Here is a 121896-nt window from a genome sequence, read left to right as displayed (position 1 = left end):
CAGGCTAACTCTCCCTACTCTCACTCATTGGGCTGGAAATTCGATGTTAAACAAGGATTTTAAGTTTACCAACTGTCTGTTTCAGCCTGAAACAGTGGCCGGGAAGGGGGATGAAATCAGAGGTAAAGGTACAGAATTTGTGGCAGGGGCCAAAGACAATGCCTTTGATCTTACCACTGTTTAGCTAGAGCAAATTGCAATTCATTCAAGACAGGATGGTCAAGCAGTCTGACAACAAAGAGGTAATGGAAATTTTGAGAGAGGTGGTGGAGAAGTATAACTGGCACCGTACATGTGGAATCTGTGCCCATGTCTCCGGATGATATCACCAAGGGGATACATGTACACGAGGATAAGGAGCGAGCCAAGGGTAGATTTTTGGGGGACAGGAGATGTACTGATTACAGCAGTAGTACCAATACAGGGGTGGGAATGGAAGCCATTGCTGGAGATGCTCTGGCAATAAACAAATTGGTAAGACTCAAACCAAACATGAGCAGTCCCGTTGAGTTCAATAATTGAGGAGAGGAGTTGGAGGAAGTTGTAATTGATTATGTCAAAAGCTGCAAGAATGGTAAAGGAAGAGGGAAGATAGTGCACCACAATCCCGGCCACAGAGGGGATGGAGTATAAAAGCAGGGAAGTCTTGCTACAGTTGTACGGGGTATTGGTGAGGCCACACCTGGAATACTGCCTGCAGTTTTGGTTTCCATATTTACGAAAGGATATACTTGCTTTGGAGGCAGTTCAGAGAAGGTTCACAAGGTTGATTTCGGAGATGAGGGGGTTGACTTATAATGAAAATTTGAGTAGGTTGGGCCTCTACTCATTGAAATTCAGAAGAATGAGAGGTGATATTATCGAAATGTATAAGATTATGAGGGGATTGGACAAGGTGGATGCAGAGAGGATGTTTCCACTGATAGGGGAGACTAGAACTAGAGGGCACAATCTTAGAATAAGGGGTCGCCCATTTAAAACTGAGATGAGGAGAAATTTCTTCTCTCAGAGGGTTGTGTATCTGTGGAATTCACTGCCTCAGAGAGCTGTGGAAGCTGGACATTGAATAAATTTGACAGAATTAGACAATTTCTTAAATGATAAGGGAATAAGGGGTTATGGGGAGCAAGCAGGGAAGTAGACCTGAGTCCATGATCAGATCAGCCATGATCGTATTAAATGGCGGAGCAGGCTCGAAGGGCCATATGGCCTACTCCTGTTCCTTTTTCTTATGTTCTTATGTTATTTGTGACTTTGGTTAGGGTCATTTGGTGCCATGGCAGTAACAGAAGCCTGATCAGAGGTGCTGGGAAAATGGGTGCAGAGTTGGGAGGCCAAAAATTGCTCAACTATTTTTGAAGGGAAAAGAAGATTGCAGATATGGCAATAGTTTGTAAAGACAGAGGCATTAAGGGTAGGTTTTTGAGAAGGGAATGATTAAAGCAGTTTTGAAAGGGAGGGGGACAGTTCCTGAGGAGAATCATTCACAATGTCACTAGGATAGAAGCCATGAAGAGAAGTTGGATGATTAGCAGTTTAGTGGGATTTGGGCAAAGGAAAATAGATGGGTCTCATGGATAAGATGAGTTTAGAAAGAGCATATTGGGAGATAGGAGAGATGCTGGTTTAGGGTTCGAGCAGGGAGAGCTTGGAGGGAAATTTGGCTTGGTGGGGGGGGAAAGGGAAGGGGTGAAACACAGAAGCAACTGAATGGATGATCTCAATCTGAGTGGTCTTACTGCCTCTGCCTTTAAAGTCTGTAGCAGCACCAGACTTACCACAAACAAATTGGTGAACTTGTCGACATTATATTTATTATATGGAAGCAAATGGGTCTGTGCACTAAAACTTGCTCAGCAGTCTGTTTTTCCATACTGCCAGATGTCACAGTGAAATGGGCAATATAGCTTAGGCAGCAGATTGACGATTCCAGGTGCACTAAAGTGAAAATGTGAGACTATGGCCCCTAATTTTCAATGGGTAATAACAGTGAACGAACAACGTTGGCTGTTATTATGCCTTTGAACCTGACCGCAACTTCAGGATGTAGCGCATGTGGATCTAAACGTGGAAATCCTGAAGTTGCGGTCAGTCATTCATTGCTCCGACTTTGGTTTCGCTGTGTCTCGTCCCGCATAGCTGGCAATCGGGAAATCAGTGAAACTGATGAAAACTTGGGCTTTTCCGCAATAATATCGCTGTTAAAAATCCATTAAAAGTTAGACCTTGTTGGATTAGGTGTAACTGGAGTTTTAACAGTGTATCGACAATGAAACAAATGTTATGTTATGAAAAACTAATTTTAATTTTGTGGAATGCTAAATTTCTCTATAGTAGAAATTACAATTTTTAAGAAATTTTAAAAAAATTATATATTTTTAAAGTTTGCTCATATTTCCCCAGGTGAAAGCCCCAATCTTTGTTTCGCTCTCTGTAACATTTTTAAAAGTCCAAATAAAAGGAGCTTCTTCACTTCTTGGTTCTCTGTGAGAATTTTGCATTGAGATTGGCTGCTTAGACAGCTTGTTGACATCACAGCAGATCGTGCTATGGAACTCCCACCACACTGCATTGATCTCACTACACATCGCAAAAGCCAAACTTCTGACCACAGAGATCGCAAGATCTTTGTGGGAAGCTTTCTTTGCGCCCACTAACGAATGCCTTTGCCCGTCGCTGACCGCAAATTCCAGGCCAATATTCTCAAATAAAGTTTTCACTCACTGCAATCCAGCTCCAACCCTGCGCAAATCTGCATATAAAATTAACTTTTGAAACGAATCTTTCAATCTTTTTCTTTACGGCATAAAAAAGTGAAGCTTCCTGCCTTACTTCTCCGCCTTAATTAGCCGCCCTGGGAGCCACTATAAGCGCAAGAGCATGCGCAGAGCTCTTTGGCTGAGCTCAGTGAGAAAGAAGTTAGCAGTTTCAACAGCTGAGCATTGCATTCCACAATTACTGGCTTCAAGACAGGTAGCTTTGGGGTAACTGCACTCTAAGTAGTGAGGATGGGAGTAAAACTAATACAAACTGTGTTGACTTCTCCTGGAAACCGGATGCTAACAGAAATTCTCAGTCAATATATAAAACGGGCTTTCTCCTTAATCACTGTGGGGTTATTTTCTGTTGACACTATTCAAACGTCGGTAATTAAGGCAACATACCCACAAGTAGTTAGGAATTTATGCGCCATTTTGCTCAGTCACACTGACAATACGTTGTACTTTTTCCACAAGAGATTTGTACGGGCGATATCAGTAACACGTCCTATGTATAGCGGTATTCTCCAAATCTCAAAGTTATGTTGCGCAGCACATTGAACAACACTGACCAGTAATCATCGAATGATATCAATGCTGTCCTGACTGTCATGGGAGGTGGACGCTGCATGTGGAATCTTACAGATGGCCTTAGGTTCAATGGAATGGATCTCATATGAGTTATTACTCATTTCCTAGAGAACAAAATCTTTACCCGAACCATCAGAGGAAAAACGGAATTTGCAAAAGCACTTTTAATTTAAAAATTACCACACCTTTGTTCTTCTCCTGTGAGTTAAGAACCCCTGCACTCAGTAAAAACATTCACTTTACCGTCATGTGTTACAAATAGTCCTGAATTCCCATTCAGTTATCACCTTCGCACCTTAAGAGTATGACACTGGATTCTGTTATTGGGATTGCACTGTGTTATATAAAATATTACAGTTGCGAAATATTTGAAATGCCAAGATATTGAAAAATTAATGACAGTTATTGAAATACACCGCTTTGTGTTATAACAGGAAATTGTAATTCACCTGCGTGTAATCCAACAATTACACTGATCCTTCAGAATGTAGAGAAATCTGCCAATGGTGTGTATATGTTACCAGTTTATAAATATTGACTCCATTGGTACTCGAGTGCTGGTATTCAAAACAGAATTTGACAGATGATCTCGATCCAGGTAGGTGATTAGAATTTCATATCAGGCTTACAAAATGCAAAGATGGGCAACATATCCCCTACCCTTATTTCGGCGAGCGGAGTTGTTTTAAGCGGAATGACATTTTCATCAAAAAATCTTTATAGTTATAATTAAGATTTTCAAATACTTTTAACAATACACACACCACTGTTTGCAGTGGCACACGGTCCCGGTGTTGTCACTGGTTTATGAGATGCCATTAAGGTAAGTGTCGATCCGTGTTAAAATGTGTAATTATTGCATTGAATTTAACAGCTAATGTTTTAAAATGGAAAAAGCATCTCGACTTTAAAAAAATCAAACCATTGCATTTTCCTAATTTGAATTTACCCCTCCCCCCTTGAGTTCCATAATCTTGATTTCTTATGTGTACACTTTTCCGCCAAAATTACTTTGTTCATGCTTGTGTACGTTTCAATACATCAATATTGTTCGCATTCTTTGCAAAACTACAAATCTGTTACAATTTTCTCAATCTCTCTACTGCTTCACTGAAAATCCAAATACTTTAAGCATTATCGCCTGTGCTTTATAACCTGTGAATCCAATAGTTTGGTTTTGCTTCAGTTTCTTGCCGCGAGATAAATTCAATATTTGTGCAGCGAGACATATAACAAAAGAGCCAGCATTTGTGTAATGAAATAGTTCAGTTTAAGATTCAAAAGTTTGCGTCACGAGACTGCTAATCTATGTTTCCCAAAATATGTATAGTGAGGCCAGGTATTCCTTATCTGCGCACTGGTTTTATATTAAGATCAGACCTGAGGTACTGTTACTTTGGACCCAGCCATTTCACTTTGAAAAAGTCTGAAATGCGTTGTTAACATGCAATAATTATCATATTCCTCGGCAAATAGTAAAATAAAATAAATAGTATTGTGTTGTGAAGTATTAGTATAACTTTGAGTGGATAACAGGTGTTCGGTGACTTCCATGGCTCGAACTTTTGCTTTCCTCCCTGATTTGGTTAATTCTTATTTCGCGCAAACGTTAAACCTGGGTCTGATGGAATTTGTGGCATAGTCTCAATGCAATAATGCATCCTGCTATTTGTTTGTTGTGATGTCAATTTGAGAAAGCAATTCTTTTCTGTCTACAACAATGTATTACTCTGTGTTCCACGCAAAACGTTGTGTGGAATTGGAATTCTCCGAGTAATTGATCTTATTCTCTTTTTTTCTTGACAATAGTTCATTCGTCTTGTGGCCTTTATCAGCTGCCACATGCTTTCCAGGGTAATTGAGTTCAAAATCCACTGTCCACACAAACCGGCTTTTAAACCATTGCCCCTTTTCCGCCTTTTTCAGAATTGAATCCAGTGCCAATCTATCTGCACTTGCTGTTTCGTCATTTCATTTCAAATGTCATTCTGACTCGAGCGTTGTCCTGAGCGCCTTGATTTCCTTCATTCACGGGTCTACCCCATTTTTCATCGCAGTTTAAAACTTATCTCATCACTGTTTTTTTAAACAGACTGCTACATCTTTTGCATCGCCAACTGTCAATAATCTCAAATAAACCCCCGTCCCCGGATCTGTTCTGTATAAGTAATGAACAATGTGACAAATTCAAGACTGCCGAGTCTCCACCAGACATGTACTGGTGGAGGTGGCTGTTGGATGAAGCACCTCTCCAAGGTGCACCTTACTGTAGGTTTGGCAATCTTGGATGCCCTCTTGTGGTCAGTTTCGCTCTCTATTTACCACCTTGTACGAAAATGCAAATGAAACTGTAATGTCGTACACTTCATTTTTGACAACGCCTTTTTTAAATGGTCATAGGCGTGGGAAAATATTTTGTTTTCCACTCTGTTGAGATATATATCTGAAGTAAAGCAGGTGTGCGTGGCTTCACGTTGCTCGAACTTACATTGTAGTAAACAAAAGCGACGGTACAGATATTTATTGAGAAGCAGAGATTCACACCACCAACAGTGAATTGATCAAATAAAAATAAATCACTTCAAAGTTTGAAATCCTTGCTTTAAAGTCTACCTTTTGGGTTCCTTTAATGCCAGATACCCTGGATGCTGCCGCTAAGACTGTATCTATTGTTAGATAGTCCAATCTTCCTGAGGTGCACCTGCTCCGTGATCAGTATCCACAAACAGGGACTAAACCCCTGAAGGCACCAAAATGTACCTGCTGGAAAGTCACGTAACTCCAGAAGAGCGACGGCGGAGCGCCAGATTTGTGCAGACAAAGCAACCTGGTCAATATTGGCATGACACATTTTGGAGCAGAGGAGGTGGCGTCTGACTCATTCGTGTGTCGTGTCGGATAACCGGGCGATTCACACTTTTAAAACAGCAAATCAAACGTACTTCTGAAAAAAAAGGTCATGCTGAATGGAATTTTTTTGTACTCGATTTATATTCAGACGTCGTTTCCCTTGGAGTATTATAAGCGCCCTTCATGCTGACAGAAACTTGCATGTCTAAGGATCTAATTTAGTTGTTGGAAGTCAGTTAGTCGGAGCCTGCTACCTGGGCGTCTTCACCAAACGGTAAGGTCCTCGTCGTCGCTTACCTGAAACAACTCCCTTTTCTTTCTGAGTTATTTTGACTAAGTCCACTATCAACTTTCCCGTGCTCCTCCGCATTGATGGCATATTTTGGGGGGTTAAAATCCCAGTGGGTAAGTGAAATAGGTCTTTAATTACAAAAATGGAAAAATCCGACTGGATTCAACCTAAATGTTAAACACAATGTGTCCTATTGCCATCGATTCGTCCAAACATTATCAATGTGAATTACATGTTGAGTGATCACTATGCAATCGCGAATTTTGCTCTACTTTTGGACGGATAGTTACAAATATGAATTATATATAAATTGTGGTGTAGCTTATTATGTGGGACTTGTACATTGCGTCACATCAGCAATGGTTTCTAATGGAAAGGCTCTTTTGACCTGCTTATTTTACAGTTCGGTCAAATCGTTTTTGGACAATACAGGAGTCACATTAGGTTCTAACAATGCTCTCTGCTCTCAGTCGCAGCGGTTGGTTAATTCAAAAGTTTTTTTGCATAAATAGATTCAAATTGACAATGGCCATTGTTGACTGACAATTGATGTAATATATGTGGTAGGGTGACACTGCCCTACTGGAGCTCTTACTGTTCAAGTGCATAATGTAGGATGTGTAGCGGTTAAGCAAAGGCAATAGAAATGATTTCAGTCAGTACCTCCAGTGAGATATTTGGTCTAGATCAGAAGTGCTAAACATTTCGTCGCGCTATCCCATTAAAATGGCTGTCCTATATACAGCTTCGTCCTTTTAAAGGGGTTTCTAGTCCTGATTGTTTGATACCTTTCCACCAATACTGATTTTAATGCTGCTTGCGATTACGTGAGACATGACTGTGCCGGCGCGATTCATTGCTTCTCCTACCTTCCATGAGAGCACTTTAGCGCCCTGAATGCTAATAAAGTGCAATGTTTGAAAGCGCAAGACTGGTTTCAAAGCCAGTCGCTCTCTCTCTCTCACACGCGCGCGCACACACACGGGCTTCAAAAAAACTAACAAAACGGTCTTATTATTATTTTCCTTACAGAAACCTGTAACTCTGTGACTTCACATTGAAAAGAAAGGATTCTAAGGAAGGCGCCAGCCCCATTTGACCAAGGACTTCGCGTCTGTCAGAACCGATGGCATCTTCTGCTCCTTCATCCTCTGGTGCGAGTCAAGACTCCAACTCAACAAATTTACGGCCAGGGGACAGAAACACAAGTAAGCGATTTCTATCTAATTTCACCAAGATTTTTAGACAGCGCAATCAGATTGCCAAGGGCCTAACGGATATTCTGTCGACAGAAAGTACTATGCAAAACATATCAAAACCTGAACGTTTCCTAGGAAAAATGCAAATGAATCAAAGTGTACTCGAAGTAACATTAAGCGGTATTAACATCATCAATGCCGTTACCTAAATAGTTATAATTTATCACAATGGAATGCTTAGTGCGCCATGCTTAAGAAAGTGAAGATAGTTTATTCATTTTAATTTATTCTTTTATTTACAACACCTGGAGGCAGCAATGTTTTTTCACACAGCGTGGAATTAAGCATACAGCTGAATGCAAAACAAGAAACCTCGTAAGCAGTAATTTCAAGGCGGTTTAGCAATTTATAAAAATGCACTTCGCTCATTATCACAACCCCTTTTAGTGCAGAGTCTGAGTGAAAGTGTAATTATAGGAGAGTGAAAGCGAAGGCGGCTGCTGCTTCTAATTGTGGCTCTTATGAATTCGCTAATAGCTGCGACGACATACAGCGAACGAAAGAGAGCTATTGAATTGGCAAGGATGAGAATGGCGCTGATAGATCTAATCAGTTCCCTACATTGCCTCAACAATTTTGACATCAGGTAAAAAAAAACAAGTCGATGACATAATCGACACTGACAAAGAAAAACTTGCTAGAAATAAAGACGGGCATTGCGATCATTACACGTGTAATGTCTCTGCCCTGAAGGGGCTTCAGATGCTACCAGACGTAATTGTTCTTTCCATCTGTCAAGAAACATTGGAGTAACCTAGAATTCGCTTTTATTTTTGACAGTCCATTTTCAAACATTAAAATTGTGTAGTTGTTACTTCACCGCCTTACTTCAATATCTTCATATTTGATTACACATAGATATGTATATATATATATATATATATTAAAGCTTCATCAGTCGTGAAGTTATCTAGACATAATTCACATGCTCGCACTTTTCCTCAGGAAAAAAAGTAAGTGCCATCCATTCCAATATACAATTTATGATTTAACCCAATTTAATTCTACTTGTTAAAATAAAATTTAAAATAGGAGTACGATATAGAGCGATATAACTGTCTTTCATGGCGCCATTAATAGGAAAGTAAGTGGGTCAATAAATGCTCGCTCTGGTGTAGCGAATTTAAGCGTCAGTAAATGTAAGAGTACACCCCGTGTGTTTTTGTCCTTTCGCCTGTGATCGTGTTTCTTGCTTGTCCTAGCCCTATATCATTAGCTCATGGCATGCTTTATCTCCCAGTCACTGACCTGAGGCGCATTTGTGTGTCAGTGCTTTTTCACACAAGTGTCATGAGGAGGCTTTACTCGGCTGTCAGAGTCACAGAAATCACCAAAAGAATAGAGCAGAATTTGTGCTCATCTGCCACAACCACACTTAGAAAAAGACAATCACGGGGAATCAGGGTGCATCACTGCAGCAGTTTCTTCAATATCTAGGAAATCAACGCAGAAATCCCTTTATTTCCGATACTAATCCACAGATCTGAAATCTGCATCTTAATTACTTGTTAATGTAGATAAATGGGATCGCCTCCATCGAAGGTGTATTTGCAATGTGTTAGACTGAACTATTGAAACTAATACTGTAATTCGCATTTTTATTTTATTAATACTAATTAAATATGTCTCCCACGGTATTAAATATATCTGGATTGAACAAAAAAACAATCTTCCCATTCCAACCTACAGCAAATTGGATTATGTTCCTTCACATATGTTAACTTTCTCTCAAATAGCACTTTTACTTTCGTTGTTTAAGGTTATTTTTTATTCGCGTTCTCTTTTGTTGCGTGGCTACTGTGCTGGCTTTGTGATACTATTAGTGGGTATACGCCTCATAAACCTGGGCTATGGAACTGTCAGACTAGGCAGAGACTTCCAAATTGCCGTTTCATTCAGCCGTTAAGATTAAGCAAAAATATATATTGCAGGTTAGTAATTATGAAGACGTGCACACTGCAGGCGGACTACATTTTTGTAATATTTGAAAAGTCTAATGATTATAAATGTCCTCATTTCATGTATTTCATTCTTGAGTGTATAATGTACACAACGATCCCTGTAACTCACTACGCAGGACTCCCCAGCCAGCGTAATAGACGTATTACTTCGTGGGGCTTTGAAATAAACAGCTGTATGAATCATTAATATGTGAAAAACGGATACAATAATAGGATAACGTATAAATGTAAATAAAGGTGAATATTTGCAAAAGCGAAATATGTGAAATGTTAGAATGTGCAAAGCAAAATATTGGCTGGTTGACGGCTAGTCATGCAGATCCAAGCTCGTCAAATACCATTCTTCAGCCAATTAATTCCTGGACTCCTCTTCCGACCCCATTTCACGCCGGTTTGTTTTAAGCTTCCAATTTGCCGGAAGTGTACCAACATTTATTAGATATTCAATCCTCGGACGAACTGATGTTTCTATTTGGAATTTAGAAAACACAACAAAGTACGAGAAAAGCAAAATGCTGTGAAATGCTTTCACGGCGTTAAATGCTTAAAAATCTACGATTTGTTTGCATAGATTATCCAAGTGTGCCAATTAATGAATACAACAGTATAAGGATCTCAGGCTGCTTATTTTGGATTTTCATTCATTTTAGATTGCTTGGACAATAATCACTGCATTTCAGAAAGACATTTAATGTAACATGAACCGCTTCGAGGCGTTTCGGAGAACATGATAGGGCACTATACAAATAACAAGCCTTTGCTTTTCTTGGATTTTAGAAGCTTTATTCGCGCGATTCATTATTTTACGTATATAGTCATCCGATTGCAAGCTTAATACAGTAATTCGGGGTAAGTGCTCAAATGGTTACGTCTACGGACTTCACAAAAGAATACAATCTGGGTTTGTATGTTTTACGGTCTTTCTATTGTCCCTATTTCAGCCTATGACTCTTGGTGCGGAGTTGCTCACGGCTGTACAAGAAAACTTGGTCTGAAGATCTGCGGTACGTACTTCTGTATTTGACATTAATAAACACAGATCTTTAAAAGGGCATTTGAGTAACGTTGATATATCAGGACAAACCGACATACAGGGTGGACAATCATGCTCCGTCCAACATGGGTACATTCGGCAAGTTGGTGGACTTTGAGGCTTCTCCAATGTGTTGTCTTTATTAAACAGTATAAAATCGCCACTTTAGACTACAAAACCGTTGATTTTATGTTCCTCTTTAATATCAATGGCATTCCCAGTTCTTCCGCTCTTGAATCCTGTCAGACGTACTACAAAAGCAATCAGTGAACGGAAAACATTCAATTCAGTAACTGCTAATTCTAAGTGGCATGATATAAAAACTCTAACTTTAAATAACATGCACATATTATATAACGAATCGACTGCACACAGAATAGTTTGTATTGATGAGAATTGTATGAAATAATGTTCCATTTATTAGGTAGCCACGTTGTTCACCTGCCAAAGTAAGACAGATAAGTTAACGTTTTTGAGCAAATACCTTCTGTCAGAACTAAAAAAAAAAGTACTCCTTTATAGGACTGACTAATACAATGGGCAATAAAAAACATTTATAAAGCGCCTATCACGTCCTCTGGACGTCCCAAAACGCTTTGCAGCCAATAAATTACTTTTAGTCAATGAATTATTTTTTAGTCACTATCAACTGTAAATGTAGTAATTGTTGATTCATAGACAAATGCAGTAGCCAACCTTTCCACAGCAAGGATGCCACGAACAGCAGCAATGAGATTAAAGACCAGTTATCTGTTTTGGGGGTGCTGGTTGGGGCAGAATACCAGGAGATTTCCCTTGATCTTCTTGGAACAGGAACTGGGATCTTTTGGGTCCATCTGACTTGCACATTGTCTCTTTAATGTCTTACCCCAAAGACGCTATCTGTGACAATGTAGCACTCCTTCAGTACTGCACTAACTCGTCAGCCAAGATTATCAAGTCCCTGAAATGGTTAAGGTCACTCGTCAAATATGCTAATTGATGGTGCAAAGCTGCAGCCAATTTATCAGCTGGTGAGCAGATTTGTCAAGAGATCAAAAGGACTGGTCAATATACAAAGGTCATTTCAGTAAAGCTATGAAATGCCGTTAACAAGACAAAGATGAATAAAAACAGCTCCAAAATAAAAGGGAGCAAGATTAATATATACACCGGCCACCCACATTGATAAATTTGTGAACCAAATACCTTCCTTCTTATGGCTACACTTTGCCTCTTCCCTCAAAATTATGTCCTTGCGGTACAAAAATAAACAAGGTTTCTATATATAGTTATAACTGAAATGTAGGTTGCGATTGTTGGAGCAATATTCCCCTCATTTTTCTGCTTGTACTTTGAAAGGAAATGGAAAAATTATACTAAAAATAACTGATGTTTTCCAGCTCAACAGGTAAACAGGAAAATTACACATTTTATTTCAATTCGCTGCAGTTCTCGCTTTTTTCGCGTTCTACTTTAATGTTTTCTTTACATCCTTTTTATATTCACAATTCACTCACAAAAGGGCAAAATGCATCTAATTAAAACTTTCTCTTCTATTTATAACAGATTTATAAAATAGTTAGGTACAGCGTCATAAATAAACACATTACAACGACTGTTAAAAGATATATTTCAAGTTTTCTATTTTTATTTATGATGCATTCGCAGTCTAACCGCTTTGCGGTGGAGCGCAAGGACTTGAATCAATACTTATGTATTACCTTCACAGGAAACTCAGGCGTTAATACAGAATAGAGTCACCTTGGTCACTCGTGTGCTCCTCCTAGTGGATGGGACAAGATTAACACTTGCAACTGTAGGAACGGGGTTGCTGTGTGAACATTCAGTTGACAGATGGCGTGTCACATAGATAACGATTAAAAAACAACCTAAAATGATGCGAAATAAAGTACTAAAATAAAGCCTTAGGATAAGTTCCCCGAAAGCAATAGAGTTTGTATTTCGATCCAGACTAAATGCTACTCCCCAGAGTTAATAATTATAATTCCTTAAATCAGTTTATCTACTAGGTAATACCAAGTTACCACTTTGATGCATTCTTAAATTATTTTTCACAGAGTAGAAGGAGACATTGACCATCTATGTATTTGGAGTAACCTTGGATTGAGCTTCAGTCCAAAGCACAGATAATTATGTTTATACCCGAGAAAGATGCAAATACACTGCCTTAGTAACCAATACCAAGAGACACACGTTTTCAATCTGAACACCACTATCGGAGTGGACATTCCTGTTAACGTGCAAATGTTTAATCCGATAATGCTTCGGAGCGACGATAAATGTGATTTTGCGGCTGTCATATGAATATAGTTTTATAATGAGAAAGGAATCAATTTTTAAAATCATTAGCAAAGGAGCTCCCCGCCTCAGTAAACCGAAAATTAACAGTAAACAGCCTAATTAATCTACCACAATTACTTCAGGAGCAATAAATGTAATTATGTCCTAACTGTGGGGAGGTCGCTGATGGTGCACCGGAAACAGTTAAAATACTGCCCAAACTACGAGACGGTTTTTGCATTACACCGTAACAACTGCCCAATTGTCAAGGTCTCGGGTCTTCACTGTCGAAGTGTGAACCTTGGGAACTTCTCGCCAACTTACAGCCTGCATCATTCCATCATGCTGATCACTTTCTTCCAGGCCGCTGCATGTGATGCTCTGGAGCTAGCTTATTGGAATCTCTGTTCCTCATCTGGTTCCGAGACTGAGTTTATGCTCTTCACTTCTTGCCACGCAGCTTAAAAGAAACGCCAGTGCTTTGAACTGGAGCTCAATACAAGTACTCTCCAAGCACACAGGCGCAACCTTCATGGTCTATCTATGCTTCCACTCTCCCAGAAAAGTTGTATATTTTAAGCTTCACGATTTATGACTGTTCCTGGCCCTAAGAAATGTTTGCGCCACAATCGGCTTACAAAAATAATTATTGTTTCAAGATACCTTCATTGCAAAAACTTAGTTTTGTAGTGTTACCCGGTCTTTGTCTGATGATGTATGAGAAATACATCCCGCTGTTTATTCTATCCCCATTCTTCCCCTTGACGCTTCATTTTAGTTGCGTCAGATTTTCCTACCGCCAAATACTGTATTGTTTTGCTGTGTAGCGATGCAAAATTTGCACCTGAGAGCGGAAGATTTTACTCCTTAGCAAAATTACTTCGGACACAAATGGGGTTACTCACAGTACAGAATAACAGCGGAGAGGAGAACCACGTGTCCAGAACATACACCGCTTTGCAGAACACCTGCGTTCAGTCCATTAGCGTGACCCTGAGCTTCCAGCCGCCTGTCACTTTAATTCCCCGCTCCACTCCCACTCTGACCTCTCCATCCTCGGCCTCCTAAGCAGCTCCAAAGAAGCTCCTTGAGAAGCTCAAGGAGCAGCACCTCATCTTTCGTTTAAGCACTTTACAGCCTTCTGGACTCGACATCAAGTTTAACAATTTCAGACCATAACCTTCGCCCATATTTTTTCCCCTTTCCTTCCTTTTAAAAAAAATCCCTCTTTTTTTCTCTTTCCCATGGCAGCTTGTGATAATTCCACCATTCACACCCCATCCAGACTCATCTTTTGCTTCCTAACTTCTGCCATTGCCATCTAATTTTTGCCCATCAACCCTTTTGTCTCCTAAATCTCTCCTGCCTTCAACCCTATCACAAACCTTCCCTTTTGTTCTTTCCTCCCTCCCCCTTTCAGTGCCCCTTGCACTTCCTTAAGAATCGGTTACATCACAAACTTTTCCAGTTCTGACTAAGAGTCATTGACCTGAAACGTTAACTCTGTTTCTCTCCACAGATGCTGCTGTGATTTCCGTCATTTTCTGTTTTTATTTCAGACCATAAACAAACCTTCAGCATCTCCAAACTTTGCATTCAATCTCATAGAAACATAGAAAATAGATGCAGGAGTAGGCCATTCGGCTCTCCGAGCCTGCACCACCATTCAATATGATCATGGCTGATCATGCAACTTCTCCATTCCTGCTTTATCTCCATACCCCTTGATCCCTTTAGCAGTAAGGACCACATCTAACTCCCTTTGAATATATCTAACGAACTGGCCTCAACAATTTTCTGTGGTAGAGAATTCCACAGGTTCACAATTCTCTGAGTGAAGAAGTTTCTCCTCATCTTGGTCCTAAATGGCTTACTCCTTCTCCTTAGACTGTGACCCCTGGTTCTAGACTTCCCCAACATCGGGAACATTCTTCCCGCATCTAACCTGTCCAATCCCGTCAGAATTTTATATGTTTCTATGAGATCCCCTCTCATTCTTCTAAATTCCCGTGAATATAAGCCCAGTCCTGCCATCCCGAGAATCAGTCTGGTGAACCTTTGCTGCACTCCCTAAATAGCAAGAATGTCCTTCCTCAGATTAGGAGACCAAAACTGTACACAATATTCAAGGTGTGGCCTCAACAAGGCCCTGTGCAACTGCAGTAAGACATCCTTGCTCCTATACTCAAATCCTCTCGCTATGAAGGCCAACATGCCATTTGCCTTCTTCACCGCCTGCTGTACCTGCATGCCAACTTTCAATGACTGATGTACCATGACACCCAGGTCTCATTGCACCTCCCCTTTTCCTAATCTGTCACCATTCAGATAATATTCTGCCTTCCTGTTTTTGCCACCAAAGTGAATAATCTCACATTTATCTACATTATACTGCATCTGCCATGCATTTGCCCACTCACCTAACCTGTCCAAATCACCCAGCAGCCTCTTAGCATCCTCCTCACAGCTCACACTGCCACCCAGCTTAGTGTCATCTGCAAACTTGGAGATATTACATTCAATTCCTTTGTCTAAATTATTAATGTATATTGTAAGTAGCTGGGGTCCCAGCAGTGAACCTTGCGGTAACCCACAAGTCACTGCCTGCCATTCTGAAAAGGATTTGTTTATTCCTTTGCTTCCTGTCTGCCAAGCAGTTCTCTATCCACATCAATACATTACCCCCAACAACAAGTGCTTTAATTTTGCACACTAATCTCTCATGTGGGACCTTGTCAAAAGCCTTTTGAAAGTCCAAATACACCACATCCACTGGTTATCCCTTGCCCACTCTACTAGTTACATCCTCAAAAAATTCTGGAAGATTTGTCAAGCATGATTTCCCATTCATAAATCCATGCTGACTTGGACCAATCCTGTCACTGCTTTCCAAATGCACTGCTATTATATCTTTAATAATTGATTCCAACATTTTCCCCACTACCGATGACAGGCTAACCAGTCTATAATTCCCTGTTTTCTCTCTCCCTCCTTTTTTAAAGAGTGGTGTTACATTAGCTAACCTCCAATCCATAGGAACTGATCCAGAGTCTATAGAATGTTGGAAAATAACCACCAATGCATCCACTATTTCTAGGGCCACTTCCTTAAGTACTCTGGGATGCAGGCTATCAGGCCCTGGGGATTTATCAGCCTTCAATTTTCCTAACACAATTTCCTGACTAATAAGGATTTTCTTCAGTTCCTCTTTCTCGCTAGACCCTTGGACCCCTAGTATTTCTGGAAGGTTATTTGTGTCTTCCTTAGTGAAGACAGAACCAAAGTATTTGTTCAATTGGTCTGCCATTTCTTTGTTCCCCATTATAAATTTACCTGATTCTGACTGCAAGGGACCTACATTTGTCTTCATTAATCTTTTTCTCTTCACATATCTATAGAAGCTTTTGCAGCCAGTTTTTATGTTCCCTGCAAGCTTACTCTCATACTCTATTTTCCCTTCCTAATTAAACCCTCCTCTGCTGAATTCTAAATTTCTCCCTGCCCTCAGGTTTGCTGCTTTTTCTGGCCAATTTATATGCCTCTTCCTTGGATTTAACACTATCCCTAATTTCCCTTGGTTGAGCCACCTTCCCTGTTTTATTTTTACACCAGACAGGATTGTACAATTGTTGAAGTTCATCCATGTGATCTTTAAATGTCTGCCATTGCCTATCCACCGTCAACCCTTGAAGTATCATTCGCCAGTCTATCCTAGCCAATTCACATATCATACCATCGAAGTTACCTTTCTTTAAGTTCAGGACCCTAGTCTCGGAATTAACTATGTCACTCACCATCTTAATGAAGAATTCGACCATGTTATGGTCACTCTTCCCCAAGGGGCCTTGAACAACAAGATTACTAATTAATCCTCTCATTACACAACACCCAGTCTAGGATGGCCAGCTCTCTCGTTGGTTCCTCAACATATTGATCTAGAAAACCATCCCTTATACACTTCAGGAAATCCTCCTCCACCGTATTGCTACCAGTTTGGTTAGCCCAATCTATATATAGATTAAAGTCACCCATGATAACTGCTGTACCCTTATTGCACGCATGCCTAATTTCCTGTTTGATGCCATCCCCAACCTCACTACTACTGTTTGGTGGTCTGTACACAGCTCCCACTAGCGTTTTCTGCCCTTTGGTGTTTCGCAGCTCTACCCATACAGATTCCACATCAATCAAGCTAATGTCCTTCCTTGCTATTGCGTTAATCTCCTCTTTAACCAGCAACGCTACCCCACCTCCTTTTCCTTTCTGTCTATCCTTCCTGAATATTGAATACTCCTGGATGTTGAGTTCCCAGCCTTGGTCACCCTGGGGCCATGTCTCCGGAATCCCAATTACATCATATCCGAATGCATCATGAATACCCAGATCATTCAAGTGTTATTTTATACCAGTGTTTTTGGTGATTTAATGCAGTCGCAGCTGATGGAAAGCAGATTTTGCTATTTTGTTGGCCTCAGCTGTGATGCCGGTTCGATTTTCAACGTTCTCCAATATTAGAAGTTGCGGGGACGAGTGGCTGGTTTTATCATTTACAGCCGTAGATCAAGTGCCTTACAAAGGGAATATCACAAACCGAGCCGAGCTTTAAAAAGATACTCTCATTATGCTGTTTAATGGCGAAGAAGCTTTTCATAAAACCTCTAATTATAAAATATGCTATTCACTGAGTTAATCATTCTTCCACAGCAGTGGTTATTATTTTGAGGGCGGAATTGATCAAATATACTACCGTTATGAACAAAAAATCCTTGTTGTTGGGAAGAATAAAAAGGCGCGGTTTGGTATCGTGGATTTGCAGGGCCTCACTTCTCGGAATTCATCAGCCTTATCTGCCCAGGCACCGCCTTCCTCCAGGGAACAGATTAATGGGAAACTTATTCAAAGCCAATTCGTCACCTCGCTGTTTTCTGAGATAGCACCGCCAGCGAGCACAAACTCCCCAAATTACAACATAAATGCAGTCTAGCCTGGATAAATTATGAAGAGCGGTATTGGTTCTTGTCGGGTTAGTTGCGCCGTGTTAGGTTAATATTTCTCAACAGATTATGCGGGCACCTTTAAGGCAGATGAGTTGTTTATAGTATGGCCGTGTTATCAGAAAGCTGGCGAAGGGAAATTAATGTAAGAATTAGTGATTCGGTCTGAGAAACATGCAGCTGAAAAGAAGGGTGTTTTGAATTATATGTTTATGTTGCAAAGGCTTTATTTGCAATTACATCATTATCCATGTTCATAAAAGGCGAGCATTTTTGTTTGACGGAAAGAAAAATATGCAATTCTACCTGCTCATGAGCCGATCCGCTCTGAAAGTTTCACATAAAAAAGTACGTTTTCATGTTGCTGACTAAATCAGGGGGTTTACTGGTCAAATGCACAATTGTTAAAAATCAAATGCATGTTAATTTTCTGGCGGATCCGCTAAATGCGAGCGCGAGGTTGAGCCAGAGCAGCGCTCCGCTGTCTCAAATTGGTAGATTTCATTCCGTTTCAGCGAGTTCTGATTAGAATCGGGCCCTAGGGCTAAGATGGAACAAAAACTCGCGGAGCTGTCTTTCACGTTTAGTGCAGCATTTTTCCACCGTTCTGACAATATTTGAAATTATCCACGTTTGAAACAGTTTTGTTACAATATTACTCTTGACCAAAGACCAGACTTCCTTGCTCAGGTTAAAGAACTGATTTTTTTTTAGAATAAGGTCATGACCGAATGGATTTGTACCTCTAACTAGTAACTATGCTGACAAATTATCGTTAGAATTAGTCCCTAATTGTCATCAAAATATATCGCTTATGTAAGTTTGAATTGTACAATGAGTAGTTTCAAAATTAATCTCGAGATCTCCACTCCCGAAGATTTATATTAGAAGACCGTAGACACGATTCGGGATGTTTTCATTCATCATTGCTCCTTTCACTTTGACAGACTGGAAACTTTAGCCAGAGGCTCTGTGTGACTCGTACGTTGCTTTCTTCCAAAGGCTGCTTCTGGTCGTCTAATATGTCGGGTTTATTTAACAAGAATTTACCAGTGCACTAAATAACGAATATTTGTTTTTGCATGGTTGGTTCTGCGCTGACGACATCGTGACCTCACCCTCCTACGGGCAAACACTCCTTATAAATCCTCTGTTGTGGGTCACAGTGGATCTCTAATAAGCAAAATCTTCCTACTTGCTACTCAATATCCTGCTAGTATTACTTGTAAAGGAGACAAAAGCAATACAATATGTTTGGAAGCGGAAAGAAACCATCTCTAACCGATCGTTCTTGCAATAATGTAGGTTTTTTACAAAGGACCAACAGCATCGAGGATAAAAGCAGGACCGTAAGTTTATTGAAGGATCGCCAGTCCTCCAAGAACCTGAACACCAGTGAAAACAGCGAGAGGGACTCGATATTCAAGCGCACGGAGACTGATTTTTCCAATCTTTACGCCAGAGGTAATTTATGAATAAAAAAAAGTTGCTTTAGTGAAAGCTTAACTGTAAATATAATCGCGGACAATGGAAACAATTTCAATTGTTGGTGTAGCACGCATCCAATGCTCTATTGCTTTAATCTCGAGCTCTTTAGCATGTTGCTACATTTCCTAGAAAAAGTATCAATATTCTTGTTTTTTTAATCTAAATGTTTTTTAAGAGGGTTTTTTGAAGTTTGTGTGTATTGGTCATTATAATGTTTGTGTTCCAACAATTGAATTCTTATTATGAGAGAATAGTGTGCTATTTAAAATTTCGCTGGTTTATCTGTTTTCCTGCAATATTGAAGATCATACTGTGTTGCTTTCATTTTTTGTCATACAGCAATATAGATAAAGTTTGTATTGTTTTTCAGACTTGTTACCAGCCAAAAACGGAGAAGAGCAGACCACACAATTCCTTCTGGAAGTGGTCGACATTCTTCTCAATTACATCAAGAAAACCTTCGATAGGTCCACAAAAGTTTTGGACTTCCATCACCCACATCAGCTCTTGGAGGGAATAGAGGGCTTCAACCTGGAGCTTTCAGACAATCCTGAATCTCTTGAGCAGATATTGGTGGACTGCCGGGACACGCTTAAATATGGCGTTAGGACAGGTAAAGTTCGCCGACCCACATAACATCCATCAAGGTTAAAGCCTTAACCTTTTGTCTATAACTCGCCTTAAAAGCGTCAATTTGCATAAGGTTATATCTTTTTGGAGTTTCAGCAGAAATTGTCCATTCTTTGTTATAGAGTCGGGAAAGAGTTGTTTATGTATAGATCATTCCTCATTAGTCGACGTTGCTATCGAATAGGTATTCTGTGTGTGCTCTTTTCTATTGTGCGAAGGGCGCATATAGAGCACACCAGTCACTTGTAGAAATGAGGTTGAGATGTCTACTCGATTCCAGATGATCTCGGCAAAGATCCGCCCACAGGAAATTCAACAAAGACACACTCTATATTGGGGTGATGATTCTAAACGCCTACAGTTGTCAAATGGATGAATATACCACGTGTGAGATTTGGGAATTGTTAGATTGTTTTTCTGGCTCCAGTACCCTTTAATTTGTCACAAATCATGTTTTAAAATCCGTAGGATAGATAGAATGCAGCATGAGTATCAGTGCGATAAATATCTTGATCCTCAAACTCGCCATAACTCACTAATCTCCTTGGTCCTAAGGTGCCTGGTCACTTTGTGTCGAGATTAGATTAATTTCTAGCTGTTGACCACGATGACTTCTATATATCATCAAATCTAAGGACAGATTTGGTACGGAAATTACCAACATTGACTAGAATATCATTAGTCGCTTTATTTCCCGCCCCTGAGTGGGTAGCATTTTCCTATCATGATTAATAGCAGAAACTATTCGCAGTTCGGTCCATAAACTGAGCTGGAGCACATGGACGATGGGCTGCAAGAACTTTATATCAAGTATATAACCTTAATTTTCATTTAGTATTGATCTGACGTCGTAATGAAACGGATAGGCAACTATTTCTCATTGGAGATATATTCTCAGATTTGGGCAATTAATCAGAAAATGTATTTGAGGAGAAGACGATTAAATGCATTTCCCTTCATCTCGCCCACCAGCACTGAGGGCCTGTGACGAGTCGAGAGTTGCTCATTTCCCCTCTCAGCTGCTGGCTGTCTTGTAACCACGGCATTTCTCTCTCGGCGGATTGATTGGTTTGGTAAAGATTTGGTGTTCACTGACATAATTCCGTACAGTTACATCCTACTCATTCCGAAACTCATCGCCTTGTAATTAACTAAGTGCAGTCAACCGTTTGACTGGTCGTAACGTGACGGCGATCTATACATGTCACCGTTTCATCATAACCTGGCTTATCAGATGCTCTACAATTACGATAGAAATCCATGGATTTCTCTGTGTCTACTGTTTACTATATGTTACGTCCAAATTTCGTGTTCAACTAGTTGTATTTGTAAACATGATATACTGCAATTCAGACAGATCACGACATTGGGCTGGCCACTGGAATTAAAGTGTTGTAGCTGATTAAAAAAAGGTGGCATTCCTGATCATGGTCACAGCAACGAGACATGACCCTAATTACGGTTGTGAATAAATAACAAATATAAGCGTTTTGCATAACGCCGAACAGTTACCCAGGCCAAAAAAAAATGCAAAGATGGAGTGCCGCGCGTGTCAGGTGTTGTCTGCTGTCTTCAAATTGGTGGCCGCGCCTCATATAATGGAATATTAAACACTCATTATGCACATCTTGTATAAGGAGAGCTGTATTGATATTGATTTGCATAATACATTGGTATCAAACTGAGCTACTTACACCCAGGTATTGGCTCATCGCCTCTGTATTCCTGTATTGTATTGGAACACTTGGTGCTGTCAGTCAAGAATAGGGACAGAAAGGAGGATCGCTCCGTGTCTTGTGGTCCTGTCTTGCAGGCGCTTTGCTATTGTTTCTTGTCAACCTCCTATTGAAGCCTTTTGTATTATTTAATCCAGCATTTCCAAATTATCAGGTGGGAAGAAAAGCAATACATTTGGCAATCATCACTAGACTGGCTGCTAAATAAATCACTGTCCCAGTTTATCAATTTTATAGTAGAAAACAAGTCAGTATGTTCCAAACTGCAAGCAATTCACGTCAAAGAGCAGAATCATTTCGCGTAAATTATACAGTAATGTCCGTGTTACACATTAGCCCCAGCTGTAAAATTGCAACAATGCGACTGTTACTGTTCCACTCAGTACAGTATCAGCGTAACTGATCGAATTAGGTCATTGCACCGTAACTTCTGCTAAAGGATGGAAATGCAAATGTAATCTGTATTTATAGCAGTCGAATATATTTGCCCTCGATTAGCCACATTTTAATGCGTTTATTATCAAGTCTCGACATGCTTTATCATTTGTACAGTAAATACTGCGAGAACTATATTCTAAAATTAAAAGTCATCTTTTACTCCTGAGTTGGAGCTGACTGAAGTATTGACGGTACAGTCCCATAGTCAATATTCAAGTTTTTAAAGTATGTTTGTACCCCTAAGGAAATAACTTGTCTCGGGGCTGAATATTTGATGTTCCGTGTTATTATTTTGTGAATTTTACAAATATTTTTTGTTATTTCACGGTTCACAGCGGGAGTGCTAGCTGTGTACCGCAGCCCATTGATTCGTGTAAATAAAGGCTAATGAATTTAATATGCGTTTAATTAAAAGCCATCTTAGAAAAAAATCTAATTTTTAAACAGATTAACTTCATTGTACAATGAATCATTGACCTGTAAATGCAAGAGTCGTGTCAGTAAAAAGGAAATAGCTCATGGGCAGATTCAGGATTTTATTTTGTGGGTACTGATGATTATCATCCAACAGGGCATTAACATTTCAGTTATCTCATCGAACGAATATTCCAACAATATTCTCTTAATTAAAAGGCCAGATTTACCTTGACAAAGAGAGACACAACTGCTTTGCGAAGAGGTGATTTGTAGTGAATATTTCCCAGCAATAGAATGACTAGGTTTCTGACTGCCATTTAGAGTTTTCAATACCTGACTACCTTGTAGGGCGTCTTGGAATCGATACTTAGCCGCCACCTTCGCCAGACGCTCTGACCCAACCGATGAAGCGTGATGCAAGGTCCGCTTTTCTGGACACGTGTTTACTCCGAATCAAGACTGATTCAAATTCCAGATGTTTAAATATTTTCAATGGCGTTTAATTCCTGTCTAAACACGTTTGAAGATCAATTCGGACAAAATGCTAATGATCTAACGTAGTGACAAATTCAGGGCAAGATTTTAAACCACTTCATGCTGAGAAAATCATACAAAGTTGGATATTGGTGGAAATACGTCAGTTTTTCTGAATAGTGTTGTATTATCTCTAGATTTCCAAAGTATATATTTCGTTTACCATTGTGTAGACGAACACATTTTTATAGGAACCAATGACCCGTACAGAAAATGTATAAAAAGGTTAATGGGAATACTTATGTGGACAACAAATAACACCGACTCCAGAGCGAAGAGAATGGCAGGCCGCGAAGAATATATAATAGTCGGTCAGATTGGTAAACTGAAGCGTATTGCTTTAGCGAAGTGGGGGACTCCGATAGGTGCCGAATCATTCGCTGTGTTTCATATTTCTGTCAACAATTTTATAGAGCAATTTCACAAAACTGACGCGTTGGGGCACTTCCTTATAATATTAACATTTCAGAAAACTTGGAGAACAAACGTACAATTCACACAGTCAAAACACTTAGTTTATATTCACCCGAACGACGTTTTATTTCAAGTAGTGTCCCACCCATGTTATAAATGTATATCTAAATCCAGCAATACTGGGTGATTTGGCAGTCTATTTAAAGACTTGTCGGTGTACTGAAGACAGGTCACCACAGGTCATAGTAACCTAAAATACATCTGGCATGTTACCCAAGGTTACCGAGAAGTAATCAGTTCCACGCATGAATCTAAATCTAATAGAATATGGACTGAAACCCCTTAAATGTTTAGATTATTTTCTGCACCTTTTGATGTTTTATTTTAAATCCCCGCAGGGCATCCTCGGTTCTTCAACCAGCTCTCGTCTGGTCTTGACATTATCGGCTTGGCCGGAGAATGGCTTACGTCAACAGCTAATACCAACATGTAAGTTCAGGAGTGCACTTCATTCCACTTTTCTATTACAAGCAGATTGTATCACAAAAGAAAATGCATCTGGTCCCCACATGTCTCTGGAAGAATTTTACAGCTCGTCAGATATGAATAGGTGTATCAGAGCGACTTGAAGCCATCCAACCCTCTTCACGATGTTGTCGTGGCGCAAACTGTCCCAAACAGTTTTACTGGCGACGTGATTAACGCCCACGAATTTGAATTCAAAATAAAATTTAAAAACGTATTACCAGGCTTTTGGACAGATGTAGTGAGGAGCAATCATTGTGAAGGCTTGATTTCCAAACAATTCTTCAGAACCTAAATGGCTACTTGCCCAGCGAATGCACGCAAAACCATTACTACTAGCGTAAGGGATTAAATAAACACTAAAATAAATTATTTAAGTGATTTAACCATACAAAAATCTTTAAAATTAGTTTAGGTTATTTTTGGTCCCTTCAAAAATGTTTGCATTTATTTTTCAAATAAGAACAAATTTTGTTTTAAATGTTTAATTAAATTGTATTTTAATAAATTTTGAACATGTGATGATTTATTTTTATTTAGGTGTAGTGAAATGTATTTTTTAGGAGATTCCTATTCATGCTTATGGGGATTCCGTATGTAAATGGAATCCCCATAAACATAATGCAAATTCCCTTTGTGATTGGTTGGGGCGGCCCACATGATCCCAGGGGCGCTTGCGAACTGCATGGGCCCCTGGGATACTTAGGCCTTTACGCAGGTGCCTATACGCCCAGGAGCGCGAGTTTTCGAAGATACAGAGACACCAGGTAGGTGCGTACTTTTCTTGTGGTTCAGAGGCATTCGCCCACAGGAAGCCTCCGACCGCAATTTCCAGCCCATCTTGTGTATACAGAGGGACACTGGGAGAAAAAAATATAAAATGAAATATGTGGGGACTTTTAAGTTTAAGGAGAAATCAGATGTGTAAAATGTGTGTAGTTCGATATGTTGAGTATTGCTATGGATCTGCTTGGATTGATGTTATCTGATATCTGCGCAATGCCGTACGTGAACATCCAGTGAATTTAAGTAGGCACAACATGGCAGATCTAAAAAGGCCCATAGAGGTCATCTGGATATTACACATGTGCCCCAGTGCAGCAGACAACAAATATATTAATGTAATCTAGGAAAAGTTGAAAAATTGTAGAAAATGCAAATCCGAGCAATATTTCAAGACATGGCTACAATTTTCTGGTCCATGCGGGTGGGATTGGAGGCGGGTCGGGAGAGAAATTTCAAATAACTTGGTGCGGTTTGGGAAATTGCCATCATTCCGACCCCACGCACCTTTTCCTCAGGTGGATTTGCCAGTGTGGCAGCGATCCAAGTACGCCAGAGGCAGTCAAGCTAATTTATAGGATTATTAGGTTCTTGTCAGACACTTAAGCTTCTTTTTAACCCTACCTTTCAAATTTCCCTGGATGGAGCACGGGAATCATGCAACTCAGGAACCATGTCTATGAACCTGAGGCAGAAGTTCAGAGGCCATTGATCCAGCTCATTCGTGCACAGCATAGAAAGAGACAGGTGGTCTCTTTTTTATGGCAGATGCTGTTGCTGAGTGCATTGATAGCATAGATTTAGCTTTATAGAGTTGGCAAGTTTTTTCGGATCTACTGTTACCACATTGGTACAACCTATCACACCATTGACAGATTGCTTCTGTCATCTCTACTTGACCTTCCATCGATTACATCAGCATGGGTGCCATTTATACTGTCTCACCTTGGTCCTCGGAATCGGACCACAATGAGCCCCAACACCAGCAGCATCAGGCACACCAGCAGCACCAACAACAACACCACCAACTTTCTCAACTATCTGTTGCTGCACAGGACAGAGGGCATCAGTGCAGGGCTGCACCATACTGGAGGCGATATCCCGAACACAGGATATATAGGCAGAGGATGAGCTTCTTCAACATGATGGAGCAGCAGTGCCAAAGGGGTTTCAGGCTATCATGCCAGGTCGTCGCAGACATTTGAAGCTTGCTGGAACAAGACCTGCAGTCCAGAGAAGCAAGTGGCTACTCTTCTGGAATTTTTTGAGGATGTTTCCAGTAGAGTGGACAAAGGAGAACCAGTTGATGTGGTGTATTTGGACTTTCAGAAGGCTTTCGACAAGATCCCACACAAGAGATTAATGTGCAAAGTTAAAGCACATGGGATTGGGGGTAGTGTGCTGACGTGGATTGAGAACTGGTTGGCAGACAGGAAGTAAAGAGTAGGAGTAAATGGGTACTTTTCAGAATGGCAGGCAGTGACTAGTGGAGTACCGCAAGGTTCTGTGCTGGGGCCCCAGCTGTTTACATTGTACATTAATGATTTAGACAAGGGGATTAAATGTAAGATCTCCAAATTTGCAGGTGACACTAAGTTGGGTGGCAGTGTGAGTTGCGAGGAGGATGCTATGAGGCTGCAGATTGACTTGGATAGGTTAGGTGAGTGGGAAAATGCATGGCAGATGAAGTATAATGTGGATAAATGTGAGGTTATTCACTTTGGTGGTAAAAACAGAGAGACAGACTATTATCTGAATGGTGACAGATTAGGAAAAGGGGAGGTGCAACGAGACCTGGGTGTCATGGTACATCAGTCATTGAAGGTTGGCATGCAGGTACAGCAGGCGGTTAAGAAAGCAAATGGCATGTTGGCCTTCATAGCGAGGGGATTTGAGTACAGGGGCAGGGAGGTGTTACTACAGTTGTACAGAGCCTTGGTGAGGCCACACCTGGAGTATTGTGTACAGTTTTAGTCTCCTAACTTGAGGAAGGACATTCTTGCTATTGAGGGAGTCCAGCGAAGGTTCACCAGACTGATTCCCGGGATGTCGGGACTGACATATCAAGAAAGACTGGATCAACTGGGCTTGTATTCACTGGAGTTCAGAAGAATGAGAGGGGATCTCATAGAAACGTTTAAAATTCTGACGGGTTTAGAGAGGTTAGATGCAGGAAGAATGTTCCCAATGTTGGGGAAGTCCAGAACCAGTCTAAGGATAAAGGGTATGCCATTTAGGACCGGGCTGAGGAGAAACTTCTTCACCCAGAGAGTGGTGAACCTGTGGAATTCTCTACCACAGAAAGTTGTTGAGGCCAATTCACTAAATATATTCAAAAAGGAGTTAGATGTAGTCCTTACTACAAGGGGGATCAAGGTGTATGGCGAGAAAGCAGGAATGGGGTACTGAAGTTGCATGTTCAGCCATGAACTCATTGAATGGCAGTGCAGGCTCGAAGGGCCGAATGGCCTACTCCTGCATTTATTTTCTATATTTCTATGTTTACCAGTGGCTGTCAAGGTCACCAGCTCCCTCAACTTCTTCACCTCTGGCTCCTTCCAGGGATCTGCAGCAGACATTAGCAGCATCTCGCAGTTGGCCACCCACAGATGCATCACACAGGTCACTGATGCCCTGTTTGACAAGTCAGCCAATTATACCAACTTTGCCACTGATGAAGCCAATGTTCTTGACTGGGCGCTCGGCTTTGCCACTCTGGCTGGCTTCCCACGGGTGCAGGGCATCATCGACTGCACACATGTGGTCATCAGGGCACCCCATCATCACCGAGGAGTCTTTGTCAACCGCAAGGGCCTCCACCCGCTCAATGTACAGTACATCTCCAACCATAGGAAGATCATCATGCATGTGTGCACCAAATTCCCTGGCAGCTGTCATGATTCTCTCGTCCTGCCCAGTCCACCCTTCCTCAGCTCTTCGCTCCTCCAAACAGACTTACAGGCTGGCTGTTTGGAGACAAGTGCTATCCACTGAATAAGTGATTCATGACACCCTTGAGGGGGCCACGTACTGAGGCTGAGGAGAGAAAAAATGAAAGCCACACCTGATGTGTCATAGAGCAGACAATAGGCATGCTCAATATGTGCTTCAGATGCCTTGTCAGATCTGAAGGAGCCCTTCAGTATGCACCAGCCAGGGTATCCAGAATCATCGTGGTTTGCTTTGCCCTGCATAACATAATGCAGCAGCGAGAATTAGTGCTACATAAGGAACAAGGCACTGAATGCACAGCTGCTTCAGAGGAGGAGGAGGAGCATCAGCTGGAAGATGAAGAGGAGGAGGAGCAGGAGGAACCTGTGGTTCATATCCCACCAGCACCTGAGCACATTATTGCCCGGGAAGCCAGGGATGACCTCATCATGACCAGATTTACTTAACCTAAGGCATTATACCATATGGCTGTCATATGTGTGCCAGGCTGCCAACACCCAACAGCAGCACCATAAAGCATCCCTACAATGACCAAGCCATTCCTTTCACACTGACCACCATTGCTGGAGGTACTGTTATGTCTGACCATTCACTCCAATTCACTAAGTCACTTCCAAGGTTGTAGGCAGAATTGGCCATGACCGGAAAGTGGTGAAAATAATAATTTTTATCTGCGACATCAGATTAACATAAACTTCACACAAATAGTTATTAAAACACCCACGTGCTTATCCTTGTGCATCTACTTGTGTTTCATCTCTCTCTTATGCGTGCTTCTATGAGGTGCTACCCCTGTGGCTTCAGCAGAGGTAGAGGAAGCCTGCTAACTTCCCTGCTGCGACTGCATAGACATCATAGCAGACATCCTATGGATCTTGGTGCCGTGATGACCCTGCTAAAGTCTGCTCCTCCTACAACTGTGCAGGGGTAGACTTGGCCATTGCAATCCCAGGAGGCATCTGGGCTCTGACTGAGGGAAGGCAAAGGGAAGAAGTGTGAGCGTTTTGAGACACTTCCATGTCCCCTGTCATCCCTCTCATGAGCCACCTACGCTTCCCTGCTAGCAAGGAGGTGGAGAGCACCTTGCTGCACAGCAGTGGGGCCATGAGGACCCAAGTCTACATTTACATCCCTCCTAGAGAGGAGGTCTATGAACATCTACCATCTATTCTTCATAGTGACCACGTACTCCTGTGAGTGGAGCATTAGCTGCTCCATGCAGGTGGCCATACTTTCCATGAAAGAGCCTACAGTCACCATCGCTTGCGACACAGTGGTGCTCGTGTTGGAGATGGACTCCTCCATTCTCTGCACATTGACAGACATTGCAGTCACAAAACCCGTCAAAGACTTCTGTACTTCTTCCTGCACCTTTAGATTGCCTTCTTTCTGGATGTCCCCTAAGGCTCAGCCTCTGCATGCAGCTGAGCAGAGCTGGGAGCGTCCTGCGCCCTCCGGCAAGGATTCTCACTGCTGTCCCCGTGTCCACCATTTCCTCTTGCTCACTTGTGATTTGTGACACACCAGGTGACAAAACTATTTTATCTTGAATAGGACCCACCGAGGTGGACGTATGTGCACTGGTGCTGAGTGTGCTTATGTCTGGTGATGGTGCACCCTCAGAAGCTGGAGGCGCATCTGAAGTGTCATCTTCCTCTTCTTCCTGGACAGTGATGGGGCTCCTGATGGACCTGTGGGACAGTAAAGAGATGATTTAGAAATGTCACATCAAGAATGGGTAACAATACCATCATGCACATGATGAACATTCACTGGCTGCTGACATCAGTCCCCATAAGAGTGACTGCTGTATGCCATGTGGTCATATGAGGTGTAATCCTGTCACCAGGTTGCTGAGATGTCCCCCTCTCTCCATCTCCTACCTCCAGCTGCTCCGCAACTCCTGAGACTTCCAGGGTAACCTTCTCTGTTGCAGTTAAGGTGGCCAATGATGGAGGCCACCTCGGTTCTCTCTCTCTCCGTCTTATTGCGGGCTCTCTTCTCCTGCAAGGAGGGAAAGAAGAGAAGTTTGAGTGAGAGTGATGGAATGAGCATAAGGAATGGATGAGTAACATCTTTAGTGAGTGACTATGATGGAGGTGGGGTGCCAATGCCAAATTGCCTTCTTGCGTGTTGTTAGTTGGTATGATTACATTATACTTATGTGGCCTGAATGTTACTTGCCACTGAATGTTGTCCAGGTCTTATTGCATGCATGAACAGACTGCTTTATTATCTGAGGAGTTGCAAATTGAACAAAACACTGCAAGCATCAGCGAACATCCCCACTTCTGATCTTATAATGGAGCAGCTGAAGATGGTTGGGCCTAGGACGCTGCCCTGAGGAACTCCTGCAGTGATGTCCTGTGGCTGAGATGATGGCCTCCAACAACCACAACCATCTTCCTTTGTGATAGGTATGACTCAAGCCAGAGGAGAGTTTTCCCCTGATTCCCTTTGACTTCAATTTTACTAGGGCTCCTTGATGCCACATTCGGTCAAATGTTGCCTTGAAGTCAAGGGCGGTCACTCTCGCCTCACCTCATGGAATTCAGCTCCTTTGTCCATGTTTGGGCCAAGGCTGTAATGAGGTCTGGAGCCGAGTGGTCCTGGCGGAACCCAAATTGAGCATCGGTGAGCAGGTGCGTAAGTGCCACTTTATAGCACTGACGACGACACCTTCCATGGTTACCATTACACGATCCTAGTTTTTCATTCCAGATTTATTTATTAAATTAATTTTAATTCCCCCAGCTGCTGTGGTGAGATTTGAACTCTTGTGTCCAGATCATTAGAGCAGGCCTCTGGATTACTAGTCCATTAACATAACCATTATGCGACTGTAGCCCTATATTTCACTGATTCTGATCCTCATGAAATGCAGTGACATTGGAGCTCTGCATATATAAGCTTTGATACTTTCACAGAGCTTCACTCTCTTGGCAGTTAATTAATAATGTTATGAGAGCACATAGTATTAAAAAATTCCATTAACATTTTTGAAAGTTCTCAGGGAGTGGAATGGACCTCCTGGGTACTTTTAAAATGCAGCTTTTCACTGGGCTGGAATAATACTGCAATCAGTGACAACTTAAAGTGTTGCGAGGTAACCGTTTTGAGGGCATCTCACACTTCTTGGCTTTGTAGCCAAGGAGGGAGTAGTAAGCACTCTTTGTAATGGAGAGCATATGGGATCAGAAGCTCAGCTCATGGCTGAATAAGACACCATCATAGCGAATAGTCTGGATCAGCCTAAGGCAGTGAGGGGTTGAAGTCAGTGGCAGGGGATATGGTGTTTGTGGTGTGGGCGGAAAGTGATAGCTTCCATCTTCCCTGAGCTGGAGAAAATACAGCTCATTCTATTTCAAAGCTTTTCTTCCCATCCCCACATAGTTGCATGTGGAATACCCCAATGTACCATACCTATTCCACATTTAGAGGTTGCCGCTTGGAGCCATTATCTGTAGGCATAGGTTCTATTTTTATATGCATGCTGACAACACCCACCATTGCCTCCTCCCCATGACACTCAAGTCTGCTACCATCTCTGTGCTGTAATATTCCTTTTTCAACATAAATTTATGGATGAGCCAGAAGTTTCTCCAATTAAACATTGAGAAGAATGAAGCCATCCTATTCAGTTCCCCCCTTGTGCCTGATTCCATTCCATTCCCTGGTTTCTCCCTTTGCTTATACCAGGCTTTGCCACCTCAATGCCCTTTCAAACCCCACATCCTGTCCATTATCAAGACCATCTACTTCTCCCTTGCAAAATGGTCCACCTCTACTCCTACCTCGTTCCTACCACATCTAAGTCCTTTATCCACACATCCATTACCTCTTGGCCCGATTTCTCCAAAGTCCTTCTCATTAATCTCCTAAGCTCCATTTTACTCAGACTGCAACTCATCCAAAATTTTGCTGCCAACATCCTATTCACCTTTATCTTTACTAATCTCCATTGGTGCCTTGTCCCCCAACACACTGAAATTAATATCCTCATCGTAATTTCTAAGTCCTTGTATGACAATGTCCCTCCCTGCCTCAACAATCTCCTCCAAGCCGATGTCCCTATCCATACCTTTAATTCCTCTTACACAGACTTCCTATGTATCCCACCTTCTCTTCACTCCAGAACCTTTAGTCACATGGCCCTAATCTAATCTTGGAAATCCCTGTCTAAATGTTTACAGCATTGGTGTTCTATTTATATCTTTAAAAACCTCGTTTATACCTATCTTTTTGACCATGTTTTTGGTCTCTTCTCTTAATTCTTCTCTTGGTTGATATCTGCTCCTCCTCTGTGAAGCGATTTGGAACATTTATTATGCTAATGACAGTATATAAATGCAAGTTGTTGTTATTCACTAGGTACTGTTGGCTCATTTCACTGTACATTAAATCACCTAGTGATCCATTCTTTGAAAGAATTAGGCTAAAGTGTGATCAGCTTATTCCCTCAATGTACAGGCAGCATGTTCCATTCACATCTGCAGTGGGTATACTTAAAGGCTGACTGCATTTCTCTCTTTGATTATTAGGTAATCATCATTTATAATTACATTTGACACTTATTGACTGCCTTGTATTACAGAAACAAAACTGTCCTTGGGGGATCATCACCTGGATAATTTTACATGAATAATTGCTTTTGGATTTTTGCAACCCAGTTCAATATTCTTAATTATCTTTGCTGTCTATATTTATTCTGTTCTGTGGAGTGTCTGTGAGTTCAAATAACGGGCATTCCACATTATTTACAATGACATGTTTACGTGATATATCATAGTATTGGACCTTTTTTTTAAATAAAATTAATTGGATTGCACTGGATAAATGGCAGATATGTCTATATTTTACATCGAGGAGAATGTATTTCATTGTCATCTAAATATCTGTACTTGGAATAATTTTGATTTATTGTTCATAAATGAATGACATACAATCTTCCATCAAAAGAATTGTGATTAAAAATGAGATGGTTGCTTGGAAGAGTAATTACATCTGATACTTATCCCACAGGTTCACATATGAAATAGCACCAGTGTTTGTCCTCATGGAACAAATCACACTGAAGAAAATGCGAGAGATAATTGGTTGGCCCAACGGAGATGGTGATGGAATTTTTTCACCTGGTAGGTAATATGATCGATTGACTTTGGTAAGACTCTCATTCTGTAACAGTGTAGCCATGGAAATGGATTTTGCTGTCAAGCCAGTGAAAGTAAATACACAATTTTAACTATAGCAACAACTCCAACTTGACAATTATTTTTCAGTTTTTGTATCCATACATTGTATGATACTGTTATCCTATTTTCAATGTATTCAGTGCATTAATGTAATTCAATACAGATGTTTAATTGAGAAAGACACATGAAAATCATAGGCTAAAAATAAAAAAAGTACTCTAAATTTATTAGTCTAAGCAACATTTTGTAGATCAAGGTGCAGGATGCCACTTTTTTATTCAATAGAATGGAAATTCTGACAATTAAAAAAAATTGTGCTTCCTACATAAAACTAATAAATATGTGCTAGGTTTTCAATGTTGAATGATAAAAGTTCAGTTTAGTGCAATATTTGTTCTTTTGAGGAGGTTTTCACATTGTTTTTCTAATGTCATCACTGAGGTATGTTTAGAGTCCGTACAAAGCATTGTGGTCACGATGATTTCCTGGGACTACTGGACATCCTCAGAAATCATAGCCAAATTACTTTAAACAAAAATTGAAAATGGTTCTGCAGTTATATTTCTTGCCTTCTCTGGTGTAAAATGGTTTAACAACTTTTTTCTCTTACTGCTTTGCCTATTCTCCCTTTTAAAATCATGCCTGCCATTAATTAAAATGGATCCTTGCTCTTGTGGCCAGGGATGTGGCGAAGTCATTGTACTCCATAGTGAAGATGGGACAGTGAGTGTGGGGTGCATTAATTGTTCTATTAAAAAGAACCTATTTAAACAGGATTCTATTTCAAACTAGTTCATTACTTTATACATTGCTAATTTCAGGAAAGCCTGTTTAGATTAAAAATAACTATTTTGAGTCAAAACATGGAATCCATGAAATCTAGTTTTTCTGAGAAATTTGATTCCCTATGTCCCACCTGTATTTGTTTTGTTTTAACAGTGCTACTAATTGTGGCACCAAGGTTGGGTCAATAGTTCAAGGACGTAGTTCACTCCAGAGCCCAATCCCTCCCTAGGACAGATTATGGCTATCAACTCACAAATCAGCTGTCAATATTCATATAAAATAAAAATAGACAATATTTTTAGCAGGTGCAATGAAATGAATCATAGAGCTGATAATATCATATACTGAATTGAACTTCTCAAGCAGCACCATTAGTAAATGTTTGGAAAGGTGATTTTAAAATTCTCCTACTTAATTTGTTTTTTAGGAGGGGCTATATCAAATATGTATAGTATAATGGCTGCTCGCTACAAATATTTCCCAGATGTTAAAGTCAAAGGGATGACTGCAGCTCCTAAACTGATACTGTTCACATCAGAGCACGTAAGTTGTGTGATTCTTCAAATTTAGTTATTATTTCTTTCATTATGCTTATACATGTTTTCTAAAATAATTGATTTTAAATCTATTCGTCTATTGCAGAGTCATTATTCAATAAAGAAGGCTGGGGCTGCACTTGGATTTGGAACAGACAATGTGATTCTCTTAAAATGTGATGAAAGGTACCATTCAGGATATTGCCATCGAGTTGACTTTAAATTTATGTATTTGAAAAATTCTACTTGACTAGAAAATTATAATGTTATTATTTGCTGATTTTCCAGCTATGAAGATTATGATTTTTATACATCGTTTGTTTCTGAAATGATTACAGGGGAAAAATAATGCCAGCTGATCTGGAAGCAAAAATTATTGAAACTAAACAAAAGGTATGTATGTACATGTTTAATTCCAATGACACACACCCGTTCCCTCAGTTGGATTACAAGTGAGCCTCTTTTGTTATTGCTAATGCCTGTTTCTGTTTTCCAACTTTTCATTACATAATACAGAAACTTATGTTGCAAACTTTAACATTTTGTTCAAATTGGCATATAACAAAAATAAACCAATTTGTTTAATTTCACAGGGATATATTCCACTTTACGCTAATGCAACAGCAGGAAATACAGTGTATGGTGCATTTGATCCCATTGAAGAAATTGCAGATATATGTGCTAAATATAATCTCTGGCTCCATGTTGATGTAAGTCGTGCTTTTAAACTTTAACTTAAAAAATTCCATATTTGTATTTCTGCAAAACTATATGAGTTATTCTGTTTCCATTTATTTGTAGGCTGCATGGGGAGGTGGGCTTCTGATGTCCAGAAAGCATCGCCATAAACTGAGTGGCATTGAAAGGTAATTGCTGTTTTTTATAATAACTGATACAGGTTACCCTCCTGTGGCATTTAGGGCTGCCAACACTGTTTGGATGTATTCCTGGAGGTTTCATCATGATCTCCTGCCTCCAACTGCCCCACCCAGTAAAATAGCCTTTTATCCCATCTTCAATATTTTTATAACTAATAAATAAATGTTCGAAGAAAATGATAACATTCGCAATTTTTAAAAATGCCCCTATGAGTTTTTTCTTGGGTTGCTTGCAGCAATGCCCAGGAGAATAATCTTTAATTCCTGGAGACTCCAGGACAATCGTGGAAGGTTGGCAACCCTAGTGGCATGTGGGAAATAAAAACATTCTCTCTCTTCCTGTAAGTGGCTCTCTGTTTTTCTCTCACGCTGTAAGTCTTTCGGTCTCCTTTGCTTTGCTTTTCTCTGACTTGTCTCTATTTCTCTCTCTCTTTGTCATTTCTATATCTACTTTAAATAAAACAAGGGAATCAATTGGAGCTACAACATATTGAGAAAAATAAATAGCTAGTTCCTCTTTGAAGTTAATAAGTTGCTAATAATTATTTTGGTTATGTTTTATTGAAAAAGAAAGAAAACATTTCAAATCAGGTTGATCTCTAATGAGCACATAGCCAAATAATACCACTATGTTCTGATGGCCCAATCATAAAAAGAGAGTATATAATGTTCAACATTTTTAATAATACTTCATGCATATGTAATGTAATTACAGACTGATTTTCCTTTCAGGGCTAATTCTGTTACTTGGAATCCCCACAAGATGATGGGAGTTTTGTTGCAGTGTTCTGCTATTCTTGTCCGAGAAAAGGTATCTATTTGAATTAAAATACATGAACTGGTTATTGCTAGTTTCTGTGGTTACACAGTTTCAATAGCACAGTAAGAATAATTCAGTTTTTATTATAAGACAATTATAAATGTGCATACTGTTCTAAAAAAAACCATAATTAATTATAATGGCGAATGGTGTGAAAAATTCTGTCACATTTTTGTTTTGCTAAAACTTTCTTTAAGAGGACCTTTGTGCATTAATTCCAAAAGTAACATAATTCTGAATATTGTAAAGGGGAATGTGTACAATCATTTGTTTCATAGATCTTCTTTTATTCCTATGTGTGTTCAAAACTGCTGGCTAGAGACCTTATGAGAAGACTTTTTGTACAACATTTTAAAATTCTGCTCCCATGACCTGAAGGGGGAGCACTGCCTTAATTTGAGTGGAACTTTATGCTATGGAGGAAATTCTACACTGGGTTTACTCATTAACCTTTTACTGATGGTCATGTTGTTGTGTGGTAACCCACCTGAGGGCTAGAATTACAAATCCTACTCTGGGTAAGTTTTTGGTCTCAGATTTACCAGTTTCCCAAAACTATTTCCACCCAATTCCCAGGGTTTTAGGTTAACATAAGAACATAAGAATTAGAAGCAGGAGTAGGCCATACGGCCCCTCGAGCCTGCTCCGCCATTCAATAAGATCATGGCTGATCATCAATCTCAATTCCACTTTCCCACCCAATCCCCATATCCCTTGACTTCCCGAGAGTACAAAAATCTATTTATCTCAGCCTTGAATATACTCAACAACTCAGCATCCACCGCCCTTTGGAGTAGAGAATTCCAAAGATTCACAACCCTCTGAGTAAATAAATTCCTCCTCATTTGTTAGGAATTTGTTCGAAATTCCTCCTCATCTCAGTCTTAAAAGACCGACCCCTTATCCTGAGACGATGCCCCCTAGTTCTAGACTCTACAGCCAGGGGAAACAGTCTCTCAGCATCTACCCTGTCAATCCCCCTCAGAATCTTGTATGTTTCAATGAGATCACTTCTCATTCTTGTAAACTCCAGAAAATATAGACAACCCTCTCATCCCATGGATCAATCTAGTCAACCTTTATTGCATCGCCTCCAAGGCAAGTATGTCCTTCCTCAGATAAGGAGGGTAAACCTGTGCACAGTACTCCAGGTATGGTCTTACCAAAACCCTGTACAATTGTAGTAAGACTTCCTTACTCTTGTACTCCAACCCCTTGCAATAAAGGCCAACATGCCATTTGCCTTCCTAATTGATTGCTGTACCTGCATGCTAGTTTTCTGATACGAGGACACCTAAACCTCTCTGAACACCAACATTTAATAAGTTCTCACCATTTAAAAAATATTCTGTTTTTCTATTCTTCCTACCAAAGTGAATAACTTCACATTTCCCTACATTATACTTCATCCGCCACCTTAATGCCCACTCACTTAATCTGTCTTTATCCCTTTGCAGGCTCTTTGTGTCCTCCTCACAGCTTACTTTCCCACCGAGCTTTGTATCATTAACTTTTATCTCTGAGCTCATAATCCTCAGCCAAGTGCTCAACAAGTTTTACATGTATGAGTGCCTGTCATATTTACCTGAATTAATAATTAGTAGATTGGATGATGCAGTTGGTTAGCATAGTGTCCTGTTACTTGTGGAATTTGAATTTGAATCCAGACCAGACAGATGAAAGTCTCTTCATGGCTGGTAATATCCTTAGGAAAATGTGTTTGAGAATAGATTCACAGCACAAAACTCCCAGGACACAATTGCAATTTCAGATATCTTTAGAATGCTGCTCTGATGTTGGAATGAAGGAAGTTTTACAATACCTCTGGTACATACTATACCCAACATGTTGGTGTTTGATACAGTCATTGGGTGCTGAGTGTTCTGTTTCCCAGCACTGACATCATTCGCCCGATGAACACTGAAAAAAAGCCAATAATAAGTTTGATATATTTCTGCCTATTTGTTATTATCTATTACTTTTTGTCTATTTAAGTAATCCCCTGCACTCAAATGCCATAGGAGTTGTGGTGCTTGTACCTCTAGGCAGGGAACAGTTCAAACCTAGAATTTAATTCACTAGGAAAAATAATGACCAATGGTATTGCTTCCATTTTCTTTCCACTTCTGACTATTCTCTGCCTCTCATCCTTGCTTTTCTTATCATTCGCTTTTGACCTCTCCTTTGTCAGTCATGTGCAATGTGTATCTCTGATTCTGGATGCTCTATCTTCAATGGCAGCAAAGTCACAATTCAGATTTAGTTCTTGATATATACAATGTGCTTTCATTCCATCATGGTTCAATGTCCAAAACATAAAATAGAAGGGTTTCCTTTTGCCCACATGTGAGATTTGGGATCAAACTGTGAGGTGGATTTGTGGCAAAAATTTGAACCAGTTAAAGGTACATAGAGGTCCAGCTTATATTGACACCTGTTGATCAGCACCCAGAAGAGAGAGATATCTTCATGGTAAGCCCATCTTTTTGCGAACGCCTCTTACACAAGAATCTGGATTAAGCAGTTGGTGATGAGTGAGCTTGGTATGTAGTATTAGACATGGACATACAGAACAACAAGGTTGCTGGCCCATTGCAAGTAGTCCTGCTAGGATGCTTTCACCATTCTGAAGGTAGATGCCCATCAGATAACTGATGAGGAAATTATGAGGATTGGAATGATAGCTGCTGAATGGCATTATCTGAAGTTTAGGGTTGTGGATGTATGTTCATATAGTAGCATTTGGTGCTTTCCTGACTGGGGCGCAGGGAGACAAGCATGTAGCTGTAGCTCTGTACCTCAAACTAGTGGAACCACAGTTTGATGGACCACATGATATGGTCAGGCAATGGTGGAAATGTGCTTTTGCATTTCATGATGAGTTACGCTGCTCACCATGCCACTTGAGATGAGCTACTGGCACCTATTGTTTGCTTAGCAAGAGTTCCAACCGGGACTTGACAGTTGCCTAGTGACATACCTTGTGATGGGAGATTGGAACTCAGTTGATCTGCTGTAGGAAGATCCAGTAATCCAATACCTAAGCCTACAGTGCCACAGGGTGCTTGCCATATTTTGGGGTTGTTACGCAAGATAGTTTTTGGGTTCATAGTCACTGACCAATCCCTTAAATGGATCTTACATCTCCTATGATCTGTAATGTATCTTTTTCTGCTCACTATCTAAGTGAAATCCAGAGATCAAAGCAATGAACCTTTCCTCTGTACCAGATACTGAAATGTATCATGCAACATAATGTGATTGTCCTCTCTTTGAAAGGTGGATTGAATATACAACAATCAGCCTAAGACTCAGACGCTTAAATCAGCAGATGGTTTTATTTAAGTTAAACAAATAAATGAGCAGTTAACAGCATAAAACAACAAATTATAGACTTCCTTATTCTCCTTGGTGCATAAAATAATAAAGTCACCTCTCACTTTCTCTCCAAATGTAAACCGTAAAACAGAAGTTCATTTTGTTGTGTATGGAGAAAGAGTCAGACTGAACACTGTGAGCTCAAGGTAATGTGTGACCTTAGTCTTTTATTGCAGGTCTCCAGAGTGCCTCTCCAACCTGTGAAGCCTCCTTAAATACCTGTGCTCCCAAGGGATTATGGGATCCATTGGGACTCCAGGGGATGAGCCCTCTGGTGGCTGTACAGAGTAAATACAGGTCCACATATATAACAACACTTCCCCCCCCCCCAAAGCCAATAGTGTAACTATTTACAATGTGAGTCGATCTGGGGCGCTTCTTGCCCTGGTTGATCGTCTCAGTGTGAAAGCTGGTGTTGTTGAATCATTTGTTGGGCCCTCGCTGGGCTGCTGTGGATGATGGGTTCTGCTTCATGGTCAACCGTGGTGCCAGTTTCCACTGGTGTGTATGTTGAGGGATCCAAAAAGATAAGGTTCAAGGTGGGTTGCTCAGAATAGTCCGTGAATCTGAGTTTGATTTGGTCCAAGTGTTTCCGATGAATGAGTCCATTTGAAAGTTTGACCCGAAACACCCTGCTTCCCTCTTTGGCCACGACAGTGCCGGGAAGCCATTTGGGACCTTGTCCATAATTTAATACAAATACAGGATCATTGATTTCAATCTCGCGTGACACATTTGCACTATCATGGTATGCACTTTGTTGAAGCCGCTTGCTCTCTACCTGTTCATGTAGATCAGGGTGAACTAACGAGAGCCTTGTCTTAAGTGTTCTTTTCATGAGCAGTTCAGCAGTTGGGATCCCAGTGAGTGAGTGGGGTCTCATGCGGAAGCTAAGCAGGACTCGGGATAGGCGAGTCTGCAGTGAGCCTTCAGTTACCCTCTTCAAGCCGTGCTTGATGGTTTACACTGCTCTCTCTGCCTGACCATTGGACGCTGGTTTAAATGGGGCAGATGTGACATGTTTGATCCCGTTACAGGTCATGAATTCTTTGAACTCAGCACTGGTAAAACATGGCCCGTTGTTGCTCACCAGGACATCGGGTAAGCCGTGAGTGGCAAACATTGCCCGCAGGCTTTCAGCAGTGGCAGCAGATGTGCTAGCTGACATTATCTCACATTCAATCCACTTGGAGTACGCGTCTATAACCACAAGGAACATTTTACCCAATAACGTGCCTGCATTGTCGACGTGGACCCCAGACCGCAGTTTGGAGGACCAAGACCATAAACTTAGTGGCGCCTCCCTGGGTACATTGCTTAACTGCGAGCATGTATTACATCTGTGAACGCAGGACTCTATAAGTCTGCATCGATACTGGGCCACCACATGTGGGATCTAGCTATCACTTTCATCATTACGATGCCTGGGTGGGTACTGTGGAGGTCATTGATGAAGGTGTCTCTGCCCTTCTTGGGGACCACTACTCGATTGCCCCACAGAAGGCAGTCTGACTGTATAGACATTTCATCTTTGCGCCGCTGGAACGGCTTTATCTCTTCCTGCATTTCCACTGGGACACTGGACCAGCTCCCGTGAAGCACACAGCTTTAAACTAGAGATAATAAGGGGTCCTGGCTTGTCCAGGTTTTGATCTGCCGGGCAGTGACTGGTGATTGCTCACTCTCAAATGCTTCCATAACCATGGTTAGATCTGCGGGCTGCGCCATTTCCACCCCCGTGGTGGGCAATGGCAGCCTACTGAGAGCATCGGCGCAGTTTTCTGTGGCGAATGGTGTAGTTGTATGCGGACAACGTGAGCGCCCATCTCTGGATGCGGGTCGATGCGTTGGTATTTATCCCTTTACTCTAGGAAAACAGGGATATAAGTGCTTGATGGTCAGTTTCCAATTCGAATTTTAGCCCAAACAGGTATTGATGCATTTTCTTTACCCCATAGACACACACTAACGCTTCTTTTTCAATCATGCTGTGGACTCTCTCAGCCTTAGACAAGACTCCTGGATGCATAAGCAACCGGTTACCGTTTCCCAAAATCATTAGCTTGTTGCAATACACACCCGACGCCATGTGACGATGCATCACATGCTAGGACCAAACGCTTACATGGATCATACAACACAAGCAATTTGTTTGAGCATAATAATTTTCTCGCTTTTACAAAGGCATTTTCTTGGCTTTTGCCCCAAACCCATTCATCTCCTTTAAGCAGTAAGGCGTACAGTGGTTCTAGCAGTGTGCTGAGACCAAAGTAGTTCAAGAGTCCCAGAAACGATCGCAGCTCCATCACGTTTTGTGGCCTCGGTGCATTCTCGATTGCCTCTGTCTTCGCGTTGGTGAGCCTGATGCCATCTGCTGCAATCCTCCTTCTCAAGAACTCCACTTCAGGTGCCAGGAAAACGCACTTAACGCGTTTTAACCTGAGCCCACGTGGTTGAGTCGACTAAGAACCACCTCCAGGTTCTGCAGATGCTCGACTGTGTTTCGACCTGTGACCAAGATGTCATCCTGGAAGACCACGGTGTGTGGGACCGACTTCAGTAAACTTTCCATGTTTCTCTGGAATATCGGCGCCGCTGATCGGATTCAAAACGGGCATCTTTTATAAACGAGAAGACCTTTGTGCGTGTTGATGCAGGTGAGACCTTTTGATGATTCCTCCAGTTCCTGCTTCATGTAGGCTGAAGTCAGATCCTGAAGTCAGATCCAGCTTCATGAACGTCTTTCCTCCCGCCAGCTTTGCAAAAAGGTCATCGGCCTTTGGTAGTGGGTATTGGTCCTGCAGGGAGAAACGATTGATAGTTACTTTGTAATCGCCACAGATTCTGACGGTGCCGTCTCCCTTGAGAACTGGGACAATAGGACTGGCCCACTCGCTGAACTCAATTGGTGAAATGATGCCTTCTCTTTGCAGCCGGTCTAGCTCGATCTCTACCCTTTCTCTCATCATGTACGGTACTACTCTTGCCTTGTGATGGATGGGTCGCGCCCCCGGAATTAGGTGGATCTGCACTTTTGCTCCTTGGAATTTCCCGATGCCTGGTTCAAACAGCGAAGAAAATTTGTTTAAGATCTGGGCACATGAAGTGTCGTCAGGGGGCGATAGCGCTCTGGCGTCATCCCAGTTCCAGCGTATCTTTCTCAGCCAGCTCCTGCCGAGCAGCGTGGGACTATCGCCTGGTACCACCCAGAGTGGTAGCTTGTGCACCACTCCATTTTAGGAGACCTTTACAGTAGCACTGCCGATTGCAGAAATCAGTTCTTTTGTGTAAGTTCTTAGTTTCGTGCGAACTGGAGTTAGGACTGGCCTTGAGGCCTTGTTGCACCACAACCTTTCGAAACTCTTTTTGCCCATGGTGGACTGGCTCGCGCCCGTGTCCAGCTCCATTGACACCGGGGAGTCCATTTAGTTCAACATTCAACATTATCGGGGAACAATTTATGGTGAATGTGTGCACCCCATGTACCTCTGCCTCCTTGATCTGAGGCTCTGGTTCGTCGTGATCCTCCGTGGATCTGTCCTCCTCTGCAACATGGTGGTTTGCAGGTTTAATAGGCTTTGCAGCTCACCTGCACACTCGTGGAGGTGTCCCATTGTTCCCCTTGCAAACGTACTCTTTGAATCAGCATGAATGGAAACGATGATCACCCCCGCCAACAAAGTGTTAATGGCCTTGCATCCATCACCCTTGATGGTGGACTCTGAGTCATCTGTGGATGTGCAGCTGCACGTATGTTATGATTCGTAAACAACATCACTTTGTTCACAGTACTTGTGGCAGCACTTGTGTGCTGAGAGATTTGCTTCGTATTGTCACTGGTGGCAATGAACACCTGGGCAATCGCTATGGCCTTACTCAAGGTTGGGGTCTCTACAGTCAAAAGTTTGCGAAGCATGGTTCCGTGGCCAATGCCAAGTATGAAAAGGTGTCTGAGCATATGCTCCAAATGTCATTCAAATTCGCAATGTCCTGCAAGGTGTCTTAGCTCGGTGACATAACTCGCCACTTTCTGGCTTTCAGACCTTTTGTAGGTGTAGAACTGGTACATCGCCATCAGAACGCTTTCCTTCAGGTTCAAATGCTCTCGGATCAGTGTGCACAAATCGTCGTACGATTTCTCCGTGGGTTTCGCTGGAGTGAGCGGATTCTTCGTGAGGCCATACGTTGGTGCCCCACAGACGGTGAGGAGGATCGCCCTTTGTTTGGCAGTGCTCTCTTCCCCATCTAGCTCGTTGGCCACGAAGTATTGGTCGAGTCGCTCCACTAAAGTTTCCCAATCATCTCCCTCTGAGAATTTCTCCAGGATGCCCATTGTTCTCTGCATCTTTGGGTTCGCTATCTGTATCTCATTGCCAGTTCTTGTGTTTGGAGAAAGAGTCAGACTGAACACTGTGAGCTCAAAGTAAAGTGTGACCTTAGTCTTTTATTGCAGGTGTCCAGAGTGCCTCTCCAACCTGTGAAGCCTCCTTAAATATCTGTGCTCCCAAGGGATTATGGGATCCATTGGGACTCCAGGGAATGAGCCCTCTTGTGGCTGTACAGAGTAAATACAGGTCCACATATAATAACACACTTGACGTAGCTTAGTTTCAGTCTGATCTACTTGGATGCAACTGCTACCTATGAACCAGAAGTAGTTGTGCATGCGCAGTTCCAGTGTCTTTTTTTTTCTTTGCCATGAGCTGAAGCTAATTTTGGCTTTTGTTTATTCTGGAGCAAACCTGACCACATACCCAACTCCAAGTTTTAGTCTCATTTCATTCCATAGGATTTATTGTCCCACATGTACACAGACAGCATGACCATCTCTACCTCACAGCCACCTATCTCGACCCCGCCACTGTCTTTGATTTGTCATTCTGCTTGTCCATATACAGAATTGGATAAACAGAAATTTCCTCCAATTAAATATTGGGAAGACCGAAGCCATTGTCTTTGGTCCCCACCACAAACTCCCTTCCCTATCCACCAATTCCATCACTCTTCCTGGGCACTGTCTGAGGCTGAATCGGACTGTTCGCAACCTTGGCTTCACATTTGACACTGAGCTGATCCTCTGACCCCATATCCTCTCCATCATCAAGACAGTGTACTTCCATTTTCGCAACGTCGCCTGTCTCCGTCCCTGCCTCAACTCATCTGCTGCTGAAACCCCCATTCATACCTTCATTACCTCTAGACTTTTACATGGCCTTCTTTGACCTTACAAAGGCCTTTGACACTGTCAACCGCGAGGGTCTATGGAGTGTCCTCCTCCGTTTCGGATGCCCCCAAAAGTATGTCACCATACTCCATCTGCTCCACGACGACATGCAAGTCGCGATCCTTACCAATGGATCCATCACAGACCCAATTCAGGTCCAGACCAGGGTCAAGCAGGGCTGCGTCATCGCCCCAACCCTCTTCTCAATCTTCCTCGCTGCCATGCTCCACCTGACAGTTGATAAGCTCCCCGCTGGAGTGGAGCTAAACTACAGAACCAGTGGGAAGCTGTTCAACTTTCACCATCTCCAGGCCAGGTCCAAGACCACTCCAATCTCTGTCGTCGAGATACAGTACGCGGACGATGCCTGCGTGTGTGCACATACAGAGGCTGAACTCCAGGACAAAGTCGACGTATTTACCGAGGCGTATGAAAGCATGGGCCTTACGCTAAATATTAGTAAGACAAAGTTCCTACACCAGCCTGTCCTCGCTGCACAGCACTGCCCCCCAAACATCAAGGTCCACGGCGTGGCCCTCGACAACGTGGACCACTTCCCCTATCTCGGGAGCCTCCTATCAACAAGAGCAGGCATTGATGATGAGATCCATCACCGCCTCCAGTGTGCCAGTGCAGCCTTCGGCCGTCTGAGAAAAAGAGTGTTTGAAGATCAGTCCCGCAAAACTGTCACCAAACTCATGGTCTACAGGGCCGTAGTAATATCTGTCCTCCTGTATGGCTCAGAGACGTGGACCATGTACAGTAGACACCTCAAGTCGCTGGAGAAATACCACCAGTGATGTCTCCGCAAGATCCTGCAAGTCCCCTGGGAGGACAGACGCACAAACATTCGGGTCCTCGTCCAGGCCAACATCCCCAGCATTGAAGCACTGACCACACTTGATCAGCTCCGCTGGGCAGGCCACATAATTCGCATGCCAGACACGAGACTCCCAAAACAAGCGCTCTACTCAGAACTCGTCCACGGCAAACGAGCCAAAGGTGGGCAGAGGAAACGCTACAAGGACACCCGGCACCCTCAAAGCCGCCCTGATAAAGTGCGACATCCCCACTGACACCTGGGAGTCCTTGGCCATAGACCAGCCTAAGTGGAGGAAGTGCATTCGGGAGGGCGCTGAGCTCCTCGAGTATCGTCGCCGAGAGCATGCAGAAATCAAGCGCAGGCAGCGGAAGGAGCGTGCGGCAAACCAGGCTCCCTGCCCACCCTTTCCCTCAATGACTATCTGTTCCACCTGTGATAGAGACTGTGGTTCTTGTATTGGACTGTACAGCCACCTAAGAAGTCATACTAAGAGTGGAAGCAAGTCTTCCTCGATCCCGAGGGACTGCCTATGATGATGACCTCTAGACTTGACTATTCGAATGCACTCCTGGCCAACCTCCCACCTTGCACCCTCTGTAAACTTAAACTCATCCGAAATTCTGTTGCCCATATCCTAACTCGCACCAAGACCAATTCACCATTACCCCTGTGGTCACTGACCTATATTGGCTCCTGGTCTGGCACCGCCTTGATTTTAAAATTCCCTTCCTTGTGTTCAAATCCCTCCATGGCCTCTTCCCTCCCTATCTCTGTAACCTGGTCCACCTGTATAATCCTCCGAGATCTCTGTGTTCCTCTAATTCTTGCCTTGTGCGCATCCCGATTTTAATCGCTCTGCCATTGGCTATACCAACTGATCAAAACTCCTTCTTCACAAAGAGGGAGGGGAAAGGAGAGGGTGAGTCAACTCGGGTGGTATTCACATACTACTCAGGTGGCTGGTTAGAGGCTTAAGAGCAAGTCACTTAAAGGGGAGGCTGCGTGTGTCCCGGGCCGCCACTTTATTTTGTCGGCCGACTTTTCAGTCGGCCTAACAATGGGGGCCCTCGCCTCAACTGGGCCACCATCATGCAGTCTGGCAGTCCCTTTTGGGTACCGGGCCACTGGCCCAGTCGAGCACATCGCTGGTGGTCCAGTGACGGCCACCAAAGGGCCTGCAGAGTGCGCAGCGGCCCTCCCCTTTAACTGAAGGGGAGGGGCATTGTAGCATCCCAGCGCTACACATAGCTTCTGCCTTGGGCTGGCGCCTTGGGAGCGCCCCATCAATGAGGCAGAGAACCTGAGACAGCGCTCTGCCTCATTTGAGGGGGGCAAAACCCAATTGCACGCCGGGGACCAGACATCCGGCCTGGGCGGTAAAAGTCCTGGGCCTGGATGGTTACTGCCCCCAAACGGGGTGCGGGGCAATTTTGGCCCCCAAAAATCATGCTTTAAGTGCTGATGCAAAGCAGTTATGGGGTATGCATCAGTATGAAAGAATAGGTAAGCAACCTAATGTTCTGCAGGACTTAGAACTGAGCCTAGTTTCAAGCTGCAAATGCTCAGGTAGTTTGGTGGATTGCCTGTGAATATTATAAACTTCTGATGCTTTTTAATGTTGGGGGAAAGTGAAAGTTTCACCCAATTTCTCATAACATTACAAATTGGCTGCCTGGAACAGGCACAAAAATACAAGTGCAGGGGCAGCCTTTGATTGTTCTAATGCTCCTAAGTGTTAATAAATTCAGACAATAGTGCTGAAATTGGTAGGCTAAACTAAGTTTGTGGAGTTATTAAGGCTGTTAAAACCTAATTAAGGTCTAAATTGAAAGTATCAAGCTCTGGCAAGCAGCATTACTACTGGGAATAAGAACTGACGATTAGGGCCAGTGTTTGCAATAAAAATGCTGAAAAAAGTAGAAAATACTTTTTTGATAATGCTGAAACGGCTGCCTGGTCAAATGTATAAAGAAATGAGCAACTCACCGGGCTGAAACCCTCCTCAGTATAACTTGAGGAGTGGAAAATCAGACAGAGAGCCCTTTCACCATCTCTCTGCCATCAGGTACCACTTCTATGATTTCCCACTGGAACTGAGATCAGGCATATAATACATCCACACAAATATAGGTGGCCATACTATAATTAGATGCAAATAATAGGAATAAATCATAAGACACATTTCCTGCCATTTGCACCTTAATGAAGCTGAGAACTAGCAATGCCGCATATTCATGCCATGATCCGCAAAGGGATTTGCCTAGTACAGAATCAGTGATTGCACTAGGCAAGGTGGAAGTTTTAAAATAAAAAGTAAGCATTTTTAATTTTTGGCACTTTAGCTGGCTCTGCCGGCCACACCCTATTTTCTCCCCCCTGTGTCAGACCATCTCGCCACGCGAGAGCCTTCCAAGTTTATTCAAATTGTTCTGACCCTGGGAAATTGGCCAGGGTCAGAAATAGAGACCGTCCTAGTAGGCTCAGGCCCATCAACGTTATATGCCAATGTTTCCAAGAAGAAAATCCACCTATGCTTGTCCTAAAGCATTCAAGCTGGTGAGAGATTTTCATAACTGTATTTCAACGTAGGAAACTGTGAGACAGGAAGTGGGTTGAAGACAGCTGTGGTTTTTTTTGGAAAATGTGATGAAAGGTGGGTGTATCTGTTGTGGTTTTTCTGCTGAAACAACATTGCTAAAAATTAAAGCAGTTTTGGAATTTTATAAACCTCCCAATAATTTATCAGTAACTAAATATAGTGCTTAGTGTTTGCTATCTGAAAAATAAAAATGAAAAGTTAAGGGTAAACGTGATACAAAATATAATGCACAACATAATATAATGACACATGGTAAATTAAAACTTCCATATCATTGGTCCAAAATTTATCTGTACTATATCACGGGGGCAAAATTGCCCCGCGCCCCGTTTGGGCACGCGATTTGAATTAAATGAAAATTTAGTGCCCAGTGAGATGGGTAGATAAATGTCCCGGAATTGGGGTCTTTGAATCCAAAAAATCTGCAGGGCAGTATGTAGGTGGGCGATAGAGGGGTGGAAGTGCAGCGCGGCACTGATGCCGTCAGCGCAACGCGGACGTACCATGTCATGCTAACGTGTCACAGCGTCCCTCGCCTTCTTTTAAAGTGGAGGGTTTCGGCCCAAGAGGAGTGCGGGGCTGCATGTTGGCGGCTCGGCCGAACCAGCAGCCGCCATTGTCGGATTGACTGCAAAGTCGGCCGACAAAAGAAATATGGCGACCGCGGCGCAAGGCCCTCCCCTTTAAGGGTGGACATGGCGCCCCAGCCACCATAGCTTTGTGACCCGCAAAGCTGTCGGTGGCATCGCCCTGCACCAACCTCGCTCCCGCGGGTCAATTTCCCCCGCAGGACGTAAAGGGGTCAGTGTGGGGCAATAAGGGGCCGACGCACACGATGATTACGTCATTGTCATGTGCGCCGCCTTAAGGAGCGAAAACTATGGGTTGTGTGCGCCATCACCCCGTGCAAAAAGTCCTTATCGCCCCATTAGCGCCTCAAAGGGCCTTTCAGAAAGGGGCAATTTCAGCTTAGATTTTTGCTGGAGTTACACCAGAGAGCTGGTGGGTGTATTCTAATTGCATGTAAATGAAGGGAATATGTCACGTACAATGTTCCCTTTAAACTAATCAGTTGCACAGCCCTCCAGGGGTCCTGCGCAGCCGGTGGGCCGGCTTTTAAATTGAAAAAATTTGCATGCACGGTTTTTGAATGGGCTGCACAGCCTGTTCAAGGGCCATGCGGCCCAATAAAATATTACGGGGAACATTGGTCACATAGCCTCAACCCTGGAATATCAGCTGGGATCTGAACCCCACCATACTTCAGCCACATAACAACTGAGCAGAAAATCTAGGCTGTATATTTAGTGCACATTTCCTGTAAGTGTCATACTTATTTTACTTTAGACATTGTGCTTCAGATGTCACACTTTGGATGTCATGCTTCAGTGTATTCTCTAATTCATTGTGAGTAGTGCCACCAGAAGTCTGATAGTTAAAAAAAATATATTATTCATTCTCAGGGTGTGGGCATCGATGGCCACACTGGCACGACAGCAGGTTTTCTTTTCTAAATGGCACTAATGTACCAATTGGGACTTTACAACAATCTGACAGCTTCATGGTCACTCCTACTGATACCAACTTTTTATTTCCAGATTTTGAAAAAAGTGAATTCAAATTCTCAAACTGCCATGGTGGGATTTGCACTCGTGTTCCTGGATTATTCGTTCAAGCCTCTGGATTACTAATCCAGTAACATAACCACTACATTACCGTACTATAATACATTAAAATGTTTGCAGATAGCAAACATTTCCTGTAAGTGTCACACTTACTTCCTGCAACACTTTCCCTGTTACACTTTGTTGATAACATCTCTACTGTTACAAAACAGTGTTTTGTCCATTGCATCAGAAGCAATGCAACAGGAAATCTGCTATGATACTATAATATTGTGCAAAGCAAAGATTTCCTGTGTCTCTGTAAAGTAGCACTTAATTACTTCATTCTGTCACATTATTTCCATCATGCTATTTCTATCTTACTTGCTTGTGCTGCTTATGGATTCCCCTTAAACTATCCTTTCTTATACTTATCTTCCTTTGAGTCCTCTTTGCAAGGCATGGTGCATCCACCTGAGGCCTACTCAAATCCAGCCTCATATTTCTTGCTACTTCAACTGTGATTCCAGTTGCCCACTCCCCTCTACCATAGTGAGAGAGGAAGTATTAAAGGGTTTAGCAACTTTGAAAGTGGATAAGTCCCCAGGCCAGGAAGAAATGTATCCCAGGCTGTTAAGTGAATCAAAAGAGGGAATAGCAGAGGCTTTGACCATTTTCTAATCCTCTCTGGCTTCAGGTGTGGTGCCAGAGGACTGGAGAACTGCTAATGTGGTACCTTTGTTGAAAAAGAGAGAAAGGGATAGACTGAGTAATTATAGGCCAGTCAGCCTAACGTCGGTGGTGGGAAAATTATTGGAAAAAATTCTGAAGAACAGGAAGATATCTTCATTTAGAAAGACACGGATTAATCAAGGACTGCCAGCACAGATTTATTAAGGGAAGGTCATGTCTGACTAACTTGATTGAATTTTTTGAGCAGGTAACCAGGAAGGTCGATGAGGGCAGTGCGTTTGATGTAGTGTATATGAATTTCAGCAAGGCTTTTGATAAGGTCCCACATGGCAGACTGGTCACAAAAGTAAAAGCCAGGGCAAAGTGGCAAGTTGGATCCAAAATTGGCTCAAAGGCTGGAAGCAGAGGGTAATAGTTGATGGATATCTTTGTGCCTGGAAGGCCGTTTTCAGTGGGGTTCCGCAGGGCACAGTACTAGGTCCCTTGCTTTTTGTGATATACATCAATGATGTAGACTTGAATATAAGGGGTATGATTAAGAAGTTTGCAGATGATACTAAAATCGGCTGTGTGGTTGATAATGAAGAAGAAAGCTATAGACTGCAGGATGATATCAATCAACTGGTCAGGCGGGCAGAACAGTGGCAAATGGAATTTAATCTGGAGAAGTGTGAAGTAATGTATTTGGGGAGGACTAACAAGGAAAGGGAATACACATTAAATGGTAGGACACTGAGAAGTGTAGAGGGCCAAAGGGACCTTGGTGTATTTGGACTTCTAGAAGGCATTTGACAAGGTGCCACATAAAAGATTACTGCACAAGATAATAGTTCACGGGGTTGGAGGTAATATATTAGCATGGATAGAGGATTGGCTAACTGACAGAAAACAGAGAGTTGGGATGAATGGTTCATTCTCGGGTTGCCAATCAGTAACTAGTGGGGTGCCGCAGGGATCAGTGCTGGGATCTATATTAACGACTTGGAAGAAGGGACCGAGTGTAATGCAGCCAAGTTTGGTGATGATACAAAGATGGGAGGAAAAGCAATGTGTGAGGAGGACACAAAAAATCTGCAAAAGGACATAGACAGGATAAGAGGGTGGGCAAAAATTTGGCAGATGGAGTATAATGTTGGAAAGTGTGAGGTCATGCGCTTTGGCAGAAAAAAATCAAAGAGCAAGTTATTATTTAAATGGAGAAAGATTGCAAAATGCTGCAGTACAGCGGGACCTGGGGGTACTTGTGCATGAAACACAAAAGGATAGTATGCAGGTACAGCAAGTGATCAGGAAGGCAAATGGAATCTTGGCCTTTATTGCAAAGGGGATGGAGTATAAAAGCAGGGAAGTCTTGCTACAGTTGTACAGGATATTGGTGAGGCCACACCTGGAATACTGCGTGCAGTTTTGGTTTCCATATTTACAAAAGTATATTCTTGCTTTGGAGGCAGGTCAGAGAAGGTTCACTAGGTTGATTCCGGAGATGAGGGGATTGACTTATGAGGAAATGTTGAGTAGGTTGGGCCTTTACGCATTGGAATTCAGAAGAATGAGAGGTGATCTTATCGAAACGCATAAGATTATGGGGGCTTGACAAGGTGGATGCAGAGAGGATGTTTCCACTGATAGGGGAGACTAGAACTAGTGGGCATGATCTTAGAATAAGGGGCCGTCCATTTAAAACTGAGATGAGGAGAAATTTCTTCTCTCAGAGGGTTGTAAATCTGTGGAATTCGCTGCCTCAGAGAGCTGTGGAAGCTGGGACATTGAATAAATTTAAGACAGAAATAGACAGTTTCTTAAATGATAAGGAAATAAGGGGTTATGAAGAGCAGGCAGGGAAGTGGACCTAAGTCCATGATCGGATCAGCCATGATCGTATTAAATGGCGGAGCAGGCTCGAGGGGCCGTATGGCCAACTTCTGCTCCTATTTTTTATGTTCTTATGTTCTTATGACCTTGGAGTGCATGTCCACAGATCCCCGAAGGTAGCAGGCCAGGTAGATAAGGTGGTTAAGAAGGCATACAGAATGCTTGTCTTTATTAGCCAAGGCATAGAATACAAGAGCAGGGGGATAATGCGTGAAATGTATAAAACATCGGTTAGGCCACAGCTAGAGTATTGATGCAGTCACCACATTACAGGAAGGATGTGATTGCACTGGAGAGGGTACAGAGGAGATTTACGAGGATGTTGCCGGGAATTTTAGCTATGAGGACAGATTTGATAGGCTGGATTTGTTTTCCTTGGAACAGAGGAGGGTGAGGGGTGACCTCATTGAGGTGTATAAAATTATGAGGGGCCTAGATATAGGGATAGAATGGACATATTTCCCTTAGCAGAGGGGTCAACAACCAGGGGGCATACATTTAAAGTAATTGATAGAAGGTTTAGAGGGGATTTGAGAGGAAATTTCTTCACCTAGAGGGTTGTGGGGGTCTGGAACTCACTGCCTGAAAGGGTGGTAGAGGCAGAAACCCTCACCACATTTAAAAAGTGCTTCATTGTGCACCTGAGGTACTGTAACCTGCAGGGCTACGGACCTAGAGCTGGAAAGTGGGATTAGGCGGGATAGCCGCTTGTTGACCGGCACGGACACGCTGGGCTGAAATGGCCTCCTTCTGTGCTGTAAATTTCTATGATTCTATGATTCTATTCCAAACCTTTTCAGCTGCAACCCCAAGCCCTGACCCTATAGTCAGCATTGACATTCCAAGCTGCACCTCAGCTCTACTGTCTGTCCTACCGCACTGACCTAACCACTCCGAGCCCCCACCCTCACATTGACAAAAACTGCACTCCAAGCATGACTGGGAACTAGCTTTAAGTTGCTTAAGTACTTCCAGAACTTTTAGAAGCCATTTCCCTTTTAAAATAACTTAGCCAACTGAAAGCAATTTCACTCCCACTGGTCTAAATAGTTTCCAAGATTTGACTTTAATCCTTTTTAAATAAGGCCACCACATGTGCCTTTTCCCAATTCTCAGGACGACCCAGGACTCAGTGGATCATTGAAAATATTTACATAAGCAAAATACTGCGAATGCTGGAATCTGAAATAAGAACAGTAAACGCTGGAAATCTCAAGGGGTCAGACAGCATCTGTGGAGAGAATAACAGCATTAACATTTCGAGTCAATGACCCTTCATCAGAACTGGTGAATGTTCGAAAAGAACACATTCTTAAGAAACACTGAAAGGGGGAGGGGAAGAAAGAGCAAAAGGGAAGGTCTGTGATAGGATGGAAGACAGGAGGGATTAGAGAGACAAAAGGGATGATGGACCGAATTGAAATGGTAATGGCCGGAGTTAGAAAAAGATTCATCTAGATTGGGTGTGATTGGCAGAATAATGACCAGCTGCCATTGGAGACAAAGAGAGAAAAAACATAAGCTCGAGGTGGGGGAGTGGGGGGGGGGGGTGGGGGGGGGTGGGAAGGGAGCCAAAGATGGGTAGACGTTATGCTCTGAAATTGTTGAACTTGATGTTGAGTCCAGAAGGCTGTGAAGTTTAATTCTCCACTCCACTCCCACTCTAATAGCTCAATCTCCGACTCCTGTACTGTTCCAATGAAGTTCAACGCAAGCTTGAGGATGAGGTGCTGTTCCTCAAGCTTGCGTTGAACTTCATTGGAACAGTACAGGAGTCGGAGATTGAGCTATTAGAGTGGGAGTGGAGTGGAGAATTAAACTTCACAGCCTTCTGGACTCAACATCAAGTTCAACAATTTCAGAGCATAACCTCTACCCAACCTTGGCTCCCTTCCCGCCTCAAACTTATGTTTTTTCTCTCTTTGTCTCCAATGGCAGCTGGTCATTATTCCGCCATTCACACCCTATCTAAATTAACCTTTTTCTAACTCCGGCAATTACCATTTCAATTCGGCCCATCATCCCTTTTGTCTCTCTAATCTCTCCTGTCTTCCACCCTATCACAGACCTTCCCTTTTGTTCTTTCTTCCCCTGCCCCTTTCAGTGCTTCTTAAGAATGTGTTCTTTTCGAATATTCACCAGTTCTGACGAAGGGTCATCGACCCGAAACATTAACTTTGTTTTTCTCTCCACAGATGTTGCCTGACCTGCTGAGATTTCCAGCATTTTCAGTTTTTATTATTGAAAATATTTACCAAGGCATCACGCAATATTCTGCGATTTCTTTCAGTACTGTCGAAAAAATTAAATCTGGACCGTTGTTTTCTCTACCGTGAGCCCTTTTAACTTAAGTAATACCATTTCCTTTGAGACCTACAAGCAACCTATTTGAGTTTTAGTCTTATCTGCTATGTAAGGGGAAGATTCCGCCTTCTTACTGTATCTGTTCAATTCTTCTGCCATACACTTGTCATTATTTATAATCTTCCCACATCCTGTAATGATCTTATTTTCTCCCTAACTGACTTTTCATTCCTAACATCAGCACATTTTTATAACTTACCCATTGTTCTGACTCTTTTCTACAAACCTCCTTTCTAGAGTCATTTCAGCTTGCCTAAAACTTTCATTTTGTTAACGTTAACTGCTTTGCTATAGTAAAACAGTGTTAAAACAGAGTGGATTCTTAATTCGCAAGGAAGTCCTCAACTGGTGGGAATGGCCTTGGCCTTGTTTGCTTCGACACTCTTTGAATAGTTGGCCTCTAAGAGGCTGTGTACTATAATAGAAATGGGAGAAGGAGAAGAAATAAAGATGAACAAATCAAATGGAAGTAATTAAAATGAATGAAAAGAAACAACAGCGGGTGTATTATGAAATTGATCCTGATTGTTCCAGGTATTTTGTCTTTTGTACCTTAATAGTCTGAGGACATTCCGGAGCTGAAATTCAGCCTCCCGGTAAGGCCTGTTACCGCCAGAAAGCGGTGGCTATGTGGCAGTGTCAAATGGCCGCCGATTTTTAGTCGAATGGCCATCGCTCGTGAAATTCTCCCTGGTGGTTTTTCCAGCGGCCCCCACTTCCGCTCCGCTGCTGCCAAACCCTCCTAAGTGCATCATCAAAGCGCACACCGCCTATGTCCCGCCCCACAAGCAAAATTCAGTGTAGAAAATCTTCCGGCCACTGCTCAGTGCCCCAGACAGATTTTTTTCTGCCAGGTCAGCCCGACAATTATGCCCCCGGGTTCGGCTGGGCCGCCAACAGGCAGCGTGGCACCCCCTCTTGCGTGCCAGGCCGCTGGCCCAGCCGAAACCCTCCCTGGTGGCCCAGTGGACCTAACTAAAATAATGACAGAGCTTGCAGCGGCCCTCCCTTTTAAATGAAGGGAAGAGACTTGGAGACACGCCAGCATGATGACTGGCAGCGCTGGACACGCCGCCCGTCCCCACTTCTGCCCCCATTATGACCGACTTCCGCCCCATTCGAAAAAAAAATGACAAAAAGCTGAATTTCGCAAAATGGTGCAACTCGTTTTAATGGCCTTCCCTCCATTGATTTTTAACTTTTCCCTTTTCTTTTATCTGGCTGAGAGAAAAGAGCGACTGATATGTATCTTGAAAAATAAGTCTAAATGCACAACATTCTGAAACATTAAATTTTTGTTATGGCTATGATGAGTAAAATAATAATTCTACTTTGTTCATAGGGCATCCTCCAGGGCTGCAATCAGATGTGTGCAGGGTACCTGTTCCAGCAAGACAAACAGTACGATGTATCCTATGACACAGGGGATAAAGCAATACAGTGTGGCCGTCACGTGGACATTTTCAAGTTTTGGCTGATGTGGAAAGCTAAGGTACAGTAACCTTGGTTGAAGTCCTTAATTGGCAGCTTGACATGTTGTAAACACCTGCTTGTCTGAGTTAGTGGTTACATAGTTGATTTTTAGCATTAAAACTGACCAGTTTGTCCTTGGAAAAGAGAAAACTCACACCCAAAGTAAAACAAATGTAGCTTACTGAGCCACACCTGCAGAAAACATGAGGGTAGAAGTTCTGCTTCTGCACTTACCAGCCCATGATTGTCCACTCATTCATTTTAATGGACCTAGACTGGTGATTGCAGATCGAGAGTTCTACCCTGTGAAATTTAGCCTACAATTAATGGGAATTTCTGTTTAGTACCACTAAGGTTTAAATTATTTACAGGATGTGTGTTTCCATGTTCCCTGAATTTGGAGTTGATTGTGCTTGTAATTTTAATTACAATTGAGGTATGCATTAACTTGAGTGATATTGTTTATATGTAATTTTATTCTTATTGAAATATCATAATCACCATTGGATGGTGCTTCTGTAAAGACTGCAAATACCAAACAGAACATTCTGGAAAATCATCTCTTACAGGTTTGCAGCATAGTTTCAGATGAGGTTGCCTTGGTAACAAATGTAGTCTAGTTACAGCAATTAGAAATAATTGCTATGGTAGAATTGACTATAAAATGGTTATATACACAAGTACCAGGAATTACTTCCTGTACCTTGATGGGGGTACATCCTCCGAAGTGTGTATGATTGTAGAGATCTAAATATCTAAACATTCAACAGCTACTAGTATGAATCGTTTTAAATATAAATATGTATGATTTTTTAGCAATCCCAACTGTCTTAGAAATCTTTAGGGTATTTCCCAGTCTGAATTGAAGCAATGAGGATAGTGTTCAGAATTTCCTCTCATATTTTACGATAATGCCTGAATAGAGAAAATAGAGCCAATTTTCTTCCAAGCCTCTCTGCCCAAGCGCATGGGGCGGAAGGAACTTGTACTCAAAAGCGGGAGAGGAAACTGAGAGGCTTGCAGCAGCAGTAATTGCCACCAGCTCCGGGGCCTTCTAGCTGCTATTCATAAAGTGTCTTATCACTTCTTAAAGTCCAGAATAAATATGGAATGGAGTTTGGAAGTATTGGGAGGGTGGTCCATCATTTGGGACAGTGGGAGAGAGTGGAGAGAGGGGGATGGGAGAAATGGAGGGATGCATATGTCGAGGAGTAATGGGAAAAGGGATTTGGATCAGTCGGAGGATAGATTTCAGGGTATGGGAGTTCTGGGAATAGTGTGGAAGTGGTTGAAGGAAGTTTTGGAGTGAGGAAGCACTGAGATGAGTATGTGACACATGCAGGAGCATCTGGGAAGAGATTATTGGGTGTGAAAATACTTGGAACGGATCGCACGGTGGGAACATGGTGAGGTAGTTCTGGGACTGAAAGTGGGGAGTGATGGTCGCAGGGTGCAGGAGTATTGGGGATGGGAGTGCAAGGGTCTGGGATGATTGGGGGGGAGAGGTCTCAGAGTATTAGGAACATACAAGGTGTCTGGAACTTCCTTTCTCATGTAAGTAACTTTGTTAGATTTCCTATGGGTGCTTGGCATCAGGGTGAAAGGGCCAAGGGATTCTTCAGTGGCAGGATTCTAGAAGTGCAAGGTGCAAATGTGTAAATGGCATTTATGTCCATTGTGGCATTTCTTCCACCAAAGTTGTGGTAAACCAGTGGAAGAACCACCACAGAAATTGAATCCATGTCACCATACCTGTTCCTTTTATCAATTCAATGTCATACATCACAGGAAAGGGTATCATTCCCTTAACGTGCAGCTGATATGTGACCACCAACAAGGGGATGAGAACCTAAGCGTAGATTCAGAAGGGGAAGAAGCAAAGCTGGAAATGGAAGGCAGAAAATTAGTAAGTGAGTTTGGAAGGCAGCAGAAACAAAGGCGAGAAAATAGTCAACAAAGGAGTTTGGCAGTACTTAATGGCATATACTTCAATGCAAGGAGTCTAGGGAATAAGGCAAATAAGCTGAGGGCACAGATAGACACGTGGAAGTATCAAAGTTATTACTGAAACACTGCTGAACGAAAGGCAGCTGAACATTCCTAGATGCATGGTTTTCAGACGAGACAGAGAAGGGGATAAAAAAGGAGGGGGAGGGTCGCAATATTGGTTAAAAAAAACAATTACAGCTGTAAGGAAGGATGATATGCTAGAAGGATCATCAAATGAGTCCATATGGTTGACTGAAGAACAAAAAAGGAGCAATCACAATGCTGGGAGTGTACTCGATCAGGCGAACATCCCCAGCATCGAAGCACTGACCACACTCAACCAGCTCCGCTGGGCAGACCACATTGTCCGCATGCTGGATACAAGACTCCCAAAGCAAGCACTCTACTCGGAACTCCTACACGGCAAGCAAGCCCCAGGTGGGCAGAGGAAACATTTCAAGGACACCCTCAAAGCCTCCTTGATAAACTGCAACATCCCCACCGACATCTGGGAGTCCCTGGCCAAAGACTGCCATAAGTGGAGGAAGAGCATCCGGGAGGGCGCTGAGCACCTCGAGTCTCGTCACTGAGAGCATGCAGAAAACAAGCGCAGGCAGCGGAAGGAGCATGCAGCAAACCAGACTCCTCACCCACCCTTTCCTCCAACGACTGTCTGTCCCACCTGCGACAGAGACTATAATTTCTGAATTGGACTATTCAGTCACCTGAGAACTCACTTTTGGAGTGGAAGCATGTCCTCCTCGATTTCGAGGGACTGCCTATGATGGTGATGATGGGAGTGCATTATAGACCCCAAAACAGTCAGAGGGAGATAGAAGAGCAAATATGTAGGCACATTTCTGAGAAGTGCAAAAACAATAGGGTAATAATAGTAGGGGATTTCAGCTACCCTAACATTAACTGGGATAGAATCAGTGTAAAAGGTATAGAGGACACAGAATTCTCAAAATGTATTCAGGAGAACTTTTTTAACCAGTATGTAGCAAGCCCAATAAGAGAAGGGACGGTTCTGGAATGAAGCTGGGCAGGTGGATGGGATACCAGTAAGAGAGCATTTTGGTGGTAGTGATCATAATTCAGTTAGATTTAGCGTAATGAAAAAGGGCAAAGATAGACCAGGAGTAAAAGTTCACAATTGGAGAAAGGCTAATTTTACTAAGCTGACATATGATTTAGCAAACGTGGTCTGGAAACAGCTACTTGCAGTAAATCAATGTAAGAGCAGTGGGAGGCATTCAAGGAAGAGATGGTGAGGGTTCAGAGTAAATATGTTCCCACAAAGAAAAAGGTGGGACTCCCAAATCTAGAGCCCCCTCGATATCAAGGGGCAAACTAGGTTGGATAAAACAAAAAAGGGAAGCTTATGTCAGATACCAAGAGCTAAATATTGCAGAAACCCTAGACGAATATGGAAAGTGCAGGGGTGAAATTAAAAAGGAAATTAGGAAAGCAAAGAAAGGGCCTGAAAAATATTGGCAAGTAAAATCAAGGAAAACCTCAAAATAAGTACATAGAGAACAAGAGGATAACTAAAGCAAGAATAGTGCCAATTAGAGAACAAAACGGTAACCTGTGTGTGGAGGCGAAAGACGTGGGTATGGTTTGTACTTTGTGTCTGTCTTCACAAAAGAGAGGGATGATGCAGACATTGTAGTTAAGGAGGAGTGTAAAATATTAGATGAGATAAACATATGAGAGAGGAAATATTAAGGGGTTTTAGCACCTTTGAAAGTAGATAAATTGCCGGGCCCGGATGAAATGTATCCCAGGTTTTTAAGAGAAGCAAGGGAGGAAATAGCATAGGCTCTGACCATCATTTTCCAATCCTCTCTGGCTACAGGCGTGGTAACAGAGGACTGGAGGACTGCTAATGTTGTACCATTGTTTAAAAAGGGAGAAAGGGATAAACTGAGTAATTAAAGGGCAGTCAGTCTAACATTATTGGAAAAAATTCTGAGGGGCAGTATATATCAATGTATGGAGCATGATTAAGAAGTTTGCTGATGATACAAAATTGCCCGTGTGGTTGATAGTGAGGAAAATAGCTGTAGACTGCAGGATGATATCAATGGACTGGTCAGGTGAGCAGAAAAGTGGCAAATGGAATTCAATCTGGAGAAGTGTGAGGTAATGCATTTGAGGAGGGCTAACAAGGGAAGGGAATATACAATACATGGTAGGATACTGAGAAGTGTGGAGGAACAGAGGGATCTTGGAGTGCATATCCACAGATCCCTAAAGGAAGTAGGACAGGTAGATAAGGTGGTTAAGAAGGCATATGGGATACTTTCCTTTATTAGCCAAGGCATAGAATATAGGAGCAGCGAGGTTATGCTTGGACTGTATAAAACAGTAGTTAGGCCACAGCTAGAATACTGCATACAGGGGAGTTGAGGAGAACTTTTTGGTCTGGTACTCACTGCCTAAAAGAGCGGTAGAGGCAGATACCCTCATCGTTTTAAAAAGTACTTGGATATGCACTTGAAGTTCCGTAAGCTATAAGAGCAATGGACCAAGAGCTGGAAAATAGGATGAAGCTGGATAGCTATTTTTCAGCCAGCACAGACACAATGGGCTGAATGGCTTCCTTTGATGTCATAACTTTCTATGATTCGATGAACACTGCATCATGCAGATAATTGCTGGTTTTCCTTCAACTCATTATATTAAGGCCAGCACTATTCCAAGTTGGAAAGCAAATATGCAGCTGGTTTCTGGGTGATAAAGGCCCTTTAGCCTTGATTGATGAAACCTGTGTGATTCTCCAGCAACCCAGCACAGCTAAAATACATTGAGACCCATTTTGCCACCAGGATTTAATTGAACAGATTATTTGAATGCTAAAGTAATGTCTCAGATGCCTCAATATGTCTGGTTGGGCTCTGTAATGCGGATCTACACAAGTGTTCAGGATTGTGGTGTTGGGCTGCATGCTCCAAAATTTTGCTTTGGAAAGAGGGCTTTTTATAGAGTGTGTATAACAGGATGGTGATCGAGGCAATGGGGGAGAAGGTGACTAGCACCAGCAGCAAAAAGAGGTTGCTGAAGAGAGCCCTATGCTAGCAGTCGCAGCCATCCTGAACCATTGTATTCAGGACACCTTTCTTCAGAATTGGCTTTCCCAACTGCCATCCAAGATCCCATTCATCACGTATCATCATAGCTATAAACTATTACAAAAGCTATGGAAACAAAAACATGAACTTCAGCAACTCAGAATAATTTATTTCTTGCCCTTAATTATCATAACTTCTGATCACTTTGGTGCCTTTTGGTACCACTGTGTGTTCTTCTGCTATTCTACCTGTGCCTAATTGGGTGCTCCTCCTAAGTGCAACATGAGTGTGTGAGCCTCTTGGGATTGTGGTGCCCTTCCTCTCCTGATATATAAGTTCTGAGAAAGACATGCTGCATTTCCAGTGCTCTTTGTAGGCAGCCTGTCTTACCACATGAGGGGATTGGCCACAGAGCACACTTAACTTGCGATCGTGAAAGACAGCAGGATCATATGAAAACCTTTCTGCTGGGTGGCAGGATATGGGCCCTTCAGGCATCTTTCTTTTAAAAGTAGGATCAGGATCCACTAGTTCTTCAACCGTGCTGACATCTCCTGATCCTTTGCTCAGGAACATAAGAGTTCTCTTACTTCACATCTCCCCCATTCCTATTGCCAGGTGTGCTTGGCATATCACCCTGTGCAACATCCTCATGCTCACTATCTAAAGCCCCCTGGTTACTTCTCTGTGGCCTGGTGCTAGGTATTGAGATGATAAATGGCAGTGTTTGCAGGACCTGAAATAAAGGATCTGGTTGATCTTTCTTTTTTTCTTTCTTTATGGTGCTGCATTTCATCTATAAGTGAAGAAGAAAAAGCAACATTTTAATGATTGGTGGAGGAACACCCTTATCTCTTCACTTTCAAAAGAAGCAATTAACATGTAGCTCTTTTTAGAAAGGTTCGGTGTGCTCACAAAGCAAGAAATGGTGGAGCAATAGAACGTCATGACAGATCTACAGCTGGCACCGGCCTTCTCACCTCCATTTCTGACTTGCCACAGCTATGGGCTTCCTCTGCAGCAGAAGAGCTTCCTTCCCAGAGGCCTGATGTTGGGAAGCCCACCATCTGTGACCTCTCTCTCTTTCTTGTATTGAGGACTATCTTCTCCAATAAACATGACAATATAAAAGGCCACTTTTTTGGCATTTGGTGTTAGCAAGCAGAACATAAAATGATGGTGACAGATGCTGCTACCAAAGTAGGAAAGTTGTAAGTAAAGTTGCACATGTAAGATGGGAGTATAAAGGTGGCTATGGACAGTGTCATGTATTCAACTGTCATTCTAACCCATGTATAAGCTGACCTAAGTTGTACACCTTGAGAACACTGACCACAGGGGGTGAACTTGTGGGAGATACTCCTAACCTGGACTTTCCGGTATAAAAGGGGAAGCTCCACCCACCGTCTGCCTCTTGAGGTCTTGGTAATAAAGGTAACTGGTCACAGAGTGATCTTCTCTCAGGTATGGGCCTCGTGTGCATTTATACTGTATAGTAAGGACATATTATTGGCGACAAAAACTGGGATTCGAAACAAAGTAATGAGTTGACGGCACAAATCATTACAAATGGGTATGATTTGGTGGCCATTACAGAAACGTGGTTGCAGGGTGGCCAAGACTGGGAATTAAACATACAGGGGTATCTGACAATTCGGAAAGATAGACAAGAAGAGAAAGGAGGTGGGGTAGCTCTGTTAATAAAGGATGATATCAGGGCAGTTGTGAGAGACAATATTGGCTCGAATGAACAAAATGTTGAATCAATGTGGGTGGAGATTAGAGATAGTAAGGGGAAAAAGTCACTGGTGGGCGTAGTTTATAGGCCCCCAAATAATAACTTCACAGTGGGGCGGACAATAATCAAGGGAATAATGGAGGCATGTGAAAAAGGAACGACAGTAATCATGGGGGATTTTAACCTACATATCGATTGGTCAAATCAAATCGCACGGGGTAGCCTGGAGGAGGAATTCATAGAATGCATACAGGATTGTTTCTTAGAACAGTATGTTACAGAACCTACAAGGGAGCAAGATATCTTAGATCTGGTCCTGTGTAATGAGACAGGAATAGTAAACGATCTCCCAGTAAAAGATCCTCTCGGAATGAGTGATCACAGTATGATTGAATTTGTAATACAGATTGAGAGTGAGGAAGTAGTGTCTCAAACGAGCATACTATGCTTAAACAAAGGAGACTACAGTGAGATGAGGGCAGAGTTGGCTAAAGTAGACTGGGAACACAGACTAAACGGTGGCACAATTGAGGAACAGTGGAGGACTTTTAAGGAGCTCTTTCATAGTGCTCAACAAAAATATATTCCAGTGAAAAAGAAGGGCGGTAAGAGGAGGGATAACCAGCCGTGGATAACCAAGGAAATAAAGGAGAGTATCAAATTAAAAACCAATGCGTATAAGGTGGCCAAGGTTAGTGGGAAACTAGAGGATTGGAAAAATTTTAAACGACAGCAAAGAATGACTAAGAAAGCAATAAAGAAAGGAAAGATAGATTACGAAAGTAAACTTGCGCAAAACATAAAAACAGATTGTAAAAGCTTTTACTGATATATAAAACGGAATAGAGTGACTAAAGTAAATGTTGGTCCCTTAGAAGATGAAAAGGGGGATTTAATAATGGGGAATGTGGAAATGGCGGAGACCTTAAACAATTATTTTGCTTCGGTCTTCACAGTGGAAGACACAAAAACCATGCCAAAAATTGCTGATCACGGGAATGTGGGAAGGGAGGACCTTGAGACAATCATTATCACTAGGGGGTAGTGCTGGACAGGCTAATGGGACTCAAGGTAGACAAGTCCCCTGGTCCTGATGAATTGCATCCCAGGGTATTAAAAGAGATGGCGGAAGTTATAGCAGATGCATTCGTTATAATCTGCCAAAATTCTCTGGACTCTGGGGAGGTACCATTGGATTGGAAAGCAGCTAATGTAATGCCTCTGTTTAAAAAAGGGGGCAGACAAAAGGCAGGTAACTATAGGCTGGTTAGTTTAACATCTGTAGTGGGGAAATTGCTTGAAGCTATCATTAAGGAAGAAAAAGCGGGACATCTAGATAGGAATAGTGCAATCAAGCAGACGAAGCATGGATTCATGAAGGGGAAATCATGTTTCACTAATTTACTGGAATTCTTTGAGGATATAACGAGCATGGTGGATAGAGGTGTACCGAAGGATGTGGTGTATTTAGATTTCCAAAAGTCATTCGATAAGGTGCCACACAAAAGGTTACTGCAGAAGATAAAGATACGCGGAGTCAGTGGAAATGTATTAGCATGGATCGAGAATTGGCTGGCTAACAGAAAGCAGAGTGTCGGGATAATTGGGTCCTTTCCGGGTTGGAAATCGGTGGTTAGTGGTATGCCACAGGGATCGGTGCTGGGACCACAATTGGTTACAATATACATAGATGACCTGGAAGAGGGGACAGAGTGTAGTGTAACAAAATTTGCAGATGACACAAAGATTAGTGGGAAAGCGGGTTGTGTAGAGGATACAGAGAGGCTGCAAAGAGATTTAGATAGATTAAGCGAATGGGCTAAGGTTTGGCAGATGGAATACAATGTCGAAAAATGTGAGGTCATCCACCTTGGAAAAAAAAACAGTAAAAGGAAATATTATTTGAATGGGGAGAAATTACAACATGCTGCGATGCAGAGGGACCTGGGGGTCCTTGTGTATGAATCCCAAAAAGTTAGTTTGCAGGTGCAGCAGGTAATCAGGAAGGTGAATGGAATGTTGGCCTTCATTGCGAGAGGGATGGAGTACAAAAGCAGGGAGGTCCTGCTGCAACTGTACAGGGTATTGGTAAGGCCGCACCTGGAGTACTGTGTGCAGTTTTGGTCACCTTACTTAAGGAAGGATATACTAGCTTTGGAGGGAGTACAGAGACAATTCACTAGGCTGATTCCGGAGATGAGGGGGTTACCTTATGATGATAGATTGAGTAGACTGGGTCTTTACTCATTGGAGTTCAGAAGGACGAGGGGTGATCTTATAGAAACATTTAAAATAATGAAAGGGATAGACAAGATAGAGGCAGAGAGATTGTTTCCACTGGTCGGGGAGACTAGAACTAGGGGGCACAGCCTCAAAATACAGGGGAGCCAATTTAAAACCGAGTTGAGAAGGAATTTCTTCTCCCAGAGGGTTGTGATTCTGTGGAATTCTCTGCCCAGGAAAGCAGTTGAGGCTAGCTCATTGAATGTATTCAAATCACAGATAGATAGATTTTTAACCAATAAGGGAATTACGGGTTATGGGGAGTGGGCGGGTAAGTGGAGCTGAGTCCACGGCCAGATCAGCCATGATCTTGTTGAGTGGCGGAGCAGGCTCGAGGGGCTAGATGGCCTACTCCTGTTCCTAATTCTTATGTTCTTATGTTCTTAAACCATGCGAGCATGGCCACTAGCAGCACAGAAGAGAGGTACTGTGTTGGTGATGATTGGGACGACTTTATTGATAGACTACAGCAAAGTTTTGTCACTAAGGAATGGTTGCGACAGGATTCGGCCGACAAATGCAGGGCTCATCTCCTGATGGTATGTGGATCCAGAACGTACTCCCTGATGAAGGACCTTCTAGCGCCAGAGAAGCCGGCGGACAAGACGTTCGAAGAGTTCAGTAAGTTGATCGGGGAATACCTAAACCGGCAAGCAGCATGTACATGGCGAGACACCGGTTTTATACGCACGGGCGGCGAGAAGGGCAAAGCGTTCCAGACTTTGTGGCAGATCTCTGGCGACTGGCGAGCCTATGTAAGTTCCCAGATGCATGCAAAGTGGAGATGCTGCGAGACTTTTTTATTGAGGGCATAGGACACGCTGGGGTTTTCAGGAATCTGATTGAGACCAAAGTCTTGACCTTGGAAGTGGCGGCTATGATAGCCCAGACAATTATCTCTGGGGAGGAAGAGACCAGACTGATTTATGGCAAAAATCTTGGCTCAAATGCGGCAAACGACCAGGGAGTCAACGTTGTTAATGTGGCACACAGTTCTCTTGGCAGACAAGGGCAATCGGACATGCCCCAGCATGCAGTCGAACCCAAAGGGGGAATTCAATAGAGACGATTCATGCCATCGCAATGGACAATGCGGCCTGTAATGGGGCCATCAGCACCTGCTAATGGTGCGCTTAAGGACAGTTACAGAGACAGTCAGAGACAATTGACTGGTAATGGACCTTTTGTTTCCAACAATGGGACCTCTAGCTCATGCTGGAGGTGTGGAGGCAAACACCCAGCCAGAGCGTACAGGTATCAGCAATACATCTGCAGAAACTGCAACGTCAGCGGTCACTTGGCGCATATGTGCAGGAAGCCTGCAGCCAGGCTGATGTACGAGGAGGACCTGATGTAAGCCCTACAAGGCCAAATGAATACTGGGGGAAATCGCTGGAAGCTGAAGTTCAGCGAGTTCATGTGGAGCACATATACAGTTCATATACCAGGACACCACCGATAATGATGGAAGTGCTCCTCAATGGCATCCCAGTATTAATGGAGCTGGACACAAACCCCTAACGTCCCTTTTGGCTGACAACAAGGCCATAAATGCGAATGCATTGGCCCGCATACAGAGGTGGGCACTTACGTTAGCTGCCTATGACTACACAATTCAGCACAGACCGGGCACTGAAAACTGTGCCGATGCACTCAACAGGCTACCTCTAGCCACCACTGAGGGGGCAGCTGAGCATGATGCTGAGATAGTCATGGCTGTCGAAGCATTCGAAAGCAAATGCTCACCTGTGACAGTCCGTCAGATTAAAGTCTGGACAAATGAAGACCCGCTACTGTCTTTAGTTTAGAAATGTGTCCTGAATGGGGACTGGGCAGCCACGTACGGGGCATGCCCTGAGAAGTTTAAACCATTTCATCGGCGCAGGGATGAACTCTCAATTCATGCCGATTGCCTACTGCGGGGAAACCGAGTAGTCATGCCCCAGAAAGGTAGAGAGGTGTTTATCAGAGAACTTCACAATGAGCACCTGGGCATTGTCATGATGAAGGCCAATGCCATGTCGCACGTTTGGTGGTCAGGGCTAGATGCAAACCTGGAACTTTGTGTTCGCAGGTGCAACGCATGTACTCAGCTGGGCAACGCACCCAGGGAAGCCCCCCTTAGCCCCTGGTCCTGGCCCGCCAAGCCATGGTCACGCATCCATGTGGACTACGTAGGTCCTTTCATGGCAAAACTGTTTTTGATTGTAGTAGACGCCTACTCCAAATGGATTGAGTGTGCCATTTTAAATTCAAGCACATCCTCTGCCACGGTAGAAAGTCTACGGGCAATGTTCGCCACCCATCGTCTACCAGACGTCTTGGTCAACGACAATGGCCCGTGCTTCACAAGCACTGAATTACAGGACTTCAAGGCAGGCAATGGAATCAACCATGTCAGAACGGCACCGTTCAAGCCGGCCTCAAACAGCCAGGCGGAATGAGTAGTGCAGATAATCAAACAATGGATGCTCAGAATCCAAGGGGGTTCCCTCCAAAGCCGCTTATCACGCCTCCTCTTGGCCAATAGATCCCGACCACACTTGCTCACAGGGGTTCCACCCGCAGAGCTGCTAATGAAAAGGACGTTCAAAACCAGGTTATCCCTTCTGCACCCTACTATGAAATAAATTGTTGAGAGCAGGCGTCAGTCACAATGTGACTACCATGACAGGAATGCGAGGGTGCGATGTATTGATCTCAATGACCCTGTTTTTGTCCTTAATTCCGCTGCAGGGCCCATATGGCTTGCAGGCACTGTGATTGCCAAAGAGGGGAATAGAGTTTTGGTAGTTAAACTTATCAATGGACAAATCTGACGCAAACACGTGGATCAATCTAAACGGAGGTTCAGCAACCCCATAGAAGAAGCCGAGGAAGAACACGACGTAGAGTTTACTCCACCACAGGTAACCGAACACCGGAACCAAGTGGAGGAGAGCCCAGTCACTGTGGGCAGTCCGGACAGGCCTGAGGCACCGCAAACAGCAAACACTCAGGCCAGCGCCCAACAACCGGAGCCCCAACTCAGGCGCTCTACAAGGGATGTAAACCACCAGAGAGACTTAACCTGTGATCCCAAAAAGACTTTGGGGGGGAGGTGATGTCATGTATTCAACTGTTATTGTAACCCATGTATAAGCTGACCTAAGTTGTACACCTTGAGAACACTGACCACAGGGGGCGAACTTGTGGGAGACACTCCTAATCTGGTCTTTCTGATATAAAAGGAGAAGCTCCACCCACCGTCTGCAAGGTAACTCGTCACAGAGTGATCTTCTCTCAGGTATGGGCCTTGTGTGCATTTATACTGTATCGAAAGGACATATTAGACAGTTTCTGTGGAAGTCCTACAGCTCTCCTTTGCTGCAATTTGTCCACCAGCATCCCAAAGCTCTAAGTGTTTCTTTTTTGCAGCTATGATTCCCTTTTTGCACAACAATATTGAAACAATTCCTTTAAATAGAAGCCACAGCCTTTAAAAGCTACTTAGCAGCAACTGCATACTATTTCCGACCCTCCCAGCAAGTTTCAGTAAGCGGACCCATTCCAGGTTGCTCTTTTTAGGATCCCAGAACACCATCCTAAAGAAGAGGGCCTGCACTTTCTCTCATTGGTGGATTTGTGTAAAGGGTGATCCTAACCCTCGCCAAAGTGAAATAGCCACTAACCCATTGCTGTTTTCTCCCAGACCCCTCATTAACTATTCTGGGCAGTTTGGAGGCCAGAAAACTGCCCTTCATTGGTGTAGTGCTGATGGGAGGTTGGAGAATACATTTTTGCTGCAGCAATTAAAAGGCTGCAGCCAGTTAAAGGGCAGTGTCACTTCTCAGTAGGATGGCAGAAGAAGCAGCAGCCTAGGAGTGTCAGCAGCTGGAAAGGCCCCTAGATTTTCCGATGTGTTAGAGGGGGTCCTGCTGGGGGAAGTGAGGGCCAGGAAGGACTGTCTGATTAGCACTTAGGATGCCCATAAGAGAGGGGTCCAGGCTGCCTGGAGGGAGGTGACAGAGGCAGTCAGTGCACCCTCCATCAAAACCAAGAATTGCCGCACAATGCAGGAAGAGGTTTAACGGTGGTCAAGTTAAGTCAAGAATCGAGGGCCATTATACATCCTCCGCCACACCTATCATACTCTTTCTCCCTCAGCACCTGGATGTCAGGAAATCTCCCTTCTGCTAAGGGCAACTTCTCCAAATACTTAAGCATCTTCTTTACTTAAAATCACTCTCTCAACTCACTTTGCCTGCCATAAGAGCTTCTGATCATCACCAAGCATTCAATTTAATGGAACAAACAGGGTCACCTCTCATCAACATGGCATGCCTGACCTTATGTGAAGCAAGTCTCCATGACACTCACATTGGCAAAGAAGTTCTTGCAACAGTGAGATCAGTGACATACGCCATGAATTTCACCGTCTTGCACATTGATCTCACTGTTTTGAACTTACTCCAAATTTTGCTGGATTTGTAATTTGAATATGCCGCTGTGAGCAGTGGCCAATGTTTGCTAATGGCTAAGTGTGGGAGAGTGTACTCAACATGTAGGAATAGGTTCGTTTGAATGAGACCGACGATCGCAAATCTCCATTCCATGTAATCCTTTTCAGTTGTAATCTATAAGCAAAATGTTATAATGTATGAAAACCAATAACAAACCAGATAGGTTTCACAAAATATATAAAATTGGTATTTAAAGTATAAATAATGATAAAGAAGCATGAATAGAAACATTGCTTCTTCTTATAACCTACATGCATATCAAAATGCATAGTATTAGAGTTGGTTATGATTTAACCAAGTTTTTACCTGTTCTTTGTCCCTCCCTGAATTTTATACAAGAACAAGATAATTGTCAATCTACAATGAAATTATGGGAAGAACAACTGAAAGTGCTTCTCTTTTTTTGTAGATGAAGCATAAAATCAGGACAATCATCTTTACCACCTATTCCCATCTTGGACAAGATCAGACTTTCACCGCGATGGCTTAATTTGAAATGACGGGGGTTGAACTTGGTTATAGCCCATTTTCGGGCACATAACCAAGGACCGCAGAGAGTGCGTGCCCCAACCATGTGGCCTGAGGCTCGCCTGAAATTGGGCCGCGGACCTCACTTGTTTAATTTGGGTGAGCTGCAGGTGTCTGTCGTGCCTCCAGAAGCAGCTCACCCGACTGCGGTAACCAGTTGCCAGCAGCGATCCTGAGGTAAGTCCGAGAAGGAGAATGAAAGAGATGTTGATCTCAGGCTGGCAGCAGTCCTTAAGAGGGCTGTGGATTTGGGAGGAACACTCCTGCTCCCCCTCACTCCACAGGAAGAATTTTGAAAACAAAAACAGCTTTCCTTTTGGCAGCGGCCACTAAAGTGTCCTGAGGAGATCAGGCTCAGAGCCTGCTCTGCTTATCACAGCCCAGTTTAGGAGAGGGATCCTAAAACAGACATAAGACCCTTCATTTACATAGGTAAGGAGAATAATGCCAGAGGCGCCTGAAAAATGGCCACACCCAATATTGAGTTGACCATCTTTCTGACATCCTTGGAATGCAGGACGTTGATCACTGAAATTGACCCTTGTTGCACCCACTTTACACCCGTGAAAGGAGATCCAATTTCTACCCCATAGTATACTAAATTGGTCCAAATTGTGCTTGAAAGAGATGTGAGTCTATCGGCCAAGATTCCATTGTACTGATGATGTTGCTGCTCATGATATTGTGCAATCACGTTTTATATATATATATGTGAAAACTGTAATGACTAGTATAATATCTAATTTGCATAAAAGGAGAGAGCTAAGATCCTCAACGTCAGTCACTCTATCTCTTAAGTTCAGGATCACTGTCATACACAGGGCAGGGGGTTTTATCTGAAAGCACTTTATTTTCACACAAATGGGACAGAGTTTGCAAAAAAATTATAATACTTAAAATTGAAACAATGTTGTGCTATGAATATTATGGATTTCAGCCAATATTATTACTGCATCCCCTCATGATCCTTATTCAACTTGTTCACGATTATGACAGTATTTCCACACCAAATCAACAAATTACCCAGCTAAACGTTTCAGTTCATTTGGATCACATTGCCAGTGAAAAAATGTGGTGAGCAGTAATTGCAGATAGGAAGAATGTGGCACCACTGGTGAATGTTGTTGTTTAAGGTGCACATGGCCTGATCACGTAGGGGTAGATATCTTCATGTATAAACTCACTCACCAGGGTCAACATATCTTACTTAGGTAACCCCATAGCATGAGGGGGCTGCACAAGAAGGAGAGCTAATGTGATAGTGTAAAATGGGTGATAATGAATCGGCAACCCGTTTTACATCTCTCCCAACTTTTATTTCCATTGACTTCAAATCAGGAGATATAAAATGGACAGCTGAGCCTCTATCACCCATTTTACACTATTCAACAAAGTCAAGAACTACCCCATAGGGTTATGAGTCCATTTCTGTATTTGCTTTCAACTTTATGCAGTTTGATGATGGCACGGGAAATGTAAACCTCTGTGTTATGAAGAATCTTTGCAGAACTCTTGGAAAGTGAGGGACTTTGTAAGAAAGTGGGGGTGCGGGGGTGGGTGCGGTGGGGGAGGGGGGTCACAGGCAGGTGTGAAGTGATTTATTTGGTGAGTCAACCTTTATTTAATGGAAGTGCTGAGGTCTCACTTCTGCTCTTCTTGCTCTGGCAGCTGCCACTGGCTCTCCTGTTCCATGAGCTCTCCTTCTTGTGCAGCCCCCTCATGGGGTTGCATAAGTAAGACCTGTTGACCCTGGTGAGTTAGTTTGTATGTGGAAAATATGTTCAGTGATGTCTGAGGCTAAGAGCCTCCAACCTACTCTCTTCCATGCGATCATCCTCCTCTTCTTCATAAAATCAAAATAAAAGTATTCCCAGTGAGAAATCCATGTTTCGACATGATTTGCTCCTGATTTTTAGGAGCAACTGGTGTAGAACGGAGTATCTTAGAAATCGGAATTCTTGCCATTTAGTTTGCTCCAGTTCTAGTCAGTTAGAACAGTTCACTTTGGAACAGAATTTTTTTTTCAAAAGGGGGCGTGTCCGGCCACTTACGCCTGTTTTCAAAGTTTTGTCAGTGAAAGCTTACTCCAAACTAACTTAGAATGGAGTAAGTGAAGATTTTTGTACGCCCGAAAAAACCTTGTCTACACTTTAGAAAATCAGGCGTAGGTTACAAATTAGGCGTAGGGTACGAGGTGGGGGGGGGGGGAGGGGGGGAGGGGGGAAGGGAAGTCATTAAATTCTACAATCAATCCTTAGTTATACTTATACAAATATTATACAAATAAATCAAACCTGAATAAAAATGTATAAGCAAAGAAAATATTAAATAAACCATCTTCCTACAAGTATGAAACAGCAGCAGCATTCGAGCTGCTGTGCTTCAGGCAGGCCTTTCATGTTGGAGACAGGCAGGGGTGTGGCGTCAGTGTCTCGACGGCAGCGGTAGGCGGGAAGCAGCCTTCGAGCTGAGCTGCGGTGCTTGAGGCAGGCCTTCATTCCCCGCGAAAATGCAGCACCTGGACAGACTCGAGGCCATTCGGCCATGGGATTGCAACGGCGTCAGTGGCTGGCCGGGAGCCGAAGAATGAACACAGGACACACGCAGCTGATTTAAGATTCTTTAGGCTGTTCGGCCACGCTTATGGGGCGGCGTCAGTGGCTCGAAGGCAGCCGAAGAATCAGGAGCGGAAGGACGGACGTGAGGCCATTCGGCCATGAGATAGCAGCGGCGTCAGTGGCTGGCCGGGAGCCGAAAAAAGAACACAGGACACACGCAGCTGATTAAGATTCTTTAGGCCGTTCGGCCACGCTTATGGGATGGCGTCAGTGGATCCAAGAAACAAATCTTCACTTTTTCTGCAGTCCTTTTAAAAATGGCTGAGTGCCAATGTTTGTTTGAGACTGCGCATGCGCGCACGCTCCAACGCACACGCGCAGGGTTGCCGGCACCATGAAGGCTAATTTAAATTGTACCCGCCCACTGCTACTTAGAAAATCGGCGTGAGTGTTAGGCTCCGCCCCCTGCTGCGAAGAGCGCGGGGCGCCAAACAGACATCGAGCTCCAAGGAGCTCGAGAATATCGGACTTTTTTTTAAGTGCAGTTTTTGGCACGAAAAACAGGCGCCCAGCTCGGAGGTGCGCCGTTTTCGCCGCGGGACGAAACTTGGGGCCACAGAGTGCAAAGCAAAAGTACAAACTCAACCCGCAAAGTACTAAAAAGATTGCCATGCAGGCAAAGAAACACCAATCTTTGGTGGCAACACATAAAATGGCCTTCTCTGTGTGGTATTGGACTCAGGGATAACTTATAGTGGCAGTAATTCTTTGGGTTGGGCTTGGAATTGAAATGGAGAATAGGGTGGAAGGATTAATCACGCCACTTTAAAAACATTATGATGGGCCTTAAAGAGAACTGGCTTTTATTGTGGAGAAGAAATTCAGATGCATTTTTTTGTGTGGCTGATTTGAGGTGGTAGTCTTTAAGAATACATTCTTCTCTGTTTACCACCTCAAAACGGGTGGTAACTCAGAGGACAATCCAGGCCAAGCTGTCCAGATTTGCTGACAGAGTGAATACAATGAAGATAGGGGAGAAGATGAGGAAAATGTTTATTCAGCTTTGGAAGTCTGCTAAGGTAAGGCTAGGCAACATTGCACTTTGTCAAGTAGTTAGGCAAGGCATGAAGGCCACTAACAGTTTCCTCACACCTTCATACACCCTGACTGAGGCTACAGGCTAAGCCCTCACACAACAGGGGTTAAATTGAGGATCGCGATGAACGATTAACTCGCACCCGTTGCTTACGATGCAGGCAGCACGCAATCTTCTTGTTGCCTGCTAATTTAAATTATTGCATTGTACAGCCAGCACTAAACGCGCTGTTGAATGGCTGCACGCCTCAGCAGAAGGTCCACATTTGTACAAGGCTAGCACTGCTTAAAGCTAGCCTGCATTACTTAAAGTCAGTCTGCACCTCTTAAAGGGAGGTGTATTCTGGCTGGAGCAGGTGCTGGAACTGTTTGAGTCGGAAGAAGAGTGAATTGTGGCACAACAGGGGAGGCAGGAGGAGAGAGCTTCTCTATCCACAGGGAGACAGGAGGCCCTCCAGATAAACTCTGTGAAGGCAGTGGGAACAGATAGTCATGGTGGTCAATGCCAGGAGTCAAGCCCCGAGGACCTGGATGCAGTGCCGCTTGAAGGTCAATGACCTTACATGAGTGGTCAAGGTCAGTGAATTCATCTTCAAATGCCATATCCCACCAATTGCACCATTAGCCTCAGCCACTGCTGAATGCACCACACCCTCAACACTCACCTATAAACAATCTCTATCAATCACGACTCATACCTCACATTTATAGCTTCACCTCACCCTCACACACTTAGCACTGCTGCACTCTTCCACATTGAAAGTCAGCACCCTTCCACCAGCCATGTTACAGCCACTGGGGTAGCACTGCATTGAAGCATTAGGACAGGTGAAGGTGCACAGAAAACAGACACTTAGGGAATGCACAAGGGTGATTAGTTGATGTTCATATGTAACCGCCAAGCAATGACTATCTCCAACAAGAGAGAGTCTAATCACCACCCCTTGACATTCAACGGCATTTCCATCGCTGAATTCCCCCACCATTAACATCCTGGGGAGGTCACCATTGACCAGAAACTTAACTGGACCAACCACGTATATACTTTGGCTGCAAGACCAGGTCAGAGGCTAGGCATTTTGCAGAGAGTGTCTCAGCTCCTGACTCCCAAAACCTTTTTACCATCTACAAGGTACAAGTCAGGAGTGTGATGGAATGCTCTCCACTTGCCTGGATGAGTGCAGCCCCAACGACACTCAAGAAGCTTGACACCATCCAGGACAAAGCAGCCCGCTTGATTTATAGGCGGTCCCTCGAACGAGGATGACTTGTTTCCACGAGTTCACAGGTGTTTCGATGAAGGACCCAATGTTCCGGTCCTGAACTCCAGTTGAGGGGGTGAAAGATGCCTGTGCATGAATTTTTTTAACGTGTCGTGACTATTGCACACCAGCCACCACACGAGCTTGACAGAGCTAGGTCTTGGTCCAGTGGCATGGATTAACCAAGACAACTGGAGACCTGCTCTGCTGCACAGACCTAGCGCGCACACATATCGCAGTGTGGGCTGGCCTGTGCTGCCTCTGGTCCTCAGTTCTTCTGGGCCCCATACCCTCATCTGTCGCACCTCCACCACGATCTCTTGCCGCTCCTCCGCCATAAACATTCACCGCATCTCGCCACAAACACTCACCGCTCATCCGCCTCGACCTTCCCACTCCTCTGTACCTGGGCCCTGCCGATGTTCCTGCTCATGCTCCAAAAATGGCGACCAGGGTTTTGATGACGTCAACCGTTGCCCATCTCAAAATCATCAAATACTTGGAGCAGCTCGCGCTGGAGGTTGAAGTGGTATGCCGCTCCAGCTCTTTTATAGCCCAATCTGCGGAGCTGTTCTCTCGCAGGTTGGGGGGGATACAATGTCCCTGGCCCACCGCTCCAGCTCTTTTATAGCCCTGTGCACTGCTTTGCTGCTCCCGGCTCAGAAATGTCCTGCACTTGCGATCTATTAGCTCTTGGATCTCCTGATCATTCTCATCAAACCAGTCCGCTTGATTGGCACCCCATCCACCACCGTAAACATTCACTTCCTCCACCATCTGAGCATTGCATCTGCAGTGTGTACCAAGATGCACTGCAGCAACTCACCAAGATTTTTTCAACAGCACCTCCCAAACCCATGATCTCTACCACCTAAAAGGACAAGGAACACCATCACCTCCATGTTCCCCTCCAAATCACACACCATCCTGACTTGGAAATAAATCGGCGTTCCTTCATTGTTGCTGGGTCAAAATCATGGATCTACCTTCCTAACAGCACTGTGGGAGTATCTTCACCACAGGCACTGCGGCGGTTCAAGAAGGTAGCTCGCCACCACCTTCTCAAGGGCAATTAGGGATGGGCAATAAATGCTGGCCTTGTCAGCGACATCCACATCGCAGGAACGAATAAAAAATATATGGCATGGTTTAATTTATAAATTGGTTTGGAATGTTTATTTTGTGTTGGTTTTTATTTTTGCAATGTGTCCAAGCTGATAATGTGATGGTCAGTAACAGTAAGGTATGGGACTGTTGGCTCAAGTGGAATTAGCATCACGTTTGCTGGTATCGCAGTCAGATGAGTCAGTCATGGACAGCCCGGCCAGAAGGGAGCTGTCTAGGTTGCCTCCTCCCTTCCTCTTCCTCCTCCTCCTGCTCCTCCTCCTCTTGCTTCTCAGCTGGTCGGCATATAATTGGTGACCATATAACTGGTGACGAAGGCTGTGGCCTCATGAGAGCACCACGAATCTTGACACTCATTCTGCCAAGTACTACAGAGCAGGACTCCTCCAGAGCAGTTCAGGCAGCAGAAGTGTTGCTTCAGCACACCAATGGTCTGTTCGATGATATTTCGTGTGGCAACATGGCTTACATTGTATGCACACTGCGTGCATGTGCATGGGGTTGCACGCCAGGGTCATGAGCCATGTTGTTAATGGATAGCCCTTGTCACCCAGTAGCCATCCTCTGATTTGTCAGGGTGGCTCAAATGCAGATGGCATAGCGGACCACTGCAGAATGGAGGCATCATGACTGCTGCCAGGATACCAGGCATTCACCTGCATGATTCGCTGAGTATGGCCGCACAACAGCTGGATGTTGATTGTGTGGAATCCCTTTCAGTTGTCGTACAGCTCAGAGTTTAAATGCAGTTCCCGCAAAGTGACGTGCATGCAATCAATGGCACCCTGCACCATCCTCGCTCCGCCTGCTGCTCTCTGGCCAGAGAGAATGAAATGTATTCCGCTCTCTTGAATACAGAACCTCAGTTACCTTCCTATGCAACAATGCATAGCAAACTGAGAGATGTTGCAAATATCTCCAGCTCCAGCCTGGAAGGAGTCCGACGCATCAAAGTTCATCACCACAGTAACCTTTACAGCCACTGGCAATGGGATCCTCGCCCTGCTCTGAGGTTGCAGCAGGTGGCAGATTTCAGCGAGGACATCCTTACTGAAGCACAGACATCTGACATACTGTTTCTCACTGATAGAAACATAGAAACATAGAAAATAGGTTCAGGAGTAGGCCATTCGGCCCTTCGAGCCTGTACCACCATTCAATATGATCATGGCTGATCATGCATTTCAGTACCCCATTCCAGCTTTCTCTCCAAACCCCTTGATCCCTTTAGCCGTAAGGGCCACATCTTAACTCCCTTTTGAATATATCTAACGAACTGGCCCCAACAACTTTCTTTGGTAGAGAATTTCACATGCCCACAACTCTCTGAGTGAAGAAGTTTCTCCTCATCTCGGTCCTAAATGGCTTACCCCTTATCCTTAGACTATGTCCCTGGTTCTGGACTTCCCCAACATTGGGAACATCCTTCCTGCATCTAACCTGTCCAATCCTGTCAGAATTTTATGTTTCTATGAGATCCCCTCTCATTCTTCTAAATTCCATTGACTACAAGCCTAGTCGATCCAGACTTTCTTCATATGTCAGTCCTGTCTTCCCGGGAATCAGCCTGGTGAACCTTCGCTGCACTCCCTCAATAGCAAGAATGTCCTTCCTCAGATTAGGAGACCAAAACTGCACACAATATTCAAGGTGTGGCCTTACCAAGGCCCTGTACAACTGTAGTAAGACCTCTCTGCTCCTATACTCAAATCCTCTCGCTATGAAGGCCAACATGCCATTTGCCTTCTACATCGCCTGCTGCACCTGTATGCCAACCTTCAATGACTGATGTTCAGGTAGGTGAATTGCTCCCTGAACACTCTGGGCTGATATGGCCTCCTGTTGCGTGCCCTTCTCCCCTTCTTCCTCTTCCAACTTCCAGTAGCTTGGCTTCCTTGGTGTCGCCTCTGCTCATTTTCTCTGTTATGCTGTACACCACGTGGAATGCCTATTACTGCACCCATGTCTTGGAACAATGGTCTGTGCAGAATCCTTGAAGTCAGGACAAAGTCCTTCAGCACTTGCCACATCAACCTGCGTGTAGATTTTAGCAACTTTAAAGAACTCTAGAAACCAGCAAACACTTCTACAAATACAGCAACAGGCTGTAGAAATCAATCAGCAACTACTCTTTAATGAGTTGATGATCTCTTTTAATAGCATTGGTGGGAGGTCTTTCCAGGTGCTGAACCCTTGTTCAGCTATGCGTGTTTAAGAGAGGGCATGAAGCTAGAGCATTGAGCTCCAAAATGGCAGTGCTGCCGTCAAGTCAGCGATGCATGCTGATTGATGTCACGATCAGCCTACTCTGCATTCTTCAGGCAGATGCTCCCTGTGCGCGTGTGCTAACTCCCTCATCAAGGTGGCTTATGATGCGGTCCACACCTAAAATGTGCTTGTGCACCATGGACGCCATTTTCAAACTTAAACAGCACTCACAGCGCCCAAACAATGCTACGGAGCTGAATTGTGTGGCCATCATCTTTTTCCAGCTTTGAAATGTTTGCCCATACTGCTACAAGACATACTTTATTACTGCCATTTCAAACTGGAACTGGAGCTTGCTATGAATAGTTAATGAGATCAGCCTGATAATAATGAGTGCTAAGCTCGCTGATGCATAATCTCCCCTCTTCTAAGCTCATATTGGAAAATTTATCCTCAGATTTTAATCTTCTGAAGGAGGGTCTGAAGCTTCAAAATCAAACTTTCAATTCGTGTGACTATAGACTCACGTTCAATCAATTATGTTTTAGTAACTGAATATTGTTAGGAAGCTTTCCTGTTTAAAACGTTCCTTTTTCATTGCTGCTACCAATTTATCTGTTATACCCACCAAGCTTTCCTGTATAAATACACATCATATTACAGGCTAACATCCCCAGCATCGAAGCACTGACCACACTTGACCAGCTCCGCTGGGCGGGCCACATTGTTCACGTGCCTGACACAAGACTCCCAGGGCAAGCGCTCTACTCGGAGCCCAGGCAGGTGAGCCCAGGGAGGGCAGGGGAAATGTTTCAGGGACACCCTCAGGGCCTCCTTGTTAAGGTGTGGCATCCCCACTGACACCTGGGAGTCCCTGGCCAAAGATCACCCTAAGTGGAGGAAGTGCATCCGGGAGGACGCTGAGCACCTCGAGTCTCATCGCCGAGAGCATGCAGAAACCAGGCGCAGGCAGCGGAAAGATCGTGCGGCAAACCAGTCCCACCCACCCTTTTCTTCAACGACTATCCGTCCCACCTGTGATAGAGATTGTAATTCTCGTATTGGACTGTCACCCAAGAACTCATTTTTAGAGTGGAAGCAAGTCTTCCTCGATTTTGAAGAACTGCCTATGATGATTGTTAGGAAGCTTTCCTGTTTAAAAAGCTCATTTTTCATTGCTGCTACCAAGCTTTCCTGTATAAATACACATCACATTACAGGAAGGAATTTAAGGAGAGAATGTGTAGTTTCTTATTGGGTGTGTTTGCTGAAAGAAACTTTACCAACGTACTGAAATAAAACCAGAAAATGCTGGAAACACTCATCAGGCCAGGCAGTATCTGTGGAAAGAGAAACAGAGTTAACGTTTCAGATCGATGACCTTTCTTGCACTGTAACCAGGACCTGATCTCGAATTGATGAAATGCTTATGCTGTAAATTGCTCTCTGATTCTCTCAGATTCTATTTCCATGTTGTTCTAATATGTAATAATCCTAGATATGCAAATAGAATTTGGAAATTTCTTGTTGTGTAAAATGATCACACTATTCAAGACAGTTATAGAAGAATATTGGCCTGGATTTTGTGGTCAGCGGTGAGGGAATGGCACTCGCTGTTCACCTCGCTGACAGCTGCACACAAAGCTTCCGGGGCTTTTGAGTGGAGACTCGCTTTAATCTGGTGTCTTTTCCAGTGCGATGCCCTCTACAAGGGATCTGTGGCGTCTGTGAGCAGGCCGAAAACCAGTGAGGCTCTTCAACCAATCAGATTGAAGAATCATCACTGAAACATGCAGGGGCCGAAATTGTCCCTTCCCTTAAGGTCTGTTACCGCCTGAAGTCGATGGCCACGCCGTGGAGTGGATTTTTTGAAGAATGGCCGCCATTTTGAAAATGACGCTCCTGCGGTATCCTGGCGGTGACCCGCTACCCCACTACTGCCCTGCTGCTGCTGATCCCGTCACAAGCGCGTCATCACAGCGCGCACCACCGATGTTTCCCCCCCCCAACCGCAAAATTCCGCCGAGAAAATCTTGCTGCCACCGCTCGGTGCCACCGACAGCTTTTTCTGACGGTGCACTGTGCTTGTAAAATGGCGATGCGGCTGCCATTAAAGGGGAGGACTTACTGCCGCGGCCGCCACCTTAATTTTTTTTGTCAGCCGACTACCCGGTCGGGCCAACAATTATGCCCCCTGGGTTCGGCCGGGCCACCAACAGGCAGCCTTGCACCCAATCTTGGCATCATCAGCTGATGAGTGACAGTGGTGGACACTCTGCCCGCCCCCCAACTTCCGCCCCTCAAGTGTGCGAACTTCCGCACTTCCGCCCCCATTATGACTGACTTCCGGGCCGCTGGAAAAAAAAGCCAAAGAGCAGAATGTCACTCAAGAGGCCACCGCATCCATTGCACCAGTAAAACAACTGAAACAGGGTAGGTGTGCAGGCGCTGGGTAATTTCGGCCCCGCAGTGTCTAAACCAGGAAGTATAAAGCAGGAAGTATAAATTAGATTTAAGTCATGTACAGAAAGAAGAATAAAGATTGGGAAAGGCAGATGGGATTAAGAGAGAGGGAGATAAAAGAGACAGACAGAAAAATTAAAAAAATATGTTGCTGTCAGCGAGAAATTGGGGAAATTTCGATTTATCTGGAAATTGAGTACCCAGCGGGAGTCAGAGGGATGAGCCGGAAAATTCGGTTCTTTAACTCTGACACCACATCCCAGCATTTTAGGGAGCTGTTGGAGGTGGTATCAGGGCGAGATCAGGTCGGGAGTGGGGTGGTGTCGATCCCCGCGTCCCTCCCCTTCTCTTAAAGGGGAGGGATGCTCCGAGGCTTACGTGGAGCCCACTGGACCACCAAGGAGGGGTTTGACCAGGCCAGCAGCCTGGCATCCAAGGGGGGGTGCCAGTCTGCCTGTTGGCGGCCCGGCCGAACCAGCGGCCGCCATTGTCGGGCCGACTCAGGAGTCGGCAGACAATTAAAACAAACTGCCGGCCACGGCGGTGCGCCCTCCCCTTTAAGGGTGGCTGCACCGCCCAGCCACTAGCAGCTTCCCACTGTGTGAAGCTGTCAGGGGAGCTGACTGGTGATGCTCTCGCAGGGCAATTTCCCCCACGGAACGAAAAAACAGTCGCCGCCGGGCGGTATGGGGTCAGAGCGCCGGGCGTTGCAGAAACATGGGGGTGTGGAGAAAACCCGTTGCCATCGCCACCGGCCTGGGGAAGTTGCAGATGGGTCAGTTTTGCTGCCTGCTCCCGGTTGGAAAGGCCTTACCACCGCTTAGAGGTACTAACGGGCCTTTTTCTGAAGGGCAATTTCCCCCCACCCCCTCCCATATTCTTTTATAACTCTCCAACACTAATTAACTTCTGAAGGACTGAGACTCCACATTTTCAGGGCCGGTGAGGTTGTTTGGCATTAAATATTAATTAAATATTAATATTAATTAAAACATTAATTTACTCCTGAATATACCAGCCCTAACATTTTAGGGCATCTTTAGTGAGAAACTAGTGGACGAGCGGCCCAAGTTCCCGCTATTGCATGTCTTTCAATGCCGAGTCTGTCGGTGAGGACTGTTACAGTGCACCCTATGGGGGAACAGGGTATCTCTGACAGCAACCTTCGGATTTCTACATTTAACTGCGCATGTGCAGACGCCAGAAGTTGCTGTCTGATTTACTCGATAATAATGGTGGGCGCTGTTAGCCGCACCGTTAGTTACTATTAACACAAAATCCAGGCCACTGATATGACTTGGGGTCACCTTCGAATCATTATACTTACGTAACTATCTTCATCCATATTTTGCTGTGGTTTCAACAAAGATGCCAATTTATGTTAAGTAGATTCCAATTTATGTTAAGTAGAGAGGTGGTAGCTGGTTAAAGACTGAAGCAACCTACTTCAACCTTAGAGGGCTCATGTTTCAATATACAATCAGAATTATTCATTATGATCATTAATAGATGTGAAAGTTCCTTTATTTGATGTAAAGTCTGTGCAAAATTTTAGGATGGGGAGCATTATGCTGGACCATTGTTCTTTAGACATTTATTGAACATTAATGTCTGTCTACAATCGACAAAACTAACAATTCAATTATCTGCCCACCAGTAGGTTATACGTAAATGAAAATTCAGATGACCAAACAATAACAATGATGATATAAAATGTGACCATTGCTATTAATGCTTACCAGCCATAAGTAGTGTAGAATTAAAAAGCCCAATTTTAAGTGTGGCATGCAGGGGCAAAGGCATGTGGAAAACAGTGTGGTCACTCAACTCCCACTCCCCCCTGCTCCTCCCCCCCCCCCCCTCCACACTCGCTGCATGAGGCCTGGGATATCTTAACTCCCAGACCACATTTAGATTGACCAACTCGGACTCCTGCTTGAACCTGGTGGGAATGAAAAGAAGGCCGGTGAGTGGCTGGGGAATTTGGGGCAGCAGGAGATAGCCATTGGGGACCTGAGGGAACGTTCCCTCACAATAAGGTAAATGATGGTGGGGGGAGGCAATCGCGTTCGGGGAGCAGATGGGAAGCTTGGGGCAGTGGAGGCCTATGTTTCCTTGTGGGACCTGGAGGAACACTGCTGCCCATCCTGTCCTACAAGGAGACCTCATAAAAAGTAAATATGTTATCTTACCTTTGGTCTCTGTTGGTCAAGATTGTGCTGGCCACCAGCTTTCACTGAGGGGTCCCGGCACTGGGTGTCAATGCCGCGATTGGCAGTTAAAATCGTGTCGGGGTCCGAATTACATCATCTAATACTGACATTTAAAAATGAATGAGGCCTGTGCCTGAGAACAGACTCTGTTTCTAGCTCGACACCTGAGACAAGTACTGTACTATAATATACACAATACTTGGCTCCCTTGAAGCATTATTGCTGGTGATGGAATGCTTGTGTAATTTAAAACCACTGATCTTGCTTTATACACACTGGACTATCTAAACTGGTTTTAATTTCACCATGTTCAATGAGTTAATATTTAATGGTTTTCTTGTATATTTCCACTGAATATAAAGGGGCTGCAGGAGGGGTCAAAACTAAAAATCATGGTTTAAAAACTAGGATTAAAACACTCCACCTAAACGCACGCAGCATTCGAAATAAAGTAAATGAGTTGACGGCACAAATCATTACAAATGGGTATGATTTAGTGGTCATTACAGAAACATGGTTGCAGGGTGGCCAAGACTGGGAATTAAACATACAGGGGTATCTGACGATTCGGAAAGATAGACAAGAAGGGAAAGGAGGTGGGGTAGCTCTGTTAATAAAGGATGATATCAGGGCAGTTGTGAGAGATGATATTGCTCTAATGAACAAAATGTTGAATCGTTGTGGGTGGAGATTTGAGATAGTAAGGGGAAAAAGTCACTGGTGGGCGTAGTTTATAGGCCCCCAAATAATAACTTCACGGTGGGGCGGGCAATAATCAAGGGAATAATGGAGGCATGTGAAAAAGGAACGGCAGTAGTTATGGGGGATTTTAACCTACATATCGATTGGTCAACTCAAATCGCATGGGGTAGAATGAAGGAGGAATTCATAGAATGCATACGGGATTGTTTCTTAGAACAGTATGTTACGGAACCGACAAGAGAGCAAGCTATCTTAGATCTGGTCCTGTGTAATGAGACAGGAAAAATAAATGATCTCCGAGTAAAAGATCCTCTCGGAATGAGTGATCACAGTATGGTTGAATTTGTAATACAGATTGAGGGTGAGGAAGTAGTGTCTCAAACGAGCGTACTATGCTTAAACAAAGGGGACTACAGTGGGATGAGGGCAGAGTTGGCTAAAGTAGACTGGAAACACAGACTAAATGGTGCCACAATTGAGGAACAGTGGAGGACTTTTAAGGAGCTCTTTCATAGTGCGCAACAAAAATATATTCCAATGAAAAAGAAGGGTGGTAAGAGAAGGGATAACCAGCCGTGGATAACCAAGGAAAGAAAGGAGAGTATCAAATCAAAGACCAATGCGTATAAGGTGGCCAAGGTTAGTGGGAAACTAGAAGATTGGGAAAATTTTAAACAACAGCAAAGAATGACTAAAAAAGCAATAAAGAAAGGAAAGATAGATTACGAAGGTAAACTTGCGCAAAACATAAAAAGATAGTAAAAGCTTTTACTGATATATAAAATGGAAAAGAGTGACTAAAGTAAATGTTGGTCCCTTAGAAGATGAGAAGGGGGATTTAATAATGGGAAATGTGGAAATGGCTAAGACTTCAAACAATTATTTTGCTTCGGTCTTCAAAGTGGAAGACACAAAAACCATGCCAAAAATTGCTGGTCACAGGAATGTGGGAAGGGAGGACCTTGAGACAATCACTATCACCAGGGGGGTAGTGCTGGACAGGCTAATGGGACTGAAGGTAGACAAGTCCCCTGGTCCTGATGAAATGCATCCCAGGGTATTAAAAGAGATGGCGGACGTTATAGCAGATGCATTCGTTATAATCTACCAAAATTCTCTGGACTCTGGGGAGGTACCATCGGATTGGAAAGCAGCTAATGTAACGCCTCTGTTTTAAAAAGGGGGCAGACAAAAGGCAGGTAACTATAGGCCGGTTAGTTTAACATCTGTAGTGGGGAAAATGCTTGAAACTATCATTAAGGAAGAAATAGCGGGACATCTAGATAGGAATAGTGCAATCAAGCAGAGACAACATGGATTCATGAAGGGGAAATCATGTTTAACTAATTTACTGGAATTCTTTGAGGATATAACGAGCATGGTGGATAGAGGTGTACCGATGGATGTGGTGTATTTAGATTTCCAAAAGTCATTCGATAAGGTGCCACACAAAAGGTTACTGCAGAAGATAGAGGTGTGCGGAGTCAGAGGAAATGTATTAGCATGGATAGAGAATTGGCTGGCGAACAGAAAGCAGAGAGTCGGGATGAATGGGTCCTTTTCGGGTTGAAAATCGGTGGTTAGTGGTGTGCCACAGGGATCGGTGCTGGGACCACAACTGTTTACAATATACATAGATGACCTGGAAGAGGGGACATAGTGTAGTGTAACAAAATTTGCAGATGACACAAAGATTAGTGGGAAAGCAGGTTGTGTAGAGGACACAGAGAGGCTGCAAAGAGATTTGGATAGGTTAAGCGAATGGGCTAAGGTTTGGCAGATGGAATATGTCATGTATTCATCCAGCATTGTAACCCATGTATAAACTGACCTAAGTTGTACACCGTGAGAACACTGACCACTAGGTGGGAGATATTCCTAACCTGGACCTTCAGGTATAAAAGGGGAAGCTCCACCCACCTTCATCACTTGAGTGCTAAGGAATAAAGGACAGGTCACAGACTGACCTTCTCTCAAGCATGGGCTTCGTGTGCATTTATACTGTGTAGTAAGGACCTATCAATGGCGACAACAAACTGGGATTTAAACACGCGAGCATGGCCACTAGCAGAACAGACGAGAGGTACTGTGTTAAGGAATGGTTGGGACAGATATTCAACATTGTTAAAGCAGCACACAGTTCTCCAGGCAGACAAGGGCAGTCAGGCATGCCCCAACAGGTAGTCGAACCCAGAGTGGGAGTTCGACAGAAACAATGGCAAGCTGAACAGTGATTCACGCCATTGCAAGGGACAATGCGGCCAGTAATGGGGCCATCAACACCTGTTAATGGTGCACTCAAGGACAATAACAGGGGCAGCCAGGGACGATCGACTGGCAAGGGACCTTTTGTTTCAAACCGCAACTCATGCTGGAGGCGTGGAGGCATACATTCAGCCGGAGTTTGCAGAGATGAGCAAAATACCTACAGAAATTGCAGAAATGGACACTGGTGGAAATCACTGGAAGCTGAAGTTCAACGAGTTCATGTGGAGCATGTATACAGTTCATACACCAGGACGCCACCGATAATGATGAAAGTGCTCCTCAATGGCATCCCAGTATCAAAGGAGTTAGACACGGGGGCCAGCCAGTCCCTGATGGGTATCAAACAGTTTGAAAAGTTGTGGGCATCCAAGGCCAGCAGCCAAAATTATCGGCGATTGACGCACAGCTACGGACTTACACAAAGCAGATCATTCCGGTGCTAGGCAGCGCCACGGTAGTCGTGACCCACAAAGATTCGGAGAATCGGTTGCCACTCTGGATTGTCCCAGGGGACGGTCCCGCACTACTGGGGAGGAGTTGGCTTGCTGTCATGAACTGGAAATGGGGCGATGTCAATGCAATTGCCTCTGTGGAGCGAGTATCATGCTCAGAGATCCTGGACAAATTTGACTCATTATTTCAACCCGGCATCGGCACTTTCATGGGGGCCAAGGTAGTGATTCACATAAACCTGGATGCCAGACCAGTACACCACAAGGCCAGAGTGGTGCCGTACGTGATGCGGGAAAAGATAGAAGGCGAATTGGACCGCCTGTTGAGGGAAGGCATCATCTCGCCAGTCGAATTCAGTGACTGGGCGAGCCCGATTGTGCCGGTGCTCAAGGCGGATGGGTCGGTCAGGATATGTGGCGATTACAAGGCCACCATCAATCGGGTGTCACTCCAAGACCAGTACCCGCTACCGAGAGCGGAGGACCTCTTTGCGACGCTATCCGGTGGCAAACTTTTTTCAAAATTGGACCTGATCTCAGCTTACATGACCCAGGAGCTGGTGAGTGAGTCGAAGAAGCTGACCACCATCACGACACACAAGGGGTTGTTTGAGTTCAACAGATGTCCGTTCGGGATTCGCTCGGTCGCCGCGATCTTCCAACGAAATATGGAAAGCCTCCTCAAGTCGATTCCAGGGACGGTGGTTTTTCAGGACGACATCCTCATTACGGGTTACGATACTGAAGAACACCTCCACAACCTGGAGGAGGTGCTACGCAGACTGGACCGGGTAGGTCTGCGACTGAAAAAGGCGAAGTGCGTCTTCCTAGCTCCAGAGGTAGAATTCCTGGGGATGAGGGTAGTAGCAGACAGGATCAGCCCTACTGCATCCAAGACGGAAGCGATCCAGAGAGCACCCAGACCCGTAACACGATGGAGCTGCGTTCGTTCCTGGGGCTCCTGAACTATTTTGGGAACTTTCTTCCCAAATTGAGCACGCTGCTAGAGCCGCTACACGTGCTCCTCCGCAAAGGTCGCGAATGGGTCTGGGGGGACAGCCAGGAAAGGGCTTTTAATAGAGCACGCAATTTGTTATGTTCCAACAATCTGTTAACGCTATATGACCCATGTAAGAAACTTGTGTTAACGTGCGATGCGTCGTCCTATGGTGTCGGGTGTGCGTTGCAGCATGTCAATGCCAAGGGTCAGTTACAGCCGGTAGCTTATGCCTCCAGGAGTCTGTCCCAGGCAGAAAGGGGCTACGGGATGGTAGAAAAGGAGGCGCTCGCATGTGTATATGCGGTAAAGAAAATGCACCAGTACTTGTTTGGCAGGAAATTTGAGCTGGAGACAGATCACAAACCCCTAACGTCCCTTTTGGCCGACAACAAGGCCATAAATGCAAACGCATCGGCCCGCATACAGAGGTGGGCACTCACGTTAGCTGCCTATGACTACACAATTCGGCACAGACCGGGCACCAAAAACTGCGCCGATGCACTCAGCAGGCTCCCACTAGCCACCACTGAGGGGGCTGCCGAGCATGCTGCTGAGATGGTCATGGCTGTTGAAGCTTTCGGAAGCAAAGGCTCACCCGTGACAGACTGTCAGATTAAAGTCTGGACAAATAGAGACCCGCTATTGTCTCTAGTCAAGAAATGTGTCCTGAATGGGGACTGGGCAGCCACGTACAGGGCATGCCCTGAGAAATTTAAACCATTTCACAGGCGCAGGGATGAACTCTCGATTCAGGCCGATTGCCTACTGTGGGGAAACCGAGTAGTCATGCCCCAGATGGGCAGAGAGGTGTTCATCAGAGAACTCCACAATGGGCATCCGGGCATTGTCACGATGAAGGCAATTGCCAGGTCACACGTTTGGTGGCCAGGGATAGACGCAGATTTGGAACTTTGTGTTCGCAGATGCAACACGTGTGCCCAGCTGGGCCATGCGCCCAGGGAAGCCCCCCTTAGCCCCTGGCCATGGCCCGCCAAGCCTTGGTCACGCATCCATGTGGACTACGCAGGTCCTTTCATGGGGAAAATGTTTTTGGTTGTAGTAGACGCCTACTCCAAATGGATCGAGTGTGACATTTTAAATTCAAGCACATCCTCTGCCACGGTAGAAAGTCTACGGGCAATGTTCGCCGCCCACGGTCTACTGGACATCTTGGTCAGCGACAATGGCCCGTGCTTCACAAGCACTGAATTCCAGGACTTCATGGCAGGCAATTGAATTAACCATGTTAGAACGGCACTGTTCAAGCCGGCCTCAAACGGCCAGGCGGAACGAGCAGTGCAGATAATCAAACAGGGGATGCTCAGATTCCAAGGGGGTTTCCTACAAACCCGCTTATCATGCCTCCTGTTGGCCTATAGATCCCGACCACACTCGCTCACAGGGGTTCCACCCGCAGAGCTACTAATGAAAAGGACGCTCAAAACCCGATTATCCCTTATACACCCCACCATGAAAGAAATTGTCGAGAGCAGGCGCCAGTCACAATATCACTACCATGACAGGAATACGAGGGCACGATGTATTGATGTAAATGATCCTGTTTTTGTCCTCAACTACGCTGCAGGGCCCAAATGGCTCGTAGGCACTGTGATTGCCAAAGAGGGAAATAGGATTCTGGTAGTTAAACTTACCAATGGACAAATCTGCCGCAAACATATGGATCAAACAAAAAGGAGGTTCAGCAACCCCATAGAAGAAGCAGAGGAAGAACACGATATAGAGTTCACTCCACCACAGGTGACCAAACACCGGAACCAAAGGGAGGAGAGCCCAGTCACTGTGGGCAGTCCGGACAGGCCTGAGGCACCGCAAACAGCAGACACTCAGACCAGCGCCCAACAACCGGAGCCCCAACTCAGGCGCTCTACAAGGGAGCGTAAACCACCAGAGAGACTCAACCTGTGATCCCAATAAGACTTTGGGGGGGGAGGTGATGTCATGTATTCAACCAGCATTGTAACCCATGTATAAACTGACCTAAGTTGTACACCGTGAGAACACTGACCACTAGGCGGGAGACACTCCTAACCTGGACCTTCAGGTATAAAAGGGGAAGCTCCACCCACCTTCATCACTTGAGTGCTAAGGAATAAAGGACAGGTCACAGACTGACCTTCTCTCAAGCATGGGCCTCGTGTGCATTTATACTGTGTAGTAAGGACCTATCAGAATACAATGTCGGAAAGTGTGAGGTCATCCACCTTGGGGAAAAAAACAGTAAAAGGGAATATTATTTGAATGGGGAGAAATTACAACATGCTGAGGTGCAGAGGGACCTGGGGGTCCTTGTGCATGAATCCCAAAAAGTTAGTTTGCAGGTGCAGCAGGTAATCAGGAAGGCGAATGGAATGTTGGCCTTCATTGCGAGAGGGATGGAGTACAAAAGCAGGGAGGTCCTGCTGCAACTGTATGGGGTATTGGTAAGGCCGCACCTGGAGTACTGCATGCAGTTTTGGTCACCTTACTTAAGGAAGGATATACTGGCTTTGGAGGGGGTAGAGAGACGATTCACTAGGCTGATTACGGAGATGAGGGGGTTACCTTATGATGATAGATTGAGTAGATTGGTTCTTTACTCGTTGGAGTTCAGAAGGATGAGGGGTGATTTTATCGAAACATTTAAAATAATGAAAGGGATAGACAAGATAGAGGCGGAGAGGTTGTTTCCACTGGTCGGGGAGACTAGAACTAGGGGGCACAGCCTCAAAATACGGGGGAGCCAATTTAAAACCGAGTTGAGCAGGAATTTCTTCTCCCAGAGGGTTGTGAATCTGTGGAATTCTCTGCCTAAGGAAGCAGTTGAGGCTAGCTCATTGAATGTATTCAAGTCACAGATAGATAGATTTTTAACCAAGAAGGGAATTAAGGGTTACGGGGAGCGGGCGGGTAAGTGGAGCTGAGTCCATGGCCAGATCAGCCATGATCTTATTGAATGGCGGAGCAGGCTCGAGGGGCTAGATGGCCTACTCCTGTTCCTAATTCTTATGTTCTTATGTTCATTATAGGGTACAGTGGGATTTGAAAACCAAATTAACAAGTGCTTGGACCTGGCAATGTACCTCTATACCAAGATTAAAAAGAGGGATGGATATCAAATGGTATTTGATGCAGAGGTAAGTGTATTGATTTTCATTTATTTTCCTCCCTTGCATCCTTTTTTTTTGTAGACTGTCATTAGCCCCTTCTCCCCCCTCACCCCACTTTGGTTACTGTAATGATAGGCAGCTACTCCTGTTCCCCACATGCTCTGCTCTATCATCTCTGGCACCTCTTGGCCCTTGGCTTCTGGAACTCTCTCCCTAAATCCTTCCATTTTCAAAATAAAGCTCTTCCCTTTGACGAGGCTTTCACACTCAAAACCTCCCAAGTTTTTCAATGCCTGTGGGGGGCATTTTAAAACTTAAAAATATGAATCCCAACCAGAACCCACCTCTAAACTACCTATTTCCGGTTTTAATGGAGACCTGATGGCGGCCGGGCAACCAACTCGCTCCCAGGAGACGGGTCAATCCATGCTACTCCTGGCCCTCTGATGGTGCTCAGAGCCCCCGCTTCTCCTCCGTCCCCCGATCTGCTCCTCCAGCCCCGATCTGTTGTTCCAGCCTCGATCGTTGCCAACAGCTATCGAGCCCCCGTTCCTCTGGCCCTACCCCTGCTGCTCTGGCTGTCGATTATTCCCTAATCCCCCCCATCCCTGCTCCTCCAGCCGCCGATGCTCACCCGGTCCCCGCATCACATTCCTGACCCCCCCGCCCCACCACTGCCCCGCTCCTCCAGACTGCTCTGTGCTCCTCCGGCTGCCTCCCCAGCTAGACACAATCCCTCCCTCCCTCCTCTCTGCGGCCTAGTGCCACAGGCCTACACGCCAGCAGCCAGCCAGCCTTTCAATCTGGCTGGCTGTCGGTGGGAAACAGAGATTTTCCATGCAAATCAGGATCTACCATTAAATTTGGCTGAGTCTTTGGGAAACCCGTTCTCCCGGGTTTCCTGACCAGTTCAGAGTCACCCGTTCCCAACCCGCCTCTCCATTAAAATGCAGGCCTGTATTTCTGTGGTAAACCTACAGGGCCCCCCATCCCCACTTCCCCGTGATCCCTTTCCTTTCTGGCTGTGCAGGACGTTTCTTCCCCCTCCCACCTCAGCTTTTGGAACCTCCAATGTACAATGGGGTCAGTTGTGTGACCTCAAGGCAGGCGGTAATCCCATTCTACTTCAGTTCATTAATGCTGTCAGGATTTCAGGCCCCATGTGTTAATACTGATATATTCACAGTTTTTATATACAACTATTAAAGCAAGAGCTTTTTTCAGTTTACCATTGTCCATTTCTTTTGCAGCCGGAGCACACTAATGTTTGCTTTTGGTACATTCCACCAAGTTTCCGAGATATGCCAGATTGTGAGGAGAGAAAGGAAAAACTTCGCAAGGTAAAATTCCCCAAAAATGTTGAATTGCAAAGCTCAATGTGTAAAAAAAAATTGCTTTAGCAATAATTCTTAAAAGTAACCACTTCTAATTATCACTCATATGTCAAGTGAATTCACATCTTTGTGATGTTAAACTGTCAGTAGGCATGCTGTAACACTGAATGAAATGCCTTATATTGTCTCATACAATGCATGTCCATCTATTGCTTGAACAACCCAGAGATAGTAGGGCTGACAATCAAGCCTAGTTTATCTTTAGTAGATTCTGTAACAATAATGGCCACCAGCTGCAGGACCTTCCGGCTGTTGTCCAACTTAGATAAAATGTCAAAAGTTGACCGAGAACTTCACAAAAGCTGACGCAGCCCCAGAAAAGTATAGGCCTTGTGAAAGGTGAAGTTGAGGGTTTGCACTAAAGGGGCAGTGGAATGTGGACAGGCAATAACTTGAATTGCAGGTTTGCCCAACATTAATCACTATTATTGTAGGGGGGAAACCTTAAAGTTTAAACAAAAGTACAGATAATGGCTGTAGTGAATTTAGAAACTACTGAACAGAGAAAGTGAAGAGGAGATTTGATAGAGGTGTTCAAAATTATGTAGGGTTTTGATAGATAAAATAAGGAGAAACTCTTTCCAGTGACAGAAGGGTCGGTAACGAGAGGATACAGATTTAAGGTGATTGGCAAAAGAACCAGAGGCAACATTTTTTCCACAGGGAGTTCTTGTGATCTGGAATGCACTGCCTAAAAGACTGGTGGAAGCAGATTCAATAGTAACTTTCAAAAGAGAATTGGATGAATAGTGAAGGGGAAAAAATAGGTCTCAATGTGAGGAGCATTCGTAATAAGGTGGATGAATTAATTGCCCAGACAGCTGTTAACGGATATGATGTAATTGGGATTACGGAGACATGACTCCAGGGTGACCAAGGCTCGGAACTCAACATCCAGGGTTCTTCAATATTCAGGAAGGATAGACAGAAAGGAAAAGGAGGTGGGGTAGCTTTGCTGGTTAAAGAGGAGATTAACGCAATAGTAAAGAAGGACATTAGCTTGGATGATATGGAGCTGCGGAACACCAAAGGGCAGAAAACGCTAGTGGGAGTTGTGTACAGACCACCAAAACAATGCGTATAAGGTGGCCAAGGTTGATGGGAAATTAGAAGATTGGGAAAATTTTAAACGACAGCAAAGAATGACTAAAAAATAAGGAAAGGAAAGATAGATTACAAAAGTAAATTTGCGCAAAACATAAAAACAGATAGTAAAAGCTTTTACCGATATATAAAACGGAAGAGAGTGACTAAAGTAAATATTGGTCCCTTAGAAGATGAGAAGGGGGATTTAATAATGGGAAATGTGGAAATGGCTGAGACCTTAAACAATTATTTTGCTTCGGTCTTCAGAGTGGAAGACACAAAAACCATGCCAAAAATTGCTGGTCACGGGAATGTGGGAAGGGAGGACCTTGAGACAATCACTATCACTAGCGGGGTAGTGCTGGACAGGCTAATGCGACTCAAGGTAGACAAGTCCCCTGGTCCTGATGAAATGCATCCCAGGGTATTAAAAGAGATGGCGGAAGTTATAGCAGATGCATTCGTTATAATCTACCAAAATACTCTGGACTCTGGGGAGGTACCACGGATTGGAAAGCAGCTAATGTAACGCCTCTGTTTAAAAAAGGGGGCAGACAAAAGGCAGGTAACTATAGGCCGGTTAGTTTAACATCTGTAGTGGGGAAAATGCTTGAAGCTATCACTAAGGAAGAAATAGCGGGACATCTAGATAGGAATAGTGCAATCAAGCAGACACAACATGGATTCATGAAGGGGAAATCATGTTTAACTAATTTACTGGAATTCTTTGAGGATATAACGAGCATGGTGGATAGAGGTGTACCGATGGATGTGGTGTATTTAGATTTCCAAAAGTCATTCGATAAGGTGCCACACAAAAGGTTACTGCAGAAGATAAAGATACGCGGAGTCAGTGGAAATGTATTAGCATGGATCGAGAATTGGCTGGCTAACAGAAAGCAGTGAGTCGGGATAATTGGGTCCTTTTCGGGTTGGAAATCGGTGGTTAGTGGTGTGCCACAGGGATCGGTGCTGGGACCACAATTGTTTACAATATACATAGATGACCTGGAAGAGGGGACAGAGTGTAGTGTAACAAAATTTGCAGATGACACAAAGATTAGTGGGAAAGCGGGTTGTGTAGAGGATACAGAGAGGCTGCAAAGAGATTTAGATAGGTTAAGCGAATGGGCTAAGGTTTGGCAGATGGAATACAATGTCGGAAAATGTGAGGTCATCCACCTTGGAAAAAAAAACAGTAAAAGGAAATATTATTTGAATGGGGAGAAATTACAACATGCTGCGGTGCAGAGGGACCTGGGGGTCCTTGTGTATGAAACTCTTTTGAGTTTATCTGTGAAAACATAAAACATTAAACGGTGCCACCCGACCTGGGTGACACTCCAGACATTTACAAGGCCCTTTTTTTTTTCCCCCTTTTTTGTGTTTTTTTTTGTGTTTTTTCTTTTTTTTTTTTGTTTTTTTTTTTTTTTTGGGCACTAAAATCACAATTTTTCCCCAGTGCCCCCTATAAAAGGGAAGGGGACACTAAAAGCACCGGCAATTAAAACAAATTAACTTTAAAACGTAAAATCAAATTAAAATTTGGTTGCCGGGCGTGATGATGCACTCCAGTCCCTCCGGTGCCCACCTCTCGCGGAAGGCCGTGAGCGTACCGGTGGACACCGCGTGCTCCATCTCCAAGGACACCCTGGACCGGATGTAAGAGCGGAAGAGAGGCAGGCAGTCAGGTTGAACGACCCCCTCGACCGCCCGCTGCCTGGACCGGCTGATGGCACCCTTGGCCGTGCCCAGGAGCAGTCCTACGAGGAGGCCTTCGGACCTACCCGCTCCCCTCCGCACAGGGTGCCCAAAGATCAGGAGAGTGGGACTGAAGTGCAGCCAGAATTTCAGGAGCAGCCCCTTCAAATAATGGAACAGGGGCTGCAACCTCGTGCACTCCATAAAAACATGGAACACGGACTCCTCCAGACCGCAGAAATTGCAGGCGGCCTGGGAGTCCGTGAACCGGCTTAAAAATTTGTTGCACGGCACTGCTCCGTGCACCACCCTCCAGGCCAAGTCCCCGATGAATAGTGGGAGGACCCCTGCGTAGAGTGCCCTCCATCGGGGACCCCCGCCTCCTCCGGACGGCAAGATGGTACGCCATGGCGTGTCCGGACGGCCGGCGAGGATGGCAAAGTTGAGGGTGTGCAGGAGCAGCCCGTACAGGAAACCCCTCCGCGCGGAACTGAAAGGCACGGAGGGGATTTTCCTTGTGTATGAATCCCAAAAAGTTAGTTTGCAGGTGCAGCAGGTAATCAGGAAGGTGAATGGAATGTTGGCCTTCATTGCGAGAGGGATGGAGTACAAAATCAGGGAGGTCCTGCTGCAACTGTACAGTGTATTGGTGAGGCCACACCTGGAGTACTGCGTGCAGTTTTGGTCACCTTACTTAAGGAAGGATATACTAGCCTTGGAGGGGGTACAGAGACGATTCACTAGGCTGATTCTGGAGATGAGGGGATTACCTTATGATGATAGATTGAGTAGACTGGCTCTTTACTGGTTGGAGTTCAGAAGGATGAGGGGTGATCTTAAAGAAATATTTAAAATAATGAAAGGGATAGACAAGATAGAGGCAGAGAGGTTGTTTCCACTTGTCGGGGAGACTAGAACTAGGGGGCACAGCCTCAAAATACGGGAGAGACAATTTAAAACCGAGTTGAGAAGGAATTTCTTCTCCCAGAGTGTTGTGAATCTGTGGAATTCTTTGCCCAAGGAAGCAGTTGAGACTAGCTCATTGAATGTATTCAAATCACAGATAGATAGATTTTTAACCAATAAGGGAATTAAGGGTTACGGGGAGCGAGCGGGTAAGTGGAACTGAGTCCACGGCCAGATCAGCCATGATCTTTTTGAATGGCAGAGCAGGCTCGAGGGGCTAGATGGTCGACTCCTGTTCCTAATTGTTATGATCTTATGTTCTTAAACAGTAGTAGTGAGGTTGGGGATGGCATCAAACAGGAAATTAGGGATACATGCAATAAGGGTACAGCAGTTATCATGGGTGACTTTAATCTACATATAGATAGGGCTAACCAAACTGATTGCAATACGATGGAGGAGGATTTTATGGAGTGTATTAGGAATGGTTTTCTGGACCAATATGTTGAGGAACCAACGAGAGAGCTCGCCATCCTAGACTGGGTGTTGTGTAATGAGAGAGGATTAATTAGCAATCTTGTTGTGTGAGGTACCTTGGGGAAGAGTGACTATAACATGGTAGAAGTCTTCATTACGATGGAGACTGACACAGTTAAGTCAGAGACTAGGGTCCTGAACTTAAAGAAAGGTAACTTTGATGGTATGAGACATGAATTAGCTGGGATAGACTGGCGAATGATACTTAAAGAGTTGATGGCGGATAGGCAATGGCAGACATTTAAAGATCACATGGATGAACTTCAACAATTATACATCCCTGTCTGGCATGAAAATAAAATGGGGAAGGTGGCTCAACCATGGCTAACAAGGGAAATTAGGGATAGTGTTAAATCCAAGGAAGGAGCATTATAGGGGGACAATTCGTGGGGAATGTGTGCACCCCATGTACCTCAAATTCATGGCACCGTGGGTGGCTCTGCTGCACAGGAGGAGTGGAAAAAGAGTGGGAGAGCTATAGTGATAGGAGATTCGATTGTAAGGGGAATAGATAGATGTTTCTGTGGCCGCAATCGAGACTCCAAAATAGTATGTTGCCTCCCTGGTGCAAGGGTCAAGGATGTCTTGGAGCGGGTGCAGGACATTTTGAAAAGGGAGGGTGAACAGCCAGTTGTCATGGTGCATATTGGTAACAACGATATAGGTAAAAAACGGGATGATGTCCTACAAGCTGAATTTAGGGAGCTAAGAGTTAATGAAAAAGTAGGACCTCAAAGGTAGTAATCTCAGGATTGCTACCAGTGCCACGTGCTAGTCAGTGTAGGAATCGCAGGATAGCTCAGATGAATACGTGGCTTGAGGAGTGGTGCAGAAGGGAGAGAGTCAAATTCCTGGGACATTGGAACCGGTTCTGGGGGAGGTGGGACCAGAATAAACCGAACGGTCTGCACCTGGGCAAGACCGGAACCAATGTCCGAGGGGGAGTGTTTGCTAGTGCTGTTGGGAAAGGGTTAAACTAATATGGCAGGAGGATGGGAACTTATGCAGGGAGACAGAAGGAAGTAAAATAGGGGCAGAAGCAAAAGATAGAAAGAAGAAAAGTAAAAGTGAAGGGCAGAGAAACCCAATGCAAAAATGAAAAAGGGCCACATTGCAGCAAAATTCTAAAAGTGCAAGTTGTGTCAAAAAGACAAGCCTGAAGGCTCTGTGCCTCAATGCGAGGAGTATTCTTAATAAGGTGGATGAATTAACTGCACAGGCAGCAATTAATGAATATGATATCATTGGCATCACGGAGACATGGCTCCAGGGTGACCAAGGCTGGGAGCTCAACATCCAGTGGTATTTAACATTCCAGAAGGATAGACAGAAAGGAAAAGGAGGTGGGGTAGCATTGCTGGTTCAAGAGGAAGTTAACGCAATAGTAAGGAAGGTCATTAGCTTGGATGATGTGGAATCTGTATGGGTGGTGCTGCCAAATGCCAAAGGGCAGGAAACGCTAGTGGGAGTTGTGTACAGACCACCAAACTGTAGTAGTGAGGTTGGGGACAGCATCAAACACGAAATTAGGGATGCATGCAATAAAGGTACAGCAGTTATCATGGGCGACTTTAATCTACATATAGATTGGGCTAACCAAACTGGTAGCAATACGATGGAGGAGGATTTCCTTGAGTGTATTAGGGATGGTTTTCTGGACCAATATGTTGAGGAACCAACTAGAGGGCTGGCCATCCTAGACTGGGTGATGTGTAATGAGAAAGGATTAATTAGCAATCTTGTTGTGCGAGGCCCCTTGGGGAAGAGTGACCATAATATGGTAGAATTCCTTATTAAGCTGGAGAGTGACACAGTTAATTCACAGACTAGGGTCCTGAACTTAAGGAAAGGTAACTTTGATGGTATGAGACGTGAATTGGCTAGAATAGACTGGTGAGTGATACTTAGAGGGTTGACGGGGATAGCCAATGGCAAGCATTTAAAATCACACGGATGAACTTCAACAATTGTACGTCTCAGTCTGGAGTAACAATAAAACGGGGAAGGTGGTTCAACCATGGCTAACAAGGGAAATTAAGGATAGTGTTAAATCCAAGGAAGAGGCATATAAATTGGCCAGAAAAAGCAGCAAACCTGAGGACTGGGAGAAATTTAGAATTCAGCAGAGGAGGACAAAGGGTTTAATTAGGAGGGGGAAAGTAGAGTACGAGAGTAAGCTTGCAGGGAACATAAAAACTGACTGCAAAAGCTTCTATAGATATGTGAAGAGAAACAGATTAGTGAAGACAAATGTAGGTCCCTTGCAGTCAGAATCAGGTGAATTTATAATGGGGAACAAAGAAATGGCAGACCAATTGAACAAATACTTTGGTTCTGTCTTCACTCAAGAAGACACAAATAACCTTCCGGAAATACTAGGGGACCGAGGGTCTAGCGAGATGGAGGAACTGAAGGAAATCCTTATTAGTCAGGAAATTGTGTTGGTGAAATTGATGGGATTGAAGGTTGATAAATCCCCAGGGCCTGCTAGTCTGCATCCCAGAGTACTTAAGGAAGTGGCCCTAGAAATAGTGGCTGCATTGGTGGTCATTTTCCAACATTCTATAGACTCTGGATCAGTTCCTATGGATTGGAGGGTAGCTAATGTAACCGCACTTTTAAAAAAAAGGCGGGAGAGAGAAAACAGGGAATTATAGACCGGTTAGCCTGACATCGGTAGTGGGGAAAATGTTGGAATCAATTATTAAAGATATAATAGCAGCGCATTTGGAAAGCAGTGACAGGATTGGTCCAAGTCGGCATGGATTTATGAAAGGGAAATCATGCTTGACAAATTTAGAATTTTTTGAGGATGTAACTAGTAGAGTGAACAAGGGAGAACCAGTGGATGTGGTGTATTTGGACTTTCAAAAGGCTTTTGACAAGGTCCCACACAAGAGATTAGTGTGCAAAATTAAAGCACATGGTGTTGGGGGTAATGTATTGGCAGACAGGAAGCAAAGACTAGGAATAAATGAGTCTTTTTCAGAATGGCAGGCAATGACTAGTGGAGTACCGCAAGGTTCAGTGCTGGGACCCTAGCTATTTACAATATACATTAATGATTTAGACGAAGGAATTGAATGTAATATCTCCAAGTTTGCAGATGACACTAAGCTGGGTGGCAGTGTGAGGTGTGAGGAGGATGCTAAGAGGCTGTAGGGTGACTTGGACAGGTTAGGTGAGTGGGCAAATGCATGGCAGATGCAGTATAATGGATAAATGTGAGGTTATCCACTTTGGTGGCAAAAACAGGAAGGCAGAATATTAGGAAAAGGGGAGGTGCAATGAGACCTGGGTTTCATGGTACATCAATCATTGAAAATTGGCATGCAAGTGCAGCAGGCGGTGAAGAAGGCAAATGGCATGTTGGCCTTGATAGCGAGAGGAATTGAGTATAGGAGCAGGGAGGTCTTACTGCAGTTGTACAGGGCCTTGGTGAGGCCACACCTTGAATATTGTGTTCAGTTTTGGTTTCCTAATCTGAGGAAGGACATTCTTGCTATTGAGGGTGTGCAGCGAAGGTTCACCAGACTGATTCCCGAGATGGCAGGACTGACATCTGAAGAAAGACTGGATCGACGAGGCTTATATTCACGGGAATTTAGAAGAATGAGAGGGGATCTCATAGAAACATATAAAATTCTGACGGGATTGGACAGGTTAGATGCAGGAAGAATGTTCTCAATGTTGGGGAAGTCCAGAACCAGGGGTCACAGTCTATGGATAAGGAGTAAGCCATTTAGGACCGAGATGCAGAGAAACTTCTTCACTCAGAGAATTTTGAACCTGTGGGATTCTCTACTTACGAAAGTTGTTAAGGCCAGTTCAATAGATATATTCAAAAGGGAGTTAGATGTGGCCCTTACGGCTAAAGGGACCAAGGGGTATAGAGAGAAAGCAGGAATGGGGTACTGAAGTTGCATGATCAGCCATGATCATATTGAATGGTGGTGCAGGATCGAAGGGCCGAATGGCCTACTCCTGCACCTATTTTCTATGTTTCTATAGAGCAGGAGAGTGGGGTTAATTGGATAACTCTGCCAAAGAACAGACACAGGCATGATGGCTTCTCTCCCTGCTGTATCATTCTATGATTGTATGAAGGTGGCAGGATTGTTGAAGGTGTGAGATATACTTTCTGAAGGGATCTGGGGAAGCTCTGAAAAGTTTTGATAATTTGGTGCATTTTCTACCATTTGGAGGGAGCTTTAATTCTGCCATTTAAGCCAAAAGTAATGTATTGTGAAAGGGTTAGAAATCTTTTTAATATGAAAATGAAAGGAGCTAATATGGATCTCAATGTCAAAATAAGTGGGTTAACAACATCCATTAAAATAATAGATGTAGAAATGTCAAATGAAATGATCACCAAGTCATTTTAGCAGTTAGTGCTCTTTTTGAACCTATCAGAAAGGTTTATGTATTTCTACTTGAAATAAAAAAATCATTATTACACATTATAATTGCTGAAAATAAGTAAAGTGTACAAAAATAGTTTCCAAGAACAGTCATGGGAAGCTGAATTTTGTGCTCTCAGATGTATCTGATTAATTACCTCTAGTCTCAGGGTAGCTATTATACTTTTATTAGTTATTAATGTTAATCCTCATATTTCCCCATGGATGTTGAGTACTCCAATATAGGTGGCATAGACTCTATTCCATAGTAACAAAGAGACATTAACTGTGTCTATAAACAAAGATAAAAAAAGCTGTTACAGAACATAACGAGGCACTACGGCTCACACACAGACTGCCAACAGTCCGCACCACACAACACAGCAGTACTCGCCAGTAAAATCCGAAATCCGGAAATCACAGTGTAATTTGTTTAAATTAAATAAAGCTCATCATCATTCCTACCCACTCTTTGGGGAAAATATTAACCCACCCAAGATGGGTGGGAGAGGAGGGGTGGCGTTAAATTCTTAAAAATGGGAAACTCAACCTGATCCACCACAGACGAGTCTACTTGCGGTTTAACCATGGCAGGTTGTGGGAGGGCTCGGGGCGGGGGCGGCGGGGGGGTTGTGGGCAATTAACGCGCTCTCGGTAATTTCAATACATTAATGAGGCTATATGCCACAGATTTTAGCAGCCATTTGGACTCGAGAAATCTGACAGCTAATGGAAGGTGAGAACTGTTGGCTGCAGCAGATAAGTGCTTTTTCCAGTACTGCTTGTGGGATAAGAGGAGCATGAGTGTTTCCCAGGGCCCCACGGTCTACCTTCCTCCCCACGATCCAATTCCCCCATGTTCCGATCCCCCCCCATGATCTGATCCTCCCGCGATCCGATGCCAACACCCCGTGATTTCTCCTTCCCTCCTCTCTGGTCCTTCCCACCCAGCAGCCGGCTAGTCTCGCAATCAGAGAAAAAAATGTATTCCCCACATTTCCAGGTTTTCCAGCCGCTAAAAGTCGTCCCCTCTCCTTTCCCACCGCCCCTTAAATATCGGGCCTTTATGTCCAAACCTGACAGTTCCACCATTTAAGTTAATATAATCACACTAGAAATCATTCTCCTCCTGAAAAAAAATGGCTGCAATTAGCCTTGTTGAAAGTAAACTTTCGTATAAAACAACAGTCAGGCATTGTCCAAAAGTTCCTTTCAGCTTGGTTCTTATATACAACTTCTTTGAGACCAAACACTGAATAAAAACACCTGTAACAGTGATTCCCAGAAACTATTAGCTCTTATTAAATTTTTTCTGCTTTAAGTTTGCGTGGAATCAAAAGTGTAAGAATTGAAAATGGTTCTATCAACCTTCAGTTCTCCTTCTAATTGATCTGGTTGGTTTGGACAGCCTCCAGTCAAGCCTTTTGACTGATCTGATTGGTTCCTATTGACAACCTCCAATTCCAGTGAAAAAATCGTGAATGACAACAAGTTGATAAAAGGGTTGAAAAGCTGACAGTTGGCATGTATGCAATTGAAGTACCAGTGCAGTGTTCCACTATGTCACCTTGAAGATTAATCTCTAGTAGCAGAATGTGTTGATAGTAATAAAAAAATTACACATTTGTGTAAAAACATGTGTCTCATACAATTTACAATTCAATGAAAAGGTGAAAAGTTTGATAATGTAGCACTGAACAATACTGAATATTAATATCTGTCAACAGAGACATCAAAAAGGTTTGCATATCATCATTAAAGCAGTTATTTGAAAGATGAAATAAAAATCCAAAAAGTGTTGGTGGCACTGTCTGCAAACACAGTGAAACAAATGTCTTTCCTTATTTTTATATATTGATGCCTTTTTATTCCTTTTTGAAATAATACCATTGTGTCTAACCTGTTTTTTATGTCTCTCTTGATCAATGTTCTCCACCAAGCAAACTTTATGAAGTTATTTTCTCCTTATTTTGCATCAGGTTGCTCCAAAAATAAAAGCGCAAATGATGGAATGTGGCACTACAATGGTTGGATATCAACCTCAAGGAGATAAAACTAACTTCTTCCGTATGGTCATCTCAAACCCGGCTGCAACAAAATCTGACATCGACTTCCTCATTGATGAGATAGAACGACTGGGACAGGATCTGTAATGAGTTAAATTGATTTGTTTTGCCATTACCAAGCAATGCTTTCTCCTGAAACTGGTTACAATGTACAACAAATGTGTTTTATTTAAAGATCTGTGCAACACATTGCAGTACTGTCAGGCAATCTGTAAATCCGTTCTTTAGCCAGTGAGTATTTATTAGAAGTAATTATTTAAGAGATACAAAATCTAACTACATATTGTACTTACAAGTGAGCCTCAGCATGTATGTTCCTTTGAAAGAGCTCAGCGATGTCTGAACTGTGAGTACTGTGGACAATGTGCAGTGAATTTAACCCATAGAGGTAAAATGTAATTCTATTATAGTAGACTTACTTAGACCGTGCAGAAACGTTTCTCGTAGCTACACTGTGTATTGGTGCTTTTTGTCATAATATAAAATTATGGAGTGTGAAGCACCACATTTTATTCTAGATGCATCACCCCCTTAGTTGTGATTCTGGGGTAAGAGTTACATAATTACTGTAACTGATATAAACTAAATGTCTTTCTAGAAAAATATTAATTTTGTGTAGATTGTGTATATTAATGTTAACTGATTTTTGTGAAAAAGAATAAATGTAATAGTTTTACAGTAACAGACCTGTTTAAAAATGTAGGTATATAACAAAATATTTGCTTATTTATATCCAGAAATTTACTGTCTTACAGAGGTGTCTAGTATTTTCTTCCATTTGTATGTACTGTATCTTTATTTATATAATACAATATCAAAGGAGTTCTAAATAATGTTTATGGTATTTTAGTGTATATGTGAGCCAAAGAATACAGCAAAATAATAGTGACAATAGTATTTCTATTTAGTCTGGACTATTATGCAGCCTTTAAAGTAACAAGTGAAATATATTGCTGCACTTATTGAATAGTATATATATATGTAAAACAAAGTATTGCATAAAAAATAAAACAGCCTTCACTGTACTGTAGTTTATGACTTTACTCACAAGTTGGCACCTGGATTTTCAGATATTACTCGATATGTTAACTACAGATAATTTGTTCAGTGTAGAGATTTTTTTTAAGGCAAAGGTCCAAATGCAGAAAACATGCTTGTAGTTCTAGTTCAACAAAGATCTACAAAAAGCACCCAGGAAAAAAAAAGATATTGCAGCATTGTAAATCGCTGTCTTTAATCTGAGTTCTGTGAGTTTAAGGGAGCCAGCAGGAGCTATTATGGATGAGCCTAATTTTAGCATTGTAATAAGCCCATAAGTTTTGATTTATACAAATATGGTGTAATTCATGCTGTTATTTCCGAAGGAGCTGAGCCAAACTTTTCATTTGTTGTGTTCTATTAGACAACAGTAATCTTGGTGGTTTGCAATCTGGGTCTAAATTTGATTGGGCTTGGGCTAGTTTGGGTCAGTCTAAACATGACAGCTGAACTGGAGATAGTTTACTCATCCTTAAGAGCTAAAATTTTCAATTGGAAAGTTGAAACATGTGTTTTTGAGACAGTATTGTCTGTACACAATGAATCTTCTACCTACCTGTGGTGCAGAATAAAGAATAAAATGGGAAAACATTGTCAGATATTGCTACAATACATTCAGTGTTTTTTTATGTCCTACTGTACAAGCATTATTGCAGAAATGGTTATTTTTAGGAAACAGGGTTTTCTGCAATGTGAGCTGATAATTGAGAATCTGACCTGTTTTGCTTTCACAGCCACAAAAGACAAAAAGGAGGTCGAGAGACTCTTGGCTGAATCTTAACTCCCACAAACGGGGTGGGCTGGGGTCATGTCAGAGGTTAAACTGCAAAAAATCTGGAACAGGAATCAAACCCGCCCACTTCAGTTTTAATGGAGACGGGATGAGAGGTGGGTGAACAATCTACTCGCGGGTAGCAGGTTGATCATTGAAATATAATAATGAGGCTGCCTGCCTTCATTTTAATAGTGATTCTATTTTTAACCACAGGCAGCCGGGTTTCCTGGGCCTTGGGGAACTTGGCAGCTAAAAGCAGACGAGAAGGGCTGAATCCATGAGGCAAGCGCCTTTACAGTATTGCTTGTGTGCCAGGAGGAGGAGGAGTGCTTCCTCCGGCCCATAAGCTACCCAGTAACCTTTCACCGCAATCGGTCTGCTCCCCTCCAACCACCATGGCAGCAACCCTCCCTGCAATCGGTACTCCCCACCCCCAACAGGCAACCATCAAACCTCCCCAGCAATCAGGACCCACCCCCCAGACCAACATTGGACCCCTATCCCCCTGCAATTGGGGCCCCCCAGAGCACCATCAAATCTCTCCCGCCTTCCCCCCCCCTCCCCCACAATCAGGGCCCCCACAGACCAACATCGGACCCCGCCCCCTGCAATCGGGACCCTCCACTGACCATCAGCGGAATCACCCCCCTGCAATCGGGACCCCCCCACTGAGCACCAGCGGAATCACCCCCCTGCAATCGGGACCCCTCATTGACCATCAGCGGAATCACTCCCCTGCAATCGGGACCCCCCACTGACCACCAGCGGAATCACCCCCCCCTGCAATCGGGACCCCCCACTGAGCACCAGCGGAATCACCCCCCCTGCAATCGGGACACCCCTGACCACTATCAGACCCCCCCCCACGCAATCGGGATACCCCCAGACCACCATTCGACCCCCCCCCCCCACTGCAACCTCACAACAGCGCCCACTCCCCCTCCCCACAGAACTTTCCTCCAGGCTAAAATCCAGACCTTTTATCCTCAAAATGTTGGAAGAATAGTGAGGTGACAATTGTAAACAAGCATGTATGGATAATTTTTAAATACTGATACTATCCATTTCAGCCCAGAAATTTGGAGTATCATTAGGTTTATAATGGCGTATTCATAGAAGAATTTTTTTTAACCCAAAAAAGTCACACTAATGCTTTTGTGTTGAATCGCAGCAACCTGTTTTAAAATTTTATATATACATTGCAGTATTCTGTAAAATTGTGCATTGTATATATCCGATAACTATAACGGTAACCGTGTTATGTTTATTCAATATAATGGGCTAAAACTTCCATTTTTTTTGCCTGCTTAACGCCCACTTAACGCCTATTTTACCGCTGAAATTACGTATAATGCCCATATAGCGCCCATTTTGGTACAAAATGGAAACTGACAGGCATTTTTGGAAACTTAACGCCGAGCGTTACTTTCCCCATGTGCTTAACGCCGGGAAAAAATATTACCGCCCGCCCACTTTTTTTGTGCGGAATCAACAGGATGGGCGAATTCAACTCTCAGCGTTATTTTCTGCACGGAATTAACGGCAAGATTCAATATTAACGCCTGCCGACTGTTTTTTGTCGTAAAGAGCATATTTACCCAAACTAGCGGCCATGGAGATCGCCCATCGTCAATTTCACCTCCTCGCACACATTTCGACCACAATATCGCTCGCTCAATAAACCGCGCACAGAAAGTGAAACTAACATGGAAAGACATGTGTTCTAGATCACATGTCGCGTCCTTTAAAAGGCTACTGTGCTTCAACCTCGGCAGAGTTCGGATGTACTGTGCAGGACTTTGGAGTTGATGTGAACATTTCTAAAAACATCTTGACCACACTGTGAAGGATTGGAATTGAAGAGGTGTGTTCATTGGGACATTCCTTGTTTGTGAGCAATCGGTGGAAAACAGAGAGCTACTGCAATGGGGCCTGTCCTTTCTCACCATCTCTTGGTGACCAAATACATGCAGCAGACTCGACAGCGCGAAGGAACGCTGCACTGCATTATGTGCCCAATGTACAAAGTGACAGACAGATGAGGAGGACCAGACGTTACACCCCCCGCAAGTACAGGGAGAAGCATTCTTACCTCGACTTGCTCGACACCACCTGCCTTCGGAGACTGCGCTTCCACAAAGAGGTTATCACTGAGGTATGCCAGCTGATAAGGGCAGATCTGCAGCCTGCCAGCACCATCAGAACTGCACTGTCCGTCGAGGTAATTAGGTTCATACAGCAGTGCCTGGTCTCCAGTCGTCTTGGACCTCCTTGCCACTGGACCAAGACCTTGCTCAGCTAAGCCTGTGTGGCGGCCAGTGTGCAACAGCCACCCCACGTTAAAAGAAATCATGCACAGGCATCTTCCACACCATTAATATGAAGTTTGGGACTTGGAACATCAGGACCCTCATGGACAAATTCAACAGCGACAAGCCGGAACGCCACACCATCATAATTGCCCGGGAACTTAGATTTCAACATCGCTGCCCTAAGCAAGACCCGGCAGGCAGGGAAAGGCCAGCTCAAGGAAAAAGGTGGAGGTTACACCTTTTTCTGGAAAGGGAAACCAGAGGAAGAACGCCGCCTTCACGCAGTTGGCTTCGCCATCAAAAATGAGCTGGTCGACTGCCTCAAACCCTGCTGGGTTAGCGAACGTCTCATGACTCTTCGACTCACCCTATCCCGGAACTAATGTGCCACAGTCATCAGTGCGTACGTCCCAACACTCGACATAACGGATGAGACCAAAGAGGGTTTGTACTCCACCCTCTCAAAATCCCTGTCCCGCATCCCCGCGGGTGACAAACTGATCCTCCTAGGTGACTTCAACACTAGGGTCAGCAAAGACAGAGCCCTCTGGGGAGGCGTGATTGGCAGAGAGGGGGTAGGGAAAGCCAACTCCAGCGGTACCCTACTCCTGACAAAATGTCTAGAACATGAACATCTCATCACCAACACCTTGTTCTGCCAGAGGGACAAATACAAGGGTGGTTGCAACACCCTTGCTTCAAACACTGGCACCTGCTCAACTATATCATCGTCCGAGCCAGGGATCGCAAGGATGTGTGCATCACCCACGCCATGACAGGAGTTGACGACTGCTGGACGGACCACCGCCTAATTCGATCCATCATCGACGTCAACATAGCCCCAAAGCAGAGCGGACAGCAGAAGCAGTGCCACAAAAAAGTCAATGCCGGGGCACTTAAAGACCCAGCTAAGAGAGCCCCATACAGCCAACACCTCACAGCTAACCTGGCATGTGCCTTGATGACCCTGAAATGCAGAATGTCCACAGCGCTTAGTCTGCCCTCCAGGCCTCCATAACCAGTGTCTGTGAAGAGACACTTGGTCACTCAACCAGAAAACACCAGGACTGGTTTGATGAGAATGATCAGGAGATCCAAGAGCTAATAGATCGCAAGCGCAAAGCATTTCTGAGCCTTAAGCAACAGCCCAACTCGGGAGCAGCAAAGCAACATTACAGGCAGCTCAAGGCTGAGGTCCAACAAAAAACCTGGTACCTAAAGGTGGTGGATGGAGAAAGCACAGGCGATACAACAACTAGCCGACAGCCATGATGTGCGAGGATTCTTCAATCAAGGCCACCTAGAGTCCAAACTCCCAAGGCCCCACCCCACTGCTGGCCAAGAACGGGGAAACACTCATCAAGAACACCGAGGCAGTCAGGGCCCGCTGGAAGGAGCACTTCGAAGATCTCCTCAATCGAGACTCTGCCTTTGACTCGAGTGTTCTCGACTCCATCCCGCAGCATGCGACCTGCCATCACCTCAGTGAAACCCCAACGTTACACGAGGTAGGAAAAGCCATATGACAGCTCAAGAACAACAAGGCTGCGGGAGCGGATGGAATCCCTGCTGAGGTGCTAAAGTATGGCAGAGAGGCACTGTTGGCGCGGATGCATGACCTCATCTCTCTCATCTGGAGGGAGGAGAGCATGCCGGGAGATCTCAAAGATGCAGTGATCGTGACCATCTTTAAAAAAGGGGACAAGTCCGACTGCGGCAACTACAGAGGAATCTCCCTGTTATCAGCCACTGGGAAAGTTGTTGCTAGAGTCCTCCTCAACTGACTTCTCCCTGTAGCCGAGGATCTCCTCCCGGAGTCACAGTGCGGATTTTGTCCCCTACAGGGCACAATGGACATGATCTTTGCAGCGCAATAGCTGCAGGAAAAATGCAGGGAGCAACTCAAGCCCTTATACATGGCCGCCTTCGACCTTACAAAGGCCTTTGACACTGTCAACCGCGAGGGTCTATGGAGCGTCCTCCTCTGTTTCGGATGCCCCCAAAAGTTCATCAACATCCTTTCCCTGCTCCACGATGACATGCAGGCCCTGATCCTTACAAACGGATCCATTACAGAGCCAATTCACATCCGGACTGGGGTCAAACAGGGCTGCGTCATTGCTCCAACCCTCTTTTCAATCTTCCTCGTTGCCACGCTCCACCTCACAGTCAACAAGCTCCCCGCTGGAGTGGAACTAAAGTACAGAACCAGTGGGAACCTATTTAACCTTCGCCGCCTCCAGGCCGGGTCCAAGACCACCCCAACCTCTGTTATCGAGCTACAGTACGCAGACGACACCTGTATCTGCGCCCATTCAGAGGCTGAACTCCAAGATATAATCGACGTATTTACTGAGGCGTATGAAAGCATGGGCCTTACGCTAAACATCCGTAAGACAAAGGTCCTCTACCAGCCTCGGGAGCCTCTTATCAACAAAAGCAGACATTGATGAGGAGATTCAACACCACCTCCAGTGCGCCAGTGCAGCCTTTGGCCGCCTGAGGAAAAGAGTGTTCAAAGACCAGGCCCTCAAATCTATCACCAAGCTCATGGTCTACAGGGCTGTAGTAATACCTGCCCTCCTGTGTAGCTCAGAGGCATGGACCATGTACAGTAGACACCTCAAGTCGCGGGAGAAATACCATCAACGATGCCTCCGCAAGATCCTACAAATCCCCTGGGGGGACAGACGCACCAACATTAGCGTCCTCGACCAGGCCAACATCCTCAGTATTGAAGCACTGACCACACTTGATCAGCTTCACTGGGCAAGCCACGTTGTCTGCATGCAAGACACGAGACTTCCAAAGCAAGCACTCTACTCAGAACTCCTTCATGGCAAATGAGCCAAGGGTGGACAGAGGAAACGTTATGAGGATGCCCTCAAAGCCTCCCTGAAAAAGTGCAGCATCCCCACCAACACCTGGGAGTCCCTGGCTAAAGACCGCCCTGAGTGAAGAAAGTGCATCCGGGAGGGCACTGAGTGCCTCGAATCTCATCGCCGAGTGCCTGCAGAAAACAAGCGCAGGCAGCGGAAGGAATGCGCGGCAAACCTGTCCCACCCTCCCTTACCCTCAACGGCTGTCTGTCCTACCTGTGGCAGGGACGGTGGTTCTCGTATTGGACTGTTCAGCCACCTAAGGATTCATTCTAAGAGTGGAAGCAAGTCTTCCTCGATTCCGAGGGACTGCCTATGATGATGAGTATTCTACCTGTGAGTATAAGAGGGGAGAGGAGAGAGTTGGCATTTGAGAGGAGAGAGTTGGAGGTTGGTGAGGAGAGAGTTGAAGGTTAGAGAGTGTCAGTCGGAGAAATTGAAACCCATTCGTTTCATCATTGACGGTGAGTGGCCAGAAATCAACAATGAAGACTGGCAAAACCAGGCCCAGAGCTCCATGGTTTAATGAGGAGGAATTGGAGGAGCTAGTAATGGAGGTGGAGCACAGGTACAAAGACCTCACCTGGGATGGTCGTGGCAAACCTCCACCACCCCAATACCGACGCATTTGGAGGGAGATCGCTGAGGTCGTGTCCGCAATGGGCAACATTGAACGGAATGAGGACCAATGCCGGAAACATTGGAACAATTTGGTGGCGGCAGCAAGAGTGAGTAAAAATGTATTCGTCCCCTCCTGTCCAATACCAAAAGGGTTGTGCGCCAGGTGTTTGTGTGTGTGGGAGTTTGTGTGGGGGGCATCAGCAAAGGGGCTAAAGGCTTCTTTGTGCAGAAGAAAAACGCATCCAAGGCAGTAAGCCTGTGTGGGACAGGAGGGGGACCAACAAAGGTGGTCGAATTGTGCAGGCTGGACGAGCGTGTGTTGGCATTGGTGGGTGACCGCCACCGTGCAACCACAACGGTTGATGCAGATCCCAGTGCTGCAGCATGGTAAGGTTATACTAATCTACGGTCAGAGCCACGCTCATGGCATGAAAGGTCATGCAATGTTAAGGCATTCGCGGTTTACCGCACACTTTGTTGCTGAGTATTGGTGTGCCCAACTCCTTACTGGCAGAATGTGAGATGGCATGGCTCACATCTCAACTTGACCAGCACCACCCCTACCTCCCTACAGACTGAAATGTCGTCCTCTACTTGCAGACGTTGATTTGGACAGCACAGATCAAGGCACACCATTGACCTCTGGCCTTCAGAGAAGTCGTCAGACCCCAATGTCTCCCACGCCGATGTCGCCCCCAGCCCAAGATAGCGGATCCCTCCTCCACACACCACTGCCACCCCCCCCCCCGACCCCCAGATCACCCATTTCCATGGTTCCCACCTCCGCCATCCTGAACCACGAAGAAGAGTAGAGAGAGGAGGGAGAAGGGCCCATCTTTGAGGCCCTTAGCTCCAGGAGCAGGAACAGCATGAGAGCAGCCTCCTATCATGTGAGCTAGGTGCCAGCAGAACATCAGCGTCGGCCTTTGAGTTCCTGGGGTTTGGAATGGACTCCACACTGGTGTAATGTCCTTACTCAATGGCACAAAACCCACACGAGGCACATTCTATGGACAAGATCACTCTATGACCTGAACCTTTATTCACAGGACCAAGAAGTGATGATCCTGTGTGGGGCCTCCCTTTATATACCTGGATGACCAGGTAAGAAGTGTCTCCCACAAGTTCACCCCTTGTGGTCAAGGTGTGCATTGCTTAAGTATATACAGTATTGCAGTGGTGTTACATAGAGGTTACATACATGACATCACCTCCCCCCAAAGTCTTATTGGGGTCATAGGTTAAACCTTTCAGGTGGTCTACACTCCCTCATGGAGCGCCGCAGTTGGGACTCTGGTTGTTGAGCCTTGGCGTGAGTGTCTGTCACCTGTGGTGATTCTGGCTTGTCCGGGCTGACTGCCGGAACTGTGCATGCTGCTGAATGTTCTTGTTGCTCGTTCACTGGCGGTGGTGTGAACACCATCTCATGATCTTCCTCGGGTTCCTCAGTGTCCATGCTGAACCTTTTTTTTAACTTGGTCCAGATGCTTACGGCATATCTGCGCATTGTTAAGTTTAACCACGATGACCCTGTTCCCCTCTTTGTCTATTACAGTACCCTCAAGCCATTTGGGCCCCACGGTGTGATTGAGGACAAATACGGGTTCATCAATTTCTATACATCTCCCCCTTGAATTTCGGTCATGGTACTCGTTTTGGGACTGGCGCTTGCCCTCAACTATGGCGGTCAGGACTGGGTGAATGAGGGACAACCGAGTTTTGAGTGTTCGTTTCATAAGTAGCTCAGCCGGCGGGACCCACATGAGCGAGTGCAGTCGGGACCTATAGGCCAGCAGGAGTCGAGATAGGCGGCATTGAAGGGAGGGTCCTTGAATCCTGAGCATGCCTTGTTTAATGATTTGGACCGCAGGTTCCGCCTGGCCATTGGAGGCCGGCTTGAACGGTGCTGTCCTGACATGGTTGATGCCATTGCCCGACATGAACTCCCGGAATTCGTAGCTCGTGAAACATGGGCCATTATTGTTAACAAGGATGTCCAGCAAGCCGTGGGTTGCAAAGACCACACGTAGACTCTCCACAATGGTGGATGTCATGCACGAATTCAAAATGATGCACTCGATCCATTTCGAGTACTCATCTACCACAATGAGAAACATTTTTCTCATGAACGAGCCCACATAGTCTACATGAATACGTGACCATGGCCTGGTGGGCCAGGGCCACGGGCTGAGCGGGGCCTCCCTGGTGGCATTACCCAGCTGGGCACACGTCGTGCACCTGCGAACACAGTGTTCCAGGTCTGAATCAATTCCCGGCCACCAAACATGTGACCGGGCAATGGCCTTCATCAGCACGATGCCTGGATGCTCGCTGTGGAGTTCCCTGACGAATGCCTCCCTGCCCTTCTGGGGCATAACTACCCGGCTGCCCCTAGTAGGCAGTCAGTTTGGATCCATCCGTCTGTGAAACAATCTGACCTCCTCAGGGCATGCTCCGTGTGTGGGCGCCCAATCCCCAGTCAGGACACATTTCTTAATCAGAGATAGGACGGGATCTCTGTTTGTCCAGATTTTGATCTGGCGGGCTGTGATGGGGGAGCCTGCGCTGTCAAAGGCATCAATGGCCATGACTATCTCAGCGCTTTGTTCCGCTGCCCCTCGGTGGTGGCCAGTGGAAGCCTGCTGAGCGCATCAGCGCAATTTTCGGTGCCAGGCTGGTGCCGGATGGAGTAGTCATAAGCAGCCAGCATGAGAGCCCATCGCTGTATGTGAGCTGACACGTTGCATTGACAGCCTTGCTGTCTGATAACAGAGAAGTTAACGGCTTGTGGTCCGTTTCTAATTCGAAACTCTTGCCAAAAAGGTACTGATGCATTTTTTTTACACCATAGATACATGCGAGTGTCTCCTTCTCAACCATCCCATATCCCCGTTCTGCTTGAGAGAGCAACCTGGAAGCATAAGCCACAGGTTGTAGTTGGCCCTCAGCATTACACTGCTGCAACACGCAGCCAACCCCATAGGATGATGCATAGAAACATAGAAACATAGAAAATAGGTGCAGGAGTAGGCCATTTGGCCCTTCTAGCCTGCACCGCCATTCAATGAGTTCATGGCTGAACATGCAACTTCAGTACCCCATTCCTGCTTTCTCACCATACCCCTTGATCCCCCTAGTAGTAAGGATTTCATCTAACTCCTTTTTGAATATATTTAGTGAATTGGCCTCAACAACTTTCTGTGGTAGAGAATTCCACAGGTTCACCACTCTCTGGGTGAAGAAATTCCTCCTCATCTCGGTCCTAAATGGCTTATCCCTTATCCTTAGACTGTGTCCCCTGGTTCTGGACTTCCCCAAGATTGGGAACATTCTTCCTGCATCTAACCTGTCTAATCCCGTCAGAATTTTAAACGTTTCTATGAGGTCCCCTCTCATTCTTCTGAATTCCAGTGAATACAAGCCCAGTTGATCCAATCTTTCTTCATAGGTCAGTCCCACCATCCCGGGAATCAGTCTGGGCATCACATGTCAGAACCAATTTCTTACAGGGGTCGTACAGGGTCACTAACTTTTTTGAACAAAGTAGGTTCCGCGCCCGATTGAAAGCCCGTTCTTGACAATCCCCCCCAAAACCAATCACAACCCTTACGCAGGAGCACGTGAAGTGGCTCCAACAACGTGCTTAAGTTCAGCAGAAAGTTCCTGAAATAGTTCAAGAGTCCCAGAAATGAACGCAACTCCAAATGTGTTCATTTCTGGGCCTGGGTGCTCGTCGAATCGCCTCTGTTTTGGATTCGGTGGGCCTAATCCTATCTGCAGCAACCCTCCTGCCAGGAACTCAACCTCAGGAGCCAAAAACACATAATTAGTCTTCTTGAGTCGCAGGCCTACCCGGTACAGTCGGCGTGGCACCTCCTCCAGATTGTGGAGGTGTTCCTCGGTGTCACGACCGGTGATGAGGATGTTGTCCTGAAATACAATTGTTCCAGGAATGGATTTGAGCAGGCTGTCCATGTTTCTTTGAAAAATCGTGGCTGCTGATCGAATGCCAAACGGGCATCTGTTGTAAACGAACAGTCCCTTGTGAGTAGTGATGGTGGTCAGTAGTTTAGATTCGTCGGCCAGTTCTTGGGTCATGTAGGCTGAAGTGAGATCCAACTTGGTAAACAGCTTGCCACCTGCCAGTGTGGCGAAAAGATCCTCTGCTCTCGGGAGCGGGTATTGGTCTTGGAGGGACACCAGATTTATAATGGCCTTGTAGTCACCACAGATCCTGACAGAACCATCCGCTTTTCGGACGGGAACAATGGGGCTCACCCAGTCGCTGAATTCAATGGGCGACATGATGCCCTCTCTCAGCAAACGGTCCAATTAGCTCTCAATTTCCTCCCGCATCCCATACGGCACCGCTCTGGTTTTGTGGTGCACTGGTCTGGCGTCCAGAGTAATGCGTATCACTACTTTAGTACCTTTGAAAGTCCCGACGCCAGGTTGGAATAGTGACTCAAATTGTTGTAGGACTTGTGAGCACAAACTTCGCTCCAGAGATGACATTGCGTGCACATCTCCCCATTTCCAGTTCATCTCAGCTAACCAGCTCCTCCCCAACAGTGCGGGATCATTGCCCGGGACAATCCAGAGCGGTAGCCGGTTCACTGATCCATTGTGTGTGACCGCCAACATTGCACTGCCTAGTACTGGAATGATTTCTTTGGTATACGTATGTAGTTGTGTCTCAATACGTTCTAGTTTGGGTCTACTGGCTTTGAGTGGCCATAGCTTTTCGAATTGTTGAACGCTCATGAGTGACTGGCTGGCCCCCGTGTCCAGCTCCATGCGTACAGGGATGCCGTTTAATAAAACCTTCATCATCATTGGTGGCGTTTTGGTATATGTGCTGTGAATGTTTGCCACACGAACCCACTGAACGCCACGTCCATTGATTTTCCCCAAGAGTCATCCTGCCTCACAGACCACTCTTCTGGTCCATCCGCCTCGTAAATTAGCCTGGGTACAGGCTTCCTGCACATTCGAGCTAAATGACCACTAAGGTTGCAATTTCTGCAGACAAATTGTTGAAACCTGCAAGTCCTGGCAGAGTGTTTGCCCCCACACCTCCTGAGATTCCCATTGTTGTGAACAAAGGAGCTATGACCCGGCATTCCTCGCTGATTGTCCCTTTGACTGCTCTTGAGTAACCTGTTAGTGGGTGTCAATGGCCCCATCCTGGACCGCATTGTCCACTGTGATGGCATAAATGTCCGTTCAGCCTGCCATTGTCTCTGTTGAAAACCTACTCTGAAGTCTATTGCTGCCTGGGGTGTGTCAAACTGCCCTTGTCTGCCTGCGGGGCTCTGAGTCGCGTTTATGATATTGACTCCCTGATTCCCCGCCGCGTTGGAGGCAGAATTGCGCGCGTATATTATTTTGGTTTCCTCCTCCCCCGCCATAAAAGTCTGAGCCATCAACGCCGCCGCTTCCAAGGTCAAGTCCTTGATTTCAATTAACTTTCAGAAAATCCCTGCATGACCGATGCCCTCAATAAAGAAGTCCCTTAACATCTCCCCCCTGCAGGCTTCTGTGAACTTACAGAGGCTGGCCAAAAGCCGGAAGTCCGCAACGAAGTCCGGAATGCTCTGTCCTTCATGACGTCGGTGGGTATAGAATCTGTGTCGGGCCATATGTATGTTGCTCGTCGGTTTGAGGTGCTCACCGATTAGTTTGCTGAGCTCTTCAAAGGTTTTGTCCGCCGGCTTTTCGGGTGCTAGTAGGTCCTTCATGAGCGCGTAAGTCTTAGGTGCGCAGCTGGTCAGCAGATGGGCCCTTTGCTTGTCGGCCACTGCATCTCCCAGCCATTCTTTCATGACAAAGCTTTGCTGGAGCCTCTCAATGAAATCATCCCAGTCCTCACCAACACAATACCGTTCCTCTGTGCTACCCGGTGGCCATTCTCGTGGGTCGTTGATTCCCGTTTCTCGTCGCCAATGTAATGTCCTTACTCAATTGCACAAAACCCACACAAGGCACATTCTATGGACAAGGTCACTCTATGACCTGAACCTTTATTCACAGGACCAAGAAGTGATGACCCTGCGTGGGACCTCCCTTTATATACCTGGATGACCAGGTAAGGAGTGTCTCCCACAAATTCACCCCCTGTGGTCAAGGTGTGCATTGCTTAAGTATATACAGTATTGCAGTGGTGTTACATCGAGGTTACATACATGACAACAGGCAAGCTCTACCAAGCACAGAGGCCATGGCACGAAGGCAAGCAAGGCGCCAGAACCCACCAGCAGCAACCATGCATCTGAGGATTCATCACGTCTCTCTGCAATTCTGGAGATGGGTCCAGCTATCACGGACAAGCGTGCATATAGGTTGCGATATGCTCCAGACCATGACTGGGATAGCTGGCAACATCGCCACCTTCACCCAGCAGCATGACGACAGGATGAACTGGCTCATTACTGTGTTGTAGCGCATAACCGAGAGCGTTGAGGTGATGAGGCAAGAGATGGCTTCTGGACACGGTGCAAGCCCCTGAGCCCACACCCTCAAGGCAGACAGATCCGGAGGAGCAGGAGATCCCGGCACCTTCGGTCACGCCCCCTGCCTTCTCCCCAAGATGCACACGTCTGCAAACATCTCTCTGCCCTCCTGCACAAGCTCGTCAACCAGAGGCAGTGAGGGGCAGGGGAGCGGGGTGAGGAAGAGGAGCTTGGGCATTGCATCAGGGGGCAGGGGGGAAGAGAGGTGGTGGTGCCGGATAGAGGGGTGGGTGTTGGTAGTGTAAATGTAATAATGTTATGTAACCTTTGTTATTGTGCACTTGTAAATACACTGACATTGTTCACCCTCTCTTGGTGAGTGTCTGATTTTAACGTCATGTGTGGTGCCTTGTGAGAAACACACATCTCTCCCTCAGGTTATCTGCTTTATCAGGAATATCTTCCCATCCATATATGACTGCACTGTATAATGGGTAGGGTCATCAGGCCATCGCAACACGCTTTATGTGCTGTGAGGGTTATTCGATGTGTCAGATTCCACAACAAGGCACGCTAGGTACAGGTCTTTTGTGATGAATCAGAACAGATTTTATGAAGTAGTTTCCTTGCAGTACAAAGAAAGACACATTAACAAGGCGATAGTGACAGTCTAGTCATTGAAACCTCAACGGTAGACCACTGAGTCACCACGGCGCCTGTCTCTTGCTGTGTTCTATTGACTGTAGTCCTTCCTCAGTTTGGTCTGTAAAAAGTCGAATAGCTGTAACTTTATACCCTTTTGCCTCCATACATAAAAACATAGAAAATAGGTGCAGGAGTCTAGAGTGTCAGAGTCTGCAGCTGTCTCGGGCTTACAATAGATCATTCTTACCCTAACCCTCTCATCCTCTATGTCATATGTAGTGCTTTCCTGAGAACTTCTTGAATGACTTTATCACAGAATTAATTAATCAGCCTGGTTGGACAAAATGTGACTTTTCACTAATTCATAATTATTTTTCCTTTGACATTGGGCTTTTCAATGAAGGTCTTTCAGTAAGGTCAAAGAAGAAAATTTCCATCAGCCTAGACATATGTCAGTCGCTTTTATCACATCCAAATTAAACATGACCATCAGCAATAAAGTAAAGCAACATCCACCTAACTTTTTTCCAGCAGTCCCACTCATGATGGTGCAGCATCTGCACCATAGCGGCGATGTGCAGCGCTGCAGCACTCGGAGCCCTTCTCCCTGCCGCCCGACTCACGGCCAGCTCAGACCTGCTTTTTGCGAGTGGTCCTTCTGGCGGGCGGCAGGTCGATCTGAGGCCAGCATCCCTCACCAAAATGGCCGATTTGGAGCATCCACCATGGGCAGATCTCTCCGCGGCCAATCTTGCACCGGGCGGAACCTGGACGGCAGATGGGCGGTTCTGGAGGAATCGCCCAAAAGACATACCTTTCCAGCAGCTGCGGGCACAATCTGCACCAAAATTCGTCCCCTTAAAATTCATTAAAGCATCTTAAAATGTTAAAATGGTCATTCCTCTGGGAGCATGAGAATGAGGAGAAGTTGCAGAAAGGTAATCAGAACTGCCCATCTGCTTTTACAATGGACCGTTATCCAAGTAAGTAGGTGTATAGAATCTACCAGACTTGCTTGGGCCTGTCAGGTGTGTTGACTCAGTTCCATGAGTATCAGGTCGCAAACCATTATTGTTATTTTATTGATTTTGTCTTCTCCTGATTTTGTTTGGGATATGTTTCGGTCTTTGATTTTTCAAACATTTTAAATGTTTATATTCCATCTTCCATGAACTGTTTCTGTTTTTTTTAAAAGACGCATCAAGGAAATGTAACTTTGTATTCTGAATAAGAATATTAGGTGCTTCTACTGATGCTTCCTTAAAGAAAGAACTTGCATTTATATAGCGCCTTTCATGACCTCAGGAAATCCTAAAGCACTTTACAGTCACTGCATTGTTACCTCTGGTGTTCCCCAAGGATCTACCCTTGGCCCCCTTCTATTTCTCATCTACATGCTGCCCCTTGGTGACATCATCCGAAAACACAGCATCTGTTTCCACATGTATGCTGATGACACCCAGGTCTACCTCACCACCACTTCTCTCGACACCTCCAAAGTGTCTAAATTGAAAGACTGCTTGTCCGACATCCAGTTCTGGATAAGCAGGAATTTTCTCCAATTAAATATTGGGAAGACTGAAGCCATTGTCTTCAGTCCCCGCCACAAACTCTGTTCCCTAGCCGCTGACGCCATTCTGCTCCCTAACATTTGTCTGAGGTTGAACCACACTGTTCGCAACCTTGCTGCCATATTTGACCCTGAAATGAGCTGCCGAACACATATCCGTAGCATAACTAAGACCGCCTATTTCCACCCCCGTAACATTGCCTGTCTCTGCCCTTTGCTCAGCTCATCCGCTGCAGAAACCCTCATCCATGCCTATGTTACCTCTCGATTTGATTATTCCAATGCACTCCTAGCTAGCCTCCCACATTCTAGCCTACGTAAACTTGAAATGATTGAAAACTTGGCTGCCTGTGTCCTAACTCACACCAAGTCTCATTCGCCCATCACTTCTGTGCTCGCTGGCCTACATTGGCTCCTGGTTAAGCAACGCTTCATCTTCAAAATTCTCATCCTTGTTTCAAATCTCTCCATGGTTTTGCCCCTCCCTTACTGGAGAATACATGGGATGCTCACCATGTTTCATGTCTTCTGATTGACTTTAAAATATCACAGATATTAGACCTTTTAAACAGGCTAAACTCTTCAGATTGTCCAGATTTTATTTAATAGCAAATTGATACAATGAAGCAAACCTCATTGGCCCTGAAATCCTGGCCTCCCTGGGTCCATACAGAGTGTGTCCAGACCCGGGAAGGCATCGCAAAAGCCGGTTTTCGGTGCACAATGGGCCTGTGCCGAAAACCGGCTTTTCCGGTTTGTCAAGTTTTAGCTTGACAGATCGCATGCATCTCGGCAGCCAGGACATTCACATGGGAAAGATTGCGGTATTTGCCCATCTCTTGCCCTGCGAATGCCCTTAAAACTCTTGTGCCTGGTAAAAGCAGGCGCTAGCCTACTATTACCAGCATAAGAGTTTTAAAACATACAAAAACATATAAAAATAAAATTTACAAAACACATTTTAACGTTAAAAACCCTGCCCACTAAGGTAAGTTTATTTTAAACCATAATTTAAAAACTTTTTAAAAAACCCAGAAAAATATATTGTTTTTCGAAGACATTTATTAACTTTAATTTAAATTAATGTTAAATATGTGAAGTTTTTTTTCTATTTTTTATTGGTGTTTTGATGTTGGGAGGATGAGAACTACAACTTATGGAGTTCCCATTGTTATGAATGAGAAAATACTTTATCTGGATTGGCTGCCCAATGCCATGTGACTCCAGTCCAGCTCTACATCCGTCCAGACGTGCACGCGCTCCGATGTGCAGGGAGAGGAGGCCTCAGGACAGGAATCTCTGATGGGCGCAGCAGCAAAAGGTAACTGCGTATCTTTTCTCTAGAATTGAGTCGAACGCCCGCGGGAAGAAGAAACTGGGATTTCAGGGCCATAGTTAAAATACTAAACAGCACAATACTTACATGAAAGAACTGGAATCTCTCCACAATTAATTAATTTACCTTTTTTAGAAAGCTTCATTTTTAGTTTGTTGGAATGTAAAGCTCCTTTGTATAAATCAGTCTTCTTTCTCCTTGGTTTGCAGTCCCCAATCTTTTGGGATGAAATGTTGCAATGTCACAGAGCCTACTAATTTTTTGCTAGAAGTAGGATATTTATCCTGTAGAATTTTTTTGACGTAAAGCCATTTCTTTTGGTGTAGTCAAGCAAACATGTTAACAATCTTCATTCATGTCTTGGTAGAAAATGAGATAAAGGCTTGTAACTGCTGGCTTCACTATTACAGTAACTCAAAATTATGTTTTTCTCTGACATATACTGTATTAATCAGCATTTTAAACATGCTAGTTCAGCCATCAAAGAAAACTTCCTTTACCAGCTAATTTGTGCATACCTGGTTCAAACTGATGAAGTGTTTTGTATTTAGTTTTATAAAAGCCTCAATTTTAAACTTAGCTATTTAAAACTATAAAAAAAACTAAAGACAGACAGCCCGATTTTACCTTCAGGCCAGTTTTTGGCAGGTCAGCAGCAGTGTGAGTTAAAAACTCACCCACCGCTCCAGAAATGAGGCCTGGGATATTTTAACTCCCGGGTCTCATTTAAATCCCGGGTAGGAAGTGGTGGAAAATTGAACTGCATGGACGATGCCCACTGACATGTATGCTCTTCCTCACCACCACCTCTCCAACCCCTACACTGTCTCTAAATTGTCAGATTGCTTGTCTGTACTGGATGAGTAGAAACTTCCTCCAACTAGATATTGATAAGATCGAAGCCATTGAGTTCAGTTTCCACCACAAACTCCGTTCCCTCACCACCGATTCTATCCCTCTCTCTGGCAACTGTCTGAGGATGAACTAGACTGTTCACAACCACGGTCTTTTGATTATTATTTGACCCTAAACTGACCTTATAACCACATATCCACGCCATCACTAAGACCGCCTATTTCCACCACCATAACATCGCCTGACTCAAGTCCCAGCCTCAGCTCATCTGCTGCTGAAACCCTCATCCATGCCTTTGTTATTCGAGATTTGACTATCCAATGCACTCCTGGCCGGCCTCCCATTTCCTACCCTCCATAAAATTGAGGTCATCCAAAACTCTGCTGCCTGTGTCCTAACTAGCACCAAGTCTCGTTCACCCATTGTGCTCATTGACCTACATTGGCTCCCGGTTGAGCAACGCCTTGATTTTAAAATTTTCATCCTTGTTTTCTAATCCCTCCATGGCCTTGCCCCTCCCTATCTCTGCAATCTCCTCCAGCTGTACAACCCTCTGAGATATCTGCATTCTT

General features: G+C 44.4%; 1 protein-coding gene across 1 annotated transcript; it reads left to right on the top strand.

Annotated features, from left to right (window-relative positions):
• The first annotated feature begins 19161 nt into the window (after positions 1–19161).
• Positions 19162–104455, top strand: LOC139259825 (glutamate decarboxylase 1). The gene is made up of 14 exons (XM_070875667.1): positions 19162–19486; positions 19881–20123; positions 24078–24168; positions 32962–33074; positions 34345–34460; positions 34560–34639; positions 34792–34846; positions 35047–35163; positions 35255–35319; positions 36064–36142; positions 56051–56200; positions 90671–90778; positions 92002–92091; positions 102755–104455. Exons 1-14 carry the CDS (start codon positions 19273–19275, stop codon positions 102926–102928), a joined length of 1695 nt encoding a protein of 564 aa, XP_070731768.1. The 5' UTR covers positions 19162–19272; the 3' UTR covers positions 102929–104455.
• The last annotated feature ends 17441 nt before the right edge of the window (positions 104456–121896 follow it).

Source organism: Pristiophorus japonicus, chromosome 3 (genome assembly GCF_044704955.1).
Source record: "Pristiophorus japonicus isolate sPriJap1 chromosome 3, sPriJap1.hap1, whole genome shotgun sequence".
Classification (NCBI taxonomy): Eukaryota; Metazoa; Chordata; class Chondrichthyes; family Pristiophoridae; genus Pristiophorus; species Pristiophorus japonicus.
This window is presented reverse-complemented; position numbering and strand designations above follow the sequence as displayed.

Excerpts from the sequence above, each read along its gene's own strand:
- LOC139259825 (XM_070875667.1), top strand. The coding sequence starts at position 19,273 with ATGTTTGGAAGCGGAAAGAAACCATCTCTAACCGATCGTTCTTGCAAT. Across the intron at positions 34,640-34,791 it reads CTCTTAAAATGTGATGAAAG|GGGAAAAATAATGCCAGCTG; the intron begins GTACCATTCAGG and ends AAATGATTACAG. Across the intron at positions 36,143-56,050 it reads CTATTCTTGTCCGAGAAAAG|GGCATCCTCCAGGGCTGCAA; the intron begins GTATCTATTTGA and ends CTTTGTTCATAG.